The sequence below is a fragment of the Tachysurus fulvidraco genome, chromosome 16, assembly GCF_022655615.1.
Source record: "Tachysurus fulvidraco isolate hzauxx_2018 chromosome 16, HZAU_PFXX_2.0, whole genome shotgun sequence".
In the NCBI taxonomy this organism is placed as follows: Eukaryota; Metazoa; Chordata; class Actinopteri; order Siluriformes; family Bagridae; genus Tachysurus; species Tachysurus fulvidraco.
This window is the reverse complement of record NC_062533.1, coordinates 8182013-8326191: the sequence shown is the minus strand read 5'-3', so window position 1 is coordinate 8326191 and position 144179 is coordinate 8182013. Positions and strand designations below refer to the sequence as shown.

At 38.7% G+C, this 144179-nt stretch overlaps 3 protein-coding genes, 2 long non-coding RNA genes and 2 other non-coding genes across 15 annotated transcripts; 2 read left to right on the top strand and 5 right to left on the bottom strand.

Moving 5' to 3' along the window:
* Positions 1-25402: 25402 nt before the first annotated feature.
* Positions 25403-42494, bottom strand: LOC113644678. Its single transcript, XR_007138075.1, has 3 exons — positions 42326-42494; positions 33663-33746; positions 25403-26853 (listed from the first exon to the last, which is right to left on the bottom strand). It is a non-coding gene; the product is annotated as an uncharacterized LOC113644678 (long non-coding RNA).
* Positions 42495-62935: 20441 nt separating this feature from the next.
* Positions 62936-71576, bottom strand: LOC125138982. The gene is made up of 2 exons (XR_007138073.1): positions 71460-71576; positions 62936-64207 (listed from the first exon to the last, which is right to left on the bottom strand). It is a non-coding gene; the product is annotated as an uncharacterized LOC125138982 (long non-coding RNA).
* Positions 71577-81247: 9671 nt separating this feature from the next.
* brf1b (BRF1 RNA polymerase III transcription initiation factor subunit b) lies at positions 81248-135288 on the bottom strand. Of its 2 annotated transcripts, none has more exons than XM_027149063.2 (19): positions 135137-135288; positions 134144-134357; positions 130674-130754; positions 128758-128931; positions 125617-125648; positions 123923-123995; positions 115999-116148; positions 112653-112746; positions 111520-111646; positions 111341-111380; positions 109734-109826; positions 109199-109501; positions 99665-99726; positions 99342-99423; positions 97280-97332; positions 95607-95875; positions 84603-84654; positions 82835-83012; positions 81248-81373 (listed from the first exon to the last, which is right to left on the bottom strand). In XM_027149063.2, the coding sequence occupies exons 2-19, from the start codon at positions 134325-134327 to the stop codon at positions 81336-81338; spliced, it is 2085 nt and encodes a 694-aa protein (XP_027004864.1). In that variant the 5' UTR covers positions 134328-134357; positions 135137-135288; the 3' UTR covers positions 81248-81335. The 2 variants fall into 2 exon arrangements, with proteins under 2 accessions (XP_027004864.1, XP_027004865.1); XM_027149064.2 differs by lacking the exon at positions 135137-135288 and adding an exon at positions 134657-134675.
* On the top strand, positions 119250-122937 carry btbd6b (BTB (POZ) domain containing 6b). 6 transcript variants are annotated; one of them, XM_047801576.1, is made up of 6 exons: positions 119358-119388; positions 119470-119555; positions 120618-120912; positions 121019-121109; positions 121198-121316; positions 121438-122937. In XM_047801576.1, exons 3-6 carry the CDS (start codon positions 120707-120709, stop codon positions 122468-122470), a joined length of 1449 nt encoding a protein of 482 aa, XP_047657532.1. In that variant the 5' UTR covers positions 119358-119388; positions 119470-119555; positions 120618-120706; the 3' UTR covers positions 122471-122937. The 6 variants fall into 6 exon arrangements, with proteins under 6 accessions (XP_047657533.1, XP_047657534.1, XP_047657532.1 ...); XM_047801577.1 differs by lacking the exon at positions 119470-119555 and having other exon boundaries at positions 119250-119388; XM_047801578.1 differs by lacking the exon at positions 119470-119555 and having other exon boundaries at positions 119335-119358.
* On the bottom strand, positions 133697-133768 carry trnaa-ugc. Its single transcript has one exon. It is a non-coding gene; the product is annotated as a tRNA-Ala (tRNA).
* xrcc3 (X-ray repair complementing defective repair in Chinese hamster cells 3) lies at positions 134639-141019 on the top strand. Of its 3 annotated transcripts, none has more exons than XM_027149069.2 (8): positions 134639-134772; positions 135971-136081; positions 136212-136349; positions 138640-138852; positions 139179-139333; positions 139669-139881; positions 140457-140503; positions 140615-141019. In XM_027149069.2, the coding sequence occupies exons 2-8, from the start codon at positions 136027-136029 to the stop codon at positions 140841-140843; spliced, it is 1050 nt and encodes a 349-aa protein (XP_027004870.2). In that variant the 5' UTR covers positions 134639-134772; positions 135971-136026; the 3' UTR covers positions 140844-141019. The 3 variants fall into 3 exon arrangements, with proteins under 3 accessions (XP_027004870.2, XP_027004869.2, XP_027004868.2); XM_027149068.2 differs by lacking the exon at positions 134639-134772 and adding an exon at positions 135390-135523; XM_027149067.2 differs by lacking the exon at positions 134639-134772 and having other exon boundaries at positions 135679-136081.
* Positions 136469-136540, bottom strand: trnaa-cgc. The gene has a single exon. It is a non-coding gene; the product is annotated as a tRNA-Ala (tRNA).
* Positions 141020-144179: the final 3160 nt, after the last annotated feature.

Sequence of the window (144179 nt, the reverse complement as noted above, 5' to 3'; positions counted from 1 at the left end):
GTCAAGTTGGTGACATGATACAGCATATGGACCATGAGTGTGCACTATTAAAATCCGAACTGTTTTTGCTTTTGTACACTGGCACATAAAATAAAAACTACAGACTGTCTGTACAATGTCAATATAAATGAGTCACTTTGAACTTGGATTTTGTATAATTTTAATTATTTCAGTTATTAAGTTAATAGGCGACCGTGTATTTCCAACACAGTCACACCCTGACATAATCATCGTGGATCCAGTCATGATTATAACAGCATTGTGTGTTGCTGTTGCCGTGTTTCATTCTTTCTTTTCTTTTTTTTTTGTTGCATGTTTGCTTGTCTTTCTGAACACCTTTCTACAGTTGATGTATATGTGATTTGATTGTGTAAAGGTGGAAATCTATTTTTCTTTTTACCTTTAATCAAAAATGCTTTAAGGCAGAACATTCCAATAGCAGTTTTACAACTGGAAGAAACAGTAAATCTCATCAAATTATATACTTTATGATATGAGTCTTTAATAAGCATGGACATGTCATGGACACCTGCGTAAATGTTGCCCAAATCTAAAGTACATTATCCCTGTAGGGACTGTAACTTACATTCCATTACTTTTTGAGCATACCAAAAGACCACACAGAATATAGCTGCATGAACACAAGATAAAAACTTTACAGCTCACCATGACCACAAAAACTAAGACCACAGCTTCAAGCCATCAGTTAAATAAGTCTAGGGCATGCTAAAACACAAAATCACTGGTAATCATTGGTAGTTACACTGCAGCTTGTCAAGACCAGATAGATACACAAGATTATAGAATTTTTTTTTTTTTAAATTATTAGAAAAAAAAAAAATATTGTGTATGGGTGTGTGTGTGTGTGTGTGTGTGTGTGTGTGTGTGTGTGTGTGTGTGTGTGTGTGTGTGTGAGAGAGAGAGAGAGAGAGAGAGAGAGAGAGACAATATTTGAGTGGAACCAAATCAACCCCTTGCCCCATTCAGCTTGCATGTGTACCTAAAGATATGTTTATTTGTATCTCTTCTTTACTAACCCTGATATGAATCACCTTGTTATTCTGGTCTCTGTGCGAGATGATTAAAAACCTTTATGTCCGAGTTCACAGTAAAAATTATAAAAGTATCCATATTTGAAAAACAGAGATTCAAACCTACAAACCTACAATTAAAACATCTTGAATACAATCAGCTCTGTTAGTATTTCCTATTATAAGGTTACAATAAACTAAACATAAATTTTATAATCTACTGTATATGTAATCTTATATATTTCTAGATTTCTTACTAATTTACTCATTTCTGTATAGTACATTTTTTTCTTCCAGAAGACACCCTTGAGGACAAAGAACTTTACACTTTCTTTTCTTTTTCTTTTTTAAAAATAATTTTAAAATTGTTTTTGTAATACAACAAGCTGTGTGTGTGTTTTTTTTTTTAAAGTTTATTGTTATTCATTTTGGAAAGAGAGAAAATAAGATGTGAGTGAAGTAAATATTAGAATGTAAGTGATTACATTAAATGCAACCATAAGGGGATAAACAGTACTAAATATTATTGGGGCCAATCTGATATGGCAAAAGAGAAATAAACACATGCTTTTATATAAAAAAAACCTTCAGGTTAGTCGCAGTAACTCACTTTGCGCCACACAACACTAGGCGCCATTATTTTTTCAATCTTTGTCTATAACAGCATTCCCTATAGTGTTGTATTCCTTACATAATGTTATCTAACATACTGTCTAAAAACTATTTCAGTAGTGTTTTAGTGGCCGTTGAAATGAAATGTCTTGTGTTTAAACTTAGGTCAGGAAAATACTGGCATGAATCTTATTACAGGATCAAGCAGGGTGAATCAATGATTTGCTTCTAAGCAGTAAACAATGACAGAAATGTACAAGACTGTAGTCTGTATTCTGAGATTATACTGCCACCTGCCAGTGAGACTGCACACCACACATATGTAGGTAAGAGATCTTGGTGCTGTAACAGACATGTTCCTGTTATATTACTGTTATTTTTAATCATTACAGCTATCTCCAAGTCAACGTTGTTCTACTTTTTGGTTTTAGCAGAGTTTAATATAGACACATTGTGAATTGTATAATACACAATTCATGCCATGTGATGTCATAACTATTACTATGCTATTATAAGAAGGTACTTTGTATAAATCTAGTGCAGCTATAAACATCCAAGGATAGGTCATAGACCAAACAAAGCAGCTTTGTGCAGGTTTCCCACATTTCAGTTCAGGAAGAACACATGAGTTCCAGCAAATACTGAGTGCATGTGACTTTTATCTGCTTAGCTCTTATGACTGTTAACATCCTGTGACCTCATATGCACACATAGTCTCCAAGTTTGTAGACCAGCATTTAATAATGTGTTTCATTTAAATGTACACTTAAACAGGCACTACATGTATGGTATTTCCCATATCGTATGCGCATGTGACTTCAGAAAGACACACACGCACACGCACACACACACACACACACACACACACACACACACACACACACACACACACACACACACACACACACACACACACACACACACACATATATATATCCTTTAACATCCTGTCTTGGAACATTAGTCCTATCTGTCCAAAAGAAGACATCTGTTTATTGAATAAGACAGGAAATTGTCCATCTCCACAAAAATTGGAATTAAATTAATAAGAGAAATTAGGTTAAACAGTTGGAATGCAAAGAAAGAAAGTGGCATAAAGAGAGAGAGAGAAGAAGAAAAGAAAGAGTAGATAAGATTTATGTTAAGTGGCCTCTGAAGGAAGAGAGGTAACAGACAGGAAAGCATTTTTCCCTTCATTGTTAAAGATACAAGAATTTACAGGGCACACAGAATGTTCCCAATATTTTTATTTATTTATTGATGATTACATATCTTGCCACTTATTCTAACGCTATCATCATTTACACAGTACACTGACAGTACTCTGATCACTACCATAAAGTGTTCTTCAGAGGTACACCTTTAGAGAACTAACTGTGAAAAGCCTTTACAATTCTAGAACATGTACAGACATAGTACACTTGAGCCATTTTTTTCCTTCAAGAGTTTAATGCTAATAATTTTTTCATACCAAGCCTTTAAACATATTTGTGTCTATAGGCATATACTTACATATATAGTTACATGTAGGCAAGGGGTAACATTCATGCATTCAAATAGTGTACACATAGGTAGAATGATACCAGAGTGCTGCTCAAATCTGATCTGACAGAAACAGGGACTGGATGTAAAGCAAATCACACATTTTATGGTGACAGATCATTGAAAAGGACTTGTTCGGTGGGCAGTCCATGTAATATAATACTAATAAATTATTACAAAAATGTTAGAATTTTCAGGTTTACTCAGAGAAGAAGCCTGAGCACAAGATGAGGTCATACACAAATACAGCCCAGGGCAGAGAGTGCCAAGGTATAATCAGAATATTTCAAAAGAAACATATCTGTGTAGTGAAAATGTGATGTTGTGCTGTTCTGCACTTAACATTTACTGAAAAAGATCTGTGTCAGAATTTTGTAACAGGAAGGTTGTAACATTTTCCACCTTGGGATGGTCTTCATGGCATGCTGTTGATAGTTGCTAGTGTATGTGATAACAGGAACTAGTTTGTCTTGTAGATGTTCCACAGCATTAAATGTAAATATAAAATGATAGAGACAGAGAAACATCTTCTCTTGCCCATTTCTGAGATCCTTTATTTTTTCTTCCTGGATATTGTTGACTGCCATTCTTTATGTCTGGAGCTCACTTTCTCTTGATCTAAATGTTTTTTTTATTTTTCACTCATTCTCCTTCTCTCTGGGCATCGGATATATATCTCCCCACAGCCGATAGGCCCTATATGCTCGTTACGCAAGTTGCGTAGGGCCCCGCAAATTACGCAAGGCCCCGCCTCCCCTGCCTCATTTTACAGGCGTGTTAATGTTTACTGTGTAGATGACAATATGAAACAGAGCTATCCATCTTGACATGAAAAGAGAAAAAAGAAACAAAATGAGAGTGAAATGCGAGAACAGCAATCAGGTAAACTTGTGTTCTCTTCAAGTTTGATGTCAGCAAGAGCAAATAACAGTAAAGTTAAGTTGAAGTGATTCTGTTTCTAGTCTCTATCTGACTAGCTAAATTAGCTGTGCAGTGCTGCCAGTGCAAGTGTGAATGTGTGGCAAATGGTTTACATGGCTCGCGGGTCAGGTACAGTAGGAGGGCCCCTTAGTGGAGGTCAGGATCGGCTCTGTATCTTCCTCTTTATTTTCAGGCCAATGTTATATAAAAGCTTGAATAAGGATTTTGTGTCTACATCATTAGATTTAGCATAATGCAGACATGCATCTTTTACAATGCAATTAATACTGTATATTATATAAGTCAGAAATAACACAATAGTAATAAAGTACATATATAGTGATAATTGTAGTCATGTATGTATGTAGTCAAAATGGAAAAGAACTTACCCGTTTGTAAAGACTACCCGTTTGCTTGGCCTGTTGTGGTAGTGTTATGTAGTGCTTTTAACAATGAACATTGTCTCAAAGCAGCTTTACAGAACACAAGAAACATAATTCAATTTAATATTATACATAGATCAATATAATACAACAATTAATATTAGACTTATATTTAATCGTGTTTGTATTTTTCCCCAACGAGCAAGCCTGAAGTGACTGAGGTGAGGAAAAACTACCGTAGATGGAAGAGGAAGAAACCTTGAGAGGAACCAGACTCAAAGGGGAACCCATCCTTATTCGGGTGACAGTACAGGGTGAGATTATAAATATATAAATTCACAGTCTGGGAATTGTGTAATGTTTCATTATATGCAAAAGGATCTTTTCACAAAAGGCTGCTGCACCTTTCCCCTTAAATATATACTAAAATTCAGTACACGTCACACAAGTTTCCTGTCAGACCACTAGGTGGTGCTACCTACTAATTATACCACGAGTTTTTATTTTATTTTTAAGCTTATATTTAACTTCATTATAATAAAGTATGCACTGCCGTGCAATTCACATTTCACTGCCCTACACTTATAATAAATGTGCCTTCCACATTTCATTACTAAGCATCAACCAAGGTGATATATCACATCAAGAGCTGGGCAAAGGGCATCAGTGAGTGAAACAGTAAATTAGGCCCATAATTAACTGCCCCCAGCAACCAATCAAGCTTCCCATAGAGATCAGAGCATCCAATCAGCCTCCCTGTTGCGATTCCGTTAGCCAGTCATGCCTCCTGCTGGGATCAGAGCTGTCTCTGAAGGTCCAAAAAGAACTGCAAGCACCAGGGCACTCTCACTAATGGCGTCCTGAACATTGCTAACACTGGCTGATTCCTTTCTTGAGAAAGTAGCAAAGCTAACACCCCCATAGTATTTCTGAGCTGAAAGTAAATTAGAAGTAAATTTGTACCTGTGAGCTAAATGGAGTGGACACAAATGCTGTGTCCTAAAGACTTTCATTCATTTGAATCATATACCGTATTGTATGACAAACTGCATATCAATAACTTTCATTATGTTTATATATAAACAGTCACACATGCTACATCATTGCTGTGAATTTTAACCCAAAGCTTAACATTTTCCATTATCACTGATATCAACATGATCTCGACATCATGAGATATCAACATCAGTCTTTAAGTCCTTTATCCAGACTAGTCTTTCATTTTGCCTTGTAAGTTGAGAAACACACAATGAATACAATATTTGCCTTTTCCGATTTCTAGGCTGAGATTCAGTGCATCAACAAAACCAGATATTCAATACATAATTTAACAGCTTGGTACTGTCTAGATAGAGACATAAAAGGGAGCTATAAACACCGTGTACATTACTGGTCAAATTTATTTGAACACCATAAATTTTAATATTTCTTTACCTAACCTACTTCAATGGATACTAGTAAATTAAGAAATAATTAACTGTAAATGGTTTGTGATTAAAAACATTTAATTGAGGAATATAAAAACTAACTAGTTTATTGCATCTCGATTTACCTGAGAAAAATTAAAAACCTTAATATCTATAATTTAGTTTTTTAATCTACATGCTAAACAGGTACCTTCCATGTTTGCCTGCTTATAATCAAACACTCGTTTCGAGACCTGTTAAGATCCTACAGCAGCCAGTTGATAAATTTCATAAATTTCACATTTCAGTTTATTTCTATACAGCATCTTGAGTGCATACACACACTTATGTATATCTGTATGAAAAGCTCAGGGTTTACACACACACACACTCTCTCTCTCTCTCTCTCTCTCTCTCTCTCTCTCTCTCTCTCTCTCTCTCTCTCTCTCTCTCTCTATATATATATATATATATATATATATATATATATATATATATATATATATATATATATAGATATAGATATATATATATATATACACACACATACACACACACACAGCCAGATATTGGCTATGATTTTTGAGTGCGAATTGATTTGCTAGCCAAATGTCAGTAAATATTTGTTGTTATTATTGTTTATATATATATATATATATATATATATATATATATATATATATATATATATATATATATATATATATATATATATATATATATATATAATTTATTTATTTGTTTATTATTATTATTATTATTATTATTATTATTATTATTATTAAATTATAGCTTGCAAATAAGTGATCTCATAAGTGTTAGAAAGTCCCATAAAGTGTAAAACAACAGGCCTGCTATATTCAGTGTAAGCTGTATGCAGTATTTTCTGGAGTTGAGCAAGGCTGCAGTGTCTTTGCCTGTACCATTGCTGCGTGGGAGGTAGGAGTGTGTAGGTGGCTGGGGAAAACTGTTATTTACACCCTACTCTGCAGCACTGACATGATTTTATTACACAAGTGCCCGGTATGCTACTATGCTGTATCCGCAGGGATAGACTCTTTTCCCATAGGTTAGTCTGTGGCTGAAAATGCTACAAGGTTTACTATGTATTCTTTTTCAAAAGCTGTGGCCAAAATGAACACAAATAGGTGATTGTTTCATGTTGTAAAGGGTGTGGAAAAGCCTTTGAAAGTCAATTTTATCCTAAGGAATAAAACCAGTGTCCAACACTATATTCTGCTTTATGCCTGGAGGGTACTATAATTAGTACTATATCTGTGTTATGTTTCACAGGATGTACACACTGAAAAAGAGTGTGAAACAAACAGATTAAATAAAAACTACTATGCATGCATTTTAAAATAAAAAGTGTATACATGTACATTCAAATACATACCAATATAAATCTCACAAATGATTAAAGAGACAGTCAGTGATGGCTTTAATATAATATGATCTCTACACAGATCCTTAACCAAGGCCACTCTCTCAAAGCCCAGGAAGTGTATTCTGTTGGAGCATAATGTAAAACCATTTATATCACTCTCCACATGCATGCATGATATTGTTGCTTGCAGGAACACATAGTGACTATATTCAGCTGCAAATGCTTGCACAACCCAGAGGAAGTAAAATAGGTTGCCTGTCTTGCTGTGCCAGTTTGCAGAGTTTTGCTGCAGTGAGATAGAGGGACCTGCTTTGATCGTACAAAATTTGACAGGAATGAAGATGGATGCTGACAATCCACACACACACACACACACACACACACACACACACACACACACACACACACACACACACACACACACACACACACACACACAAAATCTCTCAAATAAACTCCATATGCACAGTGCTCAAATGCAGGAGATAAAATGCAAATAAGCTCTATGAAAGAATCGGGGAACAGAGCAGGATGGTGTTCTTGGGGCATATGAAGAAAGTAGCATGCCAGAAGCAGTAGCATGCCAGTTTTGGGAGATGCAGAGTGTCAGTAATGTATCAGCATCATCAGTCCAAAAATACCTCCACCATGAGCCTCTCTGTCTCGTAAATAGATAAGAAAATATTCAGAACTATCTTAGGGCTGAACTGCTTGTATCAGAACAGTACCTCATAACAGAGAAGGAGCTGCTATAGACTGCAATATACTGTAAAATACAGAGTAATTATACAAGCATTTACCAATATGTTTAAATTTATTTAGAATGACACTTTAATCCGGAGCGAGGAAAATGTGCAAACAAATGCATTTGCAGAGGCAACGATTGATAACATGACAAACTAGATACTAATGCTGCTTGAATTCATTAACAATGAAACCATTTTCCCAAGTTAACACAAATCCACAATAATCTACAGATTATAAAATAAAGTACATACAGTTAACTTATAGATATTTATAATGCAAGTATATATTTATTTATTTATTATATTCTCAGTGTTGTTTGTGTACTTTTCTGGTTACGTTAAATAAATAGACAGAAAAGCGTTATAGAAATACTGCAATATATCCTCAGGTATTTGTTTTGCCACATCTCTACTCAGTTTGTAACACAGTTGTTTGTTCTCACTCAAACATCAGGGTGAATATTCGCTAATATGTGAATCATGACTATTTTCAGAAGAACTATTAAAGTGATGGGCAGAAGTGGTTATGACTGACACTATTAACCTTATGAAGTCCTTCCATTGACATCCGGTAGCTACACGTATCACATTCAAAACACTGATGCTTGCGTTTAAAGCCAAAAATGGACCAGCTCCCTCTTACCTCAAAGCTCTTATCACTCCTCACACTGCACCTTGCTCCCTCAGATATACCAGCACTGCTCGACTGGTCTCACCATCTCTCAGGGTTAGAGGTAAGTGTACAGCAGGACTCTTTTCTGTTCTGGCACAGAGGTGATGGAATGAACTTTCCCTGGATGTCCAAACAGCTCAGTCACTGGCTATTTTCAAACGATGGCTGAAGACCTACCACTTCCTGAAACAGTTGAACTAGCACTTTTTCTCTTGTTTTTTATGTGTATGTAAGAAAACAAAAAAACTGAACAGAGATTTAGCTTGATGGTATCCTATGTCTGTAACCTATTGAACCAGTGTTAATGTATTTATCAATAGAGACTTAAAAGCACTTTTGTACGTCGCTCTGGATAAGGGCATCTGCCAAATGCCATAAATGTAAATGTAAGTTTTTCAGATTGGTTAGCTTGAAGAACTAACTTGTCTAAGCTAAGATTAAAACCTTCACTGAAACTTATAGAGAATCTCCTGCGGCAACAATGTTGTTATCCTTCTGCATGGTGATATAGATTTAGTCATTATGCATTTTGAGGGGATTCTGTCTTGGTTTCCTACCTCCTTCATCCCTAGGTAGTACCTAATGGTACGTGGTGAATCTGAATGCATTAACCCTGTCTGGTGTATGCTACAGTCCTCCCAGGGGTCTAATTGTCTGCTCCATAACGAGCTGCTCCTTTTATGCTAACGTGATAACGATCTCCAGGCCTGAGTTTAATTATGCATGGAATAAGCATCCTTGAATGCTGCCTTTCTGGGGATTTTACTTCAATTTCTATTTGGGCATAATTAGTGTTTCCCTTCCTGGGGGTGTGTGTTTGATTGTTGGCAGCTCTTTATTCGGGTGCAGTCTGAGTAAAATAATATAAGAAAGGACTGTAGGGAAATTTTCCGCAAAAATACTTCAGAAAGAATTGGAACTAAAATTGACTCTTGTTTTTGGTATTGAGGAAGTTACCTAGTATTTTTCTCTTTATTTTTCACCTCTACCTGCTGTATAGTTTTTTTTTCTGGATAAATGGAGTAAATTGGTGTAATATTGCACTTGGTGCATTAGAGAAAAGAGGCCCATGGTGCTCTGGAGGTCATCACTACACAGTGAAAGCTGCTTATTACAGATCAGGCATCAGTGGACACAGTATAAATTCACTGAGAGTGTTTTCCTTTTGAATTCAAAGTACTCCTATTAGCTCATGGGTAAGTGGTAGCATTAGTGCCTATTAAAGTTAATCAACATAAAGCCTTGACAGAAGGCATGTTTCGAAAAACAACTGCATTACTAGATAAGAACTGACAAAATGAATGAATCTATTTTGGCAAACGTACAGGTTTGGTAAATGGTGTTTGTGTGGTCTGAGGCTGTGGTAATTTTTATGTCAGGTACATGTCAGAGAGTCCTCAAGGATGTGTGTGTGTGTGTGTGTGTGTGTGTGTGTGTGTGTGTGTGTGTGTGTGTGTGTGTGTGTGTGTCCTCAGAGTTCAATTATTGCAGGAGATGTTGGAACAAGGAACACAGACACAGACACTCAGACTCAGAGATACAGATATAGACTCATACAAGCACAAAGTGGAAAGTATTTTATATGAAAAACTGAATTGCTTATAAGTATGGAATTTGTTTTCAGTTATTTGCTAGAAGCATTGATCCAGATTGACGTACAAGAAATCAAAACAGCTGAAGGTGGAATTATATAATGTGCTTTATCCGATGTATTATTTGAAATAATTCAAACAATACCTAAAACAATATGGACTAAGGCTGGACTGGAGAAGTGATAGAGTGCCTAGTCTAATATCAAAATTCTTTCATCAAAAAAAAAAAAAAAAGACTTCATTACCATGCAATTTTTTTAGCAAAGCCAAGTAAGTGTTTTAAGACCATAACAGAATAAATGGAGAAACTAGACTTAAAAAAATTGAACTATGAAGAATCCCTGAGACTGTTATGCTAAATTTGGGTCATTAATATCGGATTTTCAGAAGGTTCTTGTTAACATTCCTTTTCAAAAGCCTTTGTAACAAAGATTCTGGAGCCACTTTTAATGCTCCTGCCAGTGAGAAAATCTAAAGATCTTACAAGATATCTTCCAGGATCCTTTTGCTTTTACTGTGTGGACATGCAGTAATCAAATGTGAGAATAACTGTGACTTTACATGTAAATTTGAACCATTTCTATAATCAGGAAAGGTCATCAGAATTCATCTAGACATTTATGGACTCTGAGGTTATTGATGGTGATGAAAAGGTCCACAATAGGGACTTTTAGGTCGATCAGATTCATAGGGTCTGTGTGAACATATGGTGTATACTCCACCTCCTTTAACACAGCATAGCATTCAGGCATAATCAGGCACCTCCTTTAACTTAGCATTCAATTCATTCATAATTTATTGGGTGGTTTCTCGTAAATACACACAGTCATGAGACAGACAGTTCACATGACAGTGAGGGGAGCAGGCTGTGATGTGGCATTTAGTCCATGATTCTTGGGTTGTGACACTGGAGTCAGGAAAATAAGAGCACAATGGAGTTGTTAGGGCATTCCATGGCCTCTTTGAAGTTTCTGGCCTCTCCAATGTTGGTTGAAAAAGGATAGGTGTCTGAATGTTCGACCATCAACATTCTGGATGAAATAGACACTGTGATGCAGTGGGTTGTCTCTCCACAGTTAGCAGCAGAGACTTTGCTCAAGATAACATTTTTTGACAGTTAATTTGGGGTGATTTGAGGCTTAATGACTCTTTCTCAGTGGTGGCAAGGACAGAATGAAGATCTCCCTTTATCCAGAAGTTTGTCTAGGCAAATGGCCAAACCAATGAGTGCATCTAGTTACAACTCACAGTCGTAGAAAACCAACTCTGTAATCACATCCCTTTTTAGCCCCTGATGGAATGCAGTGATGAGTGTGGGCTTGTTGCATCTGCTCTCAGCTCAAAATTCTAGGGCATATTCAAATGTAGACCTTGAACTTTGTTTTAGGGACATGAAGAGCTCACCAGTTAATCTGTCATTGGCAGGGAGATGGAACATGTAGTGAACAGTCATATGACTGCACAGTGTGAACAGTGTTCAACTAGGCCTCAGTAGCCCAAGTGCCTTTCACTGAGCACTGAGTTCAGCTGGATAAGTTTCTTTTTCAAACTTGATCTCTTGTGAAGAAAAATAGAGTGTTCATACTTGCCAGTTTAGTTCATGAGAAGCCTGTTATGTTACATGGATGTTGTCAGAAGGTTGATGGTATATGTCTGGTTTTGTAGCTAGCTGGACACTTTTTAGTGTCTCCGAATGTAATTTACAGAATCTACAGTGTATTTGCGGTGAAGTCTTCTGTCATGCAGCAGGAAAACAAGTGCAGGTTTTATGGTGTGGTTAAAACCAGGGGCGGTTCTAGACCTTTTTTAGGGTGTCTTTAGCCCCCCTGTGTGAGATCTCAGCCACACTAAACCTAAAAGTATAATTTTTACTTTCATAAATAAACAATAAAAATGACGTTAAAATGCAGGACATGTCGTCGATGGGAAAGAAAATTATTTGCGTGCGTTGTAGTCTTTCTAAAGTGCGTCCTCAGCGGTCTGCTTTATTTGAACGGAGAAGCACAGGCACGCGCAGCGTGCACGTCAGTCAGAGCTGGAGGCATTTACAGTATGTATAACGTTTCTCAGCAAAAAATCCGCAAAGACAGCAACCAAAAGCAGTGAAATGTCACTATTCTTATTACCAAAGTTGATAGCACAAAAAAAAATATTAATGCAAACAATCCATTCAATACTAAATAAAAATATCATTTATTGATTTGGTCTTTGTCTTGTGATTTTTTTTTTATTAATGACTGCATTCATTGGACACACTGTTTGTAGAGAATGCACACATACAATGAACTGATTTGATTTAAGACTGGCATCATTACATCATGCATAACATTTTGGTGTCCACTTTTGCCATTTTAAATAATACCATAACTTTTGGCTTACTATGTAGTCATATAATATATAATATAAAACTCTTCTTGTTTTAAATTCTCACGGAGGGTTAAAACCCCTAAAGATGAAATGCTAGAAGCGCCCCTGGTTAAAACCAATAAAGTAAACAAAGGTTTAGGCAATATTCCTAAACATGTGGCAGGCAAATGGCTAGGCAGTCTGCAAAGAGGTACAAACTAAACAAGAATAAATTAGTAAAAATGAAGTAGGCTACAGTTCAAACACTCATCAACAGAGACAGATAATAAGAATTGGAATGATCATAGACCCACTGGTGCAGTAGCAATGAAAAGTTATTTAAAGGGATGAAGTAGGCTGAGGATTGTGTGAGTTGGAGTCTCTGATTTGAAATTATGTGAATAAGTTCAGGGCTCTCAAGTGTCACGCATTGAAAGTGACAGTCACGCATTTGGGTCTTTTGTCCCGCTCTCCCGCCGCACATCGTATTTCTCACGCAGAAAAACTTTTTGACTATTTATCATATATTTAATTAATAAGCCGCAGTGCTCAAAATGTATCAGTCCGCACCGCTGTCTCTATGGAACCGGGCAGGAATCAAGCGCGTCTCAGTTCTTAGACGAGCCTGACACTTATCAGCCAATCAAAAAATAAGAGGCTACACAATAGCCAATCAGAAAATAGCACTATTGTATATGGGTAAGATTTAACGCAACAACCAATAAAAAAAAAACATTCATTAGAGAAGGTAATGAATGACACGAAACAGCTTGTCTCTGGACGGGACATTGTCCTCAATTATGACCCTAAAAATGGCTGGGATGTCACGGCTACCTGTCTTCAAGCCTTGAGAGCCCTGCAAGTTACACTATTAAATTATTACTATTATTTACTTACTACATGTAGAATACTGTACTTACTTGTGGTAAATTGTTGCTTACATTACATAACTTTTCTGTCTAAAAACTCTGTTGAGAGGAAAATAGCAGGAAAGGTAAAAATGTAAGTGCTAGTTTAAGTTCTTCAGTAAGAGGAGGACACTCCTAAAACTAGCTATTTAGTCTTGTACCAGCTTACAGACTCTGATTTCCAAAAATAACTCAGCTTATCTATCTTTCAATAGCATATGATAAATGTAATCAAAGAGTCTTTTGCCATGAACTTAACAACCATAAACCTCTGTTATGATGTTTAAAACTAATTCTAAGTCTCCTAATTGTTGTTCAAATAACTGTGACATTTATTACAAGGACAAATGTAACCCAGCCACATGGTGGCACTGTATCCTTAAAGAGAGATTCTCAGTCAGTGAACTGTCAAAGAGTGAATGATTATCTAGTGGATGGGTAGGAAATCCCCTCTTCTGTTAACATCCCTTTTCTAATGAGAAGAAAAGGCTTTCAAGACAGTCTCTCATTTCTCATTAAAAAACCTCACTCTTTTTTTGTATCTCAAACTGTCAAACTGTCTGCTTGTGAAATTTGTATAAACAATTCAAGCTTGAGAAAATGGAATTCCAAAGATGGGCAAGTGATGCAAAAGATGGAAGTACAGTATGTCCCAAATTTGTCCATAGTCAGTGTATCATAATATGCTGTGTTTGTCAAATGCAAATGAAAGGCTGTAATCACTTTTATGTGGCCTGTGGGTCTGGGGATAAAAGTATGGGTGACTCATTGGCTCAGATTTGTTAAGCACATTCAGCAGTAAAACAACAATCGTCCTCTCCCCTGAGAGAGAGGGTCATGAAAACATGAAAGCTACAGTACTGTAGTGTGTGTGTGTGTGTGTGTGTGTGTGTGTGTGTGTGTGTGTGTGTGTGTGTGTGTGTGTGTGTGTGTGTGTGTGTGTGTGTTGTGTTTTGTGTTCAAAATACAGAATGGCAAAAAACAAGGATCTACAAACTATGATCTAGTCTTGTTTTTAGCATTGAACACAGCAGTGTGCACTTGAAAGGCTGAGTTAGTGGATCATTACAGCTCTGTAGCAGTTAGTCTCCAGTGAAATTGTGCCATGTTTGTGTACCACTGCCTTTTTTCTTATTCTGCTCAGCATTTTGCTGAAGCCCAGGCTTACCAATGTTTGAATAGTATTCTTATTATGGGCCCATCACAATTTTACTCTCAGTCTCATTTTCGTATCCTCCCCACCGTGACAGCACCCGCTGCAAACACTGATACCGCCACTCATTAAAAGGGCTGTATAGTTATGGTTTCTTATTTGAATTTTATTTATGATCTGAAGAGCTTGTTGGGAAGTGCTGAATGTTGTAAGCCATTGTGTGGGACTGGGAACAAAAACAGTGCCATTAGCTTACTTCTGATAATTGCTACAAATGGCACCACACAAGAGCCTGATTGAGTGAAAGTGTATAGTGACAGGCTTGTACTGAGGCATTTTCAGGGGCTGTGCCTCGTTGAAAAAAAGAAAAGAGCACATTGCATCCAAACTCACACAACCCACACATGCATTACTCCTACTACACCTACTCAGATGGTTGCACACCACCATTTATAATTATACTATGAATTCTGTTCAGAATAAACCTGAAACACATTATTCCTTGAAGAAGCACCATTTTAACAATCAATTTAATCAATGATATGTCTAGAGTTACTTCAGGCTTAAAAGGCAGAATTTGGTGGTTTCACTGCTGTAATACTAATGCTATCCTTGGTTAAGTTTCCTAAACACATCGCTGTGCAAAATCATTGTTAAATGGAAGAATAAACTTCAGTCGTTGAACATTCTGTGCCAGAAGGACAATCTTAATTTTGCATTAATTTTGGAAAACTGGTCTCTGGTAATTAATTGGTGAGTTGGATCAGGAATTGTTGCAGACAGTCCAACAGCGCTTGCAGGAATCTGGCCATTTCAGATGGATTTCTATTTTTGGATATTGGATATTGGACAAGGCAACCCACAAGCTCCACAACACAATCCATTTTAAAACATGCACCATGACCTACAAACATGGGCACCATGGACTTCACTCCTCAGAACACTCCTCACAGCTACTGAGTGAATTCACCTGTATTCTATCAGCCACACACTCACAGTATATTTTCAGTTTACTTGCTGTCCTTGACATTACCATGCCTTTGTACTGTTTGTCTGATTATTTGGCTTGGCCTACTTCCATATGTAATTTCTTTGCATGTAAAAGTTATTTCCATCCCACAGAGTGTTGTTTGCAAAATTGCCTGACCTGTGCCTGTTTCCTGACCTTGTTATTGCCTGCCATTTTAGATTTGTAGTTTGTATGCTCATTAAAGCTGCCTTACATGCATCAGCATCTGCCTAAGCATCTCTGTCCTGACAGTTCCTTGGTAACCAATTCATTCATGTATGCTGATTAATGTACTTCTGCCATAGTCATTGGAACAACATCCCACAACTGGATATAAAATCAATCAGGGCAATTATACAATAGTAACTGACTCGTCAGAATGTAGTAGCGATGATATTACAATGAATCTGAAAAAATTAACCCACAATTAAGGATTATATCTGATATAGTAGCAGGAAATATCTAACCAGTACTGCACAAGAGGGATTACCTGAAATCTAACTTTTTTCCCCAGCACAAATGTGAGTCTTGATCTTGGACAGTAGTGCAGCCAAGGGCAAAATAGCGATCACAGTCCTGACAGTTCCACTCTACATAACTTTGCTGTGTGTGCCACCAAAAGCCTATAGAAAATATTATACATATTGGCCTAGAGGCATGGTACAAAGTGTCTCAGGTCTTTCTGAGCATGTGCTGTACTGTATGTAGATGTCTGTTGCTGACACCATGAGACAGCACATCTTTCACGGTCACACTAATGGGCCATTGTTGCACTAAGGTTCCCCTCCCATGCTCACTTCTTCACTCCCTCCCCAGGGTGAGCAGGGCCTCAGCACCATTTGTGAAGTGCCATTAAGGTTTGCTTTCCATGTGTGAAATTGTTTTGATGGACTGTGATGGGCTAAGGAGAGGAGAGGCGATGCTTGGCTGCCTCTGCATGGTCATCCTGTCCTGTTGGCCACTACTAAAAGCCCTATTCAAATTCAATGATTAAATGGTGTGCTTGATTAAACAATGGAAATAATTAAATCTGAACACCGGGAAAGAAGCTTTTGGCTCACCGCACCTTTGGTTATTAGCCACTTGATGACAAGGTGGAGGTGGATGTGTTGTGAGTGCATACATGTGCATGTTAGCATGTGTATATAAGTGGATGGATGGAAGGCACTGAGTGGCACATGAGTGGCTATGTTCCCATTCTGAATGAATCGGCATATCAAGCAAATGGACAGCTGAATGATTTCAGCTGAAATGTAGGATGATTTGGAAGTGCAAATAGACTTCCTGCTTGTCTTCATATTGTATGTCACAGGTTGCATGCTGGATTACAGATGATTAATTAAACCCCCTGCATTTTCAGATAACCTCTTTCACACCGAGATTCTACTAATGTGTGCAAAGCATTGCCAGCCCCATTATTTAGCTCAATCCCACTAAATGCCTGCATCAATAAGAAATGAGATGTTCGTGGTCATGCAGGTCACATGACTGGGCTCCGCCCTTGCTGCCAGAAAGACCCCAGCTAAGAGGAAAATGAAATATTCATCTCCCTCACATCCATAATTCAGCAGCAGGAGTCAGGCAGCCATCATTTGTGCAGCCAGGCCAAGCAGATGACCCTCTGATTAGAGTGCCACAGTCCAATTCACACCACAGGAGAGATGGAGAATGAAGGAGGGCATGTATTTTTGCTGGTTTTGAAAAGTAGCACTCACGCTCTCTGACTTTGGATCTGCTCTGGTGGGAGAATGGGAGGAGCAGGAGTACAGTACAGTCTTGCTATAGGGATGAGAGCCAGGAGATTAAACATGTTTCATCTTGAACAAAGAGGCTGAAAATGGTTGAGTGGTCTGGTGGGAGGCAGGTGAAGTGAATCACCAAACGAATTCATGGTGTGGCTGAGTAAAAGAAAAAAGTGAACACAGAAACCTGAAAATGCCCTTTTTGGCGAGGTGCAAACATACTCAAATGCACAGTTAAATATAGATGACACATGTCTGTGTACATGCCGTCTTGCCAGTACATTTGTGTGTATTTCACAGAAAGAGCCGGTATCGGACTTGTTTTTGTGTCTGTATCTGTATCTCAGAGAACGCACATGTTTGTTTTGTGCATGCAGTGCAGAGTAATTAGCATCGTTGACATTGTTCTTGCCTGCCAGGCTAATCTTTGTATGAGGTGCTTATCAACACTGGTGTTTACTGAGAGTGCCTGTAGGATCAGGGCTCCATTAGCCTGCTGCTAGTTTGCCACTCTCCTATTGTCCATCGTGACGCCTGTTCACAAATCCAGGCCTCATGTCCTTATTGTTGAAGAACAACTAGCCAAGACAGCCATCAGCAGGCAGTGGGCAGATGGCCCCATTCATCAGCAATAACAATACAAATAGCTCGACCCAGAGTGCACGACTGGGTCTCAGTGCTGTCTGAACCTTGCACATCCACAACCCAGGGCTGATTTCCAGTGAGAAAGAACAATTAAATTGTGTGCTTTTTTGAAACTAGAGCACATTAAGACTGACGATGGGTGACTTATTTCATCTGTAGTTCTGTCAAAACCCATAGGTAATGCAAGAATGAGAAAATAAATTTGGTGCTTGAAAAAGGAAAGACAAGCTAATGGGCGGCAATTATGTGAAATCCAGGTGTGAGTCTGTGGAACGTTCTTCACTGTGAATTAAAGACATTTCCAAAGAAATAGCTCTGTCATTCAAATAATGCACCAGAGATTTGGATTAAATTCAGCCCAAAAGGATGAACTGAATAAGATTTTAAAAAATAGTTTTCCAGCAGTTGACTCTGTCATTGGACAATAAATCTTTCACCTGTATCAGTCTAGAGTTGATTTGATTTTCATTTGAATCTGCTTATGCAAATCTGGCTTATGAAATAAATCCCCAAGGCATAGATGGAAACATTTGCATTTGTATGAAGGCTGTGTGTATAGTCTGTGCTTGTGCTAAGGAATTTCTGAGTGTCACGTAATTTGAAAAAAAAAAAAAAAAAAGTTAATTAAAAAATATAACTTGAAATGCTATACTCATGCTATAGTGCCTGTCCTGAGGGCTGACACCACAAAGTGCAATGAGATATGTGCTGAAGTGCAGATTCAAACAGTATGCCTAATACCACTGCTTAAATCAAACATTATTCATGAATACATAAAAGAAGAGATAATTACATAAATTAAACTAATTTCCACTGGCCTATAGACCTTTATGAAGTCTGCATTTATAGCTGCCGCTGCACATTCTCTGGGCCCGCATTAATTGAATAATGGCCAGTGGCAGCTGGTGTGGCTGCTGAGGGCTGGTGTGGAATGAGGTTGTTGTGCTGCGCCTCGGTCAATCTGCTCGGATCAAAGTGTTGGGAGGAGAAGCTTAGAGAGATGGAGGAATGTTTTTAAGGCCCCCGAAAAGCTCATATGAATTCAGGGCATGTCTCTCTCAGGGAACACTCTGTATTAGCAAGGGAATGTGTGGGAGTTGGGTAAAAATGTCTCTTCTCTCTAAATCTGCTCTAGTTAGAACGCAGCATGTTGCGTGTAAGACTGACGCAGGATTGAAAAATGATGAGCTGCTGCTAATGGTGATCTATAGGAGGGAGGATGGATAGATGGATGGTTGAGAGTTGGGATTGGGGAGTGGAGGAGAGATGTGACATGAGGCAGCTGTTCTCTAAAGTAGAGGAAGACCAGACACTGCAGGGAGGAGGCCAGTGGGAGGGGAAGCACCTGCCTTTCTCTCTCTCTCTCTCGCTCTCTCTCTCATTTTATTTCCTCTCCATCTTTCCCCCACCTTTCTTCTGCTTTTCTCATTCTTGCCACATCAAATGAGTTCCATCTCTGTGTAGTAGACAGCAGCAGGGAGGAGGTTCCAATGCTTTTGAATGGAGATCATGTGTGGCATCAAAGATAAACCAATCCACCAGCACAAACTTGTTTTCTTTTTACTGTAACGTTTGTTAAAAAAAAATGGCAGGTGCCCAAGGTGTTCAGGTTGAGCCCTGCATCAATCGTGTGAGATATACACATGTATCTACACTTCATCAGAAATTCTATTCAAAATGTTAGGATAAATATAGAAATCATCATGTTTAGCATCTTTCTTTGCATCTAACTACTGTATCAGGATCATTACCTTCAAACTAGAACATTTTAAAAATGAGTTTGCTGTTAATCTAAGCAAGTTGTTAACCTGATGGTTTGCTTTTAACCTTAGCACAAGGTGTGTGTGTTTGGTAATGCTTTTCATTGTCCTGCATGAAACATTTACAGCATTTAACAGACACTCTTATCCAGGGTGACTTACTTTTTTTTCAGTTTATACACCTGAGCAATTGAGGGTTAAGGGCCTTGCTCAGGGGCCCAGCAGTGGTGGACCTGGGACCTGGGATTCAAACCAATGACCCTCCGATCAGTAGTCGAACACCTTAACTACTGAGCTACCACATCCCCTGTGAAACCTACCATACATAAAACTTTCATACCAGTCACGGTAAACCTACCAAAGCATTTAAGGGCAGTCGTGCATTCTGCTTTCAGCAGTTTGAAATTAAGTTTGCCATTTTGTGAATGTTAACACCTGATTGTTTTATTGCAAAAAAAAACAAAAACAGTATAAGTGTGGCCTATATGTCACAGTGGCTAGAGTCGATGTTGTTGAATCGTTCCACCTACCAAAAACATGCACATGAGTGAACTGAATTGCTTCTAGGTGTGACTGGCATCCCAACCAGAGTTTACTGCCACTTTATACCTGTTGCAGTACCAGCATAGTCTCCAGATCCATTACTGCCAAAATAAGTAAATATGGTTTTTGATCATATGCAAATGAGGTTTTTAAGAAAAGGTACAAACGTGTTACACAAATTGTTTTAAAAGTGAGACCAAGCTGAAAAAAATTCAATGTAAAATGTTTATAAATTCACAGTATGCATCTTCACCAAGCTTTATCGGTACACTGCATTCAACCTCTAATGTAAAGAAAAGAATACTTTGCACTTAAAAGCAGTTTAGTGTTATTAGTTTTTATTTCCTGCGCACACTATAGATTATTTAGAGGACAGCTTTAAATGTATCTTTAACACCTTCTGGCTTTAAATAAAACACAACATGAAGTGCATCCAAACAAATTGCTCTGTTTGGCTTCCCTTTATCTTCTGATCCTGACCACCAAATATATTTCCTTTCAGCTGTGTGTCTGTAGGTGTAATTGCTGAACATTAATTCCTCCTCTGTGCACAAGAGATCTATGAGCTGCAGCATTAGTGCAAGTAAACAAACCAAAAAAAAACAAAAAAACACTCATGTAACACTGACTGCAGAAATCCCGGACAGCCACATCAAACACACCACACTTACTATGTTGGATCCATTCATCATAAGCAGTTTTCTTAGTTCAAGATTTAATTAATGCACAAACTGATTTACTTTTATTTATTTGTGATTTATGTGAAACTGTTCCATCAATTTACTGCACAGCAACTTGTTCTCAACAAGCTATTGCATTTCCTCTACGAGTTCCCGCTTTTTTACCACCACACACATCTATTAGTCAATGGATTTTAGAAAGAGACATGGCTTTTCTGTCATTAATCCAGTGTGAATGCCAACTGAAATTGTGCATAATTGAAACTGCAGCAAAAAGCAATTGCTTTTACCCTTTGCAAGTTGGAGCTCTCTGATCCCCAGCAGGAACAATATGTGCAGAGCTGCAGAGAAATCTTCATTGTGTATTCAGGCTGAGAGTCAGAAAGCTAATCCACTCAGTCTTAACTGGGAAGCCCCTGTCATTGGGATTATTTATAGTCAGTTACATGACTTCAGAATTTATAAGCATTGACCTGTAGATGGTAGGTGAGGTAGAGAGATAGATGGAGATTTCATACTAAGTTGTACTAATGTACACAGGCTATATGTAGGAGTAATTGCTGCTGATGTACGGAAAAGCTGGCTTTTTTTTTTTTTCTAAATGCACCCATGCAACTGTGACTTAATTTGCCAAGATCAACAGAAACTATGATTATTATATCTACTGTGATAAAACTATTGTCATTATGATATAAAAAAATAAGCTGAAAAAAAAAAGAAACAGGAAATCTTGTTTATGACCTCTGCATCATCTATCATACATCTTTAATATGTGTTACAATTGATCATGCAATGTTGCACGCTTTCCTAAACTTAACATTGGACTGTTGCAACATGTAGCATGTCTGGATGTCTTATTTCCAGATTTTAAAAGATGGGTTCATGTTATTTATGGGGATTTGTTGGGTAAAGTCCAGCCCCCGCTGGTAGTGCCATAGCTATTGCAAGCTACCGCACTGCTCTCCACAAGCCAGTAAGGACAACGACCAGATCCAAAACACCACTGATGTGCTGATATACTGTACATAGGCAACTGAGCAAATGAGCAAGCATATAAAGTAGTTTTACTCCCCCACTTTAAAAAGGATTAGGTGAAAATTCATTGCTGTATGTTGCAGGGTTTTCATTCTGTGCATTATGTGAGTAAAACAACCATCATTACCACATGCAGGTCAACAGGATCAACTTGGGCGAAACTCAAGAATGCACAAAATATGTATGTTTTCACAATAAAGTCAAACTATTATGGGCAACATGTTAAATTTAGAATTGTTTGTCTGTGTCCATGCTTCTGGTTCAGCAGTGGTCTGCCTGTGCATCGCTGACTTGCTCACAAATATTGCAGTGTACAGTAACTGTGCATTAGAGTCAAGAAAAAAAAATGGCTGATATGAATCATTCATTCATTCATTCATTCTCTACCGCTTGTCCGAACTTCTCGGGTCACGGGGAGCCTGTGCCTAATGACGCTCTCAGGCGTCATCAGGCATCAAGGCAGGATACACCCTGGACGGAGTGCCAACCCATCGTAGGGCACACACACACACTCTCATTCACTCACGCAATCACACACTACGGACAATTTTTCCAGAGATGCCAATCAACCTACCATGCATGTCTTTGGACCGGGGGAGGAAACCCCCGAAGCACGGGGAGAACATGCAAACTCCACACACAAGGCGGAGGTGGGAATCGAACCCCCAACCCTGGAGGTGTGACATGCTAACCACTAAGCCACCGTGCCCCCCTGATATGAATCAGGAAACATTAATTTGATAGCTTTGATCTTTCAGTGTACTGTTTTCCGTTTAACACTGTTCATCAGCACCATTGTTTTAGTTAATCTTAACAAAATATATGTGAAATATACATATAAATGCATGAAATACATTCAGTTCTCTAGTGTCTTTGACGATACCGAGCCCATATAGATCTGTTTGTATGACCTGTGCCTGCTTAACCCTGTTTCTTGCCAAAGGTTATTTTTGGATTGTTCGCTGGACTGTTCTTTCTTTTGTGAGCTGTTCCTATTAAAATGACCTGCATTTGCATCCACTCTCCAAGCATCTTTATTCATGACTCACAGCAAAGTGGGGAAATAATTTATTATTAATGATTCTTGATTATTTCAATAATGTGAAAAACTGTAAAACACTGATTAATCAAATTTTTATTCAAATCGTTATTAAATTCTTTCAAAATGTTTAATTCTAAAGGAAAATTGACAAACCTATTTCCTGCTATTCTGGTGTTTTTTAGCTATTACTTGATAATTTTCTGACAACTCATATTCCACATTGAGTCACTGTGGGACCCAACATCAGAATGCATTTCTTTCTGCAATTTTGGGATGCAGCATATTTTAGATTTTAAGCTCCTCTGGATCAGCTCCCTGGCATTCCCAAACAGACAGAGGTTAATATGTGTGTCCTGCAGTGTCTCTGAGACAAAGGCATAGCCGTATCTGCTGTCTGTTAAATGCACGGCAAGAATTCTTGCACAGGCTCTCGCACAGTTCTCACAGTGATAAATCACCTCTACATTGTGGCTGTATGTGTAGTTTGTCGCTGCTCTCTCACAAACCAATGCCACCAGACTAGCTGGCTCCAGATTGGTCTGTACAGGGTGATGTGAGTTACAAATTTTAAGCTGAAATCAAAACAAAATATTATTATAATTATTTTATACTGTGCAGGATAATTTGGGATCAACCAATAGCAATCATCTTCCATCACAACTCCTGTCTCAAAGGTCTGAAAATACACCTCCTGGTGTTTTTACAATCTTTAACCTTAGATTTTGGTTAAAGATTTCTGTCCTTGGCTGACAGGCAGGGAACCTGATGTGGTGCCTTGCTGTTGTAGTCCATTTGCCTCAAGGTTTAGTGTGTTTGATGCTTTGAGATTCCTTTCTGCACACTACTGTGAGTTACCAGAGCTTACCTGTCAGCTGGATCCAGCCTGACCATTCTCTTCTGATCTCTGTCATCAAAAAGGTGTTACCAAAGGCAGACACTACCTTGCTGTTTTTTAATGCATCACTCTGTTCAAACTCTACAGTCTACTGTCTGTAAAATTCCCAGGTAATCAGCAGTTTTAAAAATACTCAAACAAGCCTGTTTGACCAAAACCATGTCACTGTCAAAGTCACTGAGATCAGATTTTCCCTCATGCTGATGTTGTGAACATTAACTGAAGCTTTTGATCTGTATCTGTATGATTTAATGCATGGGTGCTCCATGCTTGCTGCTACATGATCGGCTAATTTGGATAACTTCGTAAAAGCTCAAATGTGGAAGCAAATGCATTACACTTTTTAAAGGGGAATTTCTTGTGTTCGGATCCGGAGCTATTGGAAACAAATATAAGCTCTTATCGATCTAACAATCGATCGTAATCGATGTGTTTATCAATATGCTGCTAAGAATAACTAATTTGCTTCCACATCTGTGTAAATTGTGTCCTCTAAAGCTTAAAGCTGTAGCTGAATGTAGGAGATAGAAAACATTTAAGCTTGTGTGAAGATACAACTTGTATTTGACTTACATTTATGGATTTACCGAAATCTACTCATGAAATCTAGCTGCTAGGAAAATAATAGCTTTGTTGTTTGGACAGGGAAATAGAGAATGGAGAGAATGGAGAGAGAGAGAGAGAGAGAGAGAGAGAGAGAGAGAGAGAGAGAGAGAGAGAGAGAGAGAGAGAGAGAGAGAGAGAGAGAGAGAGAGAGAGAGAGCAATACCCTTTCGTCTGTGTGTTTATCATATCATGGCTGGACAGAAGCCCAGAAATGCCAAAGTTAGCCCAGTGCATCACGTCCTGAAAGGATACAAGAAAAACATTTTATCCAGAATTGATTGTATTATAAGCTTAGAACACACCATCTAATTTCCCCATCACTTTTTCTCCCAGTCTTTTGCCCCCACCCACTTTTTCCTGTACATTCTTCACATCTGACAGTTTAGCAGCTTATGAATGCAGAACTCCAATATTCCTTCCACTTCTTCTTATTCTTTTCAGGTTAAAGGCTTTTCTTGTTGTTGTCCTCACATTTTCCCCTTTTTTGGATATTCCTTTGCAATCAGGATATTCACTCCAATGTTCCTAATCTCTTCTTGCTCAGAGAGTGCATTTTCTTGAGCTCTGACAAACAGTGGAACTGCATATATCTCCTGGCTTAACTCACACAAACATGAGCATGCATTCACACAATGAAAATGTTTGTTTTATTTTTCTGAATTAATTTCTAATACAACAATTTTTATTACAAATGATATTATTGTTACCAACTTTAACAGATTTACAAAATGTATAGTATTTGGTTCTTAGTATTTGGTGGTTATGCTTTAATGCTGATTCATTTTAGATCAACTTCATGCTTTGAAATAGGAGATTAGACATGAAGAGAAGCTAATCATTTTTACAAAGCAGTTAACAGGGTCAATATAACATATTTGCTTAAATAGAGATATAGAAATGGAGTCAAGAAGATACTGATTTTTTTGACATTTACTGTCTTTGTTTGAATCTATCTATCTATCTATATTTAATATATATAAGGTTTTTAATGCAGTCTTTTACTTTTGAACCCCACTGTAGATATGTGTTGTAACCATGAAATCATCCAATGCTGTGCATAATTATAATCATGTGTGTAGAAAATTATAATTACTGAACACATTTAATTTATTATTTTTCATACTGGTAATTAATTTCCATTTTAGGAAAAAAAATTGGCTTCCCTAGGCAGTGATTGCGTCTGTCAGTTCAGTAAATACATTTTGTCCATTGCAGAACAGTGGGAGCAACCTCATGGTGAGCTTCTGATGACAGAAAAAAATAATAATTACATCTGATTGGACAGACCCTCACTCATCGTTATCCAGCTTCACGACAGGTCTACTGTATTGTCAGCACCACATAGGAGTAACAACACAAGCCAATCAGCCGAGCTCATGGGAGGCCCATAGAACAGCAGCCTGGCTCATTACACTGGGAATCCACAAGCTCAGGACTTTGGGTCTTCTTACCATTTCTCATCCAAATTCTTAGCCTCTCTCTGCACTTCATGTGGTCTGTTCAGTATTTACAAGATGGATAGAAGTGCGGTTGTAGCTTACGTGTGAGAGCCACGTTTTGCCAGGTCATTCGTCCATGCTCGAATGTTGAAGCAGCTTTGTGCAGCTAGTCTCAGTTTCCAGGCAATTATCTCACCAAGACCGAATAAGGAAATGAATGCTGCAAATGCAAATTAATTTCTTAAACCAAATAAGCATACCCCGTGCAAGCTCGTTGAAAGAATAACGTTCATTCCATACATATGTGGAGCTGACCGGTACTGAAACAAAGGAGCATCAGTCATGATGATTCCCAGCTCTGCAAGTGAAACTGGAAACCATATCAGTTGCATCATCACATCCTGTGCAAATTTCATTGCCAAACACTTGGCCATGATGATTCACTGCAGTGATTCCAATCCAAACTTCAGATAATATAAATCTCAGCAACTAAGAAACCTCTCAAAATGGTGTGAATAACCACATGCTTGACTCCAACCTTTGTTCAGTGAACTGGTAGTAAAATAAGAATCAGAGTCCCATTGCAGTATCCATGCATGTGATCCCCAGAGAGGGTGGAGTACAGTGCAAATACACGGTCACACAATGACTCACTTATTCCATCCATGACCTCATCAGTAGTCGACCCCTGGGGCTTCTGGGAACAGGAGTGGAAAGGGAGCGTGGGGGTTTGGGTGGAGACAAATAGGCAGGTCATCTTCCATGGAAACAAAACATGGAATAAAGATAAAACAAATGAGGTGAGGGTTTGCTACTGGAAACAGGTGTCTTGTGTTGTGTGGCCTCATTTAGTAGCACCAACAGGCTTACATTCAGCATTGCGTCAGATAAAAAATATGCTACATGTAATGGTAATGAATGGGGCTGAGTAGTAGGGCAGCAGGTGGTAAGCAAAGAGCAGCTTTGTTAATGTGGCAGAACCACGGATACGTCTATAACAAAGCACATATTATTCTACATTATTATTATACCCTTTGGCCACCATTCTACCGCTTCCTTTCTGTCCTGTAAAATTACAGGGTTGTCTAGGTATGAAATGTGAAAATATTTTTTGGACAAAATGCAGATTTAACAAAAATGCCAAGGTGCATCATATGTTAGTGCATTAACACTCACTATACATGCTGTGCAAGAAAAGTAGTAAAAATATCAACCTAAGGTACACAGGTGGAGGGAGTTCTTAAGGCTCCAAGACCAAAATTCATGTCGTCTGAGGCACACATGGGTCAGAGAGTCCTGGGACAAACCTACTGAGCTTTCTTTCATTTATTAACAATAGTGACCTTTCTGGTTTAGAAGAAAGAAAGAAATGTTAAAATGGAGAGAAAAAAAGTATTTTTTAGTTAAAAAAAAAACCCAAAAATGAATGTTTTATATTATCATTAAACTATTTGATTATCATTTAGATATTTTTAACATATTCTTAGAAATACACAGTAATATGTAGGAGGTTATGGAGTGAGTCTGTCCTAATATGCTTGATAAATATATGCCAATTATGGTGATTCTTTTAGTGGCTGTTTACTGACAAAACATCTATGTTTACTGATTTAATTCAGTTCTCTGTGGGAATATTGTTCACGCTTTATTTACTTCTGACAGGAAGTTAAAGTTGCATGGCTTGTGGGTTAATGGAGTGGAATTTGTATTGCCAAAACATTTTTGGGAATTAGGTCAAGGGCAGATTGTTGAATACTTCATCAATTCGGATTACATACAGAGGTACAGTACAGATTCACTTATTTAAACTGTGGTGCTAGCTTTGGGTTTGGTTTTATGAATCATACATAGTTGTAGCAGTGTCCGACTGACCTCTACACTCCACACACTCTAGACAGCCTCATCTCAGTGACAGATGTGCTTCTATAAACACAGCAGCCCCCCAGAGAGAACAAAGGGCAGGACATTGACCCCAAGGCACAAACAGAGACACAAGTGAGTCAAGTAAATGAATGAGTGGGTGACTAAATGCAAGCGTATGGGTGGATTGATACTTTTTCAGCCACGATAGTGCGGCAATTGTCTCCTTTTCTGTCCTTGCCTTGGCATACAGAGACAACAAGCCAGTTTTTCCTCTAATCCCTTGCTGTGTGTTGAGACAAGCAAGAACATCACACCAACCCTGTCTGTCCACACCTCAAATCTACAGTATGTCTGCTCCCTTGTCTTTGACTTTGGTAGTGTGGCTGTTGTGGTAATAATAAGGAGGAATAGATTTGTCTTGTGTCTAGTTAGACAGTATGGTAATGATGCTGTGGTGACTCATGCATCACAGACCTCTCTATATCCACACAGTCTACAGTGCTGAGTTACAAATACTCCCCCAAGAGACATCAAAATACGTTTTTAACACAAACACGACTTGCAGGTAACCATAAGCATGGCTGTATATGAAAGAAATCTCTATGGTTTGATCCAGAGAGAATAAAAAAGCAGGACAGGAAGAGAAAATAAACGCTAGGACAAAAGAAGTAGTGATAACAAAAACATGAAACAATGAACAAATGCACAAGTAAGAGAGGCAAAATGTGGAACTGTAGCATCAAACCCACAATACTGGAGGTATAAAGAGACTTGTGTGAAATAGCAAATAGTATTTGAGTCCCTGAAGCTGTTTCAGGACAAGTTTGGTGACTTGCATGCTATATTGTCAGAAAATGTGCTGCTGGGGATTAAGTGTGGCGGTAAGAGACCACATGTTAGCAGAGTCATTTCACAGGCCAGAACATATCTACAGTACCTCCAGAAAGTATTCACCCCCCCCCCCAGGTTATTTCTCTTTTTGCTGTATTTTAACATCAAATATGAGCTTTTGCAGCAATTATAGGTTTGTAAGGTTTTTTTGTTTTTGTTTTTTTTTTATATTCGTGTTTTCTTCCATTCATCAATGCAAATTTTCTCTCTCTCTGCAATTTCCTCCAAACTGCAGAAGAAGAATGTCCATGAACAGCATTTTCACACTTTTAATGTGTTCTTACTTTTGTAGCAGATATACAAATGTCTGAATCACACTCGTTGATCAGCAACTATTTTTAAGCAAATAAAGTCATTCAGTGATATTAGAGGAAAATACAAGCTCAGAAAGATCAAGAACCTGTTAGCCACTGCAAATATTATCTAAATATGTTAACCTGCATCCTTTGATTTGATGGAACTTGATGGTCTGCAAAAGATTTTGATTATTTTGGCCAGAAATAAAATAATAAGAACAATATTAAGAGGAATCAGATATTGTTGCATATTTTGTAAAATACTTTGAACAAATGCTTTCAAACTTGGCTCAGATCAGATCTGTGGTGCCCAATAAAGAGCTCATGGTGAAGCTATAAAGATTGAAAGCATCTCACCCAAGTGTCTAACCACTCTAATTGCTATGGCTAGATGAACAAATGCTTCTCTCTGATGTCTGTTGGCTCAGTCTGTTCTGTGTGGAAAATAAGACACATCGTGAGAGCATAATACACTTGAAAAAAAAAATCCTTACCTTTTCCAGAAATGGCACAACCTATAATAAAAAGTGTGTGTGTGTGTGTGTGTGTGTGTGTGTGTGTGTGTGTGTGTGTGTGTGTGTGAGAGAGAGAGAGAGAGAGAGAGAGAGAGAGAGAGAGAGAGAGAGAGAGAGAGAGAGAGAGAGAAAGCCACATTTACAAAATGGTACTTGTTAAAAATGATGTAGAACACAGGCCTGGTTCTTCTAGACACTGCAAATCTACTCTGTTCATAAATAGTCATTTTATTGAACTCAGTTTAATTGTCTTCATTACAGAAATAACCTACAAGGCATGCAGCTCTGGAGTAGAGCTTGAACCACATTAGCATCTATATTAGCAACTAAATGCATCAGCTCATGTGCTGCCAACCTGCCGCAAGCCCCTTTATGCTGGATGGTGGAAATGAGAAGCCCGGCACTGCAATGAACAGCGCTCTGCTCTCCAAATCCGATGCCTGCGGCTCTCATATCAAAGTGATGACTGTTCCAAGCAGTATGGGGGTTAAACCAGAGACAAAGATCTCACCGGGGAGTGTTCAGCCCCGTAATACAGCCCTCCTCCGTGGGCATAGCCCCTGTGGCATGCCATTAAGGACAAACGCGGACTGGTATGAGTCAACTCGTATGAGTATAAGAGAAAGAATGCTCAAGAGGCTGAAGTGAGACCTGGGTTTTAATTTCCCAAGAGAGGCCCAGAGGGACTGTCAAATGTCAGGGACTGCTACCTCTTTTTCTGTTCCATTCTATCTGAAAAGCTTTGTCTCACTGCAGGTGATGTTGCAGTAGGTGGAACACATTTTGATAATGACACCCTGCTATCATTATTATTCTCTCTGGCTGACAGTACAGGTGACTTGCCCAGGGCTTTTGTGCAGAGACTAGCTATTTTAAAATGCAATATACTGTACCTGTGTAATCTACATTCAGTGCTCTTTGTCGGAGGCAGTAATAAGGGTCTAAAATGGCCTGTAACAGTACTGCATGCCCAGAAACCCACCATCTTTTAACCAACTGGCTAAACTATTGCACTTTTGACCATATACAGTAATATACAATTATGAAAGGAACATTATTAAGAATCACTCTATCCAATGTCTGGTCTGGTTCATCTCAAGGTGTTTTTAACAAATATTGCCCCAGGGAGTATTTTCTTTGTGCCCTCACCTCTGGCTTGCTCATTGTGGATGAATTTAGATCCTGAATGTATATATTTCTGTAAATTGTCTATGCGATAATGTCCACTGTTAACACCGTTATAATAAAATTACATTGAATTTGAAAAAAATCTTGAAAAGGTTCATTGTCATTAAGATGATTGGAAAGCTGTTAGGATGAAACCGTGCTTCTCATTGCATGACCCTATATGTGTATATAGAGAAAATTGTCGGCAGGTGGAACTACAGCAGGCAGAATATGACATAAAGGCAATGTTCAGGCAGTCCAATCTTACTGAGGGCTGAAATGATGAAAGATTTGCAAGTTCAATGTTCTTCTTATATTAATACAAGCATATGAGTAAGAGATAAAACAACTTGGTCTGCTGAGATTCATTCTTCTGGGAATTTAGAGGTATTTACCTTTCTCCAGAAAGAACTGAATTTTGTACTTTGACTATTTCTTTCTGACAATAACTTTACAATGCTCCTGGAAAGGCTCCAGTAAATTAGGACAATGGTTGACTTGTGACTAACAGCTGTTCTGAAAAGGTGAGGGCTAAAAGGCTTGCTCAAGTCTTTCTCCCAGACGCTAGCTCCCAATTGTACATTTCTAAATTACACCACAGGGTACTTTCTACATAAATGTGCCTCATAGAGTCACAGAGCATTTCAGAAGAATTTCAGAAGAATAAATTCAGCACACAGGTCAAGTCTTGTCTTAGGTTTATCGGTATATCATGATGCCTAATTCAGTGTTCACATTATTAACAATGTAATGTTATTAAGACCTGAAATTGAAGCTGCAGCACAGGCAGATACTGTAGCAGGACGGAGTGAAGATGTAGTCCACATTACATTCTCCAGTCTGCCACCGTTGCCTTATTTTGAATCAGGAAAACCCTGGTACGTGACAGGAGGAGGGAAGTGGGAGGGGGACAACAGAGTGGAGAAACTCATAATCCCCTTGCTTCTCTCTCTCTCTCTCTCTCTCACGCTCACTCTATTTCTCTCTCTCTTTCTTTCCACGGTGACAGCAAGAGGTGGTGTGAAGGTTTTCGGCTCAAACAAGAAATTGAATTTTGCCTCCGTCTCCCTGAGCTCATATTTATGACTGTGTCACAGCCTGCTGCATTGCACCGTCTGTCTAAGCGAATGTGTGGGCAAAGCAGAGATGAGCGAAAGCTTCCTGTGCCCACACACACCTCCCCAACCCATATACATATTTTTATCAAAACAAACATTCATGCACAACAACCTCACACAGGTCAGAAATGTTTGCTGGATGACACCAGCATGGCCTTAACATATGAAACAGAGTGAGAAATTAAATATAGGTTTCACTGGGCTAGTTCAGTGTTATGATGACTACTATATTTGTTTCCGTCTGTAAATGATCATCGCTCAGCCTGTCATGCTGTTTGAGGTTGGTTTTTGTTTTACAACAGTAACATGGATTGCAACATGAAGCATTTCTATTGTACTACAGCATCAACCTTGACCTGGAGATTTCAGACCTGTGACACAGTCAGTTGTGGGAGTGTTTTTGTCTAAAGAGAAAATAAAGAAACAAATAGAATCATAAATGTTTCTTAAGGTCGTTGAAAGTGTGTTTTTTTTTTTTTTTTTTTTTTTTGGATATTTGGCCTCCGTTCAAATTAAATAGCTCTAAGTAAAAAGTAGCTGTTCAAAATACTTGAAGGTCTTTCTGGCTCCTCCAGTCTGGAGAAACGTCAAATGATCTACTAGCAAAGATCCTCTAATTAGGGAAGACTCTCTATTTGTCTGTCACTTATGGTTCCTGTCAATTCAGGAGTAAGAGGCAGCATTCAAAATGCCATACTTAATTTCTATATATGTCAACCAGAACCAATTTGCACTATATGTTTCATACGTTTTCTCCTCAGTGCACAGTAGTACTCTGTAGCTGTCTCTCAGATTCACTTGGGAGCACGGTTACGGCAGAATTACCTTTTCATGGTTACTGTGTGTTGACATTTAGAGGTTAAATCCCCACACTACTGACCAGAAAAGGAAGGAACAGGGCAGTTAATGTAAACACAGTCATAGAATATTACTAGCTATGTAGCATCAGTATAAATCTTCAGTATCAATCTATCACAGTCAGTTAGGAATGAAAGGCATTGGATGGAAAATATTGCTTAATATTACATGTATTACTTTGTACTCATACCAATAATATGTCGCATAGTCAGAACTAACAAGCTTCGCAGTCACACTTTTTAACACAGACAATAAATTAGATAAGGCATATAGAAATGTATTATACATGAACATTTATGGAAGGTGCTGTGGGTGCCTTCAACAGGAGTCTGGTTTATGATTTAAAAATTAAATAACTGCATCGTCTTGTGGGACACTACAAATTACAAAACCTCTGTAAATCAACGCAAGCAGTAAATAATATTGGTGTCACTGAAAATATACATAATGTTGCCAATTTGGGTAAGAGATAGTATTAGTAGTGTGAACAGTATAAGCCAGAGCAGCAGAGGTTTATGTGGCATGGCTTTGGAGGAACACTGAAGGTTGATGGTTGTACTGTATTTGATTGAAATTTCATTTGAAAACTTCCTAAACTAAAACAGACTCATACACACATACTATCCACACATACATGGCACCTTTCATTTTCTCTCCAGAACAGGGTGTTATGCGTATATGTCGATATGTATGTGCTTCATGCTTCCTACCATGCTGCTATATAACTGAGGAAATTTCAAAAGTGTGTGAAAGAGTGCATGCATTTTGTACCCTGAGGGAAGATTTCAAATTCAGACAGAAGGAGTCAAAGTGGAGTAAATAATATTAGAATGCTGTTTGTGCTCAGATGAGGCTTACCACATGAGGGCTGATGATGCACCCACATATACTTCTTATATTGATCCCCCCCAGATCCCAGATTGTGCAGTGACTGGAACCTGCCTGAGAGATTACAGAGGATATATGTAGTACACATGCATTCAAGAAAGCCAAGGAGGTAAATAATATCATCAGACAGATACAATGTCTGTTTGTTACTCTGACTATCAGAAGGAACTCTGAGCTGTGACCTTTAAATATCCATAAGCATATTTGACGTTCATATCTGAGCCACATACAGTATAATACTCTCTCACTCACTCATTTTCTACCGCTTACCCGAACTTCTCGGCTCATGCACAATCTCAGGCGTCATCGGGCATCAAGGCAGGATACTCCCTGGTCGGAGTGCCAACCCATCACAGGGCGCACACACACACACACACACATACACACACACACACTCTCATTCACTCACACAATCACACACTACGGACAATGTTCCAGAGATGCCAATCAACCTACCATGCATGTCTTTGGACCGGGGGAGGAAACCAGAGTACCCGGAGGAAACCCCCGAGGCACGGGGAGAACATGCAAACTCCACACACAAGGCGGAGGCGGGAATCGAACCCCGACCCTGGAGGTGTGAGGCAAACGTGCTAACCACTAAGGATTAACACTAGCATTAAAGCTCAGCAGTCACACAAACCCTCATGGAATATAGAAATCAGTTATTTGATGTTATGTCAAATACTTCTTGTGTTTGAATTATTGTATCGTCATACTAGCCAGAGAAGAGTGATGGCTATAACATCATTCCCATTGCACAAGAGAATCAAAACTCTAATTTGAACACAGCGTCCCTGTGAGTCTCGATAGCATCTTGTATAATAATTTTCATTATTCAAATCCAATGGCTTCATTTGGAGATAAAATTGCTTTGCGCCCCTTCTGAATGATAGAAGACATCTGGGAAAATGTCATTATGGAACCCAGTGTTAATTTACCTGTCTAAATGAGTGCGCACTTGTGTGTGAGTTTAGCGGTCACCCTGACAACTCAAGACAGCTTAGACAGCACTTACAATAGGGTCATGGTGGGGTCCTGGAAAAAAGCTGTCTCCAGCAAAATATCCTCATTCCCCCATTTTTCATTTGCATGACAGATCTGCAATGCAGGAAAGATAAAGAGACTGGAGCCCTTCAAAATCATTCAGAAAGCCTGAAGGAGTGCCATCCTTATCATCAGAGTGGCAGCAATTTCATACCCAGATGTTTTTAAGAATAGCGATATTGTTAGTTTTTTATCTTTAGATATCTATTATAAATGGTCTGAAGGAGCGGTCAAGTTTACTGGGCATGGCTGATACTGAGAGGATGTGGATGAGTGATGAGGTAATAGCAGAAGTCAAGATGCTGGCTTTGTTAATTTCACAAAGTCTCACGTGAGCAAACAAGGCCAGCAAAACTAATGACGCCCTCCATAGACAGCATGGCCCCTCAATCTATCAGGCATTAGTGCAAAATGGCAGGGCTCATGCACTTGCGCACTTACCCACTCACAAACAGCCTTACTCATTGATCTTAGTTATGGCTACTGTTCAGCATTAATTTATAGTGCCATTATGTTTTCTGCTGTTCTACCCCTGACTGACAAACCAATAGCAACGACTGCTGGAGAGCATTTGGTGCATGCCTGCCAAAACTGCATTACTGTAAAAAGAAAAATCATGTTTACAATCAGGACAATGTGTGCAACAGTACATAGGCATATGCAAGACTTTTATCACCATACAAATATGCATATCACAATGAGCATGACTGCATATAACTCTCTCAATGAAACAGATGTGCACAGTTGTGCACCATCACATGCACTTATCACTGCTTGACAGGCCTCATAGGCGGCTAAAGACAGGGTAGAGGATTTAGTGGGAGATCAAAATGAATTTTGGTTCACAGTCCCACCGGCTCCTGCAGCACACATTGACCCTAGAGAGTGTATCACCTCTAATTGAAGTGACACATGAGAAAAAATGCTGCTCATAATACACAGAATTAATGGATGGAAAAGAGACAACATCTGGAACCACTGTCTGTCAGGCCACCACTTTGGCTAACAGAAAGAATCTTTAAAAATCTCACAGAGGAATTGAGCAAGAGAATTTAATTGGTGCCATTAGGCTTTCTTCTTTTTCTTCTCAAGCAAAAAGCCTGCAATGTAAAAAAAAAAAATTCTGTCAGAAGCCCAGAGTTTGAGTGACAGGAGCCACAGCAGCTGGAGCTGTACTTCATAATCACATTATGTACAGTATGCTCACTGCCCCATTTAGCTCCATGCACCTAGTGGTGGAAAACAAGGGCAAAGGCTTAAAGAGGCCTATTGGCCAGGAACCACACTGCCCCATGCTTGGGTAAAAAAGCAAAGCATATCACAGATAATCAAAATCACAGTTTATACCAAATTATGCTTATTTATTATACTCTGCCACCAAAACATTTCTATAGTAATTAATCTGAAACAGGGGGGCACGGTGGCTTAGTGGTTAGCACGTTTGCCTCACACCTCCAGGGTTGGGGGTTCAATTCCCGACTCCACCTTGTGTTTCCTCCGGGTACTCCGGTTTCCTCCCCCGGTCCAAAGACATGCATGGTAGGTTGATTTGGCATCTCTGGAGAATTGTCCGTACTTTGTGAGTGTGTGTGTGCCCTGTGATGGGTTGGCACTCCGTCCAGGGTGTATCCTGCCTTGATGCCCGATGACGCCTGAGATAGGCACAGGCTCCCCGTGACCCGAGAAGTTCGGATAAGCGGTAGAAAATGAATGAATGAATAATCTGAAGCAGTAATAATAATAAATCAAATCAATTTCTCTAAACAAGAAACAAAAAAATAAATAAATAAAAGATGAAAAACATCTCAATTTACCAGTATATGAATTTCTGAGCTAGGTCATTTGTACACTAGTTGGGCTGAAAGTTTTTAAATTGAATGGACACTCCTCTATTCTCCACCTTATTTTCTTATAGGCAGCACTATGCATCATCCAATTAACAGTAAATCTGGACATTATTTCCAATTCTACAGCAAGCACTCAGTCAAGCAGCTTGCATCCCATCAGATAGTAATGGGCCCGAGTGCCTCTCTTCTAATGAGAGTAATTTGGGAAGGCGTGTTTAGCTAATATGACTGATAACAAGGGCATTGTCTAATTGCACATGTAATGTGTCATTTAGTGCTGATGACTTTCAATAGGAGGGGCTGGCAAAAGTCCTGGATGCTTTGATGGGTATTTTGCCACCAAGAGGGAGAAAGAAACAACTATATTCATTCAGTAGTGCTGAAGCAACTACACATTTCAAACATTTCCATGACTTACAGTATATATTTGCTCATATAAAGTACAGTGCAAAAGTATTAAATATTAAAAGGATTTTCTTCAGTTCTTTTTGGGAATTGTACTTTCACACTTGCTTCTGTTTTAGCAGGTTAATCCTGACAGTCATCATTCTTTTTTTTGTCTGAAAGCGGTCTTTTATGTAATATGATTTTTTCTTTACTGATCTTTTCTTTACAATTATGTAGATTTTGGAATTCTAAAATATTTATTTTACTGAATCAAGGCATCAAATAAATATCTAAGTCAAGAAATATATTAAATATGAAAAAAATGCTCAATAATGTATTAGTAACGAAGATATACCTAATTGATTCCAAAATCCCTTTTGTTAATGGATTTTGTAAAATTCTTTGAAAAATATTCCCTAAACAGGTCAATATCGTTGGAATGAATTCAAATTTCGATTATAGCAGGAGAGAGAGAAAGAAAGAGAATATGAGTGAGAGAGAGAGAGAGAGAGAGAGAGAGAGAGAGAGAGAGAGAGAGAGGGAGAGAGAGAGAGCACAGATTATAACCAGATTGCAGTTTGTATGCATATCGGAGGCACACAGAGCTGGTGTGTTTACGAAAGGGATCATGAGCGATAACCTGCTCCCCAGTTCCCCGCAAGTCTCACAGTTTGGACAGTCAGCAATCCTGCTCAATAATTCACCCATAAAGACAGTAAGTGGCAGTTATACCACCTTTCCTGCTTGAAATTTGAGTCACATCAACCATATGAGGTTGTGAAAATGCTTACCGTAGCTAACGCAGCGTGGCATTATCAGATTTAATTTCTGCCTATGCTCTTCAGCACATCTACACTACACTGCACAATATAAGACTCAAGCAGGAAAATGACACAGAATCAGACACCATCAGCCAATGCAAACGAAGTATCATTTTAGCTTACATCCTAATGCTAATAAGCGAACACTTCAATTACTATACATATTCAGAGGATTTCCCCATCATTAAATCAACCCCATAGACTAGAAAAATGATGTAATTACTTAGGAAATGACTATCAGAAGAGAGCACAGATGTAGTCATTTGAAAAGGAACTAATATTCAATGTTTACAATGAAAATTAGCTATACCCAGAAGCAGTCAAGGTGGGCATGTTCACGAGCACAAATGGCAAATTTGAGGGACAATGGAGTTTCCAGTTTGTAATTTAGTGCATTCAAACCTTCAACAAAAATTTATTTTACTTTGAATATCTAAACAGATTTGTAAAATGTGACGCCTAAGCAATGCTATTCACGCAGCTTATATACACTAGCTGACAAAGTGACTTCATAAGGAAGCTTGTGGTCTGTACAATAATTGCCCATTAGGAAAGGTTTAGAAACCACACAAAAGCTTAAGAAAGGAATTTGATTGCCGGGTGACACCATTAAACTGCTTCACTGCTGGACTGCATATATGTAGGAGGTGCAGAAGTGTAACCGGAGCCAAATGAATGCACTACCATGGGGTTTAGAGGGCTGCAGTTTTCACAGCTCCTGTAGCAAAGCTTCATGGCCAATGTCAGAATCTCATTTGCATTCATGGCAGTCAGCTGTTCTAAAGCTCTGAGGTGTGAGATTCTGTTCCAGGTCAGTTGTACAGGTCCCCTACTTTATGAAACAGACACGTATCTCCCAAGGGAGCCATGAGATGCTCTCTGTGTTGACAAGCACTTAAATATTTTATGTTTTTGCCCAGATAAGTGGCAAGCCAGCAGTGTCTTCTTACAACACAAAAGAGAGCATGTACATAACTCTGTCCATTTGTTCATACGCATTTTATGTTGTCTTCTACTGTATGTTACCTGAATTACACCTGCAGCCAATTAAAATGGAACCCAATGTGGAGAATTTGAGGGTCAGTGGGTGGTATTAAACATAACCCACCATTAACATACACTTCATCCCATGTGAAGCACAATGGGGTAGTAGTGGACGCCAGAAGAGAAAGACCCTTCAAGCAGTGCTCGACTGAGTCAAGGTGTTTCACTTATCTTTCATCAAAAGCACAAAAAACAGCCCTGAAAAAAGCAGTGTGTGGTTTAAAGCATCATAAAAGTTCCCATCGCTGCTGTAGATTCAGCTGTGCCTATGCAATAACTACAGACCAAGACACAACTGTGCATGCTGTTTGGGAAAATAATCAACAGCAGGTGATGTGATGGGAAAATAATTATATGGGAAACCAAAGTTTCCCTAAAGTGCCAACAATTACATGTTATTTCAAATTGTTTAACATTAACAGTTGTTACATCACTACTCTCTTTTTCTTATCCCTTATTAAGACAAAATAAGACAAAAAGGCAAACAGTAATGAGGCACAAAAAAAAAGAAAAAGAAACTGAAAAACAGGAATTCCTCCATCTTGATGATATAAATACAGGTTTCCTTACAGAAAGATTCACTATATAGAGTTTTTAGTTTATTAATTATATTAACATTATATATGTTAAGAAACAAATTTTCGAATAACACCATGTAACCAATATGAGTATATGAGTAAATAGCACATTAATATGCAATATCTATCTGTCAAATCCAACAAAATATTGTGCACAAACATTAATTATTGTACACATTCAGATCATTTCTCATCATTAATTTTAGAACATATACTAGTGAAATGATATAATAACATGAGAAAGCAGTACTAGATCATGATTTTTTTTTTTTTTTCAGTAATAAAACAGTGAACACGGTCAATTCACATATAGACGCCAGTATTGGACATAGAGCAACACAGAGGAACAGCAAGTGTTAGAAAATGCTTTAATGGCCTCATAAAATGGTAGCACTGGTTCACACTATTATATAAGGTAAAATAATGTTTATAGGCATTATAATACTGCCTTCTTGTATAAATGGCCTGAATAAAAATATTCACTCATACTGCCTGTCAGCATAAAAACCCTCGCTCATAATCAGCAGTGTAAGCAACCATTTTAAAATGAAATTGATTTTAAATTGCGTCCATGACAGCCCATCAGCCAAAATAATGTGGAAAGCACAACAGTGATGATGATATGTGGGACATTTTACACTGATGGACCATTCAAATGAGGCAATTTGAGGAAGATTCCACATCTTGTGGTTTTCATGACTGTGGAAATTTAGATTTTCTGAGGTAGTGAGGCAAAAGTTGACAAGTACAGTATATAGGAGAACACATGGGAATACTTAAATAAAGCAACATGGCTGATGTGATTTGTAATTTTAGTATGAAGTATTTCCTTAGTGATTTACCAACCAACAGATCAGGGGAAAGTGATGGTTTTTTTTTCAGTTGAATTATTTTTCATTGGTATTAATTGTAAATAAATAAATAACTAAATAAATGTTAGCTATTCGTATTTGTTTTCTAGATTTCATTCTCGCAACAGTCCTAGCAACAGTCCTTTTAAATAAAAATGTATTGTGTTCACCCGCCCAGGTCAAATACAGGTTTCAGGTTTAAATGCATCATGCCTTCTTATTTCTGTTAAATTATACTGAAATTTCCCAGTGCTCACTTATGCAACATACAGAACTAGCTAATAGAACTGTCATTTCTTGTGTTATCACTTACCCCCTTTTAGCTGCCTGCTTTTACAGTAGTGCCCCGTTATTTATTACAAATTAAACTGCACTGTTTATTTTAAAGACAAGGCTGGTCAAGAGAAGACAGCACTGGAGCATGAGTTGCTTAATCTCCAATTCAAGATACCATAAATGGAGATTTTTATCTCCTTAGCTTCAAAGACTGAACACAAAGCCAGCAGTGCGCTTCCTGATTAATGCATCTGTCATGTAACCAGAGTGAAATACAGTAGAAAGCTAAGACAAGGCTCATACTCTGTCACTAGTCACTAAACAATAAGGCATATGGTTGATTATTATTGCAGTCTATATAAAATAATGACTATCTCATATAGACCACATAAGTTGCATTACATCACTTCTGAACCTTAATACACATGTAAAAGTCCAGATTTTTTCAAAGTGACTGCATTGCCTTTTGCTTGCCCTAATTGCATATCAAGTATGGGGTAAACTATACGTAACTAATTAGAGAGTCAGCAGTCACATTCTGTAATCTTTCTGTTCATAAACTTGTGCTCTCTTATGACTGCTGTTAGCTCAGCTGATAGAGGCTAATATGAAGAGACTGCATTTTCCCTGTTTGCTGAGGTGTGCTTGCTGTGACATCTTTGACAAATGGTGCAATGTGGCATGATCCACAGAGAGTGTGGTACAGCACTGCAAAGCCCAAACAAGTTTACTGCAAACACAACACTGCTAGCACACAGCATTAAATTGCATATTTCTCCAAGGTTAGCACAAAGCAAACATGACAACATCTGCTTGGTTACATGACTTATAGCAGTCACACATTTCCTTGTGTTCATATTACGGTACGGATGAGATGACCCTGAGCTTCCGATATCATTTGTTATGAAAGTTGATTAATTTACTGTTAATTTAACGCAATTATTCTCCCTTTTAAGTAAAATACTAAAACAAATTGCTGTCACATAAGCAACTTCACTTTGTTGAGACAATAAACAAATAACTCCTCCAGATTATTTCCTTGAATTTCCAGGAACTGAATAAACTATGAATACATCATTTTATAAAACTAAATAAATGTAATATATGCATTTTTATTATTCTTTTTCTTCTTTTTTTTTTTACAGCCAATATTATCTACTCTTTTCATTGTATTTATTGGCTCAAGTACATTAGGACCAGCATTTCATTACAGGGGAAGTCTGGTATTACTGGTAGCATTCTAAAGACCAAAATGATGCAGTAAGGAATTTAGCAAAAGACCGATGCAGAATCAGAAATCTGCAATATATATATATATATATATATATATATATACATACATTGAAATGTTATTTTGTCTCCCCAACAAGCAGCTCTCCTGGACATATGGCAGCTACCATCGTTTAATATATACTACAGGATTGAGGTTATATAATAAATGTTGTAATGCTGTAACAAGTAATATTTGATAATCTGTTTTTTAATTAATATTATTATAATAGTTGTGCACAAAAAATTGCTTTTAGATAAAAAAACAATGTTGACATTTATTTACATTCAAGTATTAGAACATTTGGTACAGTTATGTTTTTTTTTATTAAGTATTTATACCTAGTATGTATTGTAATCTGCTGTTTTGACACTTTCTATTGATCCCAGGAATTTTATAAACAGACTGTCAAGCTTGAGGAGTGCCTTATACATTGCAGTCTGTATAATGGCTCCAAATATATGAATATATTTGTCATTTAATACTCAGCCTGTTAAATTTACCCCACCTACCCCATAATGTCCAATGCACCTGCCTCCAACCTCGCCTCCAGCTCCTAAGCAGACTCTCCATCTGCAGGTGTGTTTCTGCTCACAGCTGTCAGCTCCAATGACCAAAGATGAATAGGACTTTGATTTCTTCTTCTTGTTCTCTCTCTCTCTCTCTCTCTCTCTCTCTCTCTCTCTCTCTCTCTCTCTCTCTCTCTGTGTGTGTGTGTGTGTGTGTGTGTGTGTGTGTGTGTGTGTGTGTGTGTGTGTGTGTGTGTGTGTGTGTGTGTGTGTGTGTGTGTGTGTGTTATTGTAGTAAGTTATAGGGAAAGCCTTCGTCTCTTCCTCCCTCCCTCTAGCTGTGACAGCCACCCACACACAAGGCTACTGTGTCACTATGCATGCATGACTCACAGAGCTCTCCTTCATCTCTTGGTGCAGTACACCAGTTGTAAAAGATATTCTACACTAATAGAAAAAAGCAAAGAGAAACCCTACAGGTTATAGCAAGACACAACGCTTCAATAAATTACCGAACACAACTAACACACACAGTAGGTAAGATGTTGGATTAGAAGGATGTGAGTTTAAATCCCAGAGATGCCAATTTGCCACTGCTGGGCAAGATATAGATACAACATACATTACAGATAGAGCATCTGTATGTGTGTGTGGGTGAGAGTGTATATTTTATACATGGTGTAGTACATTTATTGAAAAGAAAAATGAATATCAATACACAACTCTGCAGTGAGTTTCGCCGTCATATTCTCCCTCATGTCCATGTGGTTTCCATCAGTTTTCTCCACCTCATAAAAAAACAAAACTGGCCATATGTAAAAATGAGTGCATGAGGAAGAAATATGCAGTACAACACATTTCACACACAGTGTTCCCGATACAGGCTGCCTAGGATAAAGTGGTAAACTGAGGAATGACTCCTGAATGAATGACTCCTTTACAAATGTCTATATATTTTGACATTTTTGCTTAAAAGTGAACATATCGTCTAACACCTTCACACAAATTATATACACAAATATGTTAAGACAGACACTTGCTGAAATTCATGCTATCCTCTTGAATCCAGTCTATATATAACATGTGCCACAGAGGAAGGTTCATGCGTGATTGTGGCTGTCGTTCCCATTCATCTCACAAACAGAGGGGAGTCTACATGACAGCCAGCAGAGCCTCCACTTAGTGACAGCTCTGACCTTCTTCGATTAGGCATCTATATTTCCTCTCACTCTTGCAGGGCAGTCCCTGGGTATAATGGCAGTGTTGACAGTGAAGTATGACAGTTGAGAGTGTTCGACCTTGGGCAACCATTTACAGCCAGATTCGTACACACTCAGAGCTGCTGATGTGCACATGACCTTGCTATCAGATTTCAGACCTCCATCACTCCCAATCCGAGTTGGAGAGGGGATCTCATTTCCTAGGCCAGGAGCTCTCTTTTTTTATGCCTTGCTCTGCCATTTATTCAGCTCTGCATCACTACAAGACCATGAAGAAACCTTCTGATGGGATTTTGAAGAGGTAGCTTCAATCCTATGCACTGAAATGTAGTGAGACTCCATACTGAGAGGAACAAATTATGGACATTGAACAACCTCCAGATGGACAGTGACAGTCTAATTTAGCTCAAGTAGGTCAAATTTAAGTGAAATAGTAACGATGTTCTACATTTAATAATAGTGAATCATTTTACAGAAGCAGGACAATCGTTTCGAAAATGTAATTCCAATTCTGCTGTTTTCTATATTAAGTGAAGTAACATACGGCTAAGTATGGTGAAACATACTCAGAATTCGTTCTCTGCATTTGACCCATCCAAAGTGCACACACACAGCAGTGAACACACACACACACCGTGAACACACACCCGGAGCAGTGGGCAGCCATTTATGCTGCGGCGCCTGGGGAGCAGTTGGGGGGTTCGGTGCCTTGCTCAAGGGCACCTCAGGCGTGGCCGGCCCGAGACTTGAACGCACAACTTAGGATTACGAGTCAGTCTCTCTAACCATTAGGCCACGACTTGCCCCAGTTTTCACATATCCCAGGTTATGGGGTCAGAGCGCAGGGTCAACCATAAGGACGGCACCCCTGGAGCAGGTGAGTTTAAGGACCTTGCCCAAGGACCCAGCGTTGATGCTCAGCAGCTTGTGGACTCGAACCCCGAACTTCTGAACAAGATCCCAGCGCCTTAACCAGTGGATCATCCCATCCTTTATAATGCAGAGTACATTTGAAATGCATAATAATGTAGCAAAAATAACATGACAAAAGTAATAAACATGCACACATACACTATACTAAGTAAAATAAGCCTCATGTTGATATAATTACACACAATAGTACCATTTGCATTTCTGAACTGTTTTACATTAGGCTACCTAATTGGACACAGATACACAGGTGTACATTTCAGGAATTAGTAGAATATGTAATAATAGTCTCAAAGACAGTTAAGTTTTAGATTCAGATATTTTGGCTACTCTAGCGACATACCCACCAGGTTGCTAATTAGAAGGATATAGTCTTGCAAAAATTTTACTGAGTAGTCAAGAACACTTGAGAATAGAGGGTGTATGACATCTCCAGAGAGATGTGAGTGTATTTCAGACACTTTTTTCTATGGTTTGGTCTCTGTGTGGTCTTTCTTTTCCACCCAAAGTGAGTTGAAGAACGTGTGTGCGCATGCATGTGTGTGTTAGCAAAGATGAAATGCATTGAGTGGCATAAAAGAAGTGTTTGTGTCTTGTGCTCGGGGGGGATGTTTATCTTGCTCAAATGTTCTCTACAGCAGGAGACTGAAGTCAGTCAGACTTCTATGAAACTCAGTTTGCCTTTTTTCTTACTTTTTTTTTATTATTTTTTTTTACCTCCTGCCTCTTTGCATTGACTTGCAATTACTGCTTATGTTTTCCCAGAAAGGTGACAGCTATGATGCAGAGATTCTAATTAGAGAGGCCTCACAATCTCTACTTGAACTACATGCAGTCCTCTCACAGGGGGCTGCCAGTACAATAAGACTATACTGAGATAACGGAGGACCTTCTGAACGACAGCCAAGGCCAACCACTGTGGGGAAGGCCAGTATCCAGGCAAATCTTTTAATGTGGTTTGTCAATTTAGCTTATTAAGAATAGACCACAGGCACAGGGAAAGGTCACAAACAGCCTTCATTTACCAACCTAGTGAAAATAAACAAAAAAATAAATATTGACTTGGTAAGTAATCACTGGTGTAGTCATAATAACATAATAATGGAATTTTATTACATAAGTTTTTGTCCCTGTGTCAACAGTACGAGTCTATCGATTTAATGAGTGCAGTTCTAAGCAACGCAGTAAACAATACAAGCAAGTTTGTATAAGAATAATCACCAACAACATGAAACCACAAACTCAATGATTCGAAATAGGATAAACAATGCTCTTCGAAAGAGCAAAATGATCTTTATCAGACAAAAGCAAAGCAGCAGACAAGGGAAACCTGGCTTCAGGTAAATAGAAAAACCACCATAATCTTCACAGTCCTAATCAATTCAGCATCACTCCTCTCTTCTCTCCTCTCATCCCCATTACACTGGCTCACTCAATTAAGGAGATTATCATCAGGTAAGAGTGGAGGTTGGTGTGTGAGCAACTCTGTTGCAATGTGGGACTGGAGCTCAGCTCGGCAGCCAGGAGGAAATCAATTGAGCCACCATTTCCACCCCAACAGAGCATCTGCAAAATGATATCCAGCAGCCTCTGTGAACGTGTGGCATTATGAAAACGATTAGACCAGCCTTTCTAGCAAGTATGGCACTGCAGGAATAAATGGATGGACGGACAGACAGACAGACAGACAGACAGACAGACAGACAGACAGACAGACAGACAGACAAACAGACAGACAGACAGACAGACAGACAGACAGACAGACAGACAGATAGATAGATAGATAGATAGATAGATAGATAGATAGATAGATAGATAGATAGATAGATAGATAGATAGATAGATAGATAGATAGATAGATAGATAACAAGTATCTTCCAGAATACACAGCAAAAATAATGATGTCACACAAGATACATGGCCACTCTGAAGGCATTTTCTGAAATGCTGTTCCACAACTAAGCCAAAGAACTGAAAAGTGACCTCACTGGGAAAGATGGATGTCATGTGGGAAATCTCTGCCAGGCACAAGATATATATGTTCTATATTTTTACACTTGCCATAATACTAGGTGGGCTTAGGATCCAGTTTATTAAAAGGCTAGAGCGTCTCTGAAGTGTGGCACACAAATCAAGTGTCAGGCAGTACAAAAAAGACCTATGTAAACTGAACTGTTTATATCTACAACAGATCCCAAGACGTCGACTGAAGCCTCAAGAGCAGAGAAAATACTTCACTTTACTGCCTTTAGACTGATTTAGTCCCCACTACCTAACCCCCCCCCCCCCCCCCTCAGGGATTTAGCGCTGCCCACCTCTACCACTCAAACTACACTTTAAACTGAACATTCAGTCTGTAACCTATTTACAGTTTTATTTATTTTGGATCAAAAAAGAAACCACAGTCTATTCACTATATAGTGCACTAGTTTTTGTAAAACATGTCTAAAAGCATAAGGAAGAATATACTGAAAAATAACACTGCCATAAAATAACACCATGCATTGCGCCAATATCAAAGCATGCACCATGTAGTGTGGATGGAATTGCCATTTCAGACCCCATGCAAGAATCTAGACTCTTAAAGCTGGGCTACAAACAACTTATAGACCCACTCACACAAATATAGACCCACCCAGTAAGTAATGTTTTACCCCAGCAAGGTGGATTTAGCATGTTAAATCTGTATGCTCAGTTAAAATGACTACACTGGACTCCCTAATTGGGTTATTGATTATGAGCAGTTATCAAACACAGGATTAGGAGATTAGGATGAACCTGGCCCTGTACTTTGAGATATTACAGAGAAATAGTGAAATCATTTTAACCGACTAGGAGTTTTAATATAACATTAATTGTATTAACATATTTAGCTTCTAACATTCTAAAATATTAACATTATTTCTATTAAAATAATGTTAGTTAGCATACACTTTTGCTGACAGGCTGACACTGGTTATCAAGCTAAACATATTAAAAGCTATGCCTGCATAATGATTAGATATTACAGAACGGTCATTTTGAATGTTTTAACTAAATTACATATTGATTTAAAGATAATTCCAAAACTTACATTTCATGGAGTTTCATCTGATTTCTTTGACCTTTTTCTTGGTCTCAAGTGCAGTGGAATATTCCAGAAAATGAAATATGCCTATTTACCTGAAAGAAAACAGGTAAATAGGCATCAGGTTTTTATTGCTGATGAATTTTTTGTCCTCTGTCAGTACCCTAAGCACCAAATGCTTTTAGCAACTGCTTCTAAGTAAACTGTTTAAATGTCATTGTTTTACTTTGCTGCTTATCTCAGATTATTACAAATGCAGAATTTCAATTACAGGCAATAAATAGATAGATAGATAGATAGATAGATAGATAGATAGATAGATAGATAGATAGATAGATAGATAGATAGATAGATAGATAGATAGATAGATAGATAGATAGATAGATAGATAGATAGAAAAGTAAAGAAGAATGCATCGATTGCCTCTGTTGGCTAGAGAGGGAAATCAAGCACACTCCTCTATACTCACTCCACACTCACCTATAAGCTACAGGCCTGAGCCCTGAACACTTAAGCCTTGGCTCAGACAGTGATCCAATCATCCACAGACAGTCTGGAGCACAATAATACAGCATTTTACACAACGACAGGGGAGATTTTAATGCAAAACACAAGCACTACATGAGGTAGGAGACAGGCAAGGGAGGAGGAAATGCAGCTTAAGGTGTTAAAGCATGCATTTACCTGCACATTAGAGCTTAAAATAAGACAATGACTAAGGATAAGTCATTAACTGTCATAATCAGGTGCTGGTTCCATAGGTTAAACCTCATATTATTTGGTTCTCTTCACATTCACTTGTTTGTTCAGAGCACCAAACGAAAAGACTTACAGACTCCAGGAAAGTAAATAAAAACTAAGTAAGTAAAACTGCTTTGTGGAATATCCATTGTTAAAAGTGTCAGAGTAAAATAGTAAAATAAAATGAATTTACATGTACTGTCCATTCCATGGATAGTATCAGTAGTCTATATAAGACACAGTAGCTAAAATACTATTTGAATAGGAAAGATAGGAAACATTTCTTGTGCTGCCTTTATGTGCATTTGGAATTATGCTCAATATAAATCACTGACCTTCATCTCTTTAAGTCTTCACTTCAAGTGGGAGCTTCAGAAATCATTTGGATACTTGACATTCCTGACCTGCTACTTATCTTTTCATCATTGTGGAAGAAGGACGTTTTCAATACTAAATCTAAGAAAATTCTCTGTTTCTCTGGTGCTCATCCAACTGTTGACTGTAAGATAGCAGTTAATTGCCAAAGCATTTTAATAGATCACAACCATCCATGTACTGACATGTACTGACAATGATTGCAACAAATTCGGTTAGCTAGATTTAAACACTGTTATATATTTCATTGTTGTGCAACTGTAAGGGCAGGGAGTAGCCCAAGGAAAACATTAATTCTGACAAAGTACAGTCAAGAAACTACATTTTTCTGGCTGTTTCTGTCTCAGTCAGATCAAACCGCTGTGAAGAGACACAGCTAGAGAACATTATCTCAATTTATGTACTGCCAATTCACAACCTCTGTCCAAGAGACCTTGGCTGAGCAACTAAAGAGGGTGAAAATCTACAATTTCTCTGTCTAATAGGAAAGGACTGTCTGGTTGTTGTTTTTTTTTACCAGGATTTAGCTTTGTTAAAAAGGGGTAATTAGAAGCACTCATTGCCATAGAAGAGCAAAGTATAAGAATAACAAATGTAAAAGTTAATACTGCTTTTAAAAGCCCAGCAATTACATTTTCAGCCCTTTCACTGATGGTAAGTTTTTAAAAACCAAGAAGGAAACAGACAACAATTAACAATCAGTTGCCACTCGGTCCAGTAATGATAATAGCAAAATGTGAAAAAACGTCTCAAATTACACTCCAAATAACAAGACACTGACTAAGAGAGTTCAGAAGCATCACACTGATCGAATGACTTAAAATATGAACACTGTGGCCTTCATCATTTGCACTGTACACTTTAACTGTACATCAGTACTAACTTGTTTCTCTTCTTATTGTTGTTTATTGATGTTTGAACATTTTTACTGTGTCACTGTGATAATTGAATCCTGTACTGGTAGATGAACTGCTTTATTTTTACTAAAGTAAAAAAGACTTCACCTTGGTATGGTTTTTGTTTTGTTTATTTTGGCAACATGTAGTGTAGTAAAGGGACCTGGTAGCCTAGTAGTTAAGGTGTTGGGCTACCAATCGGAAGGTTGTGAGTTTGATTCCTACATCCACCAAGCTGCCACTGCTGGGCCCCTGAGCAAGGCCCTTAACCCTCAATTGCTCAGTTATATAAAAAATGAGAAATGCGTCGCTCTGGATAAGGGTGTCTGCTAAATGCTGTAAATGTAAAGTGATCAAAAAGGTTAAAAGATCATTGCTCTGGACTTCTTGCATCCTAGATTGTCTACATCCATTTTTCTGCTGTTTTAAATCCACAGATGTTTAAATCCTTTCTATTGCACTTTATTTTTTTTTTACAAAACTCTGTTTGCACACATGCATTTTATGTAGAATGATGTAGGGTACTTAGTTTTGTATTTTCTCCTGTGGTTATGTGTTTTATGTAGCACCATAATCCTGGAGGAACATTGTTTTATTTCACTGTGTCCTGCACCAGCTGTATATAGTTAAAATGACAATAAAAGCTTCTTGACTTGACTTGAGGTCACAGACACTTGCAGCTCTAATCAATTTAACAAAAGGGGAAAAAGTCAGAAAGCCTGAATTGCACGAGCGAACAATTATGTGAAGTGTGCTTGACCACAAAGACTTTGTAATTATTGCCGCATTCAAATAGAGCTGTGCTAATAATATTTTCACAATTTCAGATTCAACAGCCCACTCATGTGGTATTCCATCACATCAGGAGGAAAACACATTCTGATTGTACAGCACAACATTCATGTTTCTCAATAAGATGTAGCTCTTTGATTGATGTTCTGTGGGAGAACAATTCTAGTCAAACTTGTGAAAAATAATGAATTTCCTGATTGTTTTTTGTATTTGATCAGCATCACTTATATTTTACAGCACTGATGCAGATGCAAGAGCACATACCTTTTTTTTCTCAATTACAAAACTGAGCAGTTGATGGTAAGGGAATCGCTCAAGGGCTCGCACTGGTGGAATTTGACAGCGTGACCTTTTTTTATCAGTAATCCAAAATAAACCACTGAGCTCCCACTTTCCCACTTCAGATATTTGGTATTTCAGCCTTTAAATTTCCCAAAATTCTAAGGATTAAAACTCCCTAAATAATGTGTTCACCTTCTCACACAGAAGCATGAATGAACACCATTATCTTGCATTTCAATTCATAGTGTAACTTGACAAGTAGGAAAAAGACCATCTGACAAGTGTATGACAGCTAATGCTCTCCATTAAACTGAGTAAAAAAGGAAGCATGAACATATTTGTGCAGCTTTTTGTGACTGCTGTTCTAATATTGAATCCAGTATGGCTATCAAAACATCATGCATCTCTCACTAGGTTGTCTCACATTGTGACTGAATCAGTGTAGCTGGCTTACATCATCTATCTTCATTATTTATAATGGCACACTGCAACAGATGCTCCTCTAAATCACATTACATTAGCACATACTGTATGATTTTTTCAGCTCTGACATACTGACATGCCCCAAACCCTCTTCCTTTCTCTTTCACATTAAGGACAAGTTAACCTTATAGGGTTTTTTGATTGTTTGTTTTGTTTCATCTCCAATATCAAGATAAAATCTTTCAAATACTCCATGTTTCTGGGAAATGACTCACTTCTTTTGCTGAACTCATTCAATTATCAAAGCAATCCAATATAGTGGGCTGGCAGGAAAAAAATGGTCACTGGGCCAATTGGCCAAACAATTACATCAGTTAACAATATCAGCAAAGCATACAGCCCTCCAGGATGCCATAAGATTATAAATCAAGGAGCTGTTAAACTAATATGAGGAACTAGATGACGCAAGTGTGCTAGATCTGAACTGTGTTACACCATAACTACCGAGCATTACGCAAAGATCTAAACAAATTTGTATCCAGACAACTGAAGAGCATGCAGCAGTGTTATTAGCACAGTAGACAAGGTTGGTTGTGATTGCACTTCACTCTCCTTCCTCTGTCTGATCCACGTTTTCCTGCTTGATCCTGCTTCATGATGACTCAGCCAAAATAATTATGAATAACATTTTGTTTTCCTTTGCTTATAATGTCATGTCATAATATGAGTGAAATTATATGAATCAGTATTCATCCAAACTATTTTATAAGGCTGATGGTACCTTATATACCTTATTATAATACTGTATTTAGTGTCTGATTTCATTTTCGAATGATATTGTTTTAGAATTTGATGACTGATTATTTAATTGATGACATAATGATTATTTCAGAAATTTATATAATGCAACAATTATGAGTTGTATATCTGTATGAAATTATCACTGGAACCTACAACCAATAAGCATAAACATTCCTAAAAAAAAACTTAAAGGAATCTCTTTTAGGTTGAACATATCCACATGAGGACACAACACCAAATCTGTAAGGCTAGTTATGTACTGACACTTTGTTATGAGTGCTAATGCACTGTGCTGCATGATCATGTTTTTTATTTGTTTCCCGTAGTCTGTATTTATGCACTTAACTAGCTAAAATGTTGTGATGCCGTATTTGTCATTATATTAATGTTAGCTACCACATTTTAATCAAGTCAGTTTTCTGGGCAACCAATACATGGCACTGGGCAACACACTAGAAATCTGATCCACTGAGCTAAATTATAAATAACTGTATATTTGTCCAGCCCTGTGTTATGAGTTTAATATCCATTTTAAACCCAAATGTTAAAATATAGAATTATCACAAGGATCTACAAAACTCTGGAAAAGTGTCATAACACAGAATTTTCGACATTTGACTCAGGTGTTGACTCATGTTTTTGAACACTGCCCTTAAATAAAATGTGACCCAAAACATCAACTGAGATGAGGATAGTTATGCCAGGCAGTTCAGATTAAACAGAATAAAAAACTAAATAAAACACTTTCTAAACTGATATGAACTAGTGGTGCCTGGCAAATGAACTGATATGTAGAAGTGGTGCCTGGCATATGAACTGATATGAACTAGTGGTGCCTGGCATATGAACTGATCTGTACCAGTGGTGCCTGGCATATGAACTGATATGAACTAGTGGTGCCTGGCATATGAACTGATATGAACTAGTGGTGCCTGGCATATGAACTGATATGAACTAGTGGTGCCTGGCATATGAACTGATATGAACTAGTGGTGCCTGGCATATGAACTGATATGAACTAGTGGTGCCTGGCATATGAACTGATCTGTACCAGTGGTGCCTTGAATTATAAAATTCAAGATTTGTATATGGTTGACATACAGTATACACAACTATATATCCAGAGAAATGCTTTATCTATACTGGAAAGAAAATGGAAACATTTATATAAAAAAATATATAAATATGAATACAGATTGGTTACAAACAGAATGAACAGAACATATTTCAGTGAGGAAACTCAAGGCTGTATAGATTTTTGTATCTTTTGAAGAGAGTTTGTCTCACAATAGCACCATTTCAGCTATGGATCATAACACTGTGCTGCAAAATACATGGAACTTATCTTCAAATCTCTACAACTTTTTCAGCATGTTTTTGTTGAATTGATTATAAAAACCTGCCAAAGGTTTGTAGCTGTGCCATCACACATCCTGTAGTATTTATGAATTTAATGTGAAAAGCACAAGTGGATTATATGGAACTTGCATTCATCTCAGTTCGATGACAAATCTTTAATTAAGCTGCTTCTAACCCTGGATTAAGATGTAGAATTACTACACCTTGTAGTACAGTATGTAGTATGAAACCAAAGCAATCCCAATAAGCAGAGTCTAAAAAAGTTTCATTTATTTCTCATAAACAGGAAATCAGTCATATTTTCACTGGAGGCAGCTTGTGTTCACAGCACATGTGTTCATATTTATTTGCAGACTAGGTGTTGCCTAAATAAACATACACCATATTTTCCCACATGGGTTCTTTTTTGGTTCTCTATGAAGAACATCACACATTCACATCTGGCTGTTCTCAAAGTTTAGAAGCTCTGTCTGTATCTCCCCAGCCATCAGCAACTCAATTTTTATTTCTGCTGCATTTGCCCACCTTTAGCTCTTCTTACCCCGAGGCCTTTCAGCCACTCGATTAGTCCAGCCATCATTCTCTCCCTCTGGACCATCTGAACCCACAACTCAACCCTCCACCAGTATCACCTCACACACACACACACACACACACACACACACACACACACACACACACACACACACACACACACACACACACACACACACACACACACACACACACACACACGCCAAGTCATAACCACATGCCAATCCTTAAGGAAAAATTAACCCTCAACATTTTGTACATCATTAATAATATATTTGTGAAATTCAATGGCATTCAAGATTTAGTTTGTAATGGAATTCTTTTGTGGATGTGGCTCTATTTTTTACTTTACACAGTTTCCTAAATTACCCACAACACTACCCATTGGTAATGGTGCCAGGGGAATTGTTTTTTATCTCTGCCTAAAAAGATCTGGTTTAGAGACAAGGTTTGGTAGAACACTTTCATGAATTCTTTAGTTGCTTGTAAAATTAAACTGCAAAATCCATTCATTAAGTTTCAGAGCTAAAATGTGTGGCTATGTGTCAGAGATACCCAGAGTTGGCGGATACAAGTGCAGACTTCAGCAAATGAATAGCAAACACAAGTCAAAATAGCAAAACGAAGAATAGGAACAAGGCTTCGAAAAGCAAGGCAACAAACAAAACACAACATCAACATAAATGTGACACGCAAACCAAAACTTACTGATCTATTTAAAGGTGATATGAAAAAACGAGAGTGATTTGTTAGACATGTGATAAGAAACATGCAGGGGTTAATGGGTAATGTGGCTCAAGCACCAATTGAAAATAACCAAGACACTGTGCTTGTGTAGTCGTGAGGCTCTGACTGTACTACAAAACCTCCAGTAAAAAGTGTAAATAAAAACTTTTTTTGAATTGATTTTTGATTGAATGTTTGGTAAAAGTACATAAGGATGGATTTAGCGAGACTCTATCTGAAAACTGTTCCATACAGAGCTATGTTCAGAGTTGAGTTACATGCATGAGGAAATAATTTTGTGCAAAATGCTTCATACTTCTGAACAACTACTTAGAAGAATCTAAACAGACGTGTTAGGGTGGAGTTTCCCGAACAAGTCTATTTTCTTGCAGTTCATGTCAGTTAGGGTTTTTTTTTTTTTTTTGTAACTACAGTATGTCAGCCTGAGATGTAAATGAGGGATGTAACTGAATATAAATGAACTATTCAGAATGAACGGATGTTGGCTCTGAACAGACAACAGACATCATCTAAACACATGTTTTCTGAGCACACACACAAAAAAATCATATTTCTACCATATTAGTAAAAACCATCCTGAACATTTATGGTTTTTACTAATGTAAAACCTGACAAATGTTTTTGTCAGGTTTAGTATTAATTCATCTTATTTAAATGCAATCATGTTTAATCCTGTTATTCTGGACATTATTCTGGTTAGCCTGAACTAATAATTAGGCTGATCATTTGTATACAATCAAAATTTTCACAAGCTCTCAAGAAAAAACCAGCGGGAGTGGGCGGGAGTGGGCGGGAGTGGACACAAACATTGTGGGTGCGGGCGGGAGTGGAACACGCAGCTTGCGGGTGCGGGCGGTCCTGGTCAGAAATTCAGCGGGAGCGGGCGGGTGCGGGTTTATAAAAACAGTCCCACACAGGGCTCTACTCCATAGCTCACACAGTTCACACTGTGCACAGGGCAACAAATCTCTGATTAAAAACATTCAAATAAATAAATAATTAACAAAATCTTTTCTGTCATTTCTAAATGAATTTTCTCGATCATTATTAATGGAAAATCTTGCTGGAAAATGATGCAGGAATTTCGACACAAACTTTGCATTCGATCAAACAAACCCAAAACAGAGTATCAGGTAGAAAGCTTGCTAGAAAGTTCCACATGCAGCCTGATTGAGACTGACTATGAACTGATTATGAACTGATTAGTAAAGAAGTAGTGATTAAGTAGTTATGTTCTGCATAATGCTAGTTTTTTATTTTGTGAACCTTAGTTTTATTCCAGTGATTTCAGGACCAAAAGATAAGTAAATAAAATGTAGGCCATGTTAGGTCTAGCTTCACACAATTTATAATTTTATGATTAAACTCAAATTGATCAAGTTACGCTATAATTATAATCAGCACAATAATAAGCATGGAAGTCATATTTTTTAATTAAAGTCATATTTTTGAAACAAACTTGATTTTAAAAAAATAAATAATTTCAATTTGGGCAATTCATGTACCAGTACTCTGGCAATCTTAATTGTTTATTTGAATGTTTGCAACATTATTTATATAAAATGTATAAAAAAAATGTTTTCTCTCTTTTTTTCTTTTCTATTGTCCTTTACTGGACATTCAGTTTTCAGTCTTTAGTGGACATTCAGTACTGGCAGATTCGGTTTTGTTGATAAGAGCGTGTCACTAACATCACAACTCAGTCTTATTCAACATGGTGACAGATTATTCCTGGTGCCTGTATGTCTCCTGTGACTCTGGCCATACAGAGGATATGGGAACAAAAGAAGACAGACAGAGGGTAGGTGGACACTCTTGTCTTGGGGAGGGTTGATCTGATTAGAGTGACAGTCGGTCCCACTGGAGCCAGGGGCTTTATGGGATACACACGTGGGAGATGTGATGTCCCTACTGCAGGCCAGATGGAGCAGCAGATCCATCAGCGCTGGCCTGGACAAGGTCGGGCTATTTCTCCTTGGGGAAAGGAAGCACTGTCAGTTATAGAGAGGGTATAGGAAGGAAGAAGGAGACTGACTGCACTTTATCCCATATCTAGCTGTTTTTTCCCCTGGCTACCAGAACATAGGATGTGGGTCTACATACAATATACAGGATATCCTTCATAGGCGTTAAACACTAAACCACTGCTACATGCATGCAGTAAGTTCTTTGCAAATGTAGACACTTGTAGTATTGAATTAGCTGAAAAGCCATGTACTTTAGATATTATATATACTCTTTAGTATGTTGAGCATGTTTTAATGTAATTATTCTCTAGCTAAACCTATAACAGCAAGTGGAGCTGCTGAGTCTCTACATGAGTCCTATATAGTGTTAATAAATCGCCAAGGAGACGAATATCGTTGTGCTCCACGGGTTGGGGGGGGGGGCTGAGGTTCCCATTGTGGTATAAACTGATTGAAATCAAACATGTTCTTGGTTGTTTTACTTCTCACATACAGTATATCAGCAGCACTGCCAGTATGTGATAACATGCTTTTATAAAGTGAGGAAGACAGGGGAATACTAAATCACTTCTGAAGTGAATGAGTGTACAGTAAAAGAAAGAGAAACAGAGTTTACAAAAGATGATGTCTTTTTCCATCATTCATTAATCTTCAGTAAACACTTTACCCTGGTCAGGGTTGAATCTATCCCAGAAAAGATCTATCTTTTATTGCCATTTCAACTACATACAGTACACAGTGAAATAAAACAACGTTCCTCCAGGAACATTTTGCTGCATAAAACACAGAGCTACATAAAGCAACACAGAATTAAGTACACGACACAGTACTACATAAAGTGTAGAGAACACATGTATAATACAATACAACAGTGTTCACAGTACAGTGCTGACCTGTAAGGCAGGAATACATACTTAATGGGATGCTAGTCCATAAGTAGGCCATCATCACTTCACTGGCTCTGGCTTTAGTACACAAAAAAAAGGAAGAAATAAAAATGAAAGCAACAATGTGGTCCAAAGGAAGTTTGCAATGACCCCCAACAGTGGAGAAAACAAACATGCAATGCAAGCTGAATAAACAGAACTATGACAACAGCAAACGAAGATTCCAGTCAGCACCTTGCAGGATATATGCCTCACTGTGTGAGGCCTCTGTTCCTTACTTCCTAGTCCTATGAAAGGATCTAAAAGGAGTAGTGAACAGGGGGTGATGGAGGTTGTGCCAGCGGGCAGCAGGATTAGTGGGTGGAGCTGTAGGGAACTGTTGGCATTAGTCTGGCAGCTTCTCTCCAGGCCCCGTGCCCGAAAGCAACCCCATATTGATGCCTGGCAGTGGCTCGTCAGCAGACGGTGGCATGCAAACACACTCGCCACTCCACTCAAAGCAGACAGATGTCTTCATTATTGTGAGGAATAATAATGAAGGATATGGATTATGATTTGGCAGATATATAATGAAAATACAGACGGACATTAAGAGGGGAACCCTCAAAAACATACAGTCGTATGTTGGTGTTGCTGCGCTTTAGGCTATTTAGTTCTCCACTGCTTTTCTTTTAAAGACGTATAGGGTTTTTTGTTCAATTCTGCCCTTAATTTGACACCCACAATTCAGGAAACAACATAGTAAAGAGCATGCCATATACGTTTTTACTAAATCATCAACAAAAGGAAAATATAACCAGTTCTAGGACATTAATGTGGTGATAAAGCCCATGAAAGTAATTCACAAATCTTGTTTAAACCTAAAAAAGGTACAGTAGCACTTATTACATTATTTCCTCAATGAAAATTAAAGCCATCCCTCAGGAAAAGAAGGTGTGATAGGAGATAAGAAAAAACTGCAAGCCACAATTTATTGACAATACACATGATATTGTTGATGTAATAAACATTCTCCCTTGCTACCTTTGGATTTGTTCTGATATCATTTACCCAGCACCTGAGTCACTGTCTCCCTGGTGACAGAGGAATAGGGCATTTTGCGGAGAGCAGCACAAAACAAATCAAAGTGCCACCTGACAGCTCGCCACCTGTGATGAAAATGGCTCTCTGTTCTCCTCTCAAATCTGTACACAGTCTTGTCTGTCTGTGGCAGTGAATCCCCAGTCTCTGCTGTCTGAGCTGCAATGACACCGCTTCAGGGGAGAGACCATCTGCTGCTGCTGTCCTCCAGCAGCCTCAATTAATCGCCCACTGCCAATACACACCTTTACTGACAGCAGAGGATATTTGGAAACTACTGACCCTAACAGCGACACAGTTCAACACAATTACCGATGTCAGTCAGTCGGCCACTATGTGATTCCCATGAGCTACTCACAGCATTAATGAGTCTTATCATCTACCTGGAGGCTCAACTTTGACTAAAGACTAAAATGACCTTCCTGACCCATATTCATATTACATACATAAAACCGCTTTTTTTTTTACGATGGAGTAAAGGAGACAGTTGTGGCTCATTATAAATAACATATAGCCTTATAAATAAATAGCCCACACTTCCACCAGTGTACGAGCAAAGTTGTTATTTAATCTAATCAGGGACTCTCTATACATTGTGTGCAAAAAAGATATTAGAAGCATTAATGATCTCACTGCTTGGTTTGGGAGGAGTCTTTAACAACCAAAGTTAAATCTTTCACCATCTTTATGGCTTTAAAAATGTTCTGTACTCATTCAGCTGTAAAATAATTTCCACAGACCCATGCACGGGTTTCTTTTAGAAACATAATCCAGCTGTCCACATATTGAAAAGCTGTTCACATATTGCTCACATTCATTCACTTACTCTCATTATTGTAAATGTGTACAGTAATATATTGCCTGTTCTTTATACAGTACCATACTTTTTTTTTTTTTTACAAACTTTCCTACAACAGAAGACATTAGGACCATGTTGCTGTTATTTATAGGCCAAATTGTTTTTTTTTAGTTCTAAAGGTTTGAATTAAACTCACGCAATTCAAGTGACCAGTCAAAAAGTGACCACTCAATTAAAAATAATAATGATTATGTGAAAATTTATAATGCACGATTGTGAATCCCACTGCATGCAGTTCATCTCAGCTTCCAGTGAAACAGGGATGAAGACTATTCACAATGATAAATATTGCTGTAGGTGTATGGGGGGTTCTGGGTAAGTCTTCACTAATAAATGTTGTTTTTATTGTTTTATATATGCAGTCATATAATAGTGCACTCACCTCATTAAAATAGAATTATGGCCATTATGAATTTATCATGAAAAATGTAATTAATATGTCTCTAATAATAACCAGTTAATTCTACATTTCCTGCAAGCCTAAACTTAAGACATCACTGAACACATGTTTGAAATAGAACAAAAATAATCTACTTATATAAGTATCTAAAATATTTTTTTTAAAGAAATTAGAAATTTGTTCTGATCAGCTCAGAAAGACGATTTGTCATCTCCTCTTGGATGGCTGTTAACACTCAATGTATTTAATAGGTTTGGCTATTGGTCAATAAGTAAATACATTTCCTAAAAATTGGCCAACACAAATGACTCCTATATTCAGATCCCACTCGTGTCAAATTGTAACAAGTGGGAAGTTTACTAGCACTTTCCTTGGCTAGTTAACTTAAAATATATTAGTGATGAACTTTTTGCGTTTTATGCTGATGTGTATGCAGAGAGATTTGAAACAAAAATGTGATGTGAAGACTGTACTGTTGAGCTCTGACAGATTTGAGGTACAGTACAGTGGTTTTCGCTTCTTAATTAGCTGACAAGCCACTTGTCATGACAGGAGAACAGGAAGACTTTTACAAATTGCCTATTCTTCAAATTTTTAATTAGGGTAAACATGTAGAGCTGTCCCTCATTCGTTTTCATACTTTACTGGGTATTTTATAAACAGTAAGTAAACAATTCATTATTTTATGTATTTTTTTTAAGCTTAAAAGCTTCATGTGCAGTCATTTAGCCACCTGCTAGCCATCATAACAATAAAATATAAAAAATAAAATAAACTGTTCAGAGTAGTTGAAAGAACTATAAATAACTTTGGGAGTGCTGTCCTTATATTAACACTGACACAAACTCTAACGGCACGGTTCCTTGACTCCAGACCGTTTTGGTAGCGGAACTGATTTTTCTGGCTGGGAATTGTGGGCAGAGTGACAGTGAAAAATGCCAACACAAGCAAGTGCTCTCATTCTCTCTCTTAATCTGTGCTTGTGCTGCACAATACTAGTGAGCCAGATGGTGGCTGAAAATACTGTTCTGATGTGCTGGAGGCACAAGGGACTTTGTTTCTGACACAGACAGTTCCATAAGTCCCTGTAAAAACCGAAACACACTTGCTTCCTCATCCCACTTTGATAATATTTTTGATCCAATTGGGTGAATGTGGAAAAATAAAAAATGATAAAAACAAAACAGAACATGAACTATGAACAGAACAAAAGTCACCCAACTATTTTCTCAAGCTGTCAAGAAATTAAGGAGGCTTTCAACATGTGCATGGAAAAAAAAGAAAAAAAAATGTGTTTACTTAAAGTCAGTTTAATTGTTGTATAATAATACTTTGTTGAGTTGCTGACCAACTTGGTTATTGCTTAGTTTGTTTTTTTAACTATAGTAGTCAGCCTAGATTGTTAGCTTGCTAGCAAACCTGCCTCTAGTTTATTTACACAATATTACAGGATAAAGCTAGATTATTTTGTAGGCAAATTAGTCTGCTGTTTTTCATTACACAATACAATAGTGTCACTAGATTAGTTCTGGGGAAACCTTGCTAGCTATAAACATCACATACAAACCAGCTCCATTACATTAGTAAGCTAACTAGTACATTAGCAGGCTATTTAGCTGTAACTAGCTCAACTGATTTTGTTGCTGTTGTTCTTCGTCTGCTCTCAGTTGGGGTCACCACCGCAGATCATCCTATCTGCATATTCTGATTTTGGCACAGAATTTTATGCCAGATGCCCTTCCAGATGAAACCCAATTTTTATACTATCTGAACTGACGTATTACACTGTATTTCACTGTATTCCAGTGCAGGTGACCACATTGTGATCTGAAATGATTTATCGTGTTTCATCAATATTACTGTCACATGACATACACCATCGAAGAGTCAGTCTTAACAACTTGCTACATTTAGCAAGGCAAAGAAAGAAAATCATTCTTTGACGGCACACCTACAACGGTATACTGTGTATGTTGGGAAAACATAACCTGAATGTTAAAATAGTACATAAAGAATAAAAAGTTCAGCATTGTGATCACTTTCTCACCTCAGCATGAATCAAAGCCTCAGAGCTATTCTCCCGAAGTCACCAGGCTATATTTCTAAATTTATAATAAAATCTATACAGTAAATGCTACCTAGTAGTGCAGCTTCTGAAAGCTAAAAATGAGACACAACAAACCTTTACAGTAGGTGCTGGATGCTCACCCAGGTGCAGTAACATTTCACACTGCTTATGAACACAGGTATGATATCTCTTCATTTCAGCTAAGACCTACAAACACACCTGGAATATCCCACACAATCAAAACGCTTAAATACTAGCTTTCAAAGCTTATAATTACTCTGAGGCATGCAGATCTACCCAGAGATCAACAAACACCCACTCAGCCTCTGGCAAGCGGTTACACTCACACATTAGTGCTCATAATGTCTCTGCTACAGTCATTTGGAAGCAGAACAAACCAAACCCTGATCACAAATGTGTCTTTGATTCCTTAAAAATATATAAAACAATACACATGCAATGAGCTGTGCTATGAATGTACACAGCCTTGAATATTTGACAGCTTTCTCTGTTTCTCATGCTAGTGCATGCCAAAGTGGAACAGCAAGAAAAAGAGAGCTTTCTCTTACTAGACTGACAGACTAGCTAGCAACAGTGTGTGAAAACGTCATATAAAACTTTCACAATCTGTTCATCCCTACAAATATGCTCAATAATTGATGTGAAGTGTAAAACCTATTATAGTCTATTCCATACATTCATATAATTAGCATGCTCTAATAGAGTCTCAATCATTTAACAGCTATTGGGTTACTACAAAAGACGTTTCTCATCTATACTCTACACCACAGAGAAATGCTTTTAAAAATACTTAACATGAATGTCATTTGCATTTTTATTAACATTTAGTGATTATTTATTCATCTATATGGTTGGAGTTTCATTTATCTTCTAATGTCATTATTATACATATACATTATTACAATATTACCCTGCCATGACGATAGCATGCTTTCTGCATTCTATATGGATTTTAAATATAATGTCCAGTGTGTTAGGTTTCATGAATAATAGACTATGACTGATGAATATTGATAAGCACATTAATAGAATATATGTGTAAGCCAGATTATTAGATAGGATATGAAGAACTTGGTATATGATCTTCATCAAGAATCTTTTTTTTTGCATTCTAAAATCTAGTTTTTGGATTAAAAATTGAAGGAAAAAAAAACATTTCAAAGAAACCTTCAATATGTATTTTTAATGAATATTAGTGAATATTTATAAATTAATTTACAGATCTCTATTTAAATTCAAGTGAATGTGTGATATTGACCTTGTTAACTACTTTGTATTAAAGGTCAGATTTTCCTCATATCTAATCTCTTCTATTGAAGCATGTGGATTTGATCTGAATTGGATCATAAGCTTTTGCCACAAACTTGTGGAGTCCATGCCAGCTCAAGTCACACTGTCATTGTTGTTCTTCCTTTAGATGCTCCCTGTTTCACAGCAGATCGTATTTGATTTGTTAGTGGTTTTATGCCGAATGCCCTTCCTGACACAACCCTCCCATTTTATACAGGCTTGTGACTGGCAATAAGAGTTAGCCATTTAGTGGTGGGATTAGCTCCCTGCCCGGGAATCAAACCAGGGGTGCAGCAATTAGAGCACAGGATCCTGCACTGAACCATCAGAAGGCTTCAAGTCACACTGTTATTAAAGCAAAAAAAAATTACTAAATAATAAACTCTGAAAGTCATATAAATATTACAAACATTCTCAACATTTGTGGTCTCAGTCCTTTGGACCCAGCTGTAGTTTTATCCATGCTTCATACATGATTTCAGATTCAAAATTGTGAAAACCCTACATAAATGAATCACAAACAAATACAGTAGGAGGAAAATATCCCTTTTACAAAGTTAAATACACATTAGCAATTATCTGTATGCATCTGGATTCTGTTCAGAGGACTTCTGAGTAAAGTGCAAGTCCAGGTCCAGGTCTCTGTCTAATTGTGTCCATCTGTCTTGTCCAGCCCTCTCCAGGCCTCCTACTCCCTGATGTGTGCTCCTTTGATTAAGCAGCATGTCTCTCCACCTGCACTTCATAAAGGCAAGTGATTTGATTTTTATTACCCAGCTTCATGTCAACAGAGAGTCTAAAGTCAAAGTTCACGCAAGGTCACAACCCCTCCTTGTTGCTTGGACGGTCTGTACAGAGTACGACGGGCCACACATGGTGTTGCCATGGAGCTAAATGATGGAGATCAAGGCAGCCAGACACTGAGCAAGCCTACCAAATGCCCAGAAGCTCTAGGGAGGGAATAGGGGCTTCGTTGTAGCTTGTCCTCCTCCACAGGATCAAGTGACAAAGAAACTAGCGTGGAGCCACCTGCCTCAGGGGGTGTTCTTGTCCAGGCCCCTTAATCCATTAATGAATTCAATTAGAGCAGTAGCAGCCTCTGGCATAGAAGGATGAGTGATGTCCAACAGTGACAGGACGTTTTGTCTGGAAAGACAAGAAAACAATCAACAACCCCCACACACTGTCCACAAGCAACCTGCAGGAGACAACAAGGTCAAGGGCTAGACAAAGACCACAAACACGACGAGGCTTAAAGAAAACTATGAAGGATCACCCTCTTAAGCATAATTTAATAAAAACTAAGAGCTAACTCATGTCATTATGGACATTCCACAACATTAAACATAAATAACTGAATAAAATCCTTTGGATATGATGCTACTGGAAAAGAAAAACAAAACCATGTGATTGTTGATTATTTTCCTACAATAGCATGGCATGTCATGTTGTATATAAAGTTCAGTGTATTATACAAAGTTTTCAGAAAACAAAACAGCAAATGATGCAAATCATTAAAAGAAATCATTAACCTATTGAGCTGTTTTGCTATGTAAAAGGGGAAATCCTTCATTCCTATGGTATGAAGGTGCTCAATAAAATCAGCCAGACTTCTTATGGTTTCTCTGATTTACAACTGATCTTATAGAGGTAAGACAGTAAATAACTCCCACATTGATGCATGAGGTGTGACTGGTGAAACTCCTCTTTTAGAGCCTGTGATTTTAGCGGCGGTGTTAATAAATTTACAAGTGGAACATCTTGAGTGGTAATTTACTCCTGACAAGCATGTCAAGAGATGTGAGTGGAGGATCTTTATAAAGAAAAGCAGTCACAAAATCATCCTTGAAGATTTTGAAGTTTTAATTATTTTAATTTAGCATTTCAGACACTGATTTATTAGTAGGGTTATAAGAGAGTACAAATTTCTCTTGGTGTTAACTAACATTTCTGTAGAGATCTCATTCTCACTGCATATGGATTGGAATTTCTCAGTATTTAAAGGATTGTACTGCAAGTAAAAAGGCGAAGCTGTAGATATATAACGGATGAGTTTCCACTGTCATGTCAGTTATGCCATGCCAGGGTGGGTGACAGGGAAGAACAGAGCACATCCTTAAATTTCCATGTACATGCATGCAACGGAATTTCCTGTATTTACTGGTTACCATATCAATATTGAACAATACAAAATTTTGCTGCATATCTTTTTTAATACACAAACAATTTTGGATAATATTTTGAGAATATTTTGCTGCAGCATAAGTAACATTTTAATTTTCATCACTTTGTATAGTGTTAATTTAAAACAAGACATATTTAGTATCATTTTAATCTAGAAGCTACATATCCTACATATATTATTCCATGCAGTTAGCCATTCATTTAATTCCATTTTATAATGTTTTATTTACTGCAATATATAATATATAGAATATAGAAACATGTCAAGGAAAACAGACAGCTGTGTAACCTGCTACTGTTTTGTCAGTGGCAGAACTCAAAGTATTGAGGTGCAAGTCAGTAAGATAGCTGTAGCATGTCTCAATGGTCTGAAATTTGATGTGACCATTCTAATACCTTGATTTTTCCCTTTTTAATCCATTTAGATGTCAATATGTGAACAAATATGTCAATATGTGAGTGCTTGGTGAATCTTGGTCTCATTAGTCCTAAGGATATTGTTCCATTACATTTGTGTTTCTTTAACATGCTATTTTGTCATGCTGCCATATTCTTTTCGGAGAAAGAGACCTTTTATTTAGCCACACTTCCATGAAAGCCACTCTTTAATTTTTGACTTTGCTCTCAAGAACATAAGCATTTTATGTGCCTACTGAGCCCTTCATGATGTAGCTCTTGGGCTTTTCTTTACATCTCTGATCATTAAACTATCTTACCTTGGAATGAGTTTACCGTGACACCTACTCCCGGCAAGATTGTTCTGACTAAAAGACTCTTCATTTGTAAACCCCCATCCTTTTCACTGTAGAATGATGGATTTCAAAATAAACTTACAGCATAACTCTGCAGCAACAATGGCTGATGTCCTTTCTTCTTGCCATGATGTAGATACACACCTGAGTGCTACAGAACACCAAACTGCCACCCTGTTCTTCTTTTATTACCCAGAGGTCACAGGATTCTTCAAGATTAACTAGTCTTGTGCATCTCTTTAGTAACACATGGCTAATAATTACTTCCTTAATGGATGTGGAAAGAGCAAAAGGGTGTGCTGAATATTAATTTACCTTTTGTGGAAAGGTCGGATTTTCTGTTGTCATCCGAGGTTACTGCTTTTATATATACTGTAGGTTGGTGAGGAACAAAATAAAATACACTCACCATCTATCTTAATAGGAACACATGTAAAACTGTATGCTGTTATCCAATCAGCAACACAATGCAAAACATCATGAAGATACAGACCAAGAGCTTCAGTTCATTTCCACTTCAACTCTCAGAATGGGGAAATGTGATCACTGTAACTTTAACCCTGGCATGGTTGTAGGTATCACATCAGCCGGCATGAGTATTTCAGAAACTGCTGATCTTGGATTTGCTGATGCTGATCTAATAAAGGTTTTTGCATAAAAAGTTCTCAGTGCTCATGCTGACAGGAAAGATGTACTTGTGCATGTACAGATATAGATCTGATAGATAAAATGGAAAGACAAAATGTTCCAGTAAAATGTCTGAATTTATTCTGCTGCTACCATTATGAGTTACATCCATACAAACCCATACCACAACACTACCACCACTATGTTTTACAGATGAACTTGCATATTGACTATGAAATCAAATCAAGTTTTATATTGCATCAGATTCCGTGTGTCCATCAATTGTTGCCTTACGAATCAAAATCATGCTGTATCATATGGAAGCCTGAGATTTACACACGCTAACAGTATTTACAGATTTAGTATAATAGAGGTGGTTCTAACTTTACAGCAATCAGTGAAACTCATGTTGGGTCAAACAATGATCTTAATCTCCAGTGGCATCCATTTAGTGTTCAATACATTAGTGAGGCTGAACTTTTCCATTAACCCATAAACCCACTATAGGTATCATGTGTCCAAAGGTCTCATTGTTGTTTTTTTTTTTAGAAATGTACACTACTTCCAGCAGGACTGTCTCCCCAGGCTTAGAGTGGCTTTGAACTAGTGATGGCTGAGAGCTGATGGATGTGTGCTGATACCTGGGGAAATGGATTCTATTTTGCAACACAAGTGAGAAGCAGCTTTCTAGCACTCCTCATTGCTCAGGCAGATCTAGCCCTAAGCACGACCCAAAACAAAAACCCAACCTTGAGCTGTGAGACAGGTCAGGAACTGACAGATAGATAGTGGTGGGTCTTTTGGAGATGGTGAAGACTTTTACACTCTTTGTCTCATCACCCACACTCTTCCACGTTTGTGTGACCGTGACCGCATAGCTGTACAATGCTAGTGTTTTGCACAGAGTCACTATTTCAAGGTTATTATATTACATGAAGGTAGAGAGGCATAGTTTTTATCACGTTAGATTAATTTTGTATCCTTCTATCAGTGTTAATCTGGACCACTAATTTGAATGTGATTATTGTTTGTATATTTATTTTCTAAGAATTCTTTTAATTATATTTAACTTTGGGTCATTTTTCATTTTAGACCAGATTTAGTTGACAATTTACCACAGCACTTTTGAAGAATTTGTGAATTTTGTTTTCTAAAATTTTCAAAATACAAATGAAGAAAAAAAAAAAAGATTTTATTCCTTCTTAAATGGAATGTTCACTAAAGCTTTTCACTTCTTCCTCCAGATTGATCTGACCAGCTACCAGCTGCCAAAACGCAGACCAGGATGGTCAAACTGGTAGACCATTTTTCCAAACTGGTAATTTATATTCCAGTCACATATTACATGATTCAAATAATAAGTAAATGCTGGAGAATTTACCTGCATCACTGTCATTTTCTTAAACATAATTTGTTGCTGCATTTTTAAGTAGGGTTGCGACTAAATGAACGAGGCTGAAAGGATCACATAGTGAAGACAGTTTGTCATAGCATCACAAAATCTTAGTTGTGAGGGTTGTTAATGTATATGGCTGCATCTTGTTTAATCGTCTTTTAGAAAAGACAGGCAGCAGTGTACAGTACACAACCACATCGGTGCTTCTCATTGCAAAAGACTCATTAATTCCTGTATCTAATCACCTTTGTAAAGTAAGAACACTAAAATGTGAAAAATAGTTTGTCCATTCAACTAGTTGTGACATTTTAATTAATTGAAGAAAATCTTATTACGTTTCGTACCTACTTTAAGTAGAAGGCTGAATTATTTAGCTTGTTTGTAATTGAACATTTGTTGCCGTACTTTTTGTCAACAGAATTAACGCTGCTTAAGCCACGGCACTTTGTATAAGAAACTTCACTGCACTGTGCTACTAAAATATTAACAAGAAATACACAGACAAGCACAGTTTGTAATGCCACGTCTACAGTCAGTAAGTCCACCATTACGTGGCCTTGTACAGCTGGTTTGTGTGTCCAACACTTGCATTACTGGGAAAGAGTACAAGTGCTGCACTTGTTTATTATTTAGAGTAGTAAAGTCAGCGCTTTTGGCAAAACATAGCTGAGGTTAGCAGGTTTCCACTAAGGCCATGAACACAAACCATGATTTACAGGTAAGTAGACACACCTCCATGTCCTGTTAGATGATCATTTGTTGTTGTTTTTTTCTTGGTTACAGAGCCTGGCCTACAAGATACCACAGATAAGAAGCCCTCTTCTAGCCCTCTTTCTTTAACTGATAGACAATACTAGTTAAATCAAAATAATGTGTCATTTTTGCCGTTAATAAAATATTAAGGTGACCCTAGACTTTTGCAGAACCAAGCATCAGAGCACCACAATGCACAATGCACAGTCGTGTGAAAAATTTGCAGAATGATATAAAGCAGTGAGGCTCAGCCTGATTTCTTTCAGCCCAGATTGCAGAAGCCTATCAGTGATGGGCATGTCTGGTGATTACAAAGTGAGAAATGCTTCTGGTTCTGTTTGGGCTGATATTTGTGCTATCAAATCTGAATCAGTGATTTAGAAGGAGCATGTGAAATATAGTCTTGGGAGTAATTAAAGCAAACAAGGTAGATTATTTTCTCCCAAAATGCATTTGGAGGAGAAACCAAATGTAATTAGATTAAACCTACATCCAATCAATGTACAAATGACAGAAAAGACAGATATCATTAGTGCAAGTTTAATGAAACACACCCCTGAGACTACCATAAGGCATATAAAATAAACAAAAGTTTTAATCTCTGACAGGATTTGAATCTTTCCAAACTCGCTCAACCATAATAAATGCAAACAATGATTGACATATTTTGTCCTCTCTCTGTTTCAGTGCAGCATTAAATTGCTATCTTACAGAAATGCTCAAACCAGAGATGCTCAAAGCGGCCATCTGCTCCCACAGTCCACTGTCTCGGCTTTACGGCTCTCAGACTGTGCTTTATCATCTGAGCGTGAAAAAGCTGATCCGTAGCGAAACACGGCAGAATGAACCGTCACAAAAGGGCTATTTGCACTCATCACAACATATTTGAGCAGACAGACATAAAAGTCATTAAATCGCAGCATGCAGGGGCTGTTACGGATGCCTTTTGCTGAGACCAAAATTGAAATAGGCCATGAGTGATTTGTTCCAGTGTGATCGGGCTCCTCAGGGACAGAGAGGAGGGTAATGAATAGCTATGATGGAGAAAGGTATTAATCATGTGTAATCACGTCTAAAAGGTCCCCTGACAGGTAAAAATGGCACCCTTATGGCCTACACTTACAATCATCTATCAGTATTTGATTCCCTTGTGTTTTTGGGTGTGTTTGGGTGCATTAAAAAAGAGTAAGGTCTATTTGAAAAAGAGTAAGGTCTATGTTCACAATCTATTCCTGCTTTGATTGCATTCAATTGCTAGTGCATATAAATATATGGATCTCTCTGGACTGACCGAAGTTTCACAGAATTGAGCCTTCATCTTGGATATTTATTTCTTCAGATATTCAGCCACTAAAACTTAGTGCCTTGCACAGCCTTTAAAATCAGTTTCTTTCCTCTGGTGGATTTTCATTAGAGAATCTGATTAAATCTTACTTTCCCATTCAGATTTAAACATGCTACAGACGTCTAAGTATACAGAGCTGCACTAGAACATGTGCATGGTCAAGTGTGTGGGTGTGTGTGTGTGTGTGTACATCTAGATGGAGTGTTCTTCCATCCTCACTGACAGGTCTGCTTGAAATACTGATTATCTTGTGCAGCAGCATCACAGCTGAACTTCCTTCAATAAAACTGTCTAACTGATTTGATCAGGCATCTTGAATGCCAGTGTTTACCTGTTAGAGGAGAACTAACAAATGACTAGCACAGAGAGCTCAGAGAACTGTAAATGGTACACAAAATACACACACACACACACACACACACACACATTTGCACAGGTAGACATGCTCAGCCACTGCTTCTCAGACAGCTTCTCAGACACCTTAGCCAACCTAACCATTGATTTATTGACATGCCCTAAATTGAGCGAGACACATGTTGGCTCTACGCAATCAAGAGTCTGAGAGTGTTAAGTCAACACTAGAATGAGTTTCAATGCTGCCTTGTCCATCTCTGACCTGTTGGCCATACAGCAGTCTTTCCAAAGAAATTTTGACACCGAACCATTTATTTTATTTGCCAGAGCATCTCAGTTTGACAAGGTCAACGGAACTGCATACCTGAATAGGACAAACACAACTGGGTCTGACTGCAATTGCAGATTAAATCAAGTGTGTCTGGAACAGTAAACACACACAGTGACACGTGGATGTTTTCCACAGGAACGGATGTTGCATGGATTGGGTTTCTCAATGTAACATCTTCTACCATTGCCTCCTCACAAAGTCTCACACTGTCCATACACCAAAAATCGGTCATGACCACAGATTTTGGTGGGGCAGGAAAACAACCTCAGACAACAACATAACCTTAAAGGTTTAAGAGCTTACCACAATTGAGTTAAGCATTTAAATGCTATCTAATACATTTTATTTGTGTGAGTGACCCTTAATAGCAAATTGTGAGCTGAAAGAAAAAAAAAAAAAGAGTGATCTGGCACACACTCTAGCACCTTAATTAAGTCATCCGTTTACACAAGTGTGTTTGATACAACAGAATCGTTTCTTCATCACTATATCCCAGGGTGTGAGGAAAAAACAGCTGACCTAATACCATTAACCCTAAATATACACGGGTGTGTGTGCATCTATGTAGGCCTGTGTATTTTATTTCCTTCAATTAACGTTATAATCTCCACAATTCAGCCACAATGGATTTAACACAATTTTAGTGGATTTATTACCCTTCGCGTTAGTTCTGGCAGGCCACGTCGTCAAGCGTGCATCAGCTGTTAATCAGCAGTCCATGACGCGCATTAATCCGGTTACGTCATCCATATTACCCGACCATTTAAATTCCCATTCATTGAGCCGCTTTCTAGCGCATCACCGCTACTGCGACTTAAAGTCCCTCCTCCAACAACACCAACATGCCGGAACCTGTGTTCATTGTACCAGTTTATGTCTTAAGCCTCTACATATTTTCTCTCTTTCTCCCTCTCTCTAGTTATTTAATTATTTGTTTATCCATTTATTCTTTTATTATTTGCAAAAAAAAAACCCCCACCTCTATGCATGATTGGGGGGGGGTGTCTATTCTACGGTGGCCGAGAAGTGCAAAACACATTAACAAATCCAAAAACAAAACAACAAATCCGAAAACGGTAGGTATAGTTTGCGAATGGAAACTTACCGATCATCGACCAAGAGACTTGTCATTCACCTGTATATCTTGAATGACAGGTGTCTTGTACAATGATCGGTAAGTTTCCATTCCCAAACTATACCTACCTTTTCCGGGTTGTCTGAGTCATTGCACGAAACACATTAACAAATCCGAAAACACAACAATTCAGACAACCCGGAAGAGTTTGGTATAGTTTGTGATTGGAACACTTACCGATCATTGGACAAGACACCTGTCACTCAAGATATACATGAAGTTCAACAGTCTACCGCAGGGAAAAGTTGGAATGGATGGATGGATGAAATGGATTACTGTGGATTGATTATGTTCTCACTCACTCACTCACTCATTCACTACCGCTTATCTGAACTACCTCACGGGGAGCCTGTGCCTATCTCAGGCATCATCGGGCATCAAGGCAGGATACACCCTGGATGGAGTGCCAACCCATCGCAGGGCACACACACACTCATTCACTTACACACTACGGACAATTTTCCAGAGATGCCACTCAACCTACCATGCATGTCTTTGGACCAGGGGAGGAAACCGGAGTACCCGGAGGAAACCCCCGAGGGAGAACATGCAAACTCCACACACACAAGGCGGAGGAGGGAATCGAACCCCGACCCTGGAGGTGTGAGGCGAACGTGTTTGCAGTAAACACACACAGTGACATGTGGATGTTTTGCACAGGAACGGATGTTGCATGGATTGGGTCTCTCAATGTAACATCTTCTACCATTGCCTCCTCACAAAGTCTCACAGTTAGCACGTTCGCCTCACACCTTTTTTTGGATTTGTTAATGTGTTTTGCACTTCTCGGCCACAGTACTATTCTATTTTCTAGTGCTGCTCTCCCCACTCGGTCCATGCATGCGCACGGACGGGCACATGGATGCCCCGAACAGAACCATACCGCCAACACTAACTGTATGCTATCATCTAATAAATTCTCATTTGACAAAGTGGTCCTGGCAGAATAACATTTTCCCATTCTTTAAGATGTATGTAGAAGCGTGCAACAGTGACTTTCAGCGATTTCTTTCTACAACATACTTTGTGGCCTCTGCTTTAACGTTTCTTGATAACACCATTGTTTGTAAGCAGTGAATGCTTTAACTTTACTTGCTCCAGATATGGTGAAAATATAAAGGTTACATTGAATCTTAAAATATTTCTCTATAACTTGTACTCCTCTTTTCTAAATATTTTTACGTTTCCATTTTGTTTTTCATAGTGGACTTGATACAGGATACACCCACATTCCAACTTTTTTGGTTTCGGAAAACAAAACAAACAAAAAAGGTCGTAATAAAGTGCTTGATCATGGAAGTCTTTATGAAGATGGATTAATTTTTTTTTTGTACAGTGAACTGCTTTATTGCCGTAGAATAGCTCTAGAGAGAAGCGGCATCGTGCCGCTGTTTGTGTTGTTTGTGCTTGCTGTGTTGTTGTGTAGATGGGATTTTAGGTGGCCATCTATCACCGCATCAACACTTCCATTTTGTGTGGTCTACATAAATCTGTCTGCGGTATCTCACTCCCCTCTCACTAGTCTTGCTCTGGTGCTCTGAGTCATATTCTCAGCAGACTGACATATACACGAAGAACAGCTGGTGCAGTGTTGTACATGTTGAGACTGTTCCATAAAATGTATCAAAGATGAGTGGACGCCTACGTAGCTGAGGTGGTTTTCCATAAACACTGATATTGCAGCTTTATCACAACTCCAACCGAACGAAGCGATAACATGACTAAAACACTCAAAGCTGGGCGTGACTGATTTTAAAACAGTTTCTGGTTATAATATATAATTGCTGGATAACATCAGTTTTGTCTCTTTTGTTAAACCGAGCACGAGGTTTAACCTTTGATAATATATCAAAATGTCTGTGATGACTTACTATCCAAGAAATTAATGCTTGCATCTTCCTAACAAATACAAAGAATTTCTGCCTTCTGTTTGAGGAGAACATTTGAGAGGATATAAGAAGGAGAGATATGGGTGTTTATGATTGGGGTGATGACACTGGCTGTAGGACACAGATATTTCTAATGGCTGAGAAAGTGGGTCATCTCTACAAGAATTATCATGGGATAATTACTCAAGACTGGGGCTTTCTTATAAGGCATGAATGACATTACAGAAATAGAGAGAGAGAGAGAGAGAGAGAGAGAGAGAGAGAGAGAGAGAGAGAGAGAGAGAGAGAGAGAGAGAGAGAGAGAGAGAGAGAGAGAGAGAGAGAGAGAGAGAGAGAGAGAGATTTAAATAACAAGGAACATCATGAGCTAAGATAAAAATAGAAATTTATACAGCATTATCATCTAATGCCAGGCTATAAAGTCAAGTATAAAATGAGTCGCTCAATTTATAATCCCTATAAATTTACAATGTCTGCATATTTATACATAGAAGCTCCTTCAAATCCTCGCATGGAAATGTTGGAGTGGAAAGAGTGTAGGATCAGCGTACAGGCACATGCCAGCTTTCCATAGCATGTGGGTGCCGCCTGTCACAGAGCGCTTATATCGGAGGCAGGAGAGAGGAGGCAGAGGGAACGGCGCAGCAGCAGATGGCTCAGAGATGGAGGGGGTTGTGGGTAACGGGACTCTACCCTTCTCAGAGGCTCTGTGAGTCCTGTCTGCATTCCAATAGATCATTCAGATGGAGCCCCTGTGAGTTACCCCGCAACCTTCCCAATGCCCGTCTCTTAATGGATCCAATATGCTTTGCCCTTCATTATTATGCGTATCGCTTCTGTCACATGTCCACGGTCATTGCATGCTTTAGATGGTGCGTATGTTTTACATCCAAACAGATCTCATTGTTAAGATAAACTCACTAAGCATTGAACACACAAGTATAATAGTCTCTATGTGGAGATCCTTGGGGAGCTCTAAAGAATATGTTTTTTGCTGGACAGACAGGAAAGAGCCCACTAAGTTCTCCATTTAAATGCATGGGTATGTGTGTGTGTGTGTGTGTGTGTGAAATCCCAGCAGCTGTGAGGTTTTGTATGTTATATTTACATTTATTCATCTGGCAGATGCGTTTATCCAAAGCGACCAAGTGAGGAGAAATACAATCCAAGCATGTAGCTGTTAAAGGAGCTGACTGTGACAGTGCTGTGAGATAAAATTTCCAAAAATTTAACAAAGTAAAAAACAATTGTTTGAAGGAGAGAGTAAGCAGTATCCGAATTCACAAGTTAGAATAAGTGCTGGTATTCAGAAATGTTGTCATAAAGCAGTCAATCACAAAGCTAGGCACCAATCATTTCTCTGTAGGAAGGAATATGCATGTGTGTGGAATTACAGCATCTGTGAGCTTTAATATGCTATATCTTCATGTTGTATTCATTCATTTGGCAGATGCTTTCATCCAAAACAAAAAAATGTGGAAGAAAACAATGCTAGCTTGTAGCTGTTAAGGAAACTGATAGTGTATGTGACAGTTCGATTCAATTCAATTTTAGTTGTATAGCACTTTTAACAATGGACATTGTCTCGAAGCAGCTTTATAGAACATCTTTTTTATATTTTAATTTAAACAGACATAAAATCAGAGTGCTGCATACACATGATGTTTGTGTAAGGGAAAAAATAAAAAAATAAAAAACAACTGAAGGTGCAGTAAGTAAGAAGTGTTCCAAAGCAGCCAAATGCCATATTGCAAGCCACATAAATTTTCTATGTGCCCGGCTATGTATGTGTGTAGAATCAGAGCAGATTACATTTATTCATTTGGCACATGCTTTTATACAATGTGGCCAAGTGAGAAAGAAGCTGGAACTGATCTCACAGTAACCCTGTGTTCACACTAGCAAGTGACAAGTCGCTCGTGTCGCTTGTACTTTGTGTGACTGTATACTGTAGCAACTCATACTTTTGTCTGTTGTGGGTGTGGACTGTCCAGTGGATTTTTCTAGTGAAAATGAACAAAGTAAGCTCACTTTACTCGTGACATACTCTCACCAGAGACACCAATCATCTCTGCTACTCTTTCCAAGCTTTATTTATCTTTGTGTTGTCTCTGTACACATTTAATGAGAGGTTTTATATGACAAGATAAAATGAAATCATCGTTAAAGGGACACAGTAACTGAGAAATAACTGCAGGTAGAATCTAAAGTGAGTGGGCAAGGGAGTGGAGAACTGAAGGATCAATGAACCATATGTGCCACAGGACTGACAAAGAATCATTTGAGGCTGTTTTTGCTTTGTGATGTTTTGCATACAGTTGAGAAAATATTACTTCAAATGTAACTTTGTTGTTTGTGCCAGACACAGAAATTGTGGCTTCGTGTCATTTGCACATGTATATTGTAAAAGAATGGACATCCGTTGCTTTGTTGTGTGCTAGCGTGAATGTAGAGTAACAGTGAGTGCCGCTCCATTTTACCAAAAAATGTTGTTAATGTTGTTGTCCTTTGGCTGCTCCCCGTTTGGGGTCGCCACAGCAGATCATCCGATCCACATATTTGATTTTGGCACAGGTTTTATGCCAGATAACCCTTCTGAAGCAACCCTCCTAATTTACTACAGGCTTGGGACGGGCACGATGATTTAACCCATCAGTGACTTGGTTGGATCCCTGCCTGAGAATCGAGTAGCTCAGAGAGCGAGAGATCCTGCCACTGGACCAACAAGGACCTATCATGCTACCAAAAAATAAGTGAAAAACAGTGACTAGGCAGCCTGGTAGAATTTATTAAGAAAAAAACCTGATGCTAACCTGCAATAATAAATGTATGCATGTTAGAAAAATATGTTGCCATCAGGATCAGATCCTCAGTGAACACTTTGTGCAACAACACACTGGATAGTGAAGCAATGTTCATTTTGAATCTGAGATCAGATACTGTATAAAGGAGGCCCTCTGTGATCTCTGAGAATTCATAAATCATTCCTAGTGCTTTTTTTTTCAGGATTTTCTCTTTACAGCAGAAAATGAGCTGAATGTGACATCATTGCAGCCTTGGAAGCACACATATAAGCCTGCAATTGGAGAAACATTTCCCAAAATCAGACCATGGCTTTAAGTGGATCAGAAATCCATTTGAGGACAAGACACAACAACATTGTGACAAGCTTTTGCCATCAGTTGTTACACAGAGAATAAATTTCAATGAGCAATGTTCTATAGAATAATTTGGACCCACATTCAAACTGAGTATCCTGAAATAGCTGACTCAACTGCTCATCTGCAGCAAATCTGGGAGAAATTGGATTTTCTCGCAAATTAACCTGCAAACAAAGCCAATGATCAAACACTAACAGAGACTCTACTGTTTTTTAGGAATTAGCTGGTCTGAAATGTTTACTTTTATTGGTGAAGTGATCCACCACCTAAATGTTTACAGTGCATGCTGTTTTGCACACTTTTCTGCTGTCTTGCACAAACTGTCCAACATTTCAGCCGTTTTTGCTCATATTGTACAATATCTCAGCCATTTTGCACATACTATACAATCAGTCATTTGCTGTTTTTTGCACAATTCTATATATTATCCCAAGGACCTGCTGCTAAGAAACTGTGTTCATTCTAATGTTACTGCACGATATATTGTTTGAACATTCAGTATTCACATACAGTATTTACACTGGTCGGTCGGCGCTGTTTCTGTTACTGTTTATTGTCTTTTTGTACTTTTTGTATTGTCTTGTAACTTTTTGTCTACATGGTCTTTTGTCCTGCACTGTCTTGTCTGTCTTTTTTGTCTTGTCCTGCACTGTTTGCACCAGGTTACACAGCTGCACTTTATGTGGCTGCACTTTATGTGGCTAAGACTACTTACAAGTCCTTAGCCCTGTCTTTGTTTTATGTAGCACCATGACCCTGGAGAAACCTTGTCTCATTTCACTGTACTGCAACAGCTATATATGGTTGAAATGACAATAAAAGCTTCTTGACTTGACTTGACCTAAATGTTTACAGAACCTTTATTATATTCGAAATAGATGAGCATATGTGATATAATCAGTACCCTGACTGCAACAACCTTGAGTGCACCTGGATGTGCCATGTCTCACACCACATACAACACAAAACCTCTCCTTTTTTAGATGCTAATTCACAGGTAATAGCTAACAGTGCAGCTGCTGAGAACAGCTGTCATCACACAGTATCATTTAATTTACTCTTACAGTAGCTCACAGAAGTCCAGATGTTGGTATAGATTTAGCTCCCTAATGAAAGAGCCTAAGGTGAGAGTGGCAAGAAAAACCTCACTGAGATGTCATGAGGAAAGAAACTACAGAGGAACCAGATTTAAAAACAGAATCCATCCTCTTCTGTATGACACTCACAGCACATGATTAGGTACTGACAGAGACAATGGTCTCATTTATCAAGCTGGAGCACTTACACAAGAAATTTGCGATTTATTAAAATCATTTGATTTCGGAAAGACGGACGTATCTAGTCGACCTTGATTGATCGACTTCACATCTTATAATTAGCAGATTAGCTTAACTGCATTTTTATACAATATGGAATATGCTGTCCGGTTTAAATAGCTTATTTATTTACATTTACAGCATTTAGCAGATTATCCAGCGTGACTTATAGAAGTGCTTCTTTATTTTGAAAAACCCATCCTCATGCTAGGTCAGGGACTAAAAATAGCTTTGAGAAACTTTTGTACATCATTTCATTTCATTATCGTTAATTATACAGTAGAATATGGAAAATAAAGAGTGGCAACATTAAACTATAAATGAAGATAAATATCACTAGTCATTCAGTTATGACAAAAGAAATGCTGTTGTGTAAACAGAGGACATGGTGGTATTCCTGTGTATAGCCAAAACCCGTAAACAGATGCCTCAACTGATGGAATACACACACACTTAAAAGTAGCATCTTCCTTGTGTGACAGTCTCTGTGTCCATGATAACCTAGGCACACTGTACATTTTTATAAGTCTTCTCTGTTTTAATGTCAAACCGTCTTCTTTACACCTCGGTTAATTTCACACTTAATTCATTTTTTCACACTTTCATTTGTTTCTAGAGTTTGACCTATTCAGGTGCTTCCAAACTGCTAAACATTTGTGGAATAGAAGTGAGTCGAAATAACTGCCACTTCTACCTTTCAGCCTTTTCTGTCAGCATTTAGTTATTTCATGTTTCTGTTTGTGGGTGTCATTAAATGTAAATGAGCTGTGTTGGGAAAATGCTTTGCAATTAACAGGTAATCAACATGCACACAGAACAGTATGAGGAAAATCAGCGTTTAAGAAACTTTTGTAAATCTGGTGGAAATGATTAGTTCAGTTTAGCAAACATTTACACATGACTTTAAAAAAAAAATAACGAGGCTCACTCTGGGGTGAGATTTGCTCCATCATCATCATCATGCTGATGCAAGTGATATCATCAAAATGGACTTTTCCAAATCAAAAGATAAACTTTTTCCTTGTGGTAAAATGTGCATCATTTCTATCTTCAGATGCAAACTGGGTCATATACTCAACTACCTTCTGACATTGAAATGACACAACCAAGTAAATCAATTATGGATGTTAATTAGGAAGAATCCCCTGATCTAAGCCAGATGACTTAAATCTGGTGAAGTGACTGAGATGACCTTGCTTAGCATGTTGCATGGGAATTATGAGCAGAAACCAGAGCCTGGTTTTCAGTCAGAGGGAGGGAAACCGAGCAGACCGTGCTGTGCTGTTTAATCCAGTCTTTGAAGAACCTGATATAGTTGAAGTGTGAAAGAGTCAGCATCTGCTAACAAATAAAATCAGACATGATTGGCAGGCAGCAGTGCTGCAGTGCCAGACCATTACAGTGTCATATTACCCAAAGGCCTCATGGTTGGAGGCAGGTGGATTGATGGCAATCTACTCCATCAGCACCTGCAGTGTGAGGGAATCTGCCACATAAAAGGGTTTACACCAGCATACCTCTGTCCCAAAAAAACACCTGAGCAAAACACGAAGGGGACACTTTAAAGAATACATTATCCATATTTATGGTGTTCATTGGGACCCAGTAATTAAAAGAGAAAAGAAATCAATGTGTTTTGCTTCACTCGATGTACCACCAGATGTATTTACACAAGGTGAGCTCTTTGCACCGTGATAATAAAATGGGAATGCTACATGGAAGTGTAAGGAACTGTGTATGCGACTCATGAAGCAATCCAGTGATGCGAGCTGACGGTGATATCACAAGGAGAACAGAGTGCTCACCATCTGCTGCCCACACACACACACACACACACACACACACACACATGCACACCTGAGGGTCTGGGGGTGATCTCATGTTACACACTGACAGATTTGTCAATGGTTGCGTGTCTTCCAGATGAAAAAGTGACAAATAGGAGACCAGCATTAAAAGGCAGCCATCATGATACGGGCTTTATATTATATAAAACAAAGAATCTTTACATGTTACATCCATTTAGACTGATTTATGTCAAACACGCTTAAGACAAACAATAAGATTTGGAAAAGAAAAGAAAATAGCATTCATCAAACACAAAACATAATAATGAACAGAACATGGTCCCGTGGCAAATATTCCATTTTAGATTTCTTTTTCTTTTTTAACATGCACAATAAAATCTTGACAGTTGGCTGAATACACTTTTGTTTCTCATGGTAATTGTGAATTTAATTACACCTAGGAATGTTCTCAGGCTAGCTCCTGTACATCACTGAGCCCTGTGAGGTTTTTCTTCTGAAATTTAATAGGGTTTCACCTTAGCTAAGAGAAAAAACTAAACAAAAAGAGAATATCACAGTAATAAGCACAATGATGCATAATACATTGCTGCAATGTGTGTAATTACAAACTGAAATGGAAATATTGCATTTTCATAGAAACAAAGCAAGCTAGACATTATGTACATTTATACACACGAGGGCCAGTATTATAGATTTTAACATAGCTAAAACTCTGACCAGACTAAAACGACACAAGAATTAAAAACCAGTACTTAACATTACTAGTTGTTCCCTTTAAAACATAGCATCTATTAACAGAGCACCTTCAGACATTTTTAAAACAGTTGCTGTCAGACTAGAAACATCAGAAACATCATACAGAATTGTCAAAACATTGTAAAAACATGACCGGAGTGGTTTTAATTCCTAAACAAAAGCTCACCAGTCCTATTAACATGTGTATGCTTTGGTCTACACTTTTGGGTTAAATCTACACTCCTGGTCTTCAGTCATGTGTTTTCCACACGTCACATGCACCCTCAGATGTCTCTCTATTGTCTCAGACGCTGCAGGAGTTTTAACACGTCCAACGACGCATGACTGTTCCTTCGTGGTAGTGACAATAGCTCACATGATGAGGCCCTGTTTTTTTCTCTCTCTCTCTCCTGTCTCTATATCGGAGAGAAAGCATCTCTGTGGCTGATGAAATCATGGCTTGCTGGTGGGACGACAAAAACTACACACTAAAAAACTTCCTCCTCTTCGACTTCACAGCCATATTCTGGAAAGAGAGGCAGGTTTCATGAATTGGGTTTATAATATTAGATTTAAAAGTTGGGATGGCATGCAGTCTACCCCCTGTCAATCAATCTGTGAGCTCATGCAGGTGGAATAGGGCAAATAACATTCATTATGAACACATACGGATACAAATATTCATGTTTTTTTTTTTTAAATAAATGTAACAAATATGACAGATTTTCATAAAAAGAACTTGACAATGAAATTGAAATTGTGTTTATTGTCCTTCGACTTTAATAAATCATGTGTAGTTTTATTGTGTTGTCACAGTATGTGCTGTTGTCACACTAAGCTGCAAATCAAATTTCCCAGGTGGATAATAAAGTGAATTGGACTCAATTGAACATTTCCCTCAGATTTTCATCTTAGGGGGAATTTAAGCTTAAGGCGGATGAAGGGGGAGTGATCTTTGTATTTATTAGGACTGTAATAGTCTTGTCCAGGCAAAAAAAATATTTTGGGTCAATATGTCAACTCCTATGGGTAGAAGGTTATTGGTTTGTTTACTATCAACAAAACCTCCATCCAAAATCCATACTTCCATCCAATTTTCCAGACCTATACAAGAGCCTGAAGGAATGTATAGTTTTAATGAAAGTTATATTAAAAAGAACAAACATTAACCTTTGACTGTGAATCTTAGGACTCACACTGAAACATAAACTATTATTCATAATACATGTATAATATGTGCCTAAAAGACCGTTACACAAATTAGAAAGGCTTTACATAAATGCATAATGCATAAATGAATGGTCTCTTATTTTCTTTTCAGATGTAGATTAACAGCAGTGCTCTATATGTTCTCTATTCAACAACTGCTGATATGCTTTTGCATACTTAAGTCCATTAGTCAGAGTGAGTGTGCAGGTGTACAGCTGACTCTAATGTCTCCATTACAGAAATTATGACAGAAACCAGAGAAGTCCTTTCTTTTGCCTTGATCTTGGTTTCACTTTTATTTGCACTAGGTCTATTGAATTATTGACTCGGTCTGTATCACCCTTTGACCTTAGTTTTGTCTAAAGTATTGAAGGTCTTGAGCTACAGCCTTGAGCTCTAAGTATCTATGCAGTTTTCATATTCTATAATTAAGATCTTCATTGTAAATCTATTTAAATAATACATCCAACTTACATCTATAAATACACACACACACACACACACACACACACACACACACACACACACACACACACACACACACACACATACACACACACACACACATGTATATACTGTATACAACACTGATGTATATATATATATATATATATATATATATATATATATATATATATATATATATATATATATATATATATATATATATACATAAACCACCTTAAGCATTTTCTTCAGTCTGGAAATGAAAACATTTTAATCACTAACTGCAACTTCGTGACTGGAACTGCTGACCATGTCTGTTGCTCATACTGACCGTTCCCTCCCATGAGCTTCAGAGCACTAACACAGGGCTCTTCCACCTCTTCATCCTCCTCTTCCTCGGTGGGTTCCTCATATGCCACAGGGCCACTCTCAACGACTGGAGGAGGAGTAGGGTCAGGGGGAGGAGTCTCAGGAGTCACTGAGGGCAGTATCACAGCTTTTGGCACAATCTAAAAATGGCAGGAAGGAGAGCAGCCTGTGTTGATTTTTGACATGCTTATATTGACCTTCAACAAGCCTTGCATTAATCAATGATAGACTGAGGCCAATTTCATTCAGCACTCTGAGAAAACATCCACTAAAAATCAATGACGGGGAGCAAGATAGCAATAAAGTGTAAAAGAAACAAATGGGAAAACTGGATCTCTGCCAATTATGTAGTATATATGTATTCAGTATTGACGGCTTCAATAGCCATAAGGAGCAGTAGAAAAAAAACAACAAAGGAAAAGATTTTGAGAGGAATCACTGCCTGGGGATTCGTGAGACCTAATTAATTATCATGTTGTAGAAAAGCAAAGATGAGTATGGAAGTATAAGCTAATTATAGCTGGCATATATGACATGAGGGTTCTCTTGAGGCAGCTTCTCTGTATGACTGGTAGCAGCAGCAGGGTTCTACTGATTGTCGGAGGGAAAAAAAAACTGTGCACAGCTTCAGAAGCAGCCCTTCTGCTGGCCTCAAAGTGAGCCTGACGCTCTGCAATGGGTCAGTCCCCGACTGAGTTAACCCTAACGTGGATCAATCAAACAGAGGAGCTTGGCAGCTATAGAATCTCTGGGACTCATTAAATCAAACATGAAAAGAATGAGCATGGAAAATAATCTAAGTGAATAAATTAGAGGCTCAACTTAAACAAATGTGCAACTTTAAGCTTTTGCAGTCAGTGTAGTCAGTGTGTAGAAGGCCACTGTTTGTTGTCTCATATGTTGTAGAAACAGCTCTAGTGGCATGACATTTTATCCCACTGTGTACAGGCGTACCACTGTGACAAAGTTGACATTACAACTTCAGCAAACACAATAATAAATATCTTTGAGGGCTTCTCATAGTGAGTCACAGTGCATTTGCATTTTCCCTCTAGACCTTTCCTTGGGTTGAAGAGAGCAGTCAGATAAATGCTCCTGATTGTTTGTTGATGGTGACTCCTTTCCGATTCCCTCACAGGAACACATGCAGTTATGTAACACCAATTCATTTTGCTGTCTCTCTTCCGCCAATCAGAGCAGCTACTCCACAGCAACCAGGACAGGACTGGGAGGTTGCCTAGCGACGGCCCAGTTGACCCCCGCTAGCATTCTGTGTGTGTGTGTGTGTGTGTGTGTGTGTGTGCTCTCTTTCTCTATGCCTGCACGTACCTCTCCCCCGTTTCTCCCTCTCATTCTGTCTCTCACAGCACTGCGTCAGACTTAAATGCATGTTAAGCAGATCCTAATCTGAACGTACATCTCAGATGCACTCAAAGTAAACCAATTAAATAATCAATCCAAGACAGTAGACCCTGGCTTCAGAATAAATATGAATTCCATATAAAGTGCCACATGATTAATGAGAAAGATGTAGTATAGGACATGGGGATGTATCTGTTATTATATTAATGTACAGATTAGCTTCTAAAATATAAGAAACTGCCTATAATACAAACCATAGCACATATCCTTATGAAGCAATCTGGAATGTAATATTGTTTTATAATGTACAGTGAAACATTGCCGATTACACCTCATGTCTTTGCTTCTCAGTTTGAATATTTCCTCACCTGTATAGCTGCTCTTTTCTTCTTGTGATTTGACGATATTAGGGGGCGGAGCCTGAAAAAAGTGCAAAGATAAAACTTATTATTGACACATTCTTACAGAGTGAAATGCACATCTACTGTGTTCAATTCGATTCGGTTTACAACCACATTGGTTGTGTTCCATCCAGAATATGTTTCAATTACCGCTTGCAACTGCACACACATTTTGCAAAGAGATAATTTTAGCACTGGTACTGTAAACATGCCAGGGAAACAGATAACACTGGCAGAATCTTCCGGACTGCGCCCCATTTCGGACTGAATGCATGAAATAACCACAGCAGCAGTTGATTCGGTTTCTCATCACCGGCTGTGCACTCCATTTCAAAACGAAGTTAAGCATTCTGTCTCATCCCTTGCCTCCTCCTGCACTGCAGATTATTCAAGCCTAGCACTTTGTTAAGCCCAAGAGCTGCACCACTGGGTGAAAAGACACCCCTTGGCACTGATGAAATACTTAGCTTACAGCTGCCAGGAATCGGATTTCAACATCAAACATCCTGCTCTATTTAAGGCTAATATTAAAGACACTGTAATGAAAAGTTAATTAGTCTTGTGGGAGAACGGAAGCAGGAAATGACGGAACAATCTGGAGACAATGACCTTGATGTGCGCCTGTGCTGCTTCTGCGTGTGCAGAGCAAAGAGATCTCTGAAGAGAACATACTGTACAATTTATGTCTCAGTTCAGATGAAGCCTAAATAGAACTAGTGTAAGGACTGTGGAGAGAAACAGCAGTAGTCAGTAATGCAATGCTGCAAAATTCATTTAAAGGAGCAGTGATAGAAAGAGTTATGCTGGGAAATTATACCAAAAAAAAATACATTGAAATTAAAGAGAATTGTAAAGTGAAACTGGATCAATTTAATATATGGTTAAATGTCATACACAATTAAGAAATACACACCGCCGTTATCCACACACGTGTGTCTTTCACACAGGAGACAAACAAATTGAAATTAAATAGACGTTAACCGGGAAGGGGTCAAATGTTAAAGGAAGCGCAAATTGTTCATCTGCTTCTGCGATGAGATCAGCTGTGCTTAAACTTAGAAGCAGTTTCTGCAAAATGATGATGCAAGCAGAAGCCTGATGTATTACTGGGAAAAAGGATGACACACTGATACATTGTGAGAGAAGGAGGATAAGTTTAAAGTAAAAAAAAATGAAGTACTTGACGTCAGTGTTGTGGATGGGTTCTCATCCTTCAGGTTATTAATATATGGAAGCTATTTTATATACACATGCATGTATATTTTTTAGACATTTAAAGTTACTGTTTACTTGACCTTGTTTGGGTCAATTCCAAATGTTGACCAGTTCATCTGCTGGTTACGATCATAAAACCATATTAATAATTCAATTAATAATTCATAACAAACATTCAACCACCTGTTCTTGAGATACCATGTTAATGACAACCTAAGATGGATAGACAGATGAATGGAGACACAACCCATAAATACAATGCCTCCAGCACCGGTGTTGAAATAAATACAAATGAAATGTCAGGACAAAATCGGTTAGCAAATGAACGGCATTGCAGTCATTTATGAGTCAATCACCTGCAGATTAACGGCGGAAGGTGTAATTACAGAAAAATACCAGAGATATGCTAGTGTGTTTGAAATATAAAGGATTTGATATAACCAGCATTATTCGTTGCTAATGCATCCAATTATTATCAGTGTACCAACAATGTTCCTGACGTTGAGTTTGAAAATATAAAATGGCCACCTTCCATATCCATCCCTCTACATTTACTCTCAACCCAACAACAGCGTAAGCCTAGGCGGCGTCTGGGCCTCCCTGCTGAGTTCTCCCAGAGGACATGTGAGAGTGCTTTCCTGGCTGATAAACGAAAGTGCCAGTAATTAATCAGCTTAAGGAGGAGGAGGATGACGAGATGCAAACTGAGGGCTCGCTGCTCGACGAGCAGAGGGGCTTCCATTTCCTTGTGATTCATTAAGCGAGGCAGCTAGCACCAGCCATCTGCCAGATACAAAGCAAGCTTAGTCTAGCCTGCATTGGCCCAGGCTACTCTGTCAACTGCTGCTGGTGTGTGGAAGTCTGGCACTGATCTCTACTGTAACTGGGGCTTTAAGTTTACTCAACACAATACTGCAAAATGCTTAGACTGAGACCTGGATTCTCTAGCTGTCTGCGACTAACACAATTACCAGCATGAGCAAGCGACAGCAGGCAGTTGGCCTCTGGGAAGAATGTGGAGAATATCTATTGACTGCTTCTTCTTAGAGGGTGTCAGAGGTGTATACAATCTTTTAGCACTGGGCTTAAAGATAGCCCAGGTCGAAACAAATGGAAGTACCACCCAAATGCACTGGGTATTGCAAGGGACTGTAAAAGCTCAGCAATTGCTTTCAGTTATTTTTATATGACCTTCCATTTCATAGAGTAAAGGAAGTAGAGGAAGAATCGATAAAAATCCAACTGAGTCTACAAAATCTTAATGGAATCTGAAAAAGCCTGAAAAATAGTGAGAGCATCTTCCAATGTAATCAAACTCTGATTGGTGTAATTTATCTCATTTTCAAATTCAGTTCTGTGACTATCTACAGTAGAATAACTTCACATACAAACACATCTATCTAATTTGTTAATCTTTCTGAGACGGTAATCATTTTTAAAAAAATCCCACTGAAAAAATAAATGTACAGGTAAAAAAAGGGTAGACTTTGTTTCCCAAGGCACAAACAAGGAAAAATGTTTCTTTAATTCCAAAAGATACAATAGTGGTCCTTAAGATCCTGTTCTGTACCTCAAAACTACATTGCTCATAAGTAAACGTACACCACTGATTGGTCCTAAAACCTCAAGTTTAATAGTACTCCTTTTGCTTGGTATTTATCTCAAGCTGCTGCTTAATGTCTAACATGGCAGTATAGTGTAAAGACTATGACAGCACATTGTGAAAAAGGTCAGACAGCTTTAAGCACAGGTAAGACTGAAAACACATTAGATTTAGAGCCAGAATTACATTTAGAATGCCGCTGATGCATGGACATGGCTGGTTGGCTCAGTAAAAAAAAAAAAAACCACAACCCATTATCCAGCAAATGTTCTTTTATGTGCTTAATGGAGTGAGGCCACAGAAGCAAGATGTTTGTTCTGGGAGCATAAAGCTACCGTAATTCTTGAGAAATGAAAGAGTAGGTGTGTTATGTTTAGATGGCATCTTGGGGTGAGGCTCCAAATGTGACTGCTGAACTCTGACCCTTCAGAAAACATACTTTCTATTGTTGTGGTTTATATTTTCTTGTGCCAGCAGGGTTTGGCTGGGAATGAGCACATCCGCATGTGAGCTCCCACAATCCCTGTGGGCTGGCAACTCACACAAAACAGAGCCAACCAGGAATGACATCCCTTATAGCATTCTGTGCCAACTCCCATGTGGCGGTCTGCTATGTGGTTTTTTTTTGCCAGTGTGGATGCATTAACAACATTTGAGCTAGGTGTGAATGACAATGGAGTGTGAAGGACACCTTGGCAAATCAGAGTTTGTCAGACTGTTCTTGTGAAGCATGCAAAGGTCAAGCTAAACCAAAATCCTAGTTCAAACAATGAGCATAAGCCTTGCGTTGTGCTTTTATATAGTATTATATTCATTAGATAATTAGCGGTTCAACATCGATTTCAGTTCAAAGACAGTCTCTACAATAGGGAGAGAGTTAAATCAATTTTTCACATAAAAGCCCACAAAGATCTAATGGATTACCCTTCCTCAACAAAGTCAGTGAGATTTCCACATGGATCAGCTAAACACTCCGTGTTATCCCATGTAATGCCAGGAAAGTCCCACATTAAACCATCATACAGCATCTGGTAATTGTTGTTCAACTGCTCTTTAAACCATAAGACATCACATGGAACTAATGTAAAATCCAAACTTTAAAAAATAAAACGTATTTAAAACAAATAAATAAATAAACATCTTCACCAAGGGCAAATTACAGTGACCACAATGAGAGATTATTCAAAAAGGGAAATAGGTTCATTTTGTGTCTCTGGTCTATGATTAGACTGTTGCATCGGGAGAACCACAGAGAGTGCAGAAGGCTTGCTTGCTGAGCTGCCCTGGTGAGGGGGGCGCCATCCTGATGCCAGGCTGCCTGCTTGCTCCCACTCCAAAACAGATGGCAGATGAGCTGGCTAATGGGGTGAATTCACGCAAGATAAATTTATCCACTTAACAATCAATCCCCATGTTGCCTTATCATCAATAATTTCCCACACAACGGCAGATACTGTGAGATAAAGACAGGAAAAGATGATAAAATATTACAGAATCCGTGACTGCACTTTTTGTAGGCAGCTGAATACTTTCTCTATGAAGTTTAATTGATGGTCAGTGTAAATGAAATAACTTTCTTGTCCTTCCACTACGACAGTGTCACATTAACCACAAAGCAGTCATTAACATTATAGTCACTCATCCATCTTTGTAGTAATATAAGAGTTCAGTGTCACTGTAGAAGGGATTTAAGATTCAAGATCAAACTCTTGTAAACTTTTGGACAGACACTTTCAAGTGACTTTTTCTGTGAGCTCATAATGCTTGGTACAGCTGTAATGCCTTTTGTGGATGAGCTCTGAACCCCTATAGGATCCATTTAGCCAGTCAGTCAATAAGACATGTCAATGAAATCTGACAGGGGGAAGTAATTGTGCTGAACCAATACTGGGACTGCATGAATACAGAACAGGACTAAGTGCAGACTGAAGGAGACCCTAAAACAGCAGGTCATAATAAATGACTAGGATGGAACTCCAACTGATCTATCGAGCCATGTACGCTACCTAACCCCATGTCACTTAAATCGATCTACCCTGATTGATAGTACAGTATGAGTTCCTATCTTTAGTTTACTGCTAGTTGATATGGACTTGCTGCTAACAAATAGTTAGTTCCAAAGAGCCACACCTTCACCACAGCTAGCCACAAAATCCATTTATCTGTAATGCGCTTATGACAATAAACATTGTCTCAAAGCAACTTTACAGAACATAAGAAACATAATACAAAAACATTGTATTATACAAAGATTAATATAATATAAAAGTTTGATATGGAATTATATTTAAGCGTGTTTGTATTTATCCCCACTGAGCAAGCTTGAGGTGACAGGCGACTGTGGCAAAGAAGTGGCAAAAAGTTTGTATTTATCCCCAATGAGCAAGCTTGAGGTTACTGAGGCGACTGTGGCAAGGAAGTGGAAAAACTACCTTAGATGGAAGAGAAAGAAACTATGAAAGGAACCAGACTCATAAGATAAGACAAGATAAGATAAAAGGGAACCCATCCTTATTTGGGTGACACTAGAGGGTATGATAACAAATAAACAGTCTGACAATTGTGTATTGATTAGGAGGTTGTTGTGCTCAAAGACAGTATCTTCCAGCACAAACAAGATATCTTACTTGTTTTGATAACAATTCTCATGCATTCCCTCCAATATATGTTAGATTTCTAGTAAATGGGTAAATATTGTATGTTCATACACTGTTTTTATGCTGTGAATATTCTATCACCATCTGCAAGTGTTAGATTATGCCGAAAACAATGCCTATGCTCTTCACAATTTCTACTGTTTACTTAACAGGCTTGGTATGTTAAATGTACCTAAAGATGACAGTGACTATCAACAGCTTATCTAGCACTTCAAACTCCCTAGCAGCATCGAGAACATCACCAGCTGTGAGCTGGAAAGAAATATATGAAACTAAAATATACAGATGTTCACAGGTGGGAGTTGGTGAGGTGTCATATCAGCCTTTCTCACTCTCACTGGTCACATCAATTTGCTTGTCGCATGGATAAAGCTACCATTTTTTTTGCATTGCAAGCCCAACTTTACATAGTGATAAATGCCTGGCCTCCTGTGGCTGGAACTCACACAATCGTATTTCAAACAAATGCTTCCAGGCTTCATTTTCAGGTCACTGTTGGTGTGAGTGCAGAGCAATAATAATACATTAATCCTATCTGATTGAAAATTCTAGAAGAACCCAGAAAAGACCAGTAGATCTGTTTTGCATGATGCAGGAAAGAAAGATCTTTCAGAAAAGCCAGAAGGATATGATGGAATTCCAATAAGTCTCTGCTCAGGACACACCCATATGATATATGAGACATAGCAAACAAGCCTGCCATCGTGTCTTGCCTACGGCAAGAGTGGTCTGTCTGACTAAAACATAATAAAGGTCAATCACGAGTAAGTCAAATGCACTGTGATACTTTGCACTGAGGAAGTAATATGACTGGATGAGACGGTCTTGAAACATAAATCAATGGTTACGCTTACACCGCACACACGTAGAGAAGGGGATGAGAGGTTAAAATACCTAATGCAGACCAGAGAAAAGCTCGCTGACATAGCGTGAAGTCATTAAAAATTCAGCTCACGCTCTCAGTTCCAAAGCGATGAAAAAGATACTGGAAGGATGCATACATTAAGAGTTGGGTGAGTTCCACACCTTCTGGTGTCAAGACAGCTTATCACACGTCCTGCAGACCACTGAGGAAACCCCCCAGAGTCTGGAGGCTGGTCGGGAGGGATCCAGGGCAGAGAGAGCAGAAGTGATTATCCTCTTGCTATCTTCCTCTCCAGTGGTTCAGCAGGAAGGAAGTACAGAAGGGGGGATGTCCTCTACTGTTATGACTGTGCTTAGCTCATAGCTCTGCAAACTCAATTTTCTCACAGAATGCCTTCTATGTGAAACGGGCAGACGGTGGTAACCCTATGATGCCAACTTTACCATACTGGCAAGGACATAAAAATTAAGACATTGTTTAGAGCAAGATACATTTAAACATATTAATGTATTAAAATAATAACTACTACTCTTTCTAATCTAACATGTATTTCTTTATTCATTCATCTTCACTAATTTGTGTGTCCTGGTTATGGTTGAAGTAACAAGTTGGCACCACTTAATTTCATTTACCCAGACTTTTTTCACTGATCTAATGTTTCTATAACAGCCAACATTTACATGACTGTGATAAACTGCTGTGTGTCACAAACCAAACCTTAGTGGACTTTGTGAGTTTAGACTACCTAATCCTACACACAGTGATTTAGAGATTTTAACTGTAAAAAAAAAAAATTAAAACATGCCATCTTTACCTATCGAAAGCATGACAAGTAATGTTCATTTAAAAACTGCATGTTGTGTTTACTTGTGTTATCTTTGAGTAATATTTCAATTTGTTTGAAGATCTGAAACATTAAAGTGTGACAAGCATGCAAAAAACAAAAAAAATCAGGAAGGGGCAAACACTTATTCACACCACTGTATGTGTTGAAGACCTGTATAAAACATGGCTCATGGGAAAGCTTGTACCATGAAAATAGCGTCACCTGCCAAAAAAAGGCTGAGAACCACTGCTCCTCGATCACTAACTGACACACATACATTCATAAGCATGTACTGTGGAGGCTGCTAAATCCACCCTGCCTTCTAGTGAACAAAACAGTGTGGGGGAGTAAATATGCCCTAAACTGATCACACAAAGAATCTGACATGGTGCAGGGTAGCTGTAAAGGAAGTACCAATTTTCTCTTCGTGTGTGGCTGTGCAGCTTGGTAACAGCTCCTGCTGTCATCATGATGCCCTTTGTTGCATCTGGTCAGAACGACAAGGAAACCCGAAGAGCAGGAGAGATCTTTCCTGCCACCTCCGCTCATGTCAGAGCGCATACACTTTCTTGATGCCACCAGGAGACATAAGCCTCCATTAACAGACAAGGTCTAGTCTGGCTTAGTAGAGAAGAGAGTGGGAGAGGGCTCCTGCTGAGACAGCTTGAGCAATGTGAAATGTGACTGACTCAACCTCCCTCAGCACCTAAAGAGCAGATGGAAAAGCAAGGCGAGAAAGCTCAAAGGGTTTACAAGACGGTCTTTCTGTGCCACAGTGCTAACTATTCACCATGCGCCTAACCTGCTGCTGAAGCAAGCCATTTCATCTCTGCTGAGAACTGGAGGAATATGTACTTAAATTTGAATCACATAAGTGAAATCAAAAGAATGATTATAATTAAAAGCTTCGGGGATCCCAGTTAACGTTACTGAAATAAATCTTGCTGGTCCTCATTGGACAGAATTTATTGTTTCCATGTAATTCACTTAGTCACTGCTAATTCATTTAGGGCCTTGTGAATTTGCGTATATCTTGCTTTCATTACTTGATAAGCTTGCTGGCAATGAGGTCATTAGTCACCATAGAAAACAATGTGCAATCTACATGTTTAAGTTCCCCTGAGAATACTGCTTAGAAAAACTGCAACATCCAGCTGTTATAAGGGATGTAGTTCCCATCAGCAGGAAGTGGCTCCCCGATTCCTACCACCATGCATCCTCTAGTCAGCCGAACCAGAGCCCACTGATAAATCACAACCCTAAACAATAGAAGACTCCATGTTTTGAAATCTGGTCTAAAGCCTTTTGGGTCAGAGATGAAGCATGAAATGACCCAGAGAATAAGGCTTGGCCAGTGGACATGACCACATAACAAAGTTTAGCTAGTTAAACTGTGGGACCAAAATTCCAAGCATTCCTTTATGCTCATGCTAATCTGGACTTCTCCCTGCCTGCCTCTTCCAAGAGGAATTTTCTTGTGTATCATCCCTTTCACGCTTGCAAGCATGGCTGCAGTCTTTGTCGAGGGGAGGGAAAAGCCTTCTGAGACATAATCTGTCACAGACTCAATGTATCTTAGAGGCCACGCTGTCTCTGGCTCAACATGACCAGACTATAAGAAAACTCAGCACCCTTTCTGCTCTGGTTACTAGGGCAGTTGCTTCAGGGATTTAGTGACATGGAGGTCCACTAGTATCAACCATGTGGCATGCTCTTCTAATGGTTGCTGGGAAATGATGTCTGAGTTTAATGGCTGAAAGCTCTGTGCTGAATCTGCAGTTGTAGGGGATGAATAGCCAAACCCATAATGTCGGATGAGCAATGCTGGATGAAAACCTTGAGCTGACTGGAAACAATGACATTAGCTGTGGTAAATGTTGCATTTCCACTGGGAATAAAGAGCCTCTGTAACAGTCTGTGAAATTCATCAGGGTAACTCAGTACTTGGGGCATTTCTGGCAACGTCAGTGTGATGTTAATGAAGTACAAAACTTACTTAATACCACCTTTTGAAAAACAAACACACATACATCAACACTTATCTTTATTTTCTGACTTCTGGCTAATATATCCATATCTCTAGAAATTAGGCAAGAAAGCCTCACAGATACAGTAGAGTTCTATTTTTAAAATTCAAAAATCTCAGCTGTGTTAAATGGCAAAAGCCTGGCAATGATTTCAAAGCAGGAGGATGTAGATGTAGATGTAGATCAGACAAGCATCACATAGCACTCTGGGAGGAGACACGTCAGGATGCGTTGTCACTCTCTTTGAGATATGTGTATAGAGGATTCAGAAGCAGCTCCTCCTGCCTCAACAAGTTTAGATTTGCACTTCAAAAGCTGAACTCTGTGCGTACTAAAGACTCAGAACCTTTAACAACATGCAGGGGTGTATACAGGGAAGGATGAAAGACAAAAAAAAAGAGTGAAATAAAGGTACTGTATGGCATTTATGCTGTAGTCTTCCTGGAGAAGTGCTTTGTTTTTCTACCTCTGTCAGTATAGAGGTCATGCAGTGGGCTGGGTTTGGCAGCCTCTGTAGGAGCTTGGCAATGTGTGTATGTGTGTGTCTGTGTGTGGGTGACGGATGGTGGAGTTGAGCTTTCTTGGGTACACTTTCAGAGAGGTGTGGGGTCATTCGGTTTAAGGAACAGTGTAAAGAACGGCTTAACAAAACAGATTTGTTTCTCTGCTCTTAGACTGAAGAGTAAATATGCACAATAAATATGCAGAGGTTAAGAAATGTAATGCATTAACATGATCAACAAATACTTTTTAGTTATTTCAAATCTTAATTCTTGCCCAGGCAAAAGGGAAGAAAACAGTTGTGTGTTTTGTCAATAAACCATGGCCAAGTTTGATTGGTATATGAAATTAAGGCACCAAGGCCAAATTGTCCTCCCACAATAGCTCATTAAATGTTTTCCCATGCTCCGGCAGGAGGGAAATGAGACGTTTTCTCTCAACCAAAGCTGTAACCAAATTAGAGTTTATTGTCAGATTTGTTCCACGTGCCATCCGTGACATAATTTAATACCTTTTAATAAGCCTTAGCTAGTCAGTAGCAGGGGCTAAAGTGCGTTTGCATTACATATGTTTTTAATAGTAAAATTGTTTCTGTTACACACGAAAATGTGTTTTAAAAATTCAAAGCTAATTTCAGTAGTTAAACAAGCCATGCTTTTTATAATGCCTCTAACCATGTTTATTTTATTTCAAATGATAATGTTTTTTGCTTAGGATCTCGACTACAGTTCATAATTCTGATTCTTATTGACAAGAATAAAATAAGTAAATTAGTTATTTATGAAACAAACATAAGAAATCACATAATGAGAACCTTTAGTGAAAGTGTCTGGCAGAGATTCGTTACTTTTCGTACAGAGACATTTGGAGCCCTAGAGGACTATTAATTGGAGAGGGGGAAAGCTTAGAAAAAGCACCGCAGGGTGCCAGTTGACAGCAAACAGAAAAGACTGGCCTAGAATTGATGACGAGGTCTCTCCTGGTGGAAAGAACTCTGAAGGTCAGCCAAAGCAAGACAAAATAATATTAAAGACGGACAAGGAAAAAGGACTCTGTCAAGGACAGTAAGAACCTTTCAATCTTGTCTTTTGTCAGAGGTACAAAAGAAGTACTTCAAAACTTGCAATAGAAGATTGCAACAAAAGCACTACTACAAACTACATGGCTGTAGACAATGAGGGCAAAGCTCCTTCAAAGCAAATGAACCTATCATTCCATAAAACAGCAATCACTAAACAGCTTGCTGTGTTGAAAGGAAACTCTTTGTTAATTCTCACCTTTTCCCCATGAGGCTTGCAGGCTTTGCCAGACCCAGATTGCTCTTGTTGGGCTGTTTCTTACGGCGAGTGAGCTTCTTACGTCCAGGGACGATACCAGACACTTCCTCTGTCTTATCTGCTGGGCTGCTGCTGCCTTTGCTGTTCAAGTCTCTTAGTACATCGTAATTGATTTTGCTTGAAATCTTCTTCTGTTCCAACATCTTCTCTATTGCCTCTCCTGCAGTGCTGGCCCGAATGGGCTCTCGCCTTTTGGATGACTTTTTTGGCTGCACAGTCACAAAGAGAGTGAATTAGACAAGCTGGAAGAACAAAGCTCTGAACTAAATAATACATAAAGAATCAGCACAGAATAGTGGCTCTACACTGCAGACAATCCTCTGACGTACTGAAAAAGAACCAGATTTAGGTTCACACCTTGAATAGATAAGGTTCTAAAGCCAAAACATACACCAACCAACTAGAATGTTAAAACCACTGGCAGGTGACGTGAAAACCACTAATTATCGTGCTAAAGCAGCACATGTATTATGGAGAAAGTAAACTGTCAGTTCTCAAATTTTATGTTTTGAAAACATGCATATGGATCTGAGCAACTTAACTAGGGCCAAATTGTGATGGCTAGATGACTGGGTTAGAGCATCTCCAAATGGCTGTTCTTGCTATGCAGTAGTTAGTATCTACCAAAAGTGGTCCAAGAAAGAACAACCAGTAACTGGTGGGGTGAGGGGCCGAGGCTCATTGATGTGCAATGACAAGAGAAGAGAGTTTACAGTGCGAAGCCTATCCCGTCTTGTCTGATACCACAGATGAGCTATTGTCGGACAAATTGCTTAAAATATTAATGCTGGCTATGATGGAAATAAGTCTTGTTGTTTATATGTCTGCACAGCTGCAGACAGGTCAGCATGTCCATGGTGACCCCTGTCCACCACCAAAAGAATCTACAATGGCCACATAAGTATCAGAACGGGACATGGAGCAATGGAAGAAAGTGGTCTGATGAACCATGTTTTTTTTACATCATGCGGACAGCTGAAGAGTTCAAGGTGTTGCTTTGGAACCAAAATAGACAAGATCTCAATCTAATCCAGCTTCTGTTGATGACAATAAAGGCCCCACCTTGCAATTGATAAGGATTTAAAGGACTTCCTGCTAATGTCTTGATGCAATATCTTGTGGACTCCATGCCTGGACAGGTCAATGCTGGTCTGATTATGCAAGGAGGACCTACACAAAATGATCTGGGTGGTTTTAATGCTCTGGCTGCTCAGTGTATATTTATTCACAGAAATTAACTGCAGACGTTAAACCCTGCAGATATCAAGATGGAGCTTGTAAAAGTGATTCGGCTTGTATTATCATGAGTGATCTCCAAAAACCGGAGTTGTTTCAGAGTGGAGCAAATCCCAGCATGACAGCCTTGACTTCTGTACATGCTATGTACTGCAGGTTCTCAGCATCTTATTAGAGGTCCAGCAGTGCAGATGTCAGTTTAAAGAGGTTAAGTGCACACAGCACAGGGAGTCTGGGCTGAAACCAGAGATGTAGTCTAGATCAAATGGAAAGTGTATGAATCCCACAGACAGGGATATGTTTGAGAACACTAGCACCAGAACAGGGCAGGGGCTGGGAGCCTCGGCTTAGTGTTGTCACAAACGTGAAAAACTCACCTTCTCCTTATAGATCCCTTGTTCTTTCTCCTTAGCTATCCTCTCTTCTTTTTCTGAAAAGACCAGAATAAATCAATTTAAAAGAATTTGTGATATGTACTTGTTTAACCTGCTTATAGAAGATATCAGGATTTTACAACACTACCCATTCCAGGAGTGCTTATATTCACTCTAACTGCACTGAGGCATTTAACTCGGTTTATCACTCTGTGTTGTCATGTCATTTCATTTCCTGGTATGAAACTGTTAAGCAACATCATCAGCAGACATGGCAAACAAAATTAAACAGGGAAATATCTTTTGGATTAAAATATAAACGCTGATCAAAGTAAGAAAGGAAGCCAAATTTTCTGGAAGTGCCTTTAACATTAATGTACAAATTATAAAATGTGAGCGAGGAAGCGAGCTAGCTTTTGAGATATTAAGTGAGTTTGGCTTGTTTCAGCTAACAGGGAAAAAAAGTTATAAATGTCACTTACCCATATTAATTTCTTGTATATAGAACTAACAATATTTTATTCACGATCATGGAGTTCTTACTGAATGTCAGCACGACTGTGATTACACGGCACTCACCCTGCAGGCTTGACGTTCTTAATTGTACGCCAGTGATATGATATGATATATAAACAAAATCTAAAATCTCACAGTGAAAAAATGTGCTATAAATATGACCTTTAATATAAGCACATGTATTCTAACCATGTTAAAAACCTTTAAAGAATTACATATTAGTGTCGCAATTATTAGCACCACTGTGTACAAACTACATTTGCAAACATAACTTATTTTTTTCCTTCTATTTTGGATTCCGAATCTTTCTAGATCCTCTTAGGTTCTAGGTCAACCCATCTAGATTCTTTGTTAAAGCAAACTCCCAAGTTTTCAAAGGGGGGGTTGTCAGAGGATGGGGCAGCCATGTTACACGCTTGATTCGGTGATTAATAACCTTTTATTGTGAGTGGGATCGTGTTAATGACCGCCTTTTTAGCAGAACAATTCTCACCCAGGTGTTTATGTTTGTGGTAGGATAAAAGAAAACACTTTTGTTCTGCATCTTCCCAATGGTTTCTTGGTAAGTTTAATTCCAGGCTCGATGACCCCAAAATGCTACCAATTTTCTGCAAGTCGCCAACTCTGATCTTTGGAGAAGGTTTTGCCTCCCTAATGGTCCTTCTCAGTGTGTGTGGGGGAGACTTGTGTGCTGTTCCGTGTCAGTTCAATATAGGTCCAGTTGCTTGCAACGGCTTAATTAATCAGAGGATATGAACATTTTGAGGCATGTAGACATTTTTATAGCTACTGAATAATGTATGAAGGTCAACACACTTTTGGTTCATTTCATTTGTGTACTCTCTAATTGTCCCAATGTTGATGAATGGCTACGAGAATTTGGCCTCTGTGTCAACTCATACTTATATGCCAGTGAAACCCTACACCAGTGAAGAACTGCGTGAGTACCTAAACGTTCAGGCGAACGTAAAACATATAAAATATAAATATTTCACATGCTTCAGTTTATGGTCATAAGTATGTCAAGGGGTGTCACTCTTTGTGACACATGAGTTTTTGTTAGAAAATGCATCTTGAATACAGTTTTGTTCCCTTCGATAAATTTACTTCAATTACTTAATTCCATTTCACAACAATCTTTAACAAGGATGCCAATAATTCTGGACCTGATGGCATTTGTCTAATCCACAATAACCAGCAGTAGGCTTGACAACGGTAAAGAGAAAAAGGCTTCTTGCTACTCTGACAGTGATGTAACAAATGAAATCTAAGTATAATGAAGTGTACTTTATCTCTGCTTTATTCATATTTGAACACTTGATGAAGGTAAATATACTAAATTTGATTTGAAATTCACTCACAGGGACTCGCTCACTTTACCAAATGGGTTTTTATAGCTACAAATCCCTTCACTTCATTAAGTTCTATTTTTATCTCAGACGTTCCCCGTTTCCGTGCTTCACACCTGCTGGCTTGATGGCCATCTGTACTGCGAGAACCAAGTGTATGTTAATGAGTGCATTAAAAGCTCATCTTTCTGTTTTCTTACCTTTCTGTTCTCTTAGATACTCCTCGTTTTGCTTCATCCACAGCTCTGTCTTAGCCTGGACCTCGTTCTCATTGAGAATGTACTGCACAGGGGAGAGCAGGTTGATAAGGGGTAATGCTACACGGCAAGACTGCAAGATCTCAAATCGTTCTTTAATGAGCTGATTAACTCGTGGAGCGTTTAAGCATTCAGGCTAGCAGGTTTGTGAACACGAATTACAGAATCATCACCCAACAGGCTGTAAGAGCTTAGAGATGGCCTTCGTTGTTTTATCTAATAATCGGAAGATCTCTTCATCTTTCATATCTTCACAAGACACAAACCTTTTCGATCTCGTCCTCATCAATACCTTCCAGATCAAGCTCGCCGTTATCCGACTTGTCCTCTGCAGACACAGAAAGAAAAAAGTCATATATATTTGTGCCCTAAAGTAACATTCGCTGATTTATTATTCCACTTGATTTGCTGTTTTATAATTATCCCTAACAATGATGTATTTTAATCTTATATGTATATTCAGCATTATGTAGAAATTTATAGAAAAAGCCCAAGCTCTAATCCTAGTTCTATTTGACTGGCCTTCAGGCAGAAACAGAGAATTATTTTCTCTCTTTTGGCCTTTAGGGTGAAGAAGCACTTTCCTGTCTGCAACAGAGAGACACGGCGGTTGTTTCTATTATAAGACATTATTTAATCCTATTTTTCCACAATAACATTGTCATATTTCACAGTTCATTCATTAATAATAGCAGGTTTTATTTCCTTTGATCAAAAGACTAATTTCATTTCCTAATGAGACTTTGCTGTGGGATAAAAGGAGCATGACATCCTGACGGTGATTTTTTCCTTTAACAGCACACTCCATCTTGTTTCTTTCTCGCTCCAAATATAAACGGATGTTCTAATGACTACATATGAGCACTAGCTTTTTATGTATTTCTTTAAGTTTCAATTTTCTATATACAATAAACCTGTGATGGTGGAATATACCTCAGGTGAACTGGATTTTGCAAGAGGTCAGCTGACTGTCAATTTATGTTCAACCAGCATAAAGAGGACAGAACATGGGTTAACCTTAATCCTTTGAAGCAGCAGTGACTTTACCCTTTTGGAGGCATAAGAGAAAGGTGTCACTGGACAGACGACAGATGACATTTATAAAAAGCAGGCAGCGGGTGTTTATCTGGTCTTCTGGCCCCGCTTTTCCATTAACCCAGCAAATGCCCTGGGGCATGATTTAGTGATTAGGCCACACTAGCAGGGAGATTATTTATCCTAGTACCTCATTTTTAAATGAAACAGAATCGCCTGTCTGCTTGATTGGAGGCTGGGGAGACGACAAAACGGGGGGAAGTCACAGGATTCCAGTCCTAATTAGACTTCCATTTCATTAAGAAGCAGTGCCACAGCGTCATGTGAAGCTCTGTCAATAACACATGCCCTGCCATTGCTGTTCAGTAATTACCCCTAATAGGCAGAAAGAAAGAAAGAAAGAAAGAAAGAAAGAAAGAAAGAAAGAAAGAAAGAAAGAAAGAAAGAAAGAAAGAAAGAAAGAAAGAAAGAACTACAATGAAAGTTTTTTTTTATTGTCCAAACTGTAAGCTGTATTTATATCTAGGCTCAATTTACATACTTAGGCAAATAAAAAAAAATCTGTACTGTAAAATGATAGAATACTGTGACCTATTGAGAGCACACACCTGACTGTCGCTACAAACACAGTTAGCTTTTACAGTGAGGAATGTGTTCATTTTCAGTACAAAGGGAGCGAAGAAAAAAACAGATCACAAAGCACACAATGCCAAACAAGCACACAAAAATATTGACTCTGAGAATTAAGAATGCACGAATCCCATTATTTACCTTCTTTTGCGGTGAAGCAGAAAAACTCTGCCTTTGTCTGCGGTTTCATAGAACCGACAAGCTTGAGATTCAATGTGTCTGAAATTCCAGAATGCACCCGTTAGCTAATTTTAGATTACCCAATACAACGCTTTATGTTTAATTAATCGAGGAAGCCAAAAATCAATGATCCCTGAACCATCGCAGTGAATTGTGCAGCCCTATCGGACACCGATCCAATATCAAGTCGGCGTCAGTCAGACACCAACTGTATGTAATTACACTGGTGTGTCCGTACTACACCTGTGCATTTAAAGCGAGGAGCCTATTGTGAATATCTCTACCACTGATGAGTTGTATTGAATAGTTTATTCTACCTGCATGTGTAATAATTTCTATACGTATATTTTTACCTGACGCCTAAACGATACAGGGCTAAACTTAGCATCTCAGCTCAGTATAGCAAGGCATGTTCAGTTTCAGCCAGCGAGTCTTTAGTGACAGAAAAATCTTCTTCCCTGATAATTAACAGTGGTGAGAAGAGCTTGAGGGAGCTGACCTGCGATATTGCTGTGAATTAGAGAAGACTGTGAAGATCAGGATCTCCTCAGATGTTCATTATCTAAACTGAGTGGTGCTTTTCACCATGACACACACCACATGCACACACACACAAAAGACCTAAAAAAAAAACACAGCTAGGTCAAAGAAGAACTAGAAAAAAGCAGCAGCTCCAAAGAAGGAACTGATTTTACAAGTGGGATGAGAAAGGAAATTGGGTCACATTTTGTCAGACAGCTTCCATTCCTTTTCTTGCTTGTGTGGAGTCAGAAACGTTTCAGATTCAGTTTGTAAGAGAGTAGACACACATACACAAAATAAAACTGTCAAAAGTCTGCCGTCCTCCTGTGATAGCAGGCGCTCGATGAAGATCTTTACAATTATAATAAAACAGTCTGAAACAGCCACAGATCCCGATCCATGAAGAGCTGACTGGAAATCCACCAGTGTCAGTGGAAGGTGCTGTCCGTCTGAGGCAGTCAATGCAGATCCATTTGACACCTCACTGACTGCATACATTTCCCCTTTTTGTAACATGATAAGCACCGGTTAATGTTATCAGTAGCTACAGCTTCCCCTGACACAATACAAAGTGTCATTATCAGCTGCTGCTAGACTCTCCCAAGGTCAAAGGTGAGGGATGATGCATGTAATCATATGATCATATGAATCATATGATTCTCGCTGACCTCTGATGAATCAGTTGATCATTTTGACCTTATTAGTTAAACCAGGCCAATAAGCCGGTGAAGAATAAATGAATGGACAAATCAGTAGCCAGGGCTTCTGGACAAGATGATGTTATACTATAATGCTTTGGGGGTTTCCTTCAGGTAATCTGGTTTCCTCCTCCACTCCAAAAACATGCTTAGGCTGATTGGCATCTCTGAATTATCCATTGTGTGTGTGTGTGTGTGTGTGTGTGTGTGTGTGTGTGTGTGTGTGTGTGTGTGTGTGTGTGTGTGTGTGTGTGTGTGTGTGTGTGTGTGTGCAGCACCGGAAATGGATGTGTGGATGAAAACTACACCTTATTGACTTTTGTTGCAATTCTTCTTTTGGTGTGTATGTTTAAGCTTGCTTGACACTTCCATGACATATGTTTGAGCTGTAACTACAGCGCACACTACACGCTCTGAATCCTACCACCTTCTGCACTACACACATCGGTGCCGAATTTGCAATTAAGCTTGACAGTTTTCGCTGGCATTAATTAGGATGCAGGAATAACAGATGGTCTTCTCAGAAACACGAACATGTGGAAAAACCGAAGAAGCCGAGCATAAAATCCGTGTAAAGCCGACTGAAATCTCTCCTGTTGTAAGTCACCATCTGGTTAAACACGAAAGAGAAGACTGTTAGAAGACTCCGATAATCTTTTATGTGAAATGTGTAGACAGAAGACGACACCTTACAGCCAAAGGATTGGTCAGTGGTTTGATTTTGATGATACAAAGACAGTGTGCTTCATTGCAAGTTTATTAGAAGACGAAAATGTTAACACACTTGTTATATTTGATTAAATTACTAGCTATGTGACAATGACATAAAATTACAGTCAGTTTCTAAGCGACCAAAAGATGAGCCTGAAGCATGCTGGAGATTTTTGCTTACTGAGTTGGACTAGCTAACAAATATATTACTTGTCAACTTTTCTTTCATTCCTTACCAGCACAAATAACATTTTTCATAGGTAAGCTAATTTCTCATAGATTTTCATAAGGTCTTTCTTTTTACAAGCTGGCTGTGGCAACCTCGCCCAAGCATGGCCTGGCGTATACACACTGGAGTATGTGATGGGGCTTGCAGTGGCTGTCACATATCAAACTCAGTGGAGCAAATCACAGCGGCTCCTAACAGCAACTGCACCGCCACAGCCGAGTGAATAGAGGGAAGAAAACAGCACGGTGCGATTAGGCTTCTTTTCTCCAGCAGATTAGAGTTAAACAGGGTTACTGCGTAGCTCTCCACACACAGGGACCTGAAGGTCATCCACAGGCTGAGCAACCAGGTGGAGCAAGAGCAAGCCGGAGGAAATGCAGTCGTCATCATAACGAGCAGTGGGAACGGCTGAGTTTGGCTCACAACCGTGTCATTTGGTTTGAGACGTTTTTGTAATGCATGTAATACAGAGTGGCAGAAGAAGTAGAAGAGCCAGAAAACTGATACTTGTAGCTGGGAGATATCTTTAAACAACAGCAAACATGCTGTGAATGATAAGACAGAGAACAAACTCTTAGTCGAAAGCCTGAATGCAGGGAATTCAGAATGTTTTATGGAGACTCCAATATGCCTGTGAACTTGTGTTAGCATAATTCAAATTACATGATTCACAGTCATGTGAATCATTATGCAAATAAATAGATAAGTTTGATGCCAAATGCCACGATGGAGATGAACTAGCGCTGAAAACATGCTCGAGTCATTTAGGGTAATCGCAGCAGATGTAACATAGAAATTAACCTACTCAGAACGACTTTATTTATAGAGCTGGCTGCTGAAGGACATAAAAACAGTGACAGGTTGATAGAAATACATAAGAAAAGTCTTGTATCAACAAGGCTTTGGTTTGGGATTCATACACATTCAAAGCAACACAGTGAAGGAGCGAGTATAATACAGTAGTCCACCTTCCTGAACCTCTTTCCAGCTTCACTCCTTGTTCCTAATGTTTGTGCTGTAGAGCCAAAAAGGTATGAGTTAAAATATGAGTAAATGTCACAGCTCAGCTACTGCATACTGTTTATCAGAATCCATCCTCTGAGAAAAGGGCAATGCTCCCACACCACACACCTTCAGAAAACTCACACACACATACATACACCCACACACACACCGCTGCACCGTACAGTGCCTATGCTATATGACTCTGAGGGACTACAATCATCCACGCTGCTTTTTTGGCTAACACATTTTCAAATCTGTCAATTATTCTCGTGCATGTCTGAAACCATTGGTTGCTAAAACAGCCAAATTGGACACAGCCGTAGAAAAAAAATGTTGTGGGTGCACATTTTGCTTCGCCCTACAGATATTCATAAAAAAAATGCAGAATGATAGAAATTAAGGCTACTGGTGAGATTTTATACCTTCTGATTTCTTTGGTGCGACCGATTCAGCCATGCAGGGAACATGATTTTAAACAAAGGGGAACCTTTTAGACATCAGTAGGCTTGAGAGGAAGATAGGAGCTACATGAGGATACTTTTCAAAATCCGTGTATTTCAAGATCAAGAGGGGAAAAAAAAGAGCTATTCTCCCAGAATCCCTCAGCATATTTTCATCCTGTCAATCATTTCAATCTACCTGCCTAAAAGGTTAAGCACTGTGGAGGACAGTGGGGGGTTTGGCACTTTTTTCTTTTTCTTTTTTAAATCCTCATGCTGAATGTCATCCACTGAACGTTTACGGAGCAGAGCTGTCATCTGCTGTGACACGTTCCCCCTTCCTCGGCTGCACTTCTCTTTTTGCCTCTCCCTTTACCTAAGGCCATGGGTCCATCTCTCCAAATCACGCACAGCTGCCAGCACTCATGGCATCCATTAGACGGTACTAGTGGAGGTAGCACAGGCTTTTGGCAGCAGAAGAGCACCCAGAAAGCGAGGGAGAAATGGTGGGAGGGGAGGGGAGCAGAGTCAGACTCACTCAGCAGAAGAATGAAACGGCACGGCACTACTATTTGTGAAACGTGTCAGTTGCGAAGGTTTCAGCGCCTGAGAGCTGCAGCTCCTATTCCCAAACGGAAACAATAGGCTGACACTGGAATAGTAATATGCGAAATCAATGTGAATGCTGAAATGACTTTAGCAGTTTTGTTGCTTCTGGTAAATGCTGATCTGATGAACAGATAATGCACTTTGAATGCGTTTTGCGGTCTAAACTCTGCCGAGGATTACTGCCTTTACACGCACTCAATATCCAAAAGGGCTCTGATTTCAATTATTTGTCAAGAGCCTGACAGAGTTTTTCTTTAAAGGATCATATCTGTTCCATTCAGTCTCAGTCTGTGCTGCCTTTTAAATGGCAGGGTTCAATCAAGGTTCATGGAACCGTGGCTAAAAGATAGACGGCTTTCCTTGTCACTTCTCACTGGGGTTTTGGGCACATTCATGCATGACGACGCCTCATTTAGACCCATTATGCATCATCTCATTCGTATACCAAGAAGCATCTGGCATTTAAGAAATATTTTGATTACATGAGCATGAACTACTTACAACCGTTTTCTGGGCTAAAAGTGGCCTGCCAGTCAGAAATAGAGCTGCTTTAAATAGACACTGATGAGAAGAAGGGAAACGGCTGTGGGACACAGGGTGTGAAAGACAGAGAGAGCGAGCGAGAGAGAAAGAGAGAGAGTGAGAGAGAGAGAGACGGAGGGGGTCCCACAAACTGCTTCTTAGTCTCTCTCTCTCTCTCTCTCTCTCTCTCTCTCTCTCTTTCTAGCTCTCTCATTCCACCACTTTTTAAAATGCAGAACATTCTTAAACATTCCTTTACCCAATCCTCGGCTCACACTTTCTCCAGCTCTGTCTATCTAACACTTTCACTGTCTCCCATCTCAACAATGTGTCTCTATTTCCTGACCTTTTTTTCTTTTTTACAATCCTTATCCAAGTTCTGCAGGTAAATCCACTTTTCCCATTTCTTCATGAAAATCCACACAAATCATTATGCAAATGTCTGCAAGAGCTGAGATTTTGCAGTCTGCTGCGCATTTTGTTGTTATTGTTGAGGTTATTGAGGAGGTGGATTGGTTCCTGTGGAGGAGATGGCAATAACGCTGTGTTTACCAGAGGCTTTTAAGAGGCTTTTGCTACTGCAGAGTCATCAGCCTTCCCTTGCACAAAGAACCAAGATGATGGGGAATAATATTGGCTCGCAGCCATTCAGTAAAAAGCCCGTAAACTCCCTCGTCACCGCCATCAGCAGATAGCTCCCGTCTTTATCACAGCTGTGCACCTTCATCACGGCTCTCCTGGTGGCCCCGGGGAGGACTCTGCTGCTGCCGCTAGCCACAACCAGCAAAGAGTCTATAACAGCTATTCGGGTCAATGACAGGGCAAAGACGTGGGTCAAAGGGTAAAAGGAAATGGTGTGAATTCAAACGGCCAGCAGGTGCTAAGTGCTGAGAGCAACACGGTATTGCTTGGCTAAGCAGAATGGGTAAGCATTTGAGGTGTTAGTAAAGAAAGCATTAATAAATAATGGGTAGATTAACACCTCAGAGCCCTCTTACCAAACAACAAAACATGACAGCCAAAGACATATTACCTCAAGGTTAATGTTCATTGAGTGGATCATGCTTTTAATTACAATCCTAACTAAGTCAAGATCAATTTCATTGATGCTTTGTGTATCAATACTAGCCAATGTCCTGTACCTATTAGTGAACTGACAACATATGATAATTAAATACTGCTCGTTTACGTATTGATTTCCTCTTGTCTAATCACACAAAATGCCCACGGGCCCATCATAAAAGACCTGTATGATGTGTTAAACCTTAAAGCCACCAGCACCGTATATTTGTCCTGCTTTTTCCTATGAATATTACTTTGAATTCTCTGTGGCTTTTTCAGAATGCCTCGCAAAACAAACAAATAATTGGTAAAGTCCTAAAGCATTTTTCAAACATCGATGCAAAGATTTGTGTGTTTTTGAAATGTACCAAAATCCTTTAAGGAAAAAAAAAACAAAAAACAGAAAAAGTGCAAAACTGCAGTAGATGATGATACTAAACCATTTGTCATGGAGGAGGTGGGATATTCAGGGGTCTCCGTTGTTTGAGAAATGCTTCATAAGACTGCGTTGGGCCACCAAACAAAACAAAAACAAAACGAACGTGTACCCAATGAGCAGAAAGGGGCGTGTCTTATCAATATGGGCGGAGAGAGTGTCAGTGCACATGTGTGACATTAGCAGAAAGCGGTTTTAACATTGACATGGAGGATAAAAACAAAGAAACAAAGAGAAGAAAGGCTTACGATAAGGCAAGAAGTAGGACCGTGTTAATATAGGATCAGCTTTCTAGCGCTGGAGAGAACTGAACATCTTCCGCGTGAAACAAAGATAAACCTTTCATGGCACAACACACAGTACTACAAAAACACATTTGTATTACCATAGTATTAGTCATTGAGTTCATTTATTTATAAAAATATACCCTTGGTCAGCTTCCCCAACAGGTTCCGCCATAATACTTGTCTGGGTTATAGCTATCAAAACAGGGGTGGGACCCATTTGGGTTAGGGGCGTGTTTGTTTTGGTGATTTCAAATGTCAATATTGGCTTTCAAACAACGGAGACCCCACCTTTAACATGCCTTACAGTGACAAAGGAGATTTAAGAGCTGAGGTAATATAAGAAAAATTTATTTAGAACTAATTCTAATATTAAACTCAATGTACATAGTACCTCTCTCTCTCTCTCTCTCTCTCTCTCTCTCTCTCTCTCTCTTTTGAGTTGCAAATATGTTTTACATGAGCACAGATGCTAATCATAAACTACTTCATGTTCAGCTGATTAAAATTTTAATATTAAACCTCCACAAGTAGAAATCCACCTTTCTTGAAGGAGGCGGATGAAACATAAGCTACAGACAATCACAGAACAATCGTTGCTGCTAGCGACATCTGGTACATTAGCATAGTTCATGCCTTTTCAGTACAGTAAAGCATAACTGATAGAAAATGTTGACTTATATTTCAGGTTCTTCTTTAAAGATGAAATACCAAGATTAGAATTCTAAAACATTCCTTCAGAACAGAAGAGCATGTGGTACTCCTGCAAGACAAAACACTTCATTTAAGTCCTGGGAGTTTTAACTGAAATATATGGCCTACAGGTAGGGCAGATCAGGAGAGATTGCATTGATTAGCTCTATTGATGAGGTTAATTCCTGCTTCCATTGGTTTTGACTTTCCCACACCGTGAAGGACTGTAAAATGAGCTCTGATAGTTTTCTTGAAGCATAGACCATTTGCAAGCAGAAATGCCTGAAATCACTATTGACAAGAAGCTAAAGCTCTAGATAAAACTAGAAAGGCCTAGAGAGTCTATCAGAAAAAGTAATAGTGTGTGTTTAAACAGATTAAATGAAAATTAAATGGGGCGAATTAGTTGAAGCAAAGGTAAGGCGGCTGAATGCAGCCATGGTTATCAGACCAAATCCACATGAAATGCATGTGTTTTTGTTGGACCTCAGCAATGTTGCGACAGAAGCTAACCTATAAAAACTGTGTTTCCCAAACGTAATCTGCCACTGTACAATATCAAAGAGTCATAAAAAAAAAGAACAGAAAAGAATCTAAACTCTAATGATCTCAAGGGTCTCTACTTAATAGAATAGAATTTTTTATCATAATCAAAATTAAGCATTTAAAAGAAAAAAAAAATAATTAGGGAACAGAATAACAAAAAGGAACCACATGATGAGCACTGATACTACAGCCACTCACCATCCTCCCCCTCGTCAGACAGGCATTGGCGGATGGAGTCTGTAAGACCAAGGCTGGCAACGCTGGGAAACGGGCCAAGCAGTAAAGTCAGTGGCACACGAGTGGAGTCGCTGGGCAGTTCTGCTGCCTCTTTGCCCTGCTCCTGTGCCTCTGTGCCCCCCTGAGGTCCCTGTTCCAGATTAGGTAACACCTGGTTGATGATTTCCTCAGTGAGGTGCTGAGCTGCAGCCTCCATCTCCTCATCTTGTGTTTCCTCTTCATCTCCCACGAGGTCCGACACCAGAGACAGACTGCCATTGGTGTCTAACAGAGAGACAGGAGGGATTTGTAAATGTAATCATCAGGAGCGATTATACTTCCTCTCCATGTTAATTTAAAAGTCTGTGTAAGATTCTTTTAATGTAGCTTCCAAATTGTACACTAATTACAAAAAGGTAAACAAACAGTACTTAGTACTTTACTGTGATTTAAAAGAAAAACACTGTAATATAAATGCACTTTTACAGAAATAAACCCTCAAACTGCTGTACAATACCTTCTTTTGCATACATGGCATAAATTCCTCTCAGTTTAGGCTTGCTGTTCTCCAGTTCTGTCTCAATCTCCTCCTGATAGGAGCTGATCTCACCTATAAAGACAAACAAATGCACTGAATTTCAATCACAACTCTGCCTCTGGCAAACAACACCATTTCTCAAACTTAACAGACTGTACTTTCCCCGTATTAAAGCAGGATCTTACATGCACTAGAAATGTCATACTGTGATTCCTGTATGCAGCATTAATTGAATGTCTAAGAGCTATATATAGAGATGCAGAATTTATTTCTAAAGTTATGTCAATATTTACGCAGGAAAAGTAGATCAATTTTATGGGCTTTTAATTCAGATTAGTCAAATTACCTGTGCGTAATTCACACCTCCAAGTTTGCCAGATATCTCTTAATTAGACTTGTCAGAGTCAATGTTTTCATTAGCTTCTAGTTCAGTGTCTTTAAACATGAACATGTGGCTTTAATCAGGAATAAAAAAAGAATGCAGACCGAAGATGGAAATAGCAACAGGAGGAATGGGATGTTCAAAAAGCACACATGGGAGATTTTGGTAACGTGTCCAAATCCTTTTCACCCACATAACATAATACTATTCAATAACAAAGCAAAATTCTATTTAAAAAAAGACTACTAAATAAATATACAAAGGAGAAGCAAATATTGTGTTAAAAAATCTAGCACTTGATCCAGCACATCGTAACATTTCTCTCTCTCTTTTTTAATAAGTCATGTTGATTTATTAAAATAATGTCAGTGTTATTATTCATTTGTTGCTCTTTCCTGTAAATAAATGTGCAGGTTAATTTATAATGTCGTGTTTATGTATTTATATTACATATAGGCAAATGATCCTTTTTAGCATAGCATATTGTTTTCACAGGGGCACGGTGGCTTAGTGGTTAGCACATTCGCCTCACACCTCCAGGGTTGGGGGTTCGATTCCCGCCTCCACCTTGTGTGTGGAGTTTGCATGTTCTCCCCGTGCCTCGGGGGTTTCCTCCCCCGGTCCAAAGACATTCATGGTACAGTAGGTTGATTGGCATCTCTGGAAAATCGTCCGTAGTGTGTGAGTGTGTGAGAGTTTGAGTGTGCCCTGCGATGGTTTGGCACTCCATCCAGGGTGTATCCTGCCTTGATTCCCGATGACGCCTGAGATAGGCCCCGTGACCCAAGAAGTTCGGATGAATGAATATTGTTTTCACATTAAACTGCCAGACAGTGGAGCTCGACTTAATATCGCTGCTCACAAATGCATGAAGTCCGCAGTCAGAATCCCCCTATGTGCATATCTCTTGTGCAACTTCAGAACAGTGTTTAAGTCTGAGTTTATATATGACATCTGAATACTGATGTGCACAGTTTTCATATTCAATCCTCACAGCACATGCTTAACATAACACTGAACATTGCCCTAAAAGCCTAACCGACTTTATGTATTTTTTTCCCTAGTTGTTTCAATAGAATATTAAAATGTCAGTTCAAGCACAAAAATGAAACGGACAGATACTGCTGAGAGCAGGCTAAAAACAAGGGCCTGAATTTAGAAGACGTTTAAACATCGATGTCTTTTTTAAGTTGAGAAAACTAACCTTGATATTCATCGAGCTTCCTGGACAGCTCCTGTTCCAGCTGAAACAAATGAATGTTTTATTTAAAAAATATAATTATACATATATATATATATATATATATATGGTACATTTAACAAGATACAAGTGGCATGATGATGTAAGGGTGTAATGTACACCATAAGCCATGCAGTACCAACCTGTTGGATCTTTATCTTCTTTTGACCAGCAGTGAAAGACGGGGGATCGCACTCCTCCTCCAGGTCCACTCGCATGAACTCATCAATAGTCAAGTGACTGGTAGGTGTGTCCTCAAATTCTGTCAGCCTAAGAAGGTATGGTAAAATGACAGGTTACAAAAATAGCTTTCCCATGTGTACCGATTTTCCTTTGAAAATGTAGTATGGAACTTTTTTGAACTTATACAGTATATATCAGAATCCTTTTTATCATGTTTCCCTGAATACTGTGATAGATGACTAATTATTCAGATGTTGCAGAAGCTAAACAGAACAGAACAAAAGGTAAGACACTGAATAAATTTAAACTTGGGGATTAATAGAAATGGTTCGTTTCCTGTTTTAGGGTTAGGGCTGGATCTTGCTGGATCGACTGCAGCCTAGCAAGACTGGCTGTCAGAAAAACAACTTATTTCTGGAGTTAGTTTTTTGTTACTTTGTCTTTTAAAGTGACTGTAAGAAATGTTCATATTAGTTATCATATATTGCTTGCATCCCAAGCAAAACTATATATTCCACTTTGTGGTACTACCTTCTTTGTCTTAGTTTTTTTTAATTGCTACAGTGGTCTTTCATGCTGTCAGCTGTTATACTGCTTTCCCATTCTCATTACTAGGCCTAATATTTCACCTCGTCGCAGCAGACCACAATATCAGCAGGAGTTAATTACAATCATACGTCTTGAACTTGTATTACCGTATCACCAAATTACATACTGCTACTTTAAATTATGGCATTTCTATCATTCATCTCTTACTAAAAGTATCAACAATGTCAATTGAATAATCCATCATATGTACACTTAGCCATCATATAAGGGATCTCATAAAGCATTTTTTCCTGCACCATGAAACATTCCTATTTCAATGGCTGGAATAAAAAAAAAATCTACTTGTGCAGTTCTACTTGTAATATATACATATATGGTCAGAATGAAAAGCAGCAATAAAGTAATAAAAAAAGGATTTGGACTTGGCAGTATACATCACATATGCCCTTTCACTTGCATACATCTTCTTGCAGATATTCCTAAACATGTGACACATACAGTAGTCTAAAAGAAACCCACACAAACATAAAGCGGAGGCACCTACCTCTTCCTGAGAGTCGCCTCACAGACTTTCACCACGCCAATGACCTCCTTCACCGTGCGGCGGAATTCGTGCATGCGAGCTGCCACCAACAGAGCTGCAAGATTGAAATGTCATCCATTTCCTATAATAATACTACTCAGGTAATAAGAGGAAATTTCTGAGTGCTGCCGCACTTTTACGTGACAGTAATGTAAAGCACATGATCCCTAAGACCTGCCTGCACAAGGCTCCTTGGTTCTCCTGCCAGTTTTATAGCTCGGTGCCCACAACTGCTTTATGCGGCATTACACAAGCACATGAGCCTGAATTCAGTCGATAAAAGTTTCAGTGCCTACTTCATGCAACTAGCCCACATGTTCAGAGGTAGAATAACTATAAAGTAACCTTATCTTTTTCTAAGAAGGTTCTGTTTTAAGCGACTGTCAAACTTTTATAAAATAGAAAACAAATGGAACAATAGCTTTGTGACACGAGGACTGTTAAGCGATGGGCTTATTTCATTCACGTGTTCCCTGTGTGCTAGCCTATCAGACTTCCCAAAACTAGTAAGAATTCACTAAAATTAAGCCTTATAAATGTACAGATTTAGAGGCCCTGTAGTGTAACGAGTTTATCTGTAGGCTATAAAATGAGATTTTAAAGCTGAGGATAAATCTACAAAGCAAACTGATTTCTTATTACATAAATCTTCTTATCTTCTTAATACTTAAAACTTCTTGCAAAGCTGCACAAAGGCTTTGGCTTCTGAACTTCTGAACTGTCTTCATTTGTTTTCCGTTTCCCTTTTAGAGTTTTTTCTATAGTTTTACGTCTTTCCTGAAAGGTGAAGATAGAACTGAGTACCGAACACGTCGATTGAACTTAAAAACAGATCACATAAAAACTTTAGTTGCATTTTACTGAATGATTGCTTGTTGTGCAAATCGAGCTTGTTAACTCACACTGCCCTTGACTTATACGTTCACTTCATACTGAACAGGATGCCTTTCATTTACTGGAGCTTTATTTAAGTGCCTCCTCACTATGAGTCTGTAAATATAGGATGTAAATAGTCTGTATTATAGTCTTCAGCATCACGTTATCAGAAACACGATTTGCATTACTTTGGAGACGATGCACTAAACAGCTTTGTGTGGGAAGCTTCTTTCATCACACTGGATTAATTTTTTATTCGTTCATGTATTAAAGTGATACCTTTATAACAATTCGGTGAACTTTTAACTCTTTCCAGCTCTTCCTTGCCTTGCGTTTAGATACATGCCGAGTGAACGCAAAGATGTGTGACAGAAACAGTACTATTGTGGCCAAGGTCACAAACTCAAGAAGATTTATAAAGTCTTGACCAGTCCATGGCTGATAAATAAGAGCCAAAATACACACCTTTATTTACAGTAGCTTTCATCAGCAAAAAAAAAAAAAATGCAAATAACATTCAGTGCCTTTCTGGGGGTCAGTGGTCGGTGATGCAGATGGTGTTTGAAAACAGAGGCGTGACAACACGGAAAAAAGGTCTATCGCAGAGGGTCATTTACATTGTTGATTGTTTTTACTTAACCTTGAGGTTAACTCTATAATTTTCACTTGAAAAGTTCATCTTTGATATCAAGATCAAAACATACTGTTTGTCTTTGAATACTTTTAATGATGAATGATAATTCAGATTCTTTAGTAAGCAGATAATGGAACAGAAGGTAAAACACTGAAAGGCAGAAAACAGAACTAAGGATGTATGGAAATGGCTTGTTTCCTGTTTTGGGGTGAGGGCATCTTGCTGATGGCAGATTGCTGGGATTAAATGCTGGCCTTCAGATGGATGGCCAGGGGTCTGGGCAGCAAAACAGGATGTGCAGAGCTTCTAGGTGTGTTATGCAACACTGCGACTCGTCTTAGTTGCTATATCTTACACAGTACGGCTTTTCTTCATGGTTTGGTCGGGAAAAAACTTAACGATATCTTTATCACTTGAAACTTAGGTTCTGATTTGTATGACGTTTTATATTGCAACATTTGTTTAATCTAATCTTTGTAACTAATCTAATTTGTATTTTTCCTATTGTTAATATATTGTGTTTACCATCTGTCGGTAAACATTTAAATCACTTGATATGGCACAGACACAGAAAAACACATTTGTTTTTTTCCTCATTGATCCTGGCAACAAGGATAGCCTGTTTTCTACAGCATGAGGAAATGCTAACCATTACAGTACATTGCCTGAGGAAATGTCTACCCTGAATGACCTGCAAATTAATCTTTATAATTAACCTGTGATGAATTAACCTGTGATGGAATGAAATTTCATGATAGGTTGATTTATAGATTACTAAAACGTATTCCATCCAGATGTTTGTCTAGTTTCGGTTATAATTGTTTGATTTCCTACAAAACACACAATTCCGTTATCAGCTGATAAGTGTCTCGGTGGAATGGACCTTTATCACAATGACTGAGTCGTCATATCTGGTAATGAATAGGAGTGTTCTAGCTACAATTTTAAACATTATTTAGGTATTAATGAGTGAAAGAAATTTCAAAACACCTAATAATAGTTTATTCTGGATAAAAACAGGCAGAAAATAGCTAGCTACATATTCACACTTGACTAGGTCAACTACTAATGAACACAGCACCAATAAACTAGATCATTTCTACACACACACATACACACACACAGAGAGTCTATGTATAGGTCGAACGATCGATCGATAGATAGATAGATAGGTAGATAGATAGATAGATAGATAGATAGATAGATAGATAGATAGATAGATAGATAGATAGATAGATAGATAGATAGATAGATAGATAGATAGATAGATAGATAGACACAGATAGATAGACAGATCTTCTAACATATCTGATGGCAGGATTGTGTAGTTCTGGTTTGCAGCATGATCAGCTGCTACACTCACACTACTGGTTATTTGAGTTCTCTATCACACGCTGTTGGCTTTTCCTCATTCCTCACACACGACTGCTGGTTTTTCTGGCTTTGTCAAAAACATTTCAACAGACAACAGATGTTTGTTCTGTCCATGGGGAATAATATGTTTTAGGTGTTTACGACCAGTGCTTTTTGAGCAGATGCTTTGAAATGCTGCCTGCAGATGCTACATGCTTCCTTTTAAAATGCTCACCGTCATCCCGACAAACAGCACAAAGCCATTTCTTTCTCAAGAGCACTTCGGTGGGAAATGAGTGAAGTTTTGAACCGCTACTGTCGCACAACTTTTCCAACATAACCATATTATTGTATTCTGTGGTAGACTTTCTTCAAAAAAAAAAAAACTTTATTTATAATTAAAATATATATATATCGAAGGCCAGTGTAAGAATCATTCAGTACCTGCACCACAGAGTCCAGATGGTCTGCGTCCTGTATGCATCCAGTCCCTCTTCATCCTCTGCAGCAGTCTCAGTGCAGTCATAGAGACTTCATGGGTTTTCTCTCCAAACTCCAACATGTGAGCAAAGCGTGGAATATACAAGCATGGATCTACACACACACACAAACAAACAAAAAAAAAACAACACACCAACAAAGTCATATTGAGCCTGATAAAAGTTCTGTAATCCCTAATAATCAACAACCCTGTAGTTACTGGTGTGTAAAGCGGTAAAAACCCAGTAGAACTATTTATAAGTAAATTTGCATAGATTTATGATTATCCCCTATTCAGAAGAACAAGTCTTACGGTGGGACCGTGTAAGTATTACTGGAGCATCTCTGATATTTTTTGTCCTTTTTTTAATTTTATTATTAGGTTGTTTTTTTGTTTTGTTTTTTTGTTTTTTTACAGATTAGAAAATTCCTGCAAAGATGACAGCATATTTTACATTCAATAAATTAACCAGTAGAAAAACACCCTTTGTGTTATATACAATGGTATGACAAGGTTGTGAGGTTTTTTTTTTTAGTGTAAGGATGCTTCCGTGGTCTTTTCTACCCTCTCTGGCCAAAATGAAATGAAATGGCATACTGTCCGAGTTTAAAACACAAAGCAATAAGATACAGATTGTTAAAAAAAAGTAGATTGAAGTAATGGTTCTGGAGGATTTAGGTAAGATATTAAGCTTCACCCATGTGTACATAATGAAGTCACTTCCATCAATATGATTTACTGTACACACACACACACCACATTTGTTCTGTGTTAACTGATCATAATCAGCCTACAGACATCAAACATTAAACAGACAAATGTCCAGAAATCCCATCCATACTGTACTATAGTTACTATATGTATATTCTATAGCTTCTCTTTCCGAGGGTTTTGCAGGTCACAAAGGCCATCTCTTTGAGGCTCTCCTTGACATTGGAGCGATTTTCTAAATTGTTTCTGTACAGGGAGTTCTCCATGTGGTTTATCTCTGAGTCACTCTTTGGAAGCAAACATCCCTAACTTCCACCTACTTCAAAGTCCTTGAATAAACTCACTCTGCTGCCCCAGTAAAGTACCCATCACAGCTGTCCTAATAACAGGGAAACGAGTTCAGCTCTAAGAAGCTAAGAAAAAAAATATATGAACTCCACCTGCGCTTGAAGGAGAAAAGAATTGCACAAAAATCCCCCAGGACTGCGTATGTCACAAGGCTTTCCTAAGTCACACGGGCAATTTTACACTAAATTATCATATTAATAAACTGAAATCCAACGGCGAGGGGACTGACCTTTCTGCACCATCTGTATAACAAAGAACTAGGATTTCAAGAGAAATGTTTCCACATCTAACAACTCACTGGCAACACTTTGTACTGTGATGATTTGAAAATTTAAGCTGGTGACAGGATTTAAACTTCTTTATTTCACATGGACTACTGGGAATCACAGTGAAGAGATAGAAGGCACTGTAGCGTTAAAAGACATAGAGATTTAAACGATCACGTCCTGACAGAAGGAAAAACACATTCATGAGTCTGTGTGAGAGTTGTGAAAAAGAGGACAGCTGAGATTCAGGCTGAAAGGGAATCCCTCACACTTTCTATAGCCACTGCTTCAGATCTCGACTGGATGCTACCCACCGACCAACAGCAACATGTCTTATGTTTCCTACCTATGGACAGTTAGCATTCTATCCCTGGCTAAGAACCCAGCAATAAGGACATTTTCCTGTTTGGTAAACAGTACATATACAAACATCAATTTAACCATCCCTGCTTACACGATTCTCTCAAACAGGGACACCAATCCCACTAATCCTGTTTGGAAAAGCAATGCTATCCAGACCATAGTGATGAGCAAAATACAGTATGGAGTACTGATGAGGTCCTGACATCATGACTGCTTCCTAGAAGATAATGTTGTTAAGTTATATAAAGCTAGACTAGGGATAAACTTGATTATGGTATGCTTTATGGAAATTTGTTTCTGGTGTTCACGTGCATGATCGTGTCAGTCAAAGCTGCAAGCAAAATGGAATCCGATTTCAAGGCAACCCCATTTCCAAGCATAAGATCATGGCATCTTGCTCTAAAATTCAAATATCGTTTATGTTCATAGATTACGTAAGACACTGTACTAAGCAAGAAGTAAAAAAAATCAAACTATGTGAATGTTCCAGTGTCTTATCTCCTTATGCCTTAGGAAAACATGAAAAATTTAAATCCACAGCGTTGTAAAATTCTTAAATCTGATTGGTCAGAAGGCTGTGACTGTCAAAGCCACAACAGGTTTAAATGAATGCATTTAACTTCAACACATTATCGCATCTATAGTAACAGCTCATCTACAGAGACTTGTAAATAACTTGTAAATAAGACTAATACTTAAAATGTACACACACACATACACATTGTTAGCGGTAACAAGTGTTTATAGCTCATATAATAGAATAAAACATAAAAGGACATACAGTTATAGGGAAAACAACTTCACTGCAAGAACCGGTATTTTCATTTGCATTACACCACCAAGTTGATCATTTTCCTGTAATATCCATTGCATTCGTGTTTTACTCTTTACTTATGTCAATCTGAACAAAAAGTGACACATGTAAGTAATTACGTAGCCACTTTGTCTATTCAGTTAATCGTGAGCAATTTGTGTTGCACTTCCTTTTTCTGTAGGCAACTGCTGATCACATAAGGACTCTTTTTTTTCTAAAAAGGTATTAAAATGGATAGATAGATAGATAGATAGATAGATAGATAGATAGATAGATAGATAGATAGATATAAATAAATAAATAAATAATTTAACAATTTAATAAATAAATAAATATAATAGATAGATAGATAGATAGATAGATAGATAGATAGATAGATAGATAGATAGATAGATAGATAGATAGATATAAATAAATAATCAAGTTAACAATTTTATAAATAAATAAATATAATAGATAGATAGATGGATAGATAGATAGATAGATAGATAGATAGATAGATAGATAGATAGATAGATAGATAGATAGATAGATAGATAGATAGATAGATTTCTGGTTCCTTCAGCATGTATTTGAAGATAAGGGGATGCTCTAAATGTCTGGCTGGTAAAACATTACTATGTGTATTGGTATAATAACAGTTAACAGGCTCTGAACCCTGTCTGTCTCTGGATAAACGCTCCTGATGGTGATTCTGTAACGCCGGGGCCCTCTGTTGGAAAGTCAGTAAAGCGGAGTGAACAGACTGAAGCCCAACCCCCTGTGTCTCCGGAGCGAACATGGCTCCTGACTGCGATCGGGCGTCCACACACCGAACCTCAGTGCGTGTCTTTATCACCTGTTCTGTAAAGGTAACGAGTGACAAACTGTCCATCAGCTCAGTGTGTTGTTGTGCTGCTGTTGAATCTGTCTGTCCGTCTGTCCGACTACAGTCTGTGTTACTGATGACAGAAACCAGCTCATCACTTTATCCTTTATTTCCTCTGCGAGCTGCACAAAGCGTCTGTTATCCACAGCGGTAAGCATCACACTGATCCCTGTGTACACTGTACGGTGCTCTGTCTGTTGTTTGGGCTGTTGTTTATCCGGTGCACTTCGTTGCAGATGTGTGTGTTGTTTTTTTCTCCCAGTGAACAAAACCACGGAGCGTCCGGATGTGTGTTAAGTGTGTTGTTAAACTCACACGTAACACGCGGGATTAGTGCACCGCGTTTACACGTGATGAGCAGTTTAAAAGTAAACTTTAGTAAATTGTCTGTAATCCTGGAACAAACGCTGAACCGCGAAAAGCGGCGTGTGTTTGTGGGGTTTATTGATGCGTTTGCGTGACTGTATATATGTTATAGTGTGTTTCTGATGTTTATATACACATATAAATACACACATATATATATACACACACACACGTATAACCTCGGTGTGAATGCTGACGTGCATCTATCTACATTGTCAACAATCACGTAAAGGGTTAAAGGGCTGCGCTTGGTGAATATTATGGCGAAAGTGGGCGGTCTCTTCTGCTATGGGTGGGACGTCGGTGGCGCTGACGTCATTCTCGTCCGACGCTCTGATTGGTCGACCCATAACTGGGCGTCTGCTTTCGCTACACAAAACGAGCTTTACTACACGGAGGAGAAACACTGAGGCAGCGTTCAAGAGCGCGAGTGCAGGTTTCTTTCGGATTCCCGAACAACGGTATGTTTATCACAGCTAACCCGGCCGAGAGGCTGCGAGTTCGCAGCGCGATGATCTCAGCATGGATGTGGACCGGTTGAAGGGATGTGTTTTTTTGTTTGTTTGTTTTTCTCGCTGAGAGAGAGGGAAGAGTACTCGGTTTGGAGTAATGCGTTCACGTCCCCGTGTATTTCTGCACTGTTCCTTTAAATAGGTCGGTGTTATGGCAGCGCGCGAGCTCCATAAACACTGACATTATATCGCAGGGCTCATCTCTCATCTCTCTACACGTCGTCTTTTCTAATTTGCCCCTCAGACTCGTGGATTTGTTCGCTGATGCCAACAGCCCCGGACTGCCTGTATGGCCGGATCATGAAGTTGTTGACGTTTTTTCTTTTGCTTCCAGAGAGCCTCAAAAGAACTAGAAAAAGTGGGAAGCAGCCGGGCAAGTTGCCAGCATGCTATGAAATCGTGAGTTTGTCCTTGAAGAAGAAGATGGCTGCAGAGCTGTACCCTGCCAGCATAAACACCAACCTACAGAACAGCAACAGCACAGCAGTGACACCTGCCAATAAAAAGAGCATCGTCCAGGTGACCCACACAGCATCCAGTCCCACTGCCACTGCAGCACAGCAGAACATCAACAACAACAACGTCGAACCTGCCAGCTGGCAATCCACTCATCCCACACTCCGAGAGAGGTAAATCAAACACAGCAGTTTGGTTTCTTTTTCTTGTCCTGACTTGGTGTATCCATCCTAACAGACAGACCTTGTAAACAATCTCTCTCTCCTTATTGTTTTTCAGGAACGCTCTTATGTTCAATAACGAACTCATGGCGGATGTTCATTTTGTTGTGGGTCGCCCTGGGGAGTCCCAGAAAGTTCCTGCGCACAAGGTGAACACGGCATAGTTGATCCTGGACTTTTTTTTAAAAGATGTATTTTCATTCTGAGTGATTTTAATTCAGTGTTTTGTTCTTGCAGTATGTTCTGGCTGTGGGGAGCTCTGTGTTTGGTGCCATGTTTTACGGGGATCTCGCTGAGGGCAAATCAGAGATTCATATTCCCGATGTGGAGCCTGCTGCTTTTTTAATCTTGTTAAAGTAAGCCCTTTTTTATAAATTTGAAATTGTTGCAGAAAGTTTGCTCTTTGATGTTAAGTGACGAGCCAGACGATTATTCCTGTAGCTTTGATCAAATCTGTTCCTGATCTTCTCCCTGCAGATACCTGTATAGCGATGAGATTGAACTGGAGGCAGACACTGTGCTGGCCACTCTGTATGCTGCCAAAAAGTATATTGTGCCTGCCCTGGCCAAAGCCTGCGTCAACTTTTTGGAGACCAGCCTGGAGGCCAAGAATGCCTGCGTACTGCTTTCTCAGAGTCGGCTTTTTGAGGAGCCTGAGCTCACACAGCGCTGCTGGGAAGTTATTGATGCTCAGGCTGAGCTGGCACTCCGCTCAGAAGGCTTCTGTGAAATTGACTTGCAAACACTGGAGATCATCCTGAAGCGGGAGACCCTGAACACCAGGGAGGCTGTTGTCTTCCAGGCTGTGCTGGAATGGGCCGTGGCCGAATGCAAACGACAAGGACTTGGGCCAACAGCTCGCAACAAAAGGGCAGTGCTGGGAAAGGTCCTGTACTTGGTTCGCATCCCCACCATGTCCCTGCAGGAGTTTGCAGATGGAGCGGCGCAGTCGGACGTGCTGACTCTGGAAGAGACACATGACATTTTCCTGTGGTACACGGCAGCCAATAAGCCCAAGTTGGACTTTCCGTTGACGCAGAGGAAAGGACTGACCCCGCAGCGCTGCCACCGCTTCCAGTCTTCGGCTTATCGCAGCAACCAGTGGCGCTACCGTGGACGCTGTGACAGCATCCAGTTTGCCGTGGACAAGCGAATCTTCATTGCTGGACTTGGCCTGTATGGCTCTAGTGGCGGAAAGGCTGAGTACACTGTTAAGATCGAACTGAAGCGCCAAGGAGTCACCCTGGCCCAGAATCTGACTAAATTTGTTTCAGATGGTTCCAGCAGCACCTTCTCAGTGTGGTTTGAGCATCCGGTTCAGGTGGAACAAGATGCTTTCTACACAGTCAGTGCTGTGCTGGATGGGAATGAGCTCAGCTATTTTGGGCAAGAGGGAATGACAGAAGTGCAGTGTGGTAAAGTGACCTTTCAGTTTCAGTGCTCTTCGGACAGTACGAATGGAACTGGTGTGCAGGGGGGCCAGATCCCAGAGCTGGTCTTCTACGCATGAAAGGTGCAAAGACAGTGATGCTGAAGTGCATTCCACCCACTGTATTTCGATGCAATGAACACATGGGGGAGTACAGGGTCCCGAGACACTTTTGCCTTCTTTTCAGTGTAGCAGTGGAGGGCAGTTGAATGACAGGCTGTTTATAAAACAGACTCTCCTCTGACAAAGCTTGAGTAAAAGAATGCTCCTCTGCTTTATTTATTGAGAAAAGTATATTTGATTTAATTTTAATGCTGCAGCATGCAGACCTATAAATATATATATATATATACAAATAAATAAATCTATATATATATATATATAAACAAAGAAATTGATGTATTGCACTTCTGGTGGTGTATTACCACTAGCGTGTTTTTTTTTTGTACATAACCTGAGTCTAATTTGTTTACAGCTTGATGAAATGTCTTGTATTAGTGTGCAGCTTACTAAACTGCAGATCATAAAACTTTTTGTGACTTAAACTACAAAGTGGTCGAACTCCTTTTTGTTTTGACTCGTGATGTCTTTGAACCGGAATATTAAAAACCACTCGTCTGTACCGAGGGAGTCTGAAAACAGATGTAGACACTTTAGCATAAAAGATCTGAGCTGTTTTATTTGGGTTACGACTGGGATTTAGGTTTCGATACTGAGGTATATGAAATCTTCGTTAACACACACACACACACACATACGACTGTCACAGCAAACCTGAACCGTATTAATAAGATAATGATTGCTCTGAAGTGAAGAAATTTCTCCACAGCCAACATTAGGAAACCGTTTTCCTTGCTAGGCTGCAGGGGCAACTGAATGGGGAGATTGTTTGAATTGAGCCCAAAGAATTTGCTGTGCTGTCGTTTGCATTCTAATTGAGGATTTGGTGAAGGCAGATGAGGGATGATAAAATGGCAGATTTTTTTTGTCAAGACAAGCAGCTGAATGTGAAAATCGGAACACATGGAAAACGTTTAATCCGTCTGGATGCTGAGAATTGCCACGTTCGTTAATACGAGGATTGCTTACTTTGATGTATCTAAGGAACAACAGACGTTATTTATCTCTTATTTAAGAAGAGAAGCAAACAAATGGTTGGTTCAGAATGATTTACATGATGGAACTGAATTGATTTTAGACATGATGGTGCCCCCTATGTACCTGAAGCCAGACTGCAACTCTGTGTATGTAATCTTTTAAACAGATGGGTAATTAATTTACACTCATTAGCCTAATATGGTGAAGTTAAAGCAATTGTATAAAGGTCTGTGCACTGACCCATGGAGAGAATATGACTACAACTCAAGTCAGATTAGTAAAGCATGTTCCAGACAATTAGCAGCTAAAATATGTCAAGGTAATACACACTTATAGATGTTATAGATACTGTATATATTATTTACCTTACCAAAAGACTGATAAAGTTAATTTCAGTGCCTCATATGCAGGGAGTAAAATAAAATGCAACTTTACCGACAGCAGGTGCGTTGATGCAAAGTTCTCTGGCCAACAGCAGAAAGGTCTTTCCCAGAATGTACACGTTCACCTGAGGAAAACATATGGAGCATGTGAGACGTGAAAAATGATAAGTAAGGTTTTGTTAGGCAATATACCTGTATGTTTATTTCATGGCTGTGATATGACCTTGGTAGTATATAAAACGTTACAGTCTTCCATTATAGGCCATAATATCCACACTATACACAATGTTCACTTTCTCCGGCCAGGAAGAGTTATACAGTATGTTTAGAGCACTTTGGGCTTTGCAGTAAAGTACAGAGGTCAAGCCCTCAGCAGCAGGTCTCTAGTTAGCCTGGCAGGCCCAGCAGGGTGCGGTGCTCCCAAAGCCGGGTGTGGCTGCACTTGCTTAGGATTCATTGCATATTTCAGCCTTGCTGTATCCCACCCTCTTAACATCTTTTCAGTGCCAGACACGGTTCAAGGGTCCATACTCCCAGGACAGCTGGAAGAGTAAAAATAAGTGCAACACCAGCTGTGTAGCCCTGAAATGCCTCCCCCTGGAACCACTGCAGAGTAGAGTGCATGCAGGACTGATTCGGCAAGCAGTCGTTTACTTGTACAATTACGGATTATTTATAGTCCGAAAACAAACTGTAATATCAACCTGTCACTTGCTAAGTCAATCCCGCCAGGACCGTTCACTGCACAGCCTTAACTGCTTAATACTGCTCTTCTGATATAACTCTGGGGGGAAAAAGCAGTCGACAAGCAGTCAGCATCTATAGGAGCTTTGTGAAGGATTTCCAAATGGCTGCATGCGTAGCAACATTGTGTATAACTGTCATCATCAACAGTGATTAATTTCATTTGTTTTAGGTTTGTTTTAGTTTTGATTTCTATTCTAAAATTCTATAATACAGTGTATACAGAAATAAGAGAGGTGCATAATTATGTAACCGATCCATCCACACACTGATCAGCCATGAGCCTAAGGTTTACAGCATGTGGCAGACACCCTTATCCAGAACAGCTTACAATTTATCTCATGTTATACAACTAAGCAATTGAGGGTTAAGTGCCTTAAGGACCCAGCAGTGGACCTGGGATTCAAACTCACAACCTTCTAAGTAGCACTCCAGCACCTTTTCAATTCAAGTTTATTTGTATAGCGCTTTTTACAATAGACATTGTCTCAAAGCAGCTTTACAGAACATAAACATAGAGCAGAAGGTAAATATAAGGAATAATAAAAGAAATAACGAATAATAAAAGAAAAAGAATTAACAGAATAAAAAATTCAAGATTATTATTAGATATATATACCCTTAACCACTAAGCTACCGTATCCCTAATATTAAACAGACCCTACCCCAGAACTTGCTGATTTGGAGATGCAGTTTAGACCCATATGCATCCCCATTTTTCCTGTTTTCAAAAACTTTGCGAACTGTCTGTTTACTTGATGCCTAACATCTCATACCCCTTAACACATGCCACTATAAAAAGATTATTAATGTTATTCGCTTCACCTGTTCGTGGTATTAATGTCACGGCTGTACATAATCGTTTCTTTTGTTTGTTCCTCGTCATCTTATAATGTGTTTTAAAAGATCTAAATATGTATCAGCTACATGACCATATCCCTGAGTCCCGTCTGGTTTTGATTCACATCATTGAAGGATTATAAAAAAAAAGTGAAAGCCAACCTGTAAAAGATCACTCAGGTCCAGGAGCATGTCTGCAGATGAGTTAAGGAAGGATTAAAAACAAAAAACAAGAAGAGACAGGCAGTGCTCCTAATCAAGAGACAGGGCTAACAAGTTTTATTATGTCTACACCGCCTGGCTTTACCCAGTCATTAATGCAAATCTGTGACAATTAACTGATTTAGTTAATTGTCACATTAGATAAAGATCTTAATCGTTTAATCTTTTTCACCTATTTCACTAAATCACCACTGCACCCTCTGAGGCCTAAAGCAAAATTTGATTCTTACAGTGAGGATGGATTGTTCCTGTCCATCTGTCCTGGCTCACCTGACCCGCGTTCATAAAACCGTACAGACACCGGTGGTATATGTCTCCATGGTGACTAATGCCCTCTAAGGACATTAGGGAGAGATTAGTACCACTGAAAAAAGAAAGGTTGATCCTGTCTTAACAAAAAGTAGTGAAGTCGATCAGTCTAAGGGCAGTAATTACACTGGAGATTTTGATAAGGATAACCCTTTACTGCAGTAGGGTGTATTTTAGAGCTACCAATGGAATTCTGCATAATGTTTAGGCAAATACTGGGAGTTAGATACCTTTCGCAGAGTTTAAATAAGGGGTTGGTCTTATCAGCATTTTACACACAGCAAAGTCTGAAATGGAACTGTGGCTTGTGCTAAAGCTGAGCTTAGCAGAGGTTAAGCCCTTCTATCGAATGAGCCCTTCCCAGGCCTCAGGGGCAGGCAGCCTCACCCTGACGTAATCAAATCCAACTCAGTGTTTCATCACAACAGTTCAGGGACCAGGGTGGGACAGAGATACAGGGCATTGCGTGCATATGAGTATGTGGATGTGTGTGATGTAACGCTGAGCAGGTGTGCAGCAGAAGAATAGAACGGCTTGTTGTCAGTGTGAAAAAAAAAACTGACAAGCTTTCCATCAGAAAGAAAAGAAGAAAACGAAGGAAAAGCAGATGTAAGGAGGCTGAACTTCCTGGCAAGATGTCATCAGTTAGACATCATTCTCTACTTTATATCATAACCCGAATGCAGGCACTAAAAGGTTACATTTTCCTTTCAAATAATAATGAATAATGCACATTAAAAGAGGTACTTTAGAAGAATCAATGGATTTAATCAGTTTACCCAACTTCCTTATTTGCGGATGTTCCGCAACATTAAAGCTAACTATAAGAATCTGTATAATTTAAAGAAATAAAATTATGACATGCTGCTCATTAATAAATGTTGTACCATTTGAAATTATAACCGTTGTGGGTTATTTTCCTGTATCCTCTTACCGTGAAGGGTTTTATTCCTTACTTAACTGTTATAAACTCTGTTGTAACCCTCGGGTGCATCAGAGAAAAAAGAGAATATTACCTCTGCCATCATTCCTGAGAGGAAACTGAGCAGATGGTCTGTGCACCATAGTTTACTCAGCAGAACAACTCAGAATAATCATAATCCTGTCACACTCATCCCACAGGCTCTCCACATGATAAACTGATTTTTTTATTCTTCCTGTATCATTAATGAAATACAGCATGCCAGTGTTTTTCCAATGAATCTATCGCATCTGTAGGATACATGAAATTGCCACAGAGCATCATTTTTACATTTCCATATACTGATGAAATAAAAATAATCCCGCTTACATGAAATCAATTACAATGAAAGCCTAAGGGCAGATGGTGATGTGTTTTCACATAAAACACTTTATTAAACAACGCTCATATATCCATCAACGTTATTGGAAAATCAAGCTTAAAATTAAATCTAATTTAAGAGCAAAGAACTGTTTGTTATGGATTACCATCATAGTCAATGTGCATCGAATTACACATGGAAGTGTTTAATTTTCCATATAATTGCAAGAAATTGTAAGAATTCTATTGTGAAGCTACAGACAAGGTGTCATACTTGGGGCCTGAAGGATAAACACTCCCCAGTGCCTCATTTCACTTATCTTGCTCAAACTTGTACAGAATCACACTGAAACCTTTTCACATGATCTAAAATTTACACCATATCTAAAGTGTAGTGAACACCAGGTTGGCTCACATTTGGACAATCAAAATTGTTTTTAAGCACCTATCTGCTGCACTTGACTCAAGTCAGATCTGCCTCTAATAAAGGATTTGAGGCCTTTAGAGTGATTCGTTGTTAAACATATCGCCTAGTGTAAAGACAAAAAAAGTTGAAGACTGACGACAAGAACCGCATGAGACTAAAGACGGACCAAAGGTTTTTGGACACCTGACCATCACACATTATACAGTATATGGACAAGGAGGCCTGGTGTGCACTCAGCATTCCACCTAACATAAAGTGGGGCTGGAAAAGTGCAGGACACTCCACTCCAAACCTGATAAACCTTCATTGTGTTTGCTTTGTGCAAAATTATCATGCTGGAACAGGTTTGGGCTTCTTAGTTCCAGTGAAGGGAAACAGTTTGGGGAAGAACTACATATGGCTGTGAGATCAGGTGCCCACTTCCATTTGGCTATAGAGCAAAACTAAGCCCTTGTGAGATTTTAAATCACATATACAAATTATATATATTATTATTATAAATAGTTCATTTTAATATGTATATATTTATTTTAAATCATAATTATTATAATTTTATACATATACTATACATATACTATACTAATTGTGCCCATAAAACAGTTTCTGTTGCCTTTCTTTGTCCTAGCAACATCCTCTGCTACAATCAGAGCCTAGATTATTGGTATTAATTAACAGCATATAAAAAAATCAGCAAAAATGCTGATTTGGTCCCAGTAGAAATTGAGTTGGAAATCCCTGTTACAAGGTTTGGTAAACTACATATGGGCAGGAATTGATAAGATATTCTCTCATGTCTCATGAATTCATAGTGACATATTTTAAGTGTTTATTGGTTGAATTTGAGAATTGCCCTCAGGGTTCCGTTACATATTACGTATGTTTCACTTTGGTAAATTGTTGCAGTGATTAGGACAAAAACCTCTTTATATCCTCATGTAGTTTTTGGTGATCAGGCTTTGAAAGTAAATTGTAACCTGATGGAAATAAACGTCTTGCACGGAACATGGTAGCTATGAATGCATTTTTGCTCATAACATATAATTGACAGCATGAGTAAGGATACGAGGGGTGCCCTCTGTTCGGCACACCAGATAGAGGCAGGCAGCTATGACGTGGGCCATCTTGCGCCCTCTTGTCAGATGCTTGCTCACGACCATCTTGAAGAAGTTGAAGGCTGTGTCTAAGCAGTGCTGGTTCAGCTGCAGCTGGCTGCCCAGGCTGTGTATTTGTCGTTTCCCTAGAGACAGGATACAGGCGCATACATGATTTTAGTCAAACACAGGAGTGTGTGCGCACACACATATCAACATGAAGCATGACTTCACATGCAGGTGTTTAGTTTTCTAGTAGCACTGATGTCATGAGAATGGTGCACATTTAGACAGGCCCCCTGAGCTTCTCTGGGCAGAAAGACAGCTGTTTTTGTCCCTGGAGTAAGACCATCTGCAGCCTCGTTTCGCTTTCTCTCAACATATTCACGTGTTTGCTCACACACTCACCACACCAGGGTAATTCATTTGACACGTCTAATATAACAGTCCAGAGAAATCCCACAGTATGGTGGTGTGATTAGTTTATTGAAATGAACATTTAAACGTATGGTGCACAATCTGGTCAGTAATCTGATTTGCATAGTTTTCTTCTTTAAAAAAAAAGCACATAAGCACTTTGGTGCTAGGCTTCTAAAGCATCTGTTCCTGGTAGTGGGAATCAGGTATCATAGTCGAGTATTAAAGCAGATGTGGAATGGACAGAGACAGATGAAAAGGTGGAATTCATGCCTCAGCTCCCAAGTGTAGCGTCAACGTGCCAAACACTAAAAATAACCCAGAAAGCTTTGAAGAACATAATCCATCTGTTCTGATTCTGTAGCCACTGTTTGCTGACCCTGTACTTTACTGTGTTCACACTTCTCAGGCCAGTCAGTGCACTGAGTGATTTTCATGCTGCACGTGTCACGGGATTAACGGGCACGGCCACTGCAACCTGGACTCACATGAAGGTATCAGGTGGATTACATCACCACAATGAAGTAAATTTGGCTTTTTGGCTGGATTCTAGCAATCTCTCTCTCTCTCTCTCTCTCTCTCTCTCACACACACACTGTCTTTCTCTTCTGAATTTCCTAGTGGAGCAAAAGTCTCAGTCACTAGACTAAATATAACTTAAATATATCTTATGTAATAAATAGCAGCCAAATGTCTTTTTTGAACCACTCCAGCAAAGATTTTTCCAGTAAGTTTGGGGTTTATAGGTTTAAAAGTTGTTACCCTCCTAAGAAGGGGAACCTCTGCCCTAGACTTTCTAGGAACAGGATTTCTTCTTGGATTGAACATTAATTGACTTAATTCATCTTGGTATTGACCCAGACCTATTTCCAAGGTCTTGATGATGAAAAGCATTCCCTCAAAGTTCGCAGTTCTAGCACCACCACATGGGAAGATGTTCTCAGGGTGATGAGCACTCACAAAGGACAAAATGGTAAAAATTTTGCTTCATCAGACCTTTTTTATTTACTACGTCTTATTTTTTTTCTAGTCATTGATAAAGCTTTGTAGAGTGTCTAGGTTAAAAACGTCCCCCATATGAGCTGTTGATGTCTCCAGATTTTTAATGACCTACCTAATGTGGCACTTATTAATTCTGGCATTTAGTTGCAAAATAATAATTCATGGGGCTCACACCAACAGAGCTGAATACTGGTGCAGACATTACCTATGTTTTTTATATGTTAATTAATGTTGCACTTACTTTAATATGATGTGCTGTCTTTCTGAGCATATAATCACAATTAAGATCATTTCACATACAGATTCATTATACAGTGTAGAAAGGGGTGAAAACTTCTGCGTGGAACCGTAAGTAAGTACATGATTATAGAGCATAGTAACATAGTGATGTATAGAACATGAAATTTGAGTTAAAAAGCCAATCAGAAACAGAACATTAGTCCTAAGAACTAAAGGGTTACATGCTCACCGTTCTGAAGTGTCTGAGCACGTGATTCCTTCCCAAGACTTGTGTGGAAGCCGGTTCCAAGTATTGGGGCCTTCGTAGGACCTGCAGTGGAATAAAATTGAACAAAACACATGTCCTGGCTTATCAGAGAGCAATTCACCTAGCTGCTATTAGCTAGTCTGTTGGTTTATCATGACCACTCATCATATCGCTATTGATATCAGTCTCTGTTCCTGAGTATCCTTGTATAAGTGTAGAGAATATACGCACTGTGCCACTTTCTAACTGCACAATCAGTATACAAATGTAGCGTATGAATTTCAGCATATATAGATGCTTCTTTATGCACATAAGAATACACCTGAAATATGAAACGTTCCATTCTCTACATCAGAAAAAGCCTGATTATTGTTCTTAACAAAAGAACATGCTGAGCTCAAACATGATCAGATTTTCAAGGCTACAAAGTATGTGTGTGTTAAGACTGCCTATAATCATGATCCAATCATTAAGCAGCACAAAGGAAAGCATTATTCAGGCTGTACTTTTGCACTGACTCCATCTGGTGGCTCTTAGTAGAAAAAAGTGGTGTGATATTTCATCTCTGCCTCCTAACACAACACACTGGAGAGAATGCCAGTGCATACAGCTTATACATTACAGCCAATTTAGAGACGCCGTTCAACCTACAATGCACGTCTTTGGACTGGTTAGGGCTGGAGTGCCTGGGTTTGTCTCCTGGGGAACAAGGAAAGCATGCAAACTCCATCCACACACATGGTGGGAGTTACCCTTAAAGACATGCAGCTGGAGATGCAAGGGATTGAACCCTGGACTATATACAGGCAAAGCATGCACTCTACCACTGAGCTACATCCCCAAATTACATTAAACCTACTGCAAAACTGAGAGTAGTGCAGGCTGTATGGCAGCCCACAGGTTCTAATAAGTTATCATTATCACGTCAAAGCTTTGTAACAGTCAGAAATAAAGCTGTCACTTTTAACACTCGGACACAGGAACGTCTTAAGGACAGGTGACTTTGCAGTGTTTTAGTGACATGACGAAGCTAGACAGGGAATGACTGTTTATAGACTAAGCTGTTACACTGTGGAGCTTCTGTCACTAAAACAAATTCCTTGTACTGTATGTGAAAACATACCTGGCAATAAAACTCTTTCTGATTCTGATTCTAGCATATAAAATAGATGGTAACATGAACTAATGGATATTAGGATATTAATGTCTAAAGCTGAGGATGAGGGGCATTAAGTCATTATCTCAGTCTTTACATAAGTGCAAGGATTTACACAAAATACCAAAAAGGGAAATAAAAATAAATCTCTTGTAGATTTCTGTTTACACTCAATAGCTCATATTCATCAAGGTATATAACAGGCTTTATAATAATAATACTAATAATACTAATACTAATAATAATAATAATAATAATAATAATAATAATAATAATAATAATAATAATAATAATAAAATGCAGACACAGAAAGAAAATGCAGACGAAGTCCCAAGAAAAAAAAAAGTCACTGCTTCCTCTGTATTAATGCTGCCAAGCATAACATTACCTTTTCTTTAGAAACACCAAATACATGTACATCGCCAGAATTGTTTCCCTACATTATACTTAATGTGGATCAATATTCTGTGGAACAAGAAAAGCAAGGCAAGTATTTGACTGTACTCCAATATGCAATATGTGCAAATGTGAAACAAAAGAATCTAAATATAAAATGAAATTTCTAATATTTTGTGTCAGCCTGCACTGGATTTTGGTAACAAATACATTGAATCAGGTGTCTAAGCTTTTGACTAGTAATGTCTTAGCTACACATCTGACTATAGTGTTAATCTGTTACAATACAGAATTATTTGTCTATATATTACATTAGTTGACGGTGTCATTTAACTGCTTCATAAAATGTGGTATGTCATGCTGTTGATCATTATGAAACTACACAAATATTCTGTGCAATACTGTTCAAGCTTTTTTTCTGTTACCTTCTTTAAACAGACAAAATTACACCTGGCTTTACTTTATTTAATAAATAGAATATGGATTTTTAATGCTTTTAATTCATGAATTTTCATGAACTTGTGGCGTGCAATTAAACCATGGCGAAGGATATGGCTATTATATAGACTTGGACTGTGATCTGGCTGCTTAAATGCATCACTGAGCTTTGCTGCACAGTCTTATTGTTAAAGGGTTTCTTTAAGAAATGGGATAGATAAAAAAAATTGCTCGCCTTAACTATGTAAGAGGAAGTGTTACTGTATTTACTGTTATTACACTGATGTATCAGGAATGGGGGCTGGCACATGTAAGGATGGGTGAGTTTAAATTTAGCATATTCATAGAACTTTTTGGTTCTGTCATGTCCTTTTGTTTTCTAATGACTGTTTTCAGTGAGTGTTTAAGGCTCTAGGTTGTTAATCAGAGAATTGGGGTTTATGCCACTGTTGGGCTCTTGAGCAAGACCCTTAACCCTCTCAGCTCCAGGGGTGCTGCATCATGTCAGACCCCAACCTCCAAAGTTAGGATATGCAAAAAAAAGAATTTCACTGTGCTGTTATGTATGTGTGACAAATCAAAGGCTTCCATTTTTGTACAACAGCCACATCAAGCAATACATTATTCAAAACAGAAAATAATATGGTCTTCAAAAACAAAACGATTATTTGTAAGTTTAATATAATAAGCAATATGACGCAAGCCGTAATTCTGAGGCAGTTACGCACGGCGGTGCCCGCATTCACTACAACGACATCACTGCATGTGTGCTACCGCTTTTATAAAACACACACTGTTGACTGTGGAATGATAAAGACAGTATAATGCCCCAGTGGTGTTATATTAAATATCAGCACTGTTGGAACAATCAAAATAGTGATCCAGAACTAAATGTTGTACAATTACCTCATTTGATTAACTGACTTGAGGTTGAAGGTAAAGGGACTTGGCAGCTGATGGTGTTGGGATTTAAACAGCAAACCAATGCCTTACTTAACTCTTAAAAGCTCACTCCTGGAGATGCAGGGGATTGAACCCTGGACCTCATACATGCAAAGCATGCGCTCTACCACTGAGCTACATCCCCACAGGCAGGTGACATGCTTGCAATCCAGAGACTAATGAATGCTGCCAGTTCATGTTAACGCTCTTATCTAATAAGATATCATTATCATGTCAAAACTTTGTAACAGGAAATAAAGCTGTCACTTTTAATCAACGGACACAGAAAAGTCTTCGGGAAAGCAGATTTTGCAGATTTTGTATCAATCCAAAGCAATAAAAAATATTCTAAATGAATTCTAAGTATTATGTGGTGTTTGTTAATTAATAGAAAATTGTAGTCGTACAATCATCTTCATTTTGGTAACAGGTCTTTCACATTAAGGTAGATCACAGCACCTTGCCGCTGATTATTTTCCCATAACAGACTTTCATTCCAAGATACATAGCAGTGACGTACCATCAGCAGACACGAACTGTCCGATAGCAGACGCTCCTCCTCCGCTGTTTTCCACAAACTGCACCTCAGAGACAATGATGTTGTCCTCAAGTACAGAACCACAGGCGGTGCACACAGCACTTCCACGTGCCTGGTCTATGTCTATATCTGCTCCACCGCAGTTCTTACACTGCCTCGCACTCATCCTGACTCTTGAGGAGATGCTGGTAGACACCTGAGAAGGAAGCAAAGTACACCATCAAGTCAAGGTTTACGGTTTACAGCTATGTACGTCTGAATCACGGGTTTCCTCTAATATATTTGACAAAATATGATTACAGATTTGGAAACACAAAACTTACACTTAATATCTAAGTACAATAAAACAATGGACACGAGCTGTACTTTAAGTTAGGATAGATAACGTTTAAAACAGATAAGTCATAATCAATCTTATACCTAATTAATATCAACATCCTAAAAAAAACAAGTATACTCTTTAAAGCTTATGGGGTTATTCAACAACATGCGCACAGCCTGGGATTCGAAACGATGCCTTCATGCTGTCTGGTCTACAGGAAGCTCTATTATGCCGCTCAGCTACACCACAGCACGGCTTACAGTCCCACTAATGCAGTAAAGTCTCACTAGTCAGTGACCTTATCTGTACTTCAACATATTTCATATCCGCAAGATGGTTTATTAATGATTATTATGACCAGTTTAAACGGTTTATTTCTGACCGTTGCTTGTATGCTTTAATATTAACCGTGTATGTAAACATAGCCAGCGTTAAAGCTAGCTGGAATTTTAACCTTAGTTTATTTTAATCTCACTCAGAAACTTGTTATTATGGGTTATCTTTTATCTTATCTGTACTTATGCTGTTATTTATCACCCTAACGAACATTATATTATAAACTGACCCCAGCCGTAAAGTTAGCTGTTAGCTTTCCCTCCTAGCTTTTGCTAATAGAACACAAAGTGATGCTCTTCTGTTAGTTAGCCACTCACCAAGCACAGAAGTAAAAGCTACAAAGCAGTGTCTTCGAAAGACTTTATTGATTATCCATCCTGTATGAACTCAAAACAGAATAACTCAATACCGTTGAAACATTTTGTTTTAGTGTCAGTTGGTTGCTTTCATTCAGACGCAATACAGTTAAAGAAGGAAGAAGGAAAATTTGCCTCAGTAGGGGTGTATAAGGAAAAAATTTAGTCTATAGAATCGATTTGTTGTGAACAAATTTAATAGTGAACATAGTTTTTATGTTATATACGTATTATTAGTAGTAAAAGTATCATTTTATACGCGTGTGATGATATGTGGCAATCTAACGAATTAACAAGAATACACACCCCTGTACTGGCGTATACCATTGACGTACTTCGTAGTAAAATGTAAATCGAGCACTTTTTCAGTTTGCTTCAGATTAAGAAACGTATCAATATTTTATGAAACAACATTTTTTTCTAATACATTTTAATAAATACATTTGTTTATTTTTTTTTATTTTTTTTAAGTTTAGACATACAGGGACTTTTATTTTGGCGTGTGTTGAAAGGTTGATTCTAACCTGGAAATACTAAAGACACTACCAGCCGCACTTTTTTCAGTTTGCTTAAGTACATAAGATATGATTAAGAAACGTATCAATATTTTACCAAATACCTTTTTTTCTAATATATTTTAGTAAATACGTTTGTTTATTATTATTTATTTATTTATAAGTTTAGACGTACAAGGACTTTTATTTTGGCAGGTGTTTTATGGTTGATTCTCACCTAGAGAAGATACTAAATACACTACCAAAATACTATTACTTTTTTTTTACATACTTCTCTAAGGTTTGTGACTCTAAATATGCATAACACCAGACTTTAAGTGAGAGTCATGAGATACAATGGACTGGGAGAAACTGGAACTGAATCCAAGGATTATTATTGCTTTAAAGAAAGGTACAAACATGTCCAGCTACACACATGTCCAGCTACACACGTGAGACGACATGAAGTAACGCTGTGGTTTATGATGATGATTAACTTCTGCAGTGTTATTATTTGATTATTTTGATCGAAATCTTTTCAGCCAATTTGAACTCAGCGAAAAAGATTCTGAGTCTTCCTGCTCCTGATCTGCAGAGACTTCTTCACCTGAGTGACTCTGAGGTCCAGCTGGTGCACAGTGCAGTGGCCGCTCTGTACCGCCCACTCCCACCTGTGACAGGTAAACGTGCTTTACAGAGACGCTGCACCACATTCTTTATTAGTATGAGAAAGTGGAATGATGCTGGGATTTCAAGACATTCTGATCAGCAGCCCATTGCACTTAAAAAGTCACTCATATGGAGATGCAGGGGATTGAACCCTGGACCTCATACATGCGAAGCACGCGCTCTACCACTGAGCTACATCCCCACGTGTCTGAGCAAGATGTTCAGAGGCAACGCACGACTTCGCATTGATGCAAGACAAGTCAAGAAGCTTTTGTCATTTCAACAATATATAGCTGTTGCAGTACACAGTGAAATGAGACAAGGTTTCTTCAGGATCATGGTGTTACATAAAACATAGACAGAGCTATAAGGACTTAGTAAGTTAGTCCTAGATACATAAAGTGCATCTGTGCAACCTGGTGCAGACAGTGCAGGACAAGACAGAAACATGGTGCAGGAGAAAATACAGTGTAGGACAACAAATACAAGACATTACACAAAAGCAGCACAGACCAGTGTAAATATTGTAATTTATACAGTATTATAGCAGCAGTTGCATGAGGTAATGTAAAGTGTTGTGCAAAACAGCAATCGACTGAAATGTGAGACAGCATGTGCAAAGAGCAAAAATAGTGTGCAAAACAGCATGTAAACAGTTTGATATGATGGTGCTGTAGACATGGATGTAAATTGGAAGAGTGTGTATTTGGCGTGGGTCATTTGCAGTCCATACAGTTGATTGTGTGTGTGTGTGTGTGTGTGTGTGTGTGTGTGTGTGTGTGTGTGTGTGTGTGTGTGTGTGTGTGTGTGTATTGTGCTCGGTCAAGTTCAGTTCAGTTATTGAGGTGCCTGATGGCTTATTGTGGAAAGAAACTGTTACACAGTCTGATCGTGAGGGTCCGAATGCTTCAGGAGGGTGAAGAGTGTGTGTGAGGGATGTGTGGGGTCATCCACAATGCAGTTGGCCTTGCGGATGACAAGCACTCTATTAAACTATTATTAAAGTGTCAAACCTCTGTAACGGACAAAAATAAACTTTTAATCTTTAAGAAAAAAGACAGACAGATTTTACTGTTTTACTCCATAAGACAGACAGCTTTTTACTCCATAAAATTAAAAAATGCCACAGCTGAACATGACACTGTGTTGCCATGCCATGCCAACACACAGACTGACTGACAGCTTGTACTGAGTGTAATAACAGTTTCAGTGTAGTGAGCTATTGCTAGAATTGCCATTTTAAGTACACGTGGCATGATACTGACATTGAAATGTCCAGGTGATGTTATATTAAATATCACCAATATTGGAACACTGTTTATCTGATCAATTTAGTGACTGACTTCCAACTGGGAGAGAATTACATCTGAGCAGTTAAAGGTCTTTACAGTGTTCAGTGGTGTTTAAACAGGTCAGTTAATGCTGTACCGAGCTACTTTTAAAATAGCGCCCACGGAGATGCAGAGGATTGAATCCTGGACCTCATACATGCAAAGCATGCTCTCTACCACTGAGCTACATCCCCAGACACTTAAGCGAATGTACTATAGTCTATTTAGTATAACATTCTATTTAGTATAACAGCACATGTACTATAACTGTAAGGCAAACCAAAGTTTCATATAAATGCACTTAATCTAATAGGCAAATCGGGTATAGTTTATTTCACAGTAATTAGTCACACTGAAGACAAACTGACTTTACAGGCCTCTTGCTTCCTAACAATAAAGAATACCTCCCAGATGTGTCCTAATCTCCATACAGCTTATAGATAAGAGCAGTGAATTGATTTTGTTTTAAACAAAACCTATACCGATAAAACATGACATACCGATATCATGATTAATAAAATCATAATACAATGTTTACAACAATCAAACTGGGAATAAAGGAGTGACATATTTGTTTTCTGTGCTCTGACATCTCCTTTATAGAGCCGTTATGCAGAAGGTACACAAAGCCCTCTTTATTTACATGTCTAGATTCCCATGATCATATCGGTTTATATGATTAACAGGAATAGATGTTAATGTTTACTGTATGTTTAAGATAGAAGAAAATCCCCAAGCAAGGTGATTGATTTAGTTTCTTAGAACTTCTCCGATCTTGGCAGCTGTTACAAAGAGTTAAATGTCTTAAAGAAAGTTGATGTAGAGCAAGTAAATATTATAATCTCAGGGTGTGTCATGCAGCATGTTTCTGAGAAAGTACATTTCTTTATACAGTTAAATTTTATGAAACCAAACAGATGCTTGCAAAATATTCCTATTTGATGTACATCTTCTGACATGCTCTTTACAGCTTTACAGCTAACACTTGGAGAATTTCCCTCTCTGGAGCCTGGACATAAGCTTTCCTTTGCTTGTCCTGTTTTGGATGATCTCTTGAGTGGTGGACTTCCATTGCATGGGATAACGGAGTTAGCAGGCGAAAGTGCTGCTGGAAAGACCCAGTTCGGTCTGCAGCTCTCGTTGTCTGTTCAGTATTCACGTGAGCATGGGGGACTCGGTGCAGGTAAGACTAGAACCTTAGGGTTTCTTTTGTCTGAATGATACAGTAATGGCTAGGTTGCTGATCACTAACTATTTAACTTGGAATTTTTACTTAATATTCGAATTGACTATATTAATGCAAACATGTAGATTGACATCTAAATGGAGTTAAAATCAAGCACCTTACCACCTTGTTGTTGATCGGGATTTTCAAACACTGAATATAAATCAAATTATACCTTACAAATAACTGCAACCACACAGTATATCAATACATAGTCAAGAAATACCAAGAATGTTTGCTAAGTTTGACAGAAATATGTCTGATTGTTTGTCATTTGTGAACAGGAGCTGTATATATATGCACTGAGGACCCTTTTCCCATCAAAAGGTTGAGGCAACTAATTACCCAGCAGTCTCGGCTTCGCCCAGATGTTCCACCGGCTGTGATCCGTGCCATCCGCTTCAGTGACAACATCTACATCGAACACACTGCAGACCTGGTAAGAGGAGCTGTCCTAGGGTCACCAGGATTTAGCAGAATTTCATCTCTCAACCTTATAGAAGTATTTCTGTACATAATCGGCACTAAGTGTGTAAACTTTTATCCCATTCTGAATATCTGTAATTAAACATGAGCTTGGCAACGGTATGTATAAACTAGACAAATTAAAAAAAATTGTATAAAAAAAAGGAATCCATTTTTGTGTGAAAGCTGTGATCCTGGTTGCGCCTCTTATAGTACGTTCTACGATATTCATGCTGCTATAAAGACATGAAAATAATTAGCACTAATATTTCTGATCACGGTGATGTGTTGGTATATGTGTTTCTACAGGAAGCCCTGCAGATGTGTGTGACCCAGCGAGTGCGCACACTACTGGAGCGAGGTCTAGTGCGCCTCATTGTGGTGGACTCAGTGGCTGCTCTGTTTCGTAGTGAGTTTCAGGCTGATGAGGCCATAGAGAGAGCACGTCACCTACTGGCCTTCTCCGCCACACTGCATAGACTCAGTCATACATACAGTGCACCAGTCTTCTGCATTAACCAGGTCTCTCTCTCTCACACACACACATGCACACATTTTTTGTAAATAAAAAAGAATCCTACATTTGTAAATAATAACATTAATATGAGCGATTAAAGCTTAAAAGAAAAAGAATAATATTTTAAGTATGTGTAAATAAGCAGTGCTTAGCGCATTTGCCTTGAACCTCTGTTGTTGGATCGATTCATTGTCTCTGACTTGTGTGCTTGGAGCTTGCATGATATTCCGGGAATTCTGGTTTTCTCCCCAAGTCCAAAGGCATGTATTGTAGTCTTATCTCTAAACTGTGTGAGTGTGTGTGTTTGTATGTGTGATTGTGCCCTACGATGGGTTGACTCCATCCAGGTAGCCTCACACCTTGTGCCCTGAGTCCCCTGGTATAGACTCCAGGTCACCCACAACCGTGTGTACGGCAAGCAGTACAGAAAAGGGTGGATTTTTTTTTTTTCTTTTGTTGATCACAGTAAAGCCTTGTTCAGAGATTCGATTTTAAAGTAGTACTTTTGCAGCACATCAAAGACACAGTAATGACGAGTAAAAATATTGGAAATTTCCTAATCATTATCCCCATTCATTAGGTGTCAGACGTTGTAGATGGACCAAACCCAGGCCGCTGTGATTACGGGTGAGTTGTCTTCAGTAAGAAAATACATATTTTCTCTCCTAAGTGTAAGTGGATACAGGTAGTAAAAGCTTATACCTGTGTATCATGCCTGTTTGTTTGCGCCCTATACAGACTGGTGGATAGTAAGGTGCTTCCTGCTCTGGGTATTACTTGGGCCAATCAGGTGATGGTGCGTCTCATGCTGAGGAGACAGGAGCGCTGTTTAAGATCAGGGGAGCAGACCAGTGCTGCACGCCGATTAGAGGTGGTTTTTGCACCTCACCTGGCTCGAGTGAGCTGCCTGTGTGGAGTCTGGGAAGAAGGAGTTAGAGGAATCACACAAGAAGGAAGTGTGGAATAGTATCAGCATTATCAACAACAAAAAAAAAGGATTAGAGAAAAGAATAAGATTTTCTGGAGGTGATGGACTTCAGTAAATGAGAGGCCATATTAAAATAAATACACAAATAATTATATTCTCTTTTTGTATAGATATTTATGTTTGATTTTGTCAATAAACTTTATTTTATATTTGTAGATATTATATGTTATGAATTAAAATTCTCAAAGCAGCTCTATAACAGGCTGACAAGTTGAGTCCAAACATTACATCCACCTACTGTACATATTCCATGTTCTTCTCAGGGATCCCCAGAATTTCTCACATCAGTATTGTGACATTTAATCCCTCCAGCATGTCCTGGGTCTGTTCCAGCAGGTGATGAAGTACCTCATAGCAGCTTCCTTTGGCCAAAAGATCATGTAAATTAAAGCAAGTACAGTAAAAAGCACTTAAATGACTTAACACCACAAAATGAAAGTGTAAAAGAAGAAGAACCCATTTCAGAATATCTATATTATTAATATTAGTATTAATACATGATGATTTGTGTATTGATCTAAACAATCTACAGAGGTGCTATAATCCAGGAGTTAGCTGTACATTTTACTTTTATACTGTTATACTTTATTGTCCCCAAAGGGGAAATTCTTTTCCACAACACTGCACTTGTTTGGCACACACAACATAAACATAAACATTCAAAATAACACTCAGCGATGTCTGTTGTTAAGGTACTTAATGACTGAGGGAATCAGGCTTCTTCCAAAGCGGGCCCTCCTGCACCTCAGAGCCCTGTACCTGCACCCTGAGGGCAGTGGGGCTAGATACTCATTTAGTGGATGTGCGGAATCCCGTTCTATTGAAATGGCAAAGTGTCCGATAGCGATAATTTAGGATTTTTGATGCTGATTCTATGCTTTCCTGCGCTTTTTTCCAGTGGGATATGTGTTCAGACCAAGCAGATAAAATTCACCTGTCAGGAAATATAACATAACTATGATATAAGTCAATTTTAAGATAATCCCTCATTATGAAATAGTAAGTCAGTTATATATTAAACGGTAATAATGTCAGTAAGATATAATTGTGTGATTAAAGATCACGAATAGGTTAGAACAAGTCGACATTTTGGTAAAACTATTTTGTCTCTCTGTCTGACAGCATAATATAGTTAATGTTCTGTAAGTCTGTCAAAATGTACTAAAACCTATTCTAAAGCTGACCAGCAGAGGGCGTTGTGTGTCTATGAATCTCATTCACTGTATTTATCCAAACCAAAGCAGGTTGCCGTTGATTATCTGCTGTACACGGGTTATATATTTCTTCTTGTATAACTGCTGAGATGGATAGACATATATGGCAGCTCAATGATCAATGAGCAATCACTGTCACTTGTCTTTGGGGACATGGTTCCCTTGAGACACAGACAGCAGACAGAGCAGGCAGTAGATACAGCATGGCATTAACTTCCATGACAGAGTTGTATCAATGAATATACAAAATTCTAGGAAATAATCAATCATATAATCCCAAACAAAATGTGCATTTCACTGGTCCTCTACTGTAATCTTGTATATGAAGAGGAGACCATACAGAGTCCATCCACTCCCCTGAACCTGACATTTCTTGTTGGTGGACAGTAATTATGATGGACCCATATGGACCCAACAGAGTGATCAATATTTGAACCCCATGGGAGTGGTGATTGATTCAGCATTGTGCTCTGTACAGGTCAAAGGAAAGAGAGCTAACCTTGAGTCATCCCAAACTATCTGATTTGGGAGGGTGTGTAGGTGTGTGTTTGTGTACAAAAAAACATGAACAGCAATTTAAAGTGAGTGCTTTGCTTCGTTGTTTACTTCAGAGGTGAAGCGGAAACTGGCTCATAAATAGACTACAGACTATTACACTCAAAGTCACTTGAAAAACTTTTCTTTCTTTTTTTGTACATATTTTAAAGCACTGGGGATTATTATTTTTATTTTTTCTGTAACAAATTATTTTATATATATATATTATATATAAATACACACACACACACACACACACACACACACACACACATTTATATACATACATATATAATACATATTTCTTCCAGCACAAATTCTCTTTTAGACCTCCACTTGTTTTAAATCACTCTTCTATTAGGACCTATTTTTACCCCTGAACTCTTTCGTTACACGACTGAATTTGAATAAATACATTTCAGTTTGGCTTAGTTTATTTTTAGCATAGCAATAAGTTCATATTTTTCTATTGAAAAATTCTATTCGTGTAAACACTGATTTGGAGAGTGTTACATGAGGTCTGTTGTTTTGCATCATGTCAGTTTGACTACGGACACAAAATATTTATCTTCATTTAATCATGCTTTATATATTGATATTCATTTTGTCATATTATTGTAATGGGAGTAGAAATGCAAAGATATACTGAAGCGATCTTCAGGTTTCACTGCCATTAAAACCATAAACAATTCTTACTACTCTATAAATTATTTTGAATGTTTTGAAATATTGATGAATCCTTCTTATAGCTCAGCACCCTTGTGGTTGTTTGCTATTACTTACAGTAAGACATGTTTCAGATATATAGCATATATAGCATATATAGCATTTTAACTATTTAGTAGTGTGTAAGCATACATGGCATGTTTGGTTTGCCTGGCTGTCTACAGGGACATGAAAAAATACAGGATACAGAAATATATAGAAATATTTTTCTCCTCTTTGTGTGTGTGTGTGTGTGTGTGTGTGTGTGTGTGTGTGTGTGTGTGTGTGTGTGTGTGTGTGTGTGTGTGTGTGTGTGTGTGTGTGTGTGTGTGTGTGTGTGTGCATTGCTGCTGTGTCTTAGTTATGGTACAACAAACACATCTTCTTAAGCATACATCTTTTTAACTGTACCAAAATTAACTGCTAAAAACCACTAGAAAACTAGTAACCATCAGTGAGCTTTCCGTTCTGTTAGTGAATGCTGACACTAAATTTCATGCCACTGTTTTGCAATTTCCCATTACTCAAATTTACATCAATGAACTGTGGAGGGTGTACTTATCACAGCAAGTAAAATAAGCATGCATGCACACACACACACACACACACACACACACACACACACACACACACACACACACACACACACACACACACACACAAACACAGACAGCTTCTTCTCCTTCTAGTCTTCGTCATTACCATGGCGACAATCACATGGTTTGGCTGTCCCAGATTACTTAACCCACCCCACTGTGCAAAGCAACTCTCCATTGTACTGCAAAACTGAACCCATTCCCCTTCTCTCTCTCTCTCTCTCTCTCTCTCTCTCTCTCTCTCTCTCTCTCTCTCACACACA

Coding starts and splice junctions, on each gene's coding strand:
- btbd6b (XM_027149066.2), top strand. CDS start 120,548: ATGCCAACAGCCCCGGACTGCCTGTATGGCCGGATCATGAAGTTGTTG. Junction 121,110..121,197: donor AGAAAGTTCCTGCGCACAAG/GTGAACACGGCA, acceptor TTGTTCTTGCAG/TATGTTCTGGCTGTGGGGAG. Junction 121,317..121,437: donor GCTTTTTTAATCTTGTTAAA/GTAAGCCCTTTT, acceptor TTCTCCCTGCAG/ATACCTGTATAGCGATGAGA.
- xrcc3 (XM_027149069.2), top strand. CDS start 136,027: ATGGACTGGGAGAAACTGGAACTGAATCCAAGGATTATTATTGCTTTA. Junction 136,350..138,639: donor CCCACTCCCACCTGTGACAG/GTAAACGTGCTT, acceptor TGCTCTTTACAG/CTTTACAGCTAACACTTGGA. Junction 139,882..140,456: donor CAGTCTTCTGCATTAACCAG/GTCTCTCTCTCT, acceptor CCCATTCATTAG/GTGTCAGACGTTGTAGATGG.
- brf1b (XM_027149063.2), bottom strand. CDS start 134,327: ATGAGTGCGAGGCAGTGTAAGAACTGCGGTGGAGCAGATATAGACATA. Junction 99,424..99,664: donor ATGAGGACGAGATCGAAAAG/GTTTGTGTCTTG, acceptor TCCCCTGTGCAG/TACATTCTCAATGAGAACGA. Junction 81,374..82,834: donor GAAGCTCATGGGAGGGAACG/GTCAGTATGAGC, acceptor CTCTCTTTCCAG/AATATGGCTGTGAAGTCGAA.